General features: G+C 40.2%; 8 protein-coding genes, 1 non-coding gene and 1 pseudogene across 9 annotated transcripts in view; 5 read left to right on the forward strand and 5 right to left on the reverse strand.

Annotated features, from left to right (window-relative positions):
• Positions 1–1,894, forward strand: part of LOC122003067 (uncharacterized protein At3g49055-like) — a 4,632-nt gene extending 2,738 nt beyond the window's left edge. Inside the window, exons 3-5 of the mRNA XM_042558504.1 lie at positions 288–399; positions 549–665; positions 1,426–1,894. Of these exons, the coding sequence (XP_042414438.1) occupies positions 288–399; positions 549–665; positions 1,426–1,785 (589 nt within the window). The 3' untranslated portion in view covers positions 1,786–1,894. The remainder of the gene's footprint in view (positions 1–287; positions 400–548; positions 666–1,425) is intronic.
• Positions 1,895–2,122: 228 nt separating this feature from the next.
• On the reverse strand, positions 2,123–5,932 carry LOC122003068 (28 kDa ribonucleoprotein, chloroplastic-like). Its single transcript, XM_042558505.1, has 4 exons — positions 5,386–5,932; positions 5,199–5,300; positions 2,875–3,159; positions 2,123–2,394 (listed from the first exon to the last, which is right to left on the reverse strand). Exons 1-4 carry the CDS (start codon positions 5,884–5,886, stop codon positions 2,329–2,331), a joined length of 954 nt encoding a protein of 317 aa, XP_042414439.1. The 5' UTR covers positions 5,887–5,932; the 3' UTR covers positions 2,123–2,328.
• Positions 5,933–34,040: 28,108 nt separating this feature from the next.
• LOC122003069 (BTB/POZ and TAZ domain-containing protein 1-like) lies at positions 34,041–36,135 on the reverse strand. Its single transcript, XM_042558506.1, has 5 exons — positions 35,974–36,135; positions 35,742–35,881; positions 35,018–35,345; positions 34,659–34,942; positions 34,041–34,396 (listed from the first exon to the last, which is right to left on the reverse strand). The coding sequence occupies exons 1-5, from the start codon at positions 36,079–36,081 to the stop codon at positions 34,216–34,218; spliced, it is 1,041 nt and encodes a 346-aa protein (XP_042414440.1). The 5' UTR covers positions 36,082–36,135; the 3' UTR covers positions 34,041–34,215.
• A 2,439-nt stretch (positions 36,136–38,574) lies between these two features.
• Positions 38,575–50,644, reverse strand: LOC122003070 (molybdopterin biosynthesis protein CNX1-like). Its single transcript, XM_042558507.1, has 13 exons — positions 50,406–50,644; positions 50,168–50,294; positions 48,039–48,169; positions 47,327–47,428; positions 47,161–47,244; positions 46,802–47,029; positions 46,011–46,201; positions 41,991–42,095; positions 41,589–41,906; positions 39,816–39,973; positions 39,619–39,725; positions 39,460–39,516; positions 38,575–39,095 (listed from the first exon to the last, which is right to left on the reverse strand). Exons 1-13 carry the CDS (start codon positions 50,556–50,558, stop codon positions 38,886–38,888), a joined length of 1,971 nt encoding a protein of 656 aa, XP_042414441.1. The 5' UTR covers positions 50,559–50,644; the 3' UTR covers positions 38,575–38,885.
• Positions 50,645–54,355: 3,711 nt separating this feature from the next.
• LOC121999808 lies at positions 54,356–61,502 on the forward strand (annotated as a pseudogene).
• A 449-nt stretch (positions 61,503–61,951) lies between these two features.
• Positions 61,952–62,025, forward strand: TRNAT-AGU. Its single transcript has one exon. It is a non-coding gene; the product is annotated as a tRNA-Thr (tRNA).
• A 2,957-nt stretch (positions 62,026–64,982) lies between these two features.
• LOC122000585 (ethylene-responsive transcription factor ERF020-like) lies at positions 64,983–65,694 on the reverse strand. Its single transcript, XM_042554955.1, has one exon. The coding sequence runs from the start codon at positions 65,648–65,650 to the stop codon at positions 65,180–65,182; it is 471 nt and encodes a 156-aa protein (XP_042410889.1). The 5' UTR covers positions 65,651–65,694; the 3' UTR covers positions 64,983–65,179.
• A 6,222-nt stretch (positions 65,695–71,916) lies between these two features.
• LOC121999809 (premnaspirodiene oxygenase-like) lies at positions 71,917–73,550 on the forward strand. Its single transcript, XM_042554441.1, has 2 exons — positions 71,917–72,801; positions 72,894–73,550. The coding sequence occupies exons 1-2, from the start codon at positions 71,917–71,919 to the stop codon at positions 73,548–73,550; spliced, it is 1,542 nt and encodes a 513-aa protein (XP_042410375.1).
• A 55,696-nt stretch (positions 73,551–129,246) lies between these two features.
• On the forward strand, positions 129,247–131,025 carry LOC122003071 (BTB/POZ domain-containing protein At1g21780-like). The gene is made up of 4 exons (XM_042558508.1): positions 129,247–129,487; positions 129,599–129,747; positions 130,124–130,239; positions 130,315–131,025. Exons 1-4 carry the CDS (start codon positions 129,357–129,359, stop codon positions 130,909–130,911), a joined length of 993 nt encoding a protein of 330 aa, XP_042414442.1. The 5' UTR covers positions 129,247–129,356; the 3' UTR covers positions 130,912–131,025.
• Positions 131,026–140,544: 9,519 nt separating this feature from the next.
• The window catches only part of LOC122003073 (18S rRNA (guanine-N(7))-methyltransferase RID2-like), a 4,859-nt gene continuing 1,224 nt past the window's right edge, over positions 140,545–144,179 (reverse strand). Inside the window, exons 4-10 of the mRNA XM_042558510.1 lie at positions 143,801–143,884; positions 143,628–143,683; positions 143,209–143,265; positions 142,813–142,862; positions 142,581–142,733; positions 141,803–141,944; positions 140,545–140,964 (exon numbers count right to left, since the gene is read on the reverse strand). Of these exons, the coding sequence (XP_042414444.1) occupies positions 140,800–140,964; positions 141,803–141,944; positions 142,581–142,733; positions 142,813–142,862; positions 143,209–143,265; positions 143,628–143,683; positions 143,801–143,884 (707 nt within the window). The 3' untranslated portion in view covers positions 140,545–140,799. The remainder of the gene's footprint in view (positions 140,965–141,802; positions 141,945–142,580; positions 142,734–142,812; positions 142,863–143,208; positions 143,266–143,627; positions 143,684–143,800; positions 143,885–144,179) is intronic.

Raw genomic sequence — 144,179 nt, forward strand, 5'->3', positions numbered from 1 at the left:
GCAGAGTTCTTGTTGTACAACCAGCGATGCTTCCATAAATATGGATAAGTTTCTATGCCAAATTTGATATGATGACAGCGGTTTGTGGTATGATAAAAATATTTATGATGCTTTGTGCAATGACACCCAGGTTTAATCCTGTATTTGAAGATGCATATCGAGGTAGTTCATAGTTGTTATCCTCCAATCTTATTTGCTGCAATTGATATGATTTGAAGCTATGAGTTGAGTTTGTCTTAGGTTCTAAATTGCTTCATATTTTATGCATGCATTTTTTCTGGAGAAAGGGCAGAGTCTGGTCTACTGAAAGCTCGTTTGGATGCACAAACAAAAGAGATTGCTGAGCTAAAGCATCATATAAAGGAGCTTGAGGAGAAGGAACGGATGGCAAATGAGAATGTAAGCTGGCCACATTCCTTGTTCCAGTTTATGCAGTACTGCTGTTAAGAATTGGACATGCTTTTGACTATGATGTCTTTGTAAATATTTATTTCTTTATTATTTTCTTTTATATGAAGCCCTAAATGATAATACTTTCCATTAAAAAGGTCGAGGGACTCATGATGGACATCACAGCTGCAGAAGAAGAAATTTCAAGATGGAAAGCCGCTGCAGAACAAGAAGCAGCAGCAGGCAGAGCAGTTGAACAGGAATTTCAGTTACAGGTGCAAATCGTAGAAACAAACTCTTAACCTTACAGATAAAATATTAAATAGAGCCTAAACTTTTGGCAGTTCTTGTTTTTGCAATTGTATACATAAACTTTCTACATTTTAACTGCCATAGCCATCAATATTTGTTAACTTCTTTTTTCCCAATCTATAGGACTTACTAGACTAAAATTTCCATGTTAGCAATAGCAATATGGTAGATATGGGCTTGTGCAATCATTTCGTAGTAGTCAAATCTTAGATGTCACACACAGGGAAAACTACAGAGATTAAATGGAGGAAGTTGGATCTATAATTCTTGTCAACAAAAGCCATGCATATATCAGATTGACAAGGTCTTAGTTGTCATCATGGTTGCACTAGAGCTGACAATGATTTAGGCCCTAAGATATGTAGTTCAGTAATATTTTTCAGGCTCAGTTGGTAGTATGAGGAACTTCCGCATGATGACATAGTGAATACTTGTAGAGCTAGAAACATGCACTGTCTAACACCAGCCTACTGATTGTCTTATTTGACGAGGTCGCCCATTCTCATCATTAACATAGTTATCCTTTTAGTTCGACAAGTAGCTATCCTTTTAGTTGCAAAATCATAAATTGATGAAAAGTATATATATATATATTTAGTTTCATTGCCTTATTATGTTTATTTCCGATCCCACCCAGTGGGATAAAGCTTTTAAGCTTTGTTGTTGTATTATGTTTACTTGGCATTAACTTGTCTACTTTTGAATTTCCAACTCAATGTGCAGTTGTCAGCTCTCAGAAAGGAACTGGAAGAGGCAAGGCAAGGAGCCGTAGAGTCAGATAACAAGCTGAAGTTCAAAGAAGAGACTGCAGCCGCCGCAATGGCTGCCAGAGACGCAGCCGAGAAATCCTTGAAGTTAGCCGACATGAGATCTACGAGGCTGCGTGAGAGGCTCGAGGAACTTACTCGGCAGCTCGAGGAATCCGAAAACCAAGACAATTTCCAGAGCAGAAACAGTTATCGATATGTATGCTGGCCGTGGCAATGGCTGGGCTTGAATGCTGTAAGATACGATCAAAATGATGTACGACAAGGTAACAACGAGATGGAATTGTCGGAGCCCCTAATGCTGGATACATCATGAGAAATCAAAAGAAAGAACCTGTAGAAAGGTAAGCGTGATGAATCTTCCTCTGCGTTTGTTGCTCATTTCTAGTTCATAGTCAATATTATCAGGATTTGAATCCTTCAAGTGTTCGAAGAAAAAAATTAGGGGAGATGCTTATTCCAACTGAGACAGAACCACATGTGAATAATGAAATGGGTGGTAACAGATAATTATTTTACTGAACTGTTGATATTACTGGGTGGGTTTTGATGGATTCATAGTCGAAATTTTGGCAAGCAAACTATATTAACTCAGACCCTATTTTGTCACTTCATGTCTTTCAATTTGGAAGCTTAAAGAGTCTCTTACCCCCTAAGAAGTATAAATGTACCATATCATCAAGTGAGATAGTTCTTAAATGTATCAAAGACCTGAACAGAAATCACCAAAAGCCAAGGAAAAGAAACTCTTGGCTCATCACCCTACAAAGTAAACATCGACGACCAAAAACAAATTCATACAAGTAACGAGCTATTCTCGACAAAATCCTTCTGACAAATAATATTCAGTTTTTCAACATCAAAAAGCACGTCGTGGTGGCCTCTCCTCTGCAACGTTCACGCGTATTGCTCGACCATCCAAGCTCTGCCCAAGTACCAACACAACACAAATAGAAACACATATTCAATCAGTTTCAAATTAGCATAAATACACATGGAAACAACAAATTTATGAACAAGTTCTCATTTATCCGGTAAAATGTTACCTACTCTTGTCATGATTGTCGTCCCATCGTGAATCTATCTCTTAGTTAAATTTTTCTTTGCCTCCTATCCCTCGCACCCTCAATTTCACCTGACTCAATCTAACTATAGAATCTATTAACGTCTTTGGAAATCTCATCTTTGGAACCCATCTACTTCATCATAAATGTTTATAGCATCACTGTCTTTGGATGCCTCACAATCTCATCTTTGTTATGTTAGTTTTTTGACTGCTTATTTTCTAATCATCCAACACTATTAACCATAAAATATAGCTGCTCAGGTACAAACTACAAACATAAACTCTAGTCGAGTAGATAATAAGCAGGTAAATAAAGTTGCTCAAACAAAGTATTCTCACCTGTCCATCAAGTGCGGCAATTGCATCTTCCATTTCGGCCTGTGATTCCATCTTCACAAAGCCAAATCCACGTGAGCGTCCAGACTCTCTATCATACAACACCCTTGCTTCCACAACTTTACCATGCTCACTGAATATTTGCTCCAGACGCGCATCATCAACTTGCCATGGCAGATTCCCGACGTAGATTCTAAGGGAAGAAGGCTCAAAAGTACGTGGAGTTCTCTCCACACGAGTGCCCCTGGGCGATGCTTTGTTCACAGTTAAAAGCCGGCCATTAATTTCCTGTTCTCGGAGCAACAAACAAGCTAGAATCAGTAATTCAACGATAAGGAGAAAAATAGTTGCTACTCTACCATTAGAGTGTTAAATATAAGTTGGGCGATAGCTCATACTGATACTAGTCGAGACAAAGTGATGCAGGCCGGGACCTTAGCTAAACTAGTTGAACACTAAACTCCTCCCACTATACTCAGCCCAAGTAAGCTAGTTGAGCAATTGACAAAATGAACACTTCGACAAGGTTTGTAGATGATGAAGTAATTAAAAAATTAGAGTTAACAATTCTATGGGAAAAAAAAGATCATCGTGGGCTTGCAATAGGCATAGTGCTAGTATAATCTGCTATCAAAGTTGAATACCTTTAAGATAACAAAGAGGAAAGCATCAACTTAATGCTTAGTCTTTCACTGTGGATCGTCAATTCAGTAAAAGCTAGAAAACTGTTCCACTGGATATCAGATGAAGAACACTATGTTAGGGACCAGAGTTCTATTAGCATTTCGCTCTATGTTTGCTATGCAAATTTGGCATAAGATTGTTGAAGTAAAAAACGAAAACCTAAAATATCAAGGCATTTAAGCAGCCATACTTATGCCCAAACTAAACCCTAAACCACCAAAGGTAATAGATTGATTTTGATACCATGTAAAAATTCAAGGGGAAGATCAATCCGATCCACAATGTCAAAACTCTTAGGCGCAATCCTTGATAGTTGAGTATGCTAAAAACACTCGACTAAATATGCATGACTATAGGAAAGAGGTCACTATTGTTGCTCGAAGATCATGATTACATGCAAACAAAGAGCCAGAGAGAAGTTTACTTGCTAAGCATGGATGAAAAAGAATATGTTCACACCTAAAGTGGGATTAATTTATACATCTCAGAAGATATGAAGGTTGTAATAAAAACAAAAATAAGTTGTTAAGAATTAAAAACTATCTCTTCCAGTGATATAATTCAAATTGTTGCGATCAACATATATTGTAATATTACCACCATGCATAAACAAGCAGTGTAATTGATAAATAGCAAAAATTAATAAACATATATCAGAGACCACACCCTGCAACTGTCCAAAACCACCCTGATGCAGCAGTTGATGCCCACAAAAGAAATGAATTCAGCATTTCTAATCTAGCAATTTACTAAATCTGAAATTGCAGTTTACCAAGAAAAAGGAGAAAATTAATAGCATCAATGGAGACAATACTAAAATCCACTAGTAAGAAGTTCCCAAATATTCTCCCTGATTGCTTGCAGTTAACACATTGATTACACAATGGCATTTTACACAACAGCAGCTTAGTTAAAGATGAAATGACCTATCAAATTCCAGTACTATATTCTTACAAGCTTGTGTACTTTCAAGAGCAAACAAAGAACCTACTGAAGAGAAGACTACAATTACAAGAATGCCAAAACCAAAAAATTTGACTCAGATCCTAATCACCTTCAGGTAAGATTTTGTTCCATGAGGTGAGCACTTGGTTATCATATTGACATGTTGCAAAAACACTGCTGATATAAACTTAGTTGAATGTAACCCCGAGAGTCGTACAAGCAAAAATATTAAAAACTAGCATTTGCTTACATTTACAAGTCAAGCAAATATTCACTGCATCACATTCAGGCTAGATAATATATAAATGTATCTTTATACTTATATTGATACTAACCTTCCTACAGAGGAACAATAAAAGTTGCTTAAGTTGAAATCAAACAGAGACTCTTCCAATGGTTGATCCTCTAAGGCAAATATAACTCCATTATGCAATATAAAATCAAGGGCGAAGTGTCCAACCATACTCGATGAATGTAGATCGAAGGCATTGTATTTTCATACAAAATAAGTGCAAAAGTATAGTGCATGAAGAATCAACTCATTAAGTAGATGCAGCAGAAGCAACCAAGAATCAAACAACTTCATGGACACAACCCAAAATAAAGCATATCTAGGTAATTTCTCCAGTAACTTGGATTACTTTGAGCAGCATTTAACTGAAGCAGGAAGAATAGTCATCTAACGAAATGGAGCTTACAAATCGATGGAGCAGTTCAACTGCTTTGTCTGCTTCTTCAACAGTGCTCATTGTCACGAACCCAAATCCACGGCTCTGATCGGTCTGGCGATTGTAAATCACCTGCAATAGCAGAAGCTCACAGGTGAAGGGATCTTGGTTACGGGAAACCCTAGAACACCATGGAGAGCTCTCCGTTTTCTTTTACCTCAGCGACCTCGACAACGCCGGCCTTCTCGAAGAGCTGAGCCAATCCCTCACTGTCCACATCGTAAGGGAGGTTGCCAACGTAGAGCTTAGCTTCCTCAGGCGGCTCGGCATACCTCTCCTCTTCGACAAACTCGCCGTCTGCCTCGGCGACTAACCCGCCCTCCAAAGTCTGCTCCTCATCTCCCTCGTACTCCTCGATCCCATCAGAGGCTTCCGACCCTGCTTCATCGTACCCGAACTCACCGTCATCCACCTCGGTATCTTCGTCTTGGCGAGCCCAGTCGGAGGTCTTCGCGACAAGTAGGAGAAAGGGAGGGCTCTTTTTGAGGAACAAAGGCGAAGGGGAGCGGGAGAGGTGGAGGAAGGGGAAGGGCTTGGAGGAGCGAGACAATGGGAGGAGAGGGAAGGGGGGCTTGGAGGAGAAGGGAGCAGTGGGGAGGGAGGGGAGAAGGGCCTCCGCCATGGATATGGAGTTGAAGATCCTCGCGGCGGCCGCCATGGATTAGGGAGAAGAAGGAAGAGATAAGGAAGGAGGAGGAGGAGGAGGAATGGATATGAGAAATAAAAAAGAAGATATTTTGGGGTTGGAATTGGAATTTTCGAGAACCTTTGCATCTAACTCCCCAAACTATAGAATATTATGAATTACATCAGTTTTTTTAAGGTGACAAAAGACAAAAGTCTTGAATTTAAATTCATTTCCATCAAATATAATTTTATAAATTATTTTTAAAATAATTTAATAGATATTAAATTAAAATGACAACTCTTGTTTTCTTTATCGAAAAAAGGCATTTGTCTTTTTCTCTTATTTAGAAAATATTTTTATTTAAGTACTACTAAAAAATTATGACTATAATTGTCACAATTTATAATAGAAAATATCATTATTTAACTATTTTAATAGTAATTCTCATAAAATTGTTTCACGTAATATAATTATGGTCATAATAGCTATAATAATATTGAAATATATTTTCAATGATTTTAATCACTGGTAAATAATATTTTAATATAATAATAATTTTAATTAGGCCTGTAAATGAATCAAGCGTTCGTGAATAAGTTTGGTGTTTGGCTTGTTAAGAGTTTATTTATGTTCATTCAATATACATAAGATTAATTAAACAAACAATCTTGAACAGCTCGTTAAGCTAAACAAACAAACTTGAACACATATGTGTTCAGCTCATTAATGCTCGTGAATAACGTTCGTGAATAATATTCATGAACAAGATTCATAACAATGTTCACGAACAATATTAATTAATAAAACTCTTTTCAATATGCTAAATAAATAATTAAATAAATAAATTTAAATTATCAAACTCAATAATCAATCAAACAACTAAAAGTTTTAAACAATCAAACAAGTTTGAATCGAGAGCGTGATAACATCTAAACGAACCAAGCTTGAATCGAGAGCTTGATAACATTTGATCCTGTTTGAAAGTCGAGGAGGTGGATGCTGGAGACGTGGCGCTCCTGCTGACCTCTGAGGGACTTCGCTCCTGCCTACAACACAAGCAGCGTTAGTGCTGAGCCAGGGAAAGGGTCCCCGGCGATGACCCTCCGACGCTCAAGTCAGTCTCCCGCAAGGTAAGAAGCAAAGGGAACTATAGTGCAACTATAGAGATCGCGAGAAAAGCATACCTCCGCCAATGCCTGGACACCCCTTTATATAGGACTCCTGTAGCGTGTGTGCACATTTCTTAAAGCGGACACGTAATCTCAAACTTTTCCTGAAGAGACATGTCAGTAAAGTGTCTCTGATACAGTACCTTATTGGGTCAAGCATATCTCTGAAGTGACAGTGGAAGCTTTCGCCGTACGATCTTCTATCTGACCATGCCGCCCATCGGCAGCACTAACTTCCAAAAGGATGTCGAAGGATATCCTGTTGTGTTTGTTGCTCAGCCGAACGGAATGACCACTCGGTTGAAAGTCCCCTGTCTTAGTGTCGTCCGTTGTTGGGCCGAGCGAGGTGGCCGCTCGCTTGAAGTCTCCGTTGTCTGATTGATGAATCTACTACTTGGCCGAGCGGGATAGCCGCTCGGCCGATACTTCCACTGTCTGGTTGCTGCACGTGTACCTAGACCAAACGGGATAGCCTCTTGGTTGTAGTAGCATTGTCCGCGTGTGGTTCACTCAGCCATAACTCTACTCCGCTTATCTGGGCATTGATGTAAGGTCGAGTGGGGTAGCAGCTCGGCTTGTTTCTGCAGACACTTGGCGTTCATTCCTGTCTTGAGCGTCTTAGGTCAGCTGGTGGTCGAGCTAGTAGTGATGTCAGATCAACCCTTTCATGTCTTGGTCGGGTGAACCACTCGCCCACCCGACCAGTGATAGTGGAGCATTGACTACCTTGACTTTGACCTCCATTGTGGTGAAGACCTTTCCCAAGGTGGACCCCTTCTTATCACCGCATCACATGACCCTTATTATCACCGCATTATGTTGGAACCCCAAGGTTGTTTTGGTGTGATCAACAAGTTAAGTTAGGTCCTGCGTTGTTTCTAATCTTGTGTCTAAGTGTGCAGGAGCTTAGGAGCACAGGTACTTGAGCGGAAGACGCAACTAGCGAGAAGGATGGCACGTGGTGCGTCCGAGGGACGAGGTGCTGCGGAAGAGTACACCGGCGGACGAGAAGGAAGTGCGCGCGGTAGTTCCGAGGTACGAAAGCCAGAGCGGAAGATTGCTCGGGGAGCAAGAGACGCAGCTAGCGCGAAGGTCGGCACGGGGTGCGACCGAGGGACGAAGTCTGCGGATGAGTACGCTGGTGGACGAGAAGGGACACGCGGCAATTCCGAGGGACGAGAAGCCGGAGGGAAGCATGCTCGAGAAGACCGGAAGATGGGTTCGGGTGAGCCCTATTCCGGATGTCAGAGATCACCCAAGCAAGCGGAGCCGGAGCAGAAAGACCCGGACCAGAGGCGAGCTGAACCGGAGAAGAGAGCACGGACCAAAAGTCAACTGGGTTGACTTTTGGCTCCGGGGCGCCCGGAGCTGTCCGGGGCGCCCGGAACCCTTCCGGGCGCCCGGAAGTGACTTTTTCACAGGATCGAGCTTTGACTCGATCCAACCGTTGGGGGATAAATTTTATCCCCCCTAGGGTGCCCGGAACCCTTCCAGGCGCCCCGACCAAGGCTATAAATATAGCCTTGGTCCAGAAGCTTTTCAACAATCACGATCATTCTATTTCCAAACACTTGTATGCTTTAGTTGTAGTTAAGCTTCTGTTTTCTGTGCCTAAACGCTGTAAGAGGCTTCTCCGCCTGAAGGAGTTTTTGAGCTTAATCTTCCTTGGATTAACAACCACATCGGTTGTAACCAAGTAAACATCTGGTGCCTCGTCTTTTCTTTTATGCTTTTATTTATCTGCTTAATTCATTTTACAAGTGTTAGCTTAATCGTTCGAGGAAGGGTTGTTTGTTTTTAATTGACAGGTCATTTACCAACCCTTCTAGCCGGCCCAACGGTCCTACAAGTGGTATCAGAGCCGAGACGCCTCAGAAGGACTAACTGCCGTCTGAAGCAACAATGGCCGAAGCTAGCGACTACCCACCAGCATTCGAGGGGGAGCTTTCTTCATGGAAGCAACAAATGAAGGTATTCCTTAACTCTGATATTGGTATTTCTCTAATAATGAAAACAGGTTATGAAGCACCGAAAGATACGAATGGAGAAGAACTCGATTTACGCCTCTAGAACAAGAAGCAATGCGACGAGTTTGTGGCAAACGAGCAAGCTGAATTCCATCTTCTAACCGTAATACGAAAAGAAGATCTCGACAGAGTCGGAGAGTACAACAATGCAAAAAAACTTTGGGAAAAGTTCTTGAAGATCTACGAAGAACCAGCCAATGTCGAGGATGAATCCAACACCGATTCAACGCCAGAACAGTCCGAGAATGAGGAAACTGTCAAGATAGTCGATCTCCATCCCGAGGACACAGAAAGCTCATCCCATGTGAGCATCAATGAAGGGGGAGAGATATTGGAAGAAAACAACTCAACAGGGGGAGAATCAATGGCCGACGAGGTAAGTAAGGTATGGTCTCTACCTTCTGAACAACCGGTTAATTCAATAGAAAAATTGCCTGAAGATTTTTGCGATTTAAAAATTGAATTACCGAAAAAGTTTTTTGAATTAGAAAATCAATTGTCAAATTTTTCTTGCAAATTAGAAATATTATTAAAAGAAATTTGCAAATTTAAAAATATTTTGACAAAAGAATTATGCAAATTAGAAGAATTTTTCGAATTACAAATTTCTCTCTTGAAAGAATTTTGCGATTTAGAAATTGAGTCACCGAAAAGGTGTTTCGGATTAAGAAATCTGTTAATAGATTCCTGTAAATTAGAATTTTTGTTGTTAAAAAATTCTTGCAAATTACAAAATATTCTTTCGAACGAATTTTGCACATTGCCGAAAGAATTTTTTTTATTGTCGAAAAATTTTATCAAGTTAGAATCTATGCTATTTGAATATTTTTGTGAAGTTGAAATTCAAAAAATAATAGAAATTAACATGATACAAATTATTGCATGTTTAATATATGTGGCTTTAAATTTTAAAAAGTGTAATTTGAGAAGTTATGAAAAATTGAAATGGAAATTTAAAACTTGCTGATATAAGTATCAATATAAAATAAATAAATAAATGCATAGAAAATTTTTTAATGCTACCAATTTTTTTAAAATTTTCTTGCATAAATTTTTGGGCTTAGAAAGATTTATTTCTGGTGAAAACTTAGAAATTTTTCGAAAGTCATTCTTTGACTTAGAAATTTTTTTCTTTAACTTGGAAATATTTTTTTCAAAAAACATTGAAATAGATTTCTATAATTTTTCTAAGTGTCAAACCCTTAGATTGTTTTTCTTGAAACCCCATTTTTATTGTGATCAAAGGGGGAGAAGGGAAAGTATAAGTCTAGGGGGAGGTAGAAAATTGAAAATTAAAATTTGAAATTTTTTTAAATTCAATTTTTTTTCTACCATGTTGCATGTTATTGCAATAAATTTTTTTTATTCTATGTCTATTTGTAACCCTAGCTTAACTTGGGTTGATCACACCAAAAAGGGGGAGATTGTTGGAACTCCAAGGTTGTTTTGGTGTGATCAACAAGTTAAGTTAGGTCCTACGTTGTTTCTAACCTTGTGTCTAAGTGTGCAGGAGCTTAGGAGCACAGGTACTCGAGCGGAAGACGCAGCTAGCGAGAAAGATGGCACGTGGTGCGTCCGAGGGACGAGGTGCTGCGGAAGAGCACACCGGCGGACGAGAAGGAAGTGCGCGCGGTGGTTCCAAGGTACGAAAGCCAGAGCGGAAGATTGCTCGGGGAGCAAGAGACGCAGCTAGCGTGAAGGTCGGCACGGAGTGCGACCGAGGGACGAAGTCTGCGGAGCCGGAGCAGAAGGACCCGGACCAGAGGCGAGCTGAACCGGAGAAGAGAGCACGGACCAAAAGTCAACTGGGTTGACTTTTTGCTCCGGGGCGCCCGGAGGGCCGGAGCGCGGGGACGTGGGGGGCCGGAAGTGACTTTTTCACAGGATCGAGCTTTGACTCGATCCAACCGTTGGGGGATAAATTTTATCCCCCCCAGGGCGCCCGGAACCCTTCCAGGCGCCCCGACCAAGGCTATAAATATAGCTTTGGTCCAGAAGCTTTTCAACAATCACGATCATTCTATTTCCAAACACTTGTATGCTTTAGTTGTAGTTAAGCTTCTGTTTTCTGTGCCTAAACGCTATAAGAGGCTTCTCCGCCTGAAGGAGTTTTTGAGCTTAATCTTCCTTGGATTAACAACCACATTGGTTGTAACCAAGTAAACATCTGGTGCCTCATCTTTTCTTTTATACTTTTATTTATCTGCTTAATTCATTTTACAAGTGTTAGCTTAATCGTTCGAGGAAGGGTTGTTTGTTTTTAATTGACAGGTTATTTACCAACCCTTCTAGCCGGCCCAACGGTCCTACACATTACATGTCACCCCTTCAAGTCTAGTCGAAAGAGGTTATAATCCGGCTGACTGGACCATTGTGTGAACAGATACCATCCCGATCACCCTTCCTCATTGTGCGGACCACGGGATAGGTCCGATTCTTGTCGATCGGCCTTTTGAAGTTTTTTGCTCGATCATAAACATGTTCCCTTGGTCCGATCGGACGGACAAAAGTTTGCACATTGTTGAATTTTTTCCTTAGGTGAGCGCGGACTGGGCTGACGCCACCCTGATTTCTTAAAAAGCGTGCAAATCCCTTTTCATTAAGGCAGAACAGGTTCCCATGCCAGCCTTAATTGTCGACTCGTGGTAGCACGCCATGTGTCATGCCCGCAACCGCCGCACGCTTGACGTGACAGACATTGATGGCGATATTTGGCGGTTTAAATTCAACGGCGAGATCTTGTCCTAGGTTTCTGTGACCTAGATTGGACGACTCCAGTCGGGCGAGCCTGGGGTATATGAGCCCGCTGTGTCGCTGCCTTCTTCACGCTCTCGCTGCCGTGTCTCCGACGACCCGTGTTCCTGCGTGTTGTGCTCTCCGACGACTCCCTGCGTTTTGTCCTCCGGTGGTCCTCCATCCCTCTTCTCCCCAGTAAGCTCTCCCCTCGTCCCCTTTTCTTCCGGTTCTTCTATTTTTTTGCTGGTCCGGTGATCTTACGGCAACCCTTTTCTTTTGGCCCTTCTATTTTTCGCTGGTCCGGTGTTCCGGCGACCCTTACATACCTTTTTCGACTGTCTTTCCTTTTCTGCGTCTATTTTATCGATGGCCAGCTCCTCCCGGCCATGAACCGTCGTCCCCAGACCCTGGTATACCACCATGGAGTTCAGGTTTGACGAGGGCAACGTGGAGGGCCTTAGAAATGCCTTCGAGATTCTGTCTGACCACGAGATTGTTCTGCTTTCCACATCCGATCAGCCAAATACCCTGCCAACCAGATGCATCTGTCTGTTTAGGGACCAATTCTCCGCCGGGTTGCGCTTCCCTGTCCATTCATTCATTATCGTAATCTGTAAATACTTCTGTATATCCCTCCCTCAGCTCATGTCGAACTCCTTCTGTCTTCTATGCGGCGTAGTCGTATTATTTCGACTGTATGACATTCCTCTCGTCCCTCGCATTTTCCACTATTTCTATTACCCAAAGCTGTCTGAGCCGGGGACCTTCCTTTTCCAATCTAGGGTCGGCTTAGTGTTCTTTGATAAAATGTCAACCTCCAATAAACATTGGAGTGAGTACTTCTTCTTCCTTCACCTTCCCGAGCGACCGGAATTCTCGACCCATTGGCAGCTCGAAGTGGCACCTCAGCCCCCACTGAAGAGTTACAAGAGTCGATCGGACTACCTGGATGTTTCGACAATGCTGGCCGATCAGAAGTACAACATCCACAAGTTGCTGCTTGAGGATGTTCTTTATATATTTGGCCTGAGTCCGATCCGCACCTGACTGCCGACCAGCCTAGGTAAGATACTTCTTTCCGTTCTCCTTTGATGCTAACTGATTTTTTTCTTTTATTCTGTAGCCAACATCATGATGCATGCGCGGATGGCCGACAAGGCGAAGCTCTCGGACAACGCGATTGAGGCGACTGCTACCAAGGAATTGGCGAGCCGCGGTCTGCCACCGATCGACACCCACGAAGATCCACTTGGAGTGAGCGAGGAGGCGCCCGTCGAAGTGGGTGAAGGCGCGGCCAGCCATGCACCAAGCGGTGGGACCACCCCCAGCTCATAACCTCAGACGAAGCGGCGCCCCATCACTCTCGTCGAGGAACCCTCAGGATCGACCTCCTCTAACGTGCCCTTGACCAGGCGCAAGAGGCACCGAGCGGAACCGTCTTCGCGCTCCGCTACTTCAGGTGCACAATCGATCGAGAGGGTCGGAACTTCGACTCCGACTCCACTCCCAGAAACTGTGGAGGCCACATAGTCTGATCGGACGCACTCCTTGGTTGAGCCGCCGCAAGGGGTCGTGGTCGTAGCGCCCGTGGCCTTCCTGCCACCGCCAAAGTCGGTAGCAGTCCAACGGTCCGGGATCTCATCAGCATTCGGTCAGGCAGCCTCATCTCACTCAGCCCCGAGCGATCGACAATCTGTTACGACGATCCTCCATCTGTCAACGGAGGACTATAGTGAGCCGAGCGCCCAGTCCCGGATCCCCGAGCACCAGATCCTCATCCGGGGGCCACTTGTCGAAGTCTGAGAGGACGCCTGGGCTCATGCGGCGATGCTACCTCCGGGCACCTTGGCCAACAGTCACATCCAAATGGCCACCGGGGTAAGTTCGTTAAAGTAAATTCATGGATTACCTTCGTTCGACCATGATATTTTTCTCCTTTGCAGTACTGGATAGAGAGCTTGGCCATGTGCCATAGGCTCTCCTTCCTGGAGGAGGAGTTCAAGAAATTGAAGGCTTCGAGCTTAGCCTCTTCCTCCCAGGGGCCATTGACCTCTATGGTCGAGAAGCTGAGGGCCGACCTAGAGAAGAGTAACAAGCTTCTAGAGGCCAAGCGGCGAAAGTCTGCCGACCAGGAGGTGATGTTGGCTCGGTTCAAGAAACAGGTCCCCACCTTCAACAAGAGAGAGTCGGCGATCGCTCGGAAGCAACGGGCTATTGACGACCTCGAGTTGAAGAACCAGAAGGCCCGAAAGCTTGCCCAGAAGCTTAAGGAGGCCGAGGATTTTTTTGTGGTCAAGCGGAACAGCCGCTCGACTAAGAGAAGTCCCTCCGTGATCAAGTGGCCTCCAGGGATGCCGCACTGGTTGCTTCCAAGGACGAGCTAGAGGGATCCCGAGCGGCGCTGGAAGGATCCCGTGCGGCACTGCAGATTTACCAGGACGCCGAAGGGAGTATGTTTGAAACCATGAAGCAAGCCTACCTCCGTTCGGACGCGTTCTGTGACAGGTTCACCGATCGGGCCCTTCGACTATTCGACTTGGCAATCGAAGGGACAATCGGTCAGCTTCATGAAGGGGGTCATCTGCCAGTTGCTGTCATAAGTAAGGTCATAAGTCGGGACAAGCTAACTGTCGCTTTGCCAGACGACGTGCTAGACTATTTAGAGTGAGGCTAAGGGCTTGGTCTTTTGTAATCTCTTTTGTAAGCTTCTGGAGTATTAATGCATGCCCAGCCGTTCGACGGGACTTTTTCTTATTGTGTTCACATTCTGGTATTCCTTTAGCCGTATTGTAGTCTCATAATTCCTCAGTTTGGCCGTGATTTTTATGCGCGTCTGCTCAATTCGTCTTTCTTTCAAGTCTCTAGGCCTGAAGTATTCTGGTGTATTCTCTCAAATGGGCCTTTCATTTGCCATTTTGGGAGCTTTCGGGCAACCCTCATCTGCAGTCAGTCATTCGACCGCCTACGTAGTCTTGGGTCTGTCGTTGCCGCTTGTCAAGTTGATGAAGCTTTGGTTATGTCATCGCCGCTCGAAGATTCGAAGCAGGCTCGCGTTTAACGTCGTCGTTCGACAATTTGGCGAAGGCTCGAGTTTAACGTCGTCGCTCGACAATTTGTTAGAGACTCGAGTTTAACGTCGCCACATGACGATTTGTTGGAGATGAGGGTTTAAGGTCATCGCAGAGATTGTTGGTGGAGACGAGGGTTTAAGGTCGCCGCTCGACCATTGGTGGAGACGAGGGTTTAATGTTGCTACTCGACGATTTGTTTATACTTGTACCTGGATTTAAGGTCGCCGCTCAACCGTTAGTAGAGATGCGCTTGGAGGCCTTAATTTTCTTTTATTCAAACTTTGCCCTGTGTCCGGTAAACATACAACAGATATGAACTACAGGATTTACTCGCGCACCTCTCACCTAACCTTGTAGGGTTGAAGATGGTTCACACTCCAAGGCCTGTCGAGTTGCCTTCCTTCCTCGTCCTCCAAATAGTAGGCGCCCGAATGGAGCTTCCGTACGACCTTGAATGGTCCTACCCATGGTGCCTCTAGCTTGGCGACATCGCTGACCGACTTCACTTTCTTCCAGACGAGATCCCCGACCTAGAAGGATCTCGGGATTAACCACCGATTATAATTTTGCTTCATGCGTTGTCGGTAGGCTGTTAGTTGAACGACGACTTTTGCCCTTATTTCATCCACCAAGTCGAGCTCTATCATCCTCCGCTCGGTGTTCCCTTCGTCATAGTGTTGCACCCGATCGGATTCTACCCCGATCTCTACGGGGATAACCGTTTCTCCGTCGTATACCAACTGAAACAGGGTTACGCCGATTGCCTCTTTCGGAGTCATGCGGAGAGACCATAGCACGTTGGGGAGCTCGTCGACCCAGCTGCCTCCCATGTGGTCGAGCTGAGCGTGCAAGACCCTGAGGATCTCCAGATTGGTAACCTCCGCTTGCCCAATACTTTAGGGGTAGACCACTGAGGTGAAGGATTGTTGGATGTCATATCCTTCGTACCATTCTCTAAACTTCCGACCGATGAACTACCTTCCATTGTTGGACACGAGTCGGCGTGGGATCTCGAATCGGCAAACAATGTTCTGCCAAATAAATTTGCTAAACGGTTGCCATAGGGAAAGGTCCCACGATATCCATGCCTCGTTGGTCGAACAGGTATGATACTGTGGACGTTTTCATTTCCTCGGTTGGTCGGTGCGGCATGTTATGGTACTTCTGGCAGGATAAGCAAGTTGTCACCGTCCGCGCGGCGTCCTCTTAAAGGGTCGACTAGAAGTATCCAGCTAGAAGTATTTTTTGAGCCAACGTGCGACCGCCCGGATGACTCCCGTAAGCGCCTTGGTGTACCCCTTCAGGATGTAATCGATGTCTTCCGGTCCGACGCATTTGAGTAGGGGACGGGTGAAAGCCTTCTTATAGAGTTGGTCGTCGATCAGTGTGAGCCGACCGACCCTCATTTTTGTCAGGCGAGCATCCTCTGGATCGGCAGGTACAGTTCCCATACGCAAGAACTCTGCTAGGGTTGTCCTCCAGTCGTTCGGGAAGGTGATTCCTTCTATTCAGTCGATGTGAGCTACTAGTGAAACTTGCTCGATTGGCTGACTTATAACGATTGGCTTTAACGAACTGGCCAGCTTTACTAGCTCATCTGTCGCTTGGTTCTCCAACCAGGGAATCTTTTGTATAACCACTTCTTGGAAGTTGACTTTCAGTTTTTCAAAAGCCTCTGCATAGAGCGTTAGCCGTATGCTACTTATTTCAAAGGTCCTGGCTAGTTGTTGGGCGGCGAGCTGGGAGTCCGAGTGGATGAGGACTTTATCTGCTCCCACGTGTTGAGTTGCTTATAGGCCAGCTATCAATGTCTCATACTTTGCTTCGTTGTTGGTAGCTCGGTAGTCAAGTCGAACGAACAGCTACATCTGATCTTCCCGAGGTGAGATGAGGATTAAGCCGATCCCGCTACCTTACCGAGTGGACAAACCATCCACATATATTTTCCATGTTGCCGACGGCTCGCCACTCTGAACTTCTATAACAAAATCTGCTAACGCTTGAGCCTTGATCGCCACACGAGGTTGATATTGGATGTCGAACTCACTAAGTTCGGTCTCCCACTTGATTAGCCGTCCGAACGCTTCTGGATTGAGGAGGACTCTTCCCAGAGCGTTGTTAGTCATCACTATTATTGAGTGCACTAGGAAGTACGGGCAAAGCCTCCGTGCGGTGAGTACCAGTGCATAGGCTAATTTTTCGAGACTGGTGTAGTGAGATTCAGCATCCTTCAATATATGACTCAGAAAATATATAGGTTGCTGATCTTGGTCGTTCTACCTAACTAAAGCCGATCCAACGACATGTTCATTATCCAGAGCGGCTCACCCGCGACTGGCTTGGCCAACACAGGTAGCGAGCTCAGGTACACCTTCAGCTCCTCCAGCGCTCGGTCACACTCGGCGTCCCATTGGAATTTTGTGGCTCGGCGCAGTATCTTGAAAAATGGTAGGCTCTGATCGAATGACTTGGATATAAACCGAGACAATGCTGTAATCCAACCGGTCAGTCTCTGAGCTTCCTTCAAATTTCGAGACGGAGGCATGTTCTGCAAAGCGTGGACCTTACTGGGGGTTGGCTTCGATGCCCCGCTTTATGATAATATAGCCTAGGAAGCGACCACTCTTTGCGTCGAACAGACACTTGCCTGGGTTCAGTTTTATCCCGTATGCTCTTAACATCCGACAAGTTTCGTTGATATCTGCACATAGATCATCCACTCGGAGGGATTTGATGAGTATGTCAGCGACGTATACCTCCATATTACGGCCAATCTACCGTCTGAACATTTTATTCATTAGCCTTTGGTAGGTGGCTCCAGCGTTTTTTAGTTCGAACGACATAACGTTGTAGCAATATGTTCTATCGGTCGTGATGAAGCTGATTTTCTCTTGGTCCTTACGGGCGAGGGACACTTGATAGTATCCTTGATATGCATCAAGCTTGCAGATCAGCTCGCAGCCTACCGTCGAGTCCACTAGTTGATCTATCCTAGGCAATGGATAGAAATCCTTTGGGCATGCCTTGTTTAAGTCGCAAAAGTCGATGCAAACCCGCCATTTGCTGCCCGGCTTGAAGACCAGCACCACGTTGGCTAGCCAGCTCGGGAACTGGACTTCCCTGATATGGCCGGCTTCCAATAGCTTTTCTACCTCTGCCCGAATGATTACGTTCTGCTCGGCGCTGAAGTCTCATTTTCTTTGTTTGACCGAACAAGCGTCTGGTCGGACATGGAGCTCGTGCTGAGCGGCCACCTGGTTGTCTACTGAGAATTTTATCTTTTGGCAGTAAGTGGATACTATCGCCCGAAATTCGTTGAGGGATTGTCGGCCAAAAATGACGTTGTAGGTCGATGATACGTCCACAACTATGAAGTTGGTGGTCAGGGTCCTCCTCAACGGCTCCTCTCCTAGTGAAATGACCAATTTTTCCTAGCCGATCGGTAAAGACTTCATTGCCCGTGAATCCATAAAGCGGGGTTGCCATGGGCAACAACTCGTTGCAATCGATATGTAGCAGGTCGAATGTCTTCTTAAAAATGATGTTCATCGAACATCCTGTGTCGACGAAGGTCCGGTGAATGATGTAATTGGCGATCACCGCTCGGATGATCAAAGCATCATCGTGAGGGATTTCGACCCCCTCTAGATCGCTGGGGTCGAAATTGATCTGAGGCACTCCAGTCTTCTCGTTGCTGCATCCGACGACATGGATCTCTAACTGTCGAGCGTACGATTTCCTAGCCCGATTGGAGTCTCCGTCGGTCAGTCCTCTGCAATCATGCCTATCTCTCCCCGGGGAAGCGTTGTTTCTATTTTTCCTCTTCCCGGGCGGACGACATATTCCACTCGGACGAGATTCTAGAGGGATCGGTTTTCTCCCTCTACGGATGGTGATGGCGCTCGGGCTCTCTTCTCTCTTCTCGCAGCTCAGTCGAGCGGCGGCGATGCCGTCGAACTTGAGATGGAGAACGACGGTGATATCCCCCGGGGGTCGGTCGGCTGGCAATCGACGTCAGTCCTCGACAGTCTCGTGTGTTGTGCGTTCCCGACTGGTGGAATGAACAAAACATAGACGTCCATACCTTGCCCTTGGATGCCTTGGGACGACCAGATGCTACATGTTGGACGGCGTATGCTCTGGTCTCTTGATGTAGTCGTGATCCTTCAGCCCTTGGTCCTTTAGGCGGCATATGGTTGCTAGTTGGTCGACATTCGGTCGGCGTCGAATGCTCGATCGGCGCCTCCTTCCTTCTGACTGCTTAGGTTTCTTCCACGTTGATGTATTCGTTGGACTTTTTCAACATGTGGCTGAAGTCCCGGGGCGGCTTCCTTATGACCGACCGAAAGAAATCTCCTTCGGCGAGCCCCTAGGTGAAGGCATTCATCATGGTCTCGGATGAAACCGAGGGGATATCCATGGCCACCTGGTTGAAGCGCTGGATGTACGCTAGGAGCGCTTCCTTGGGCCCTTGTTTCAGGGCGAAGAGGCTGACGCTTGTCTTTTGGTAGCGTTGACTGCTGGTGAAGTGGTGCTGGAAGACAACTCGGAAGTCTTTGAAACTTCATATCGAGCCGTCTGACAGCCTTCTGAACCATCGCTGCGCCGATCCGGAAAGAGTCATGAGAAAGACGTTGTACTTTACTCCGTTCGTGTACTGGTGCAGCGTGACTTCGTTGTCGAACCGATCCAAATGATCATTGTTAGGGTCGAAATGTGCTAGAGGGGGGGGGGGTGAATAGCTCATCGTGCTCGTCGTCGCTTGTTTCTTAGTGATGATATGCAGCGGAAAATACATGAAACAAAAATACAAAGCTAACACGAAAGATTTACTTGGTATCCACTTCAAGAAGAGGTGACTAATCCAAGGATCCACACACACGAGCACTCTCCACTATGAAAACACTCCTCTATGGTAACTACCGAAGGTGGAGAGGGTTGTACAGGACTCACACACAAAGATACACAAGAAGAACAAACTACAAGCTGATAGAACAGTAAACCTTACAAGATTTACACGGTAGAAACCCTAGCTTGTTTTCCCCTTTGATCCGGCGGTAAAAATCCGGAACCCCATAAGGAGTCAACGCTGAGGGGAGGTCAAAGGATCCAGTGGCTCGCCGGAAAAGGGCGAGCCGATCGGACTCAGAAGAAAGGGAAATCTGATAGTAAAAGGCACCCTGGTAGGGACCAGGAGTCCGACGCTCAAATAAAGCAGTGCGTAATGACCGAGCGGAAGGAGGTGCCGCCCGGACGGCGCAAAGAATCAAGGCCGTCCGGACGACGTTCATCGCCCGCCCGGCGGGCCGGGCACCCCAGTCAGACGGTGGACAGCCGTCAAGTCGTATGGCTGTGCCATACTTCTAGTCTGACAACGGGTGGTCCTGCCGTCCCATCAAAGAACATGCTCGGACTATGGCAGCATGGTGTCAGGTAAGCTCTCTGACAAGTGCATACCGTGGTATGGGTTGCTGACACGTACGCACCTCGGTGGGCGTGCATCAGTTCCTTCTCCGTCCTATATAAAGAGGCTATTACTTCGCCAAAGGTACGCATAATACAAATTTGGCAGCCACTTTCTCCACCACTTACCTGACTTGAGCGTCGGAGGACCGTCGCCGGGGCACCCCTCCCGGCTCGGTTTTGTTGCAGGTTCGCCGGAGCACTCGAGGATCCAGCAGAGAGCGCCACGTGCCCAGCGTCCGCTGACTCTTGGTTCGGACAGGATCAAATTGGCGCCGTCTGTGGGAACGCTCCTGCATTCGAACAAGAACAATGGACGAGGCTGGACGACAACACACGGTGGCGCTTTCAACAGAAGAACTCGACGCTCTGGTCGAGATAAGGGCCGCCAAACTCATGGAGCAAAAACAAAAAGCATCCGCCGAGCGGGCGGAGCAACAAGCAACATCTGCGTCTACGGTGGCCGAGCGGAAGCACCTCCAGCCACCGTCGCATTCCATCGGGCCTTATTTTGCACCCCTGAAGCCATACCAGCCCGAAGAGATAGAGGATCTTCCTCAGATGAAATGCCAAGGCGGGATGACAGGAAGGGGAAAGCTCCTCGAGCGGACTCCTCCCGAGCGGATCAATCGCCAATTTTCGGAGGCTATCCTACGAGACCCTTTGCCCAGCCACTTCCTTCCTTGACGATCGGCGAATACAATGGAACAACAGACCTAGATGATCATCTACTCAAGTTTAAAAATGTCGATATCCTCCATTAGCACACAGATGGAGTAAAGTGTAGAGTCTTCCTTACCACCCTCTCTGGATCGGCACAGCGGTGGTTCAAGGAGGTTCCGGCGGAGTCCATCTGTAGCTTCAAGGAATTCGACAAGGCCTTCCTCCACCACTTCGCCGATGGTCGGCGTTATCAAAAGACAAGTTGAGCCTATTTATCAAGCAAGAGCCGAGAGAATCGCTTCGAGGTTATATTCAGCGATTCAACCAAGTGGCGATGGATATCCCCACGGCCACATCGGAGACGATGATGAATGCCTTCACGCAAGGCCTTGTGGATGGGGACTTCTTCCGGTCGCTCATCCGAAAGCCGCCCCGAGATTATGATCACATGCTACATCGGGCCAACGAATATATAAATGTGGAAGAAGCGCAAGCCGCTCGGAAAAAGGAAACTCCAGCCGAGCGCGCACCTGTTCATGCCGAGCGGAAACAGCACGCCGCTCAGCAGCCACCCAGAGGACCGAGGGCCGAAGCAATTCGATCCCCTCAAGCCAAAGAAGAGGTGGACCCCTATGTTCTGCACCTTCCACCAGACGGATACGCACAACACGAGGGATTGCCGAAGCCTTCCCTTTGTGTCCAATCCTGTTCCCAGGAAAGCCGAACGACGGTCGCCTCCCATCGACAGGAGACGTAGGACTCATGAAGCTGACCGGACCCGCACCGAGGGGCGACACTGATCGGCACCGATCTCCGAGGCGGGAGAATCGCCGGGCGTCCAGAGAAAGGTCACGACCGTCCGCTCGGAGGAGGAAAATAGGAGCAATACTTCCCGGGCGAGATCAACGTTATTGCTGGTGGGCCGACCGGAGGAGACTCAACCGAGTCGAAAGGCGGGCGTCCGGCATTGCAGATCACGCGGTTGCGACCAAGAGCGGGCAAGTGGGGAAATCACTTTCGGACCGGGGACTTAGAAGGAGTAGAAGTGCCCCACGACGACGCGCTGCTCATTAAAGCGATAATAGCAAATTATACCATTCACCGCATATTTGTTGACACGGGAGCTCGGTCAACATCATATTCAAGAAGGCGTTCGATCGCTGCAAATTGATCGAGCCGAGCTGTTGCCCATTACCGGGCAACGAAGTTCTGCCGGTCGGGCAAATCCGGCTGGCCACCTCGCTGGGAGAAGAGCCGCTCAGAGGACCAGGACAATAAACTTCGTGGTGGTCGACTCTCCCTCATCCTACAACGTCATTTTGGGACGACCGGGCTCGGCGAATTCCGAGCGGTTGTCTCAACCTTCCACCAAGATAAAGTTTCCCGTGGAGGACAAATAGAGAATAAATATCTAGAACTAGCATGTGAACATCTTGCTACGAGGAATAAATAAATAGTGGCATGATACACGATGCAACCTTAAAATAATTTATGATGAAAGGAGGAACCAGACAAAACTAATTAACATCCCAACATATATATATTTCTTCATACTTAAATTTTTTAATGTCTTAAAGATAATCCTAACTCTAATTCGGAGGAGGTTTAGAGTGAGAGGAGTTATTAAGTGATGCACATCAATGTAATGAAGACACGCCTTTATCTAGTATTCACATTCTTCCTCAACTATGAATACTAAAAAAGAAACTTAGTCAAGAAAAGGGTTAGGATGGGCGGCAAGAGGGTGTGCATCGACTTTCGAGATTTAAACAAGGCATGCCCCAAGGATTCCTACCCGATCAGCTGGTGGACTCTACGGCCGGCTGCGAATTAATTTGCATGCTGGACGCCTACCAAGGATATCATCAAGTGCCGCTCGCCCGGGAAGATCAAGAAAAAGTAAGCTTCGTAACGGCCGACGGCACATATTGCTACAAAGTGATGCCGTTCGGATTGAAGAATGCCGGGGCCACCTATCAACGCTTGATGAACAAGGTGTTCAAGGAACAGATCGGGCGGAACCTGGAAGTTTATGTGGACGACATTCTTATCAAATCCGTCCGAGCGGCCGATCTTTTCAAGGATATGGAAGAAACCTTCCGAACACTGCGCAAATATGGAGTCAAGCTAAATCCCCAGAAGTGCCTGTTCGGAGCTAAAGGAGGGCGTTTCTTGGGGTATATAGTGACCGAGCGGGGAATCGAAGCAAATCCCAGCAAGGTGAAAGCACTGCAAGACATGCCGCCCCCAAGAAATACAAGAGAAGTGCAAAGGTTGACCGGTCGGATAATTGCTTTATCCAGATTCATCTCCAGAACCGCCGACCGGAGCCTGCCATTCTTCAGGATCCTGCGCAAGGCCACTAAGTTCCAGTGGGATGAAGAATGTGACCGAGCATTTGAAGAGTTGAAGACATATCTTAATTCTCTGCCAGTGTTAGCCAAGCCGGTCGGGGGTGAGTCACTTTATATGTATCTGTCGTCAACTGAGCATGCTGTAGGCTCAGCACTTGTGAGGGCGAACGGCGAAGAACAGCCGGTGTATTTTCTAAGCCACATTTTAAAAGATGCTGAATCTCATTACACTGGGCTCGAGAAGTTGGCCTTTGCTTTGATTCTAGCCGCTCGGCGCCTGCGACCGTATTTCTTGGCTCACACTATTATTGTCCGGACGAACAGTCCACTTGGAAGAGTGCTGTTGAATCCAGAAGCGTCCGGACGGCTTATCAAGTGGACGACAGAATTAAGTGAATTTGACATCCAATATCAGCCCCGCTCGGCGATTAAAGCCCAATCCTTGGCTGATTTTGTGACCGAAGTGCAAAGGCCAGAGCCGGAAGTTATGTGGAGAATATATGTGGATGGATCCTCCACTCGGCACGGAAGTGGGATCGGAATATTACTACTCTCACCTCAGGAAGAAAAGATGCACCTATCCGTCCGGCTAGATTACAAAGCTACTAACAATGAAGCAGAGTATGAGGCCCTCATAGCCGGATTGCAGGCAGCACGGCATGTGGGAGCAGGTCGGGTAACACTCTATTCTGATTCACAGTTGGCCGCTCAGCAACTTTCCGGCACCTTTGAAATCAACTGTGTTCGGCTCAAACTCTACGCTGAGGCCTTTGAAAAACTCAAAGCCACTTTCCGAGAGGTGTTTATTCATAAGATCCCACGAACGGAGAACCAGGCGGCCGATGAATTAGCCAAACTCGCGAGCTCAATAACGCCGGTCGCCATTCAGCAACCAATTGAAAAAACGCTGCTGGTGGCGCATGTCGACCGGATGCAAGTTCTCGCGTTTCCAAGTGATTGGAGGACACCTCTTATAGAATTCCTCCGTTCGGGCACCACACCATCCGATGAATATGCAGCCCGACTCCTCAGAAGAAGAGCCGGTCGGTTTACACTCATCGGAGATCAGCTTTACAAGAAAGCTTTCTCGCGCCCTTTGCTGAAATGTGTAAGCTCAGAGGACTCAGCTTACATCCTCCAGGAAGTACATCAAGGATCATGCGGAGGTCATCCGGGCGGACGCTCATTGGCCAAGAAGATCCTCTTGGCCGGATACTTTTGGCCAACTTTACAAACAGATGCCGCTCGGACAGTATCTACATGCCTTTCATGCCAGAAGTATCACAACTTCTCCCACCGACCGGCAGAGGAGATGAAGGCATCAACCATCTCATGTCCGTTCGATCAATGGGGAATGGATATTGTGGGTCCATTTCCGATGGCGACCGGGCAGAGGAAATTTTTACTAGTGGCGGTAGACTATTTCTCCAAGTGGGTGGAGGCCGAGCCGCTGGCAAAGATCACTGAACAAATGGTTAAAAAATTCATCTGGCAACACATCATTTGTCGGTTCGGCATCCCTCGCCGACTAGTGTCCGACAACGGGCGGCAGTTCACAGGGAAGATGTTAGAGGATTGGTGCAAAAGCTACGGCATTGAGCAACATTTCACGTCCGTGGCCTATCCTCAGAGCAACGGTCAAGCTGAAGTCGCCAACCGGGAAATTCTTCGTATTCTGCGCGCTCGGCTCGACCATTTGGGAGGGAGTTGGCCGGATGAAGTGTCGAGCGTCTTGTGGGCCATCCGAACGACGCCAAGGGACGGAGTCACCCCGTTCCATTTGGTATATGGCGGTGAGGTTGTTCCGGTCGAAGTCGGCGTTGAGTCAGCCGGATCGAGCTATGATGATGACAACGCCGAACGACGAAACATGGAGCTGGACTTGGTAGAAGAGGAGAGGGCAAAGGCGTCCGTTCGGCTGATGGCATATCGTCAGCGGATGAAGCAAAACTACAACCGGCGCGTAATTCCCAGATCGTTCCAAGTCGGCGATCTTGTCTGGAAGAAAGTCAAGCCGGTCGGCGACGTCGGCAAGCTTGAAGCTCCATGGGCAGGCCCTTTCAAAATCATCGAAAAGCTCCGCTCGGGCGCGTATTATCTGGAGGACGAGGACGGACGGCAGCTAGATAGGCCGTGGAGCGCGAACCACCTCCAGCCTTACCGGGCAGGGTGAAAGGTGTATCACTGTAAATCACCCTGTGTATTTCATTTTTCGACTAAATACTTGAAATGCAGAAATGAAAAGTCAAAAGAGCGAATATAAAGCATTATCATCATAAACCGAAGGCCCCCGAGCCGATCGGCCGGGAGGTTTATATCCGAGCCAGACTCGAAAGCGAAGGCCTGAGCCGCTCGGCCAGGTACATTTTAGCCGAGACTACCTCGGGGAGGATTATATACGAGCCAAGCGCTCGATGTGAAGGCCCGAACCGGTCGGCCGGGTATATGGTTTTCTGAGCCAAGCGCTCGACGACGAAGGCCGTGTGTGTAGTCTCACTTGGAAAACCGACGAACACCATCGTTAAAAATCGAGAGCCGCGCCGATCGGCTATAAAAACCGAGCGGAAAACCGACGAGCACCGTCGTTAAAAAACGAGAGCCGCGCCGATCGGCTATAAATATCCGCGCCGTCTAGCCCAGACGTTAAACCGTAGAGCCGCGCCGACCGGCTATAAAAACCGAGCGGAAAACCGACGAGCCCCGTCGTTAAAAATCGAGAGCCGCGCCGATCGGCTATAAATATCCGCGCCGTCTAGCCCAGACGTTAAATCGTAGAGCCGCGCCGACCGGCTATAAAAACCGAGCGGAAAACCGACGAGCCCCGTCGTTAAAAATCGAGAGCCGCGCCGATCGGCTATAAATATCCGCGTCGTTTAGCCCAGACGTTAAACCGTAGAGCGGCGCCGATAAAAACCGGGCGGAAAACCGACGAGCACCGTCGTTAAAATCGAGAGCCGCGCCGATTGAAATATCCGTCTAGCCAGACGTTAAACCGTAGAGCCGCCGATCGGCTATAAAACCGAAGGAAAACCGACGAGCACCGTCGTTAAAAATCGAGAGCCGCCGATCGGCTATAAATATCCGCGTCGAGCCGGATGTTAAACCATAGAGCCACGCCGACCGGCTATAAAAACCGAGCGGAAAACCGACGAGCACCGTCGTTAAAAATCGAGAGCCGCGCCGACCGGCTATAAATATCCGCGCCGTCGAGCTCCGACGATAAATATCGAGGCTATAAATAATCCGAGCGGACGAACCGACGAGCCCGTCGTTAAAAATCGAGAGCGCCGACCGGCTATAAATATCCGCGTCGAAGTCCGACGATAAATATCGAGAGACACTTAAAGTTGGGACGAGGAAAAATTTCTTGCTAAAATAGAAAGGGCGAAGATTATCTAATATGCAAGCCAAAAAAGTCATTACATAGATAAGCAGGGCCGAACGGCGGGAATTCAAAAAAGTTTACAGAAACGCTCCTCACACATCGAAATCAAAAAGAGCGTCGGGGATGGCGTCCATCACGCTCGCCAGATCCTCGGGAGGGATAGTCAGCTCGGCAGACAGGTGACCTTTGGTCTTCAGATAGCCCACCGCCGCCTTGATGGCCTCCTCGAACGTGAGGGATATCTTGTCGGTAAACTTCTCTCCGAAGCCTTCCGAGCGGAGGAACGCCTTCCTCACTTCGTCCGAGCGGGCCGACTCCCCCTCTTGATACTCCTTGAGCGCGGCATGGGCAGCGTCGCTAGCAGCTTGGAGATCCTTCAAGTCTCCATCGAATCTTTGGAGATCAGCCGAGCGGCTCTCTTTTTCGGTGGCCAGCAGAGCATCCAGGTCCTTGATGCGTTGCTCCAGCCCCCGGATCTCCACCTTCATGTGGTCCATATCGTTGATGGCCTGTTGCTTCCGAGTGATCGCCGTCTGGATCTCCTTGTCTCGCTGCTTAATCATTGTTTCAAGCCGAACGACCTTGCTCGCTAGATCAGAGGCTCGTTTCCGTTCGGTTTCTAGCGATTTCTTGGCCTTCTCCAGAGCGGCCGTCGACTACCTGGCGTCCCCCGCTGTTTTTTGTTTCTTCAGTTCCTCCTCCAGCTCGGCCAACCGATCGCTAATGGCGATCTGCTCCACCCAGTTTTGCTAGCAAACACGAGCAGGTTAAAAACTTCAAATATGAGAGAAAGGAAGGGGAGGGGCTATACCCCGGTAGCCGATTGAAGGTTGCTGTCGCCGAGCTGCCCGGGAGTCAACTTGGCTATACGACTCCGAGCATCTATCCAAGCTTGCGCGAGAGGACCCGTCAGGGTGATCATCTGCTCAGGAAACACCGGCCGATCGGCGGCAGCCATGTACGCCTCTGAAGGGAGGCGCAGAACGGTTTTAAGTAGATTCTGGCCGCTCGGCCCGCTCTGAGATGGCCCGCCAACAGAAGAGGTGGGTAGCTCGCCTAAACGCCTGAGACGTCGTCGAGTCCTCGAAGGGCCGGACGGCGGCACTTCCAAGCTGGCCCTCGGAGAATCCTGAGGGGTAGGGGTACTCTCGACGGAAACTGTCCCGGACAGCACCGGCGCCTCTGCACCCCGCTCAGGTTGTGGCTCATCAAGTGTAGAGGCAGGTGCGGATTCCGGTCGCCGGCGTTTCCGAGTGCGCAGCGGCACATCATCGGCCGAACGGCCCTCCACTTCAGCTTCACTCGCAGGTTCTATATTGCTCGTGGCCTCATCGGGAGGGGCGGGCGTCCGGGGCTTCTGGGACCGTTGGCGTCCCTCACCTTCTTCGCCGGCCGGATCAGCCGGAGCAATGCCCCGTTCGGCGGCCTCCTGGCTCGTCACCGCCTCAATCTGGGCGGCCTTCAGTTTGAGCTTCTCGGTGGCTCGCCCGCCACATGACTTCAGCTGCAGGAGAATAAATCAGTTAGAACAAAATAAAGAGGAAGATAGGAAGCTTACTCATGCTACAAGGCGGATGGGTGGTGTAGAAGACAAGTCGAATATATGCATTACTCTGGGAGAAGCATCTTGTCAATGTGGTAGCGCTGACCGACTAGCTGTTCGGTTGCATGGAGATAGTCTGCGTCACCTCTAAACTTGCAGAGCTCCGGTTGCGCAGGCATAGCCGTCTGCCACTTGAGTACGGAAAGTGGGCCGCTCGGGAAGCGTATATAGAAAAATGCTCCTTCCAGTGTTTGTTGGAGCTCGGCATATTATCGAAAAGGACGAAGCCTATCCTAGATTGGAAAACAAAGGTGCCCCACTCGGCTTGCTTGGGATAGTAGAAGTAGTGGAAGATTTTTGGGGTTAAGGGAATGTCGTTCAGTTTGAACAAAACTACCACTCCGCTCAGCAACCTAATAGAATTAGGAACTACTTGGCCGAGCGGAATGCGGAAATAGTTGCAAACTTCTAAGAAAAACTTGTGAGGAGGAAAACGTAGTCCGGCCAGGAATTGATCCCGGAAGAAGACAACAGTGCCGGGCGGAGGATCGTTAGGCCGATCGGAAGGCGTGGCTAACACTATTTCGTGGTCGGTCGGTAGGTCATATACTCGAGTGAGGCGCATGGCGTCTTCCTCGTCGAACCGACTTTCCATGTTCGAGTACCAAAGACCCGGAGCACCGCCGGTTGACTGCGAGGTACTGGTCATGATCGAAAGGCCAAAATGCGGGATAGAAGAGGATGGTTCAAGCAAAGGAAGAAAACCGGCTGAAAAGGATGATTAACAGAAAGAAGAATGCGTCTGAAGCGAGAAAAAGGCTCTTACAGGCGAGGAAGATGGCCGGAAGAAGCCGTGTGATCGTCAAAAAGTCTGAGAACAAAGTCGCCGGCGAGAGGGGGAATGACAGGAGTTTGGAAACGAAGAAGACGAAATGCGGCGGAAACGAAGTCAAGGGTCTTATATCGCCGCCCGGAAACGATCTCCATCGTCCGATCCAGGTCGTCGATATCGAGGTTGTCATCGGATCGTCCGTTTCAAACGGCGGCTGTCCCATCGGAAGTGACGCAACCGCCATACTCTGACAAATGCACGGTCGCCACGTGTCAGCCGGTTACTAGCCGCATTTAATGAGCTCCCCTTACCGTGCGAAGAGCACGTGATGGGTAGTGTGGGGGAACAACGGACATCGATTCCCAGAAAATACAAGGCATGGACAAAGTATCGCCGGACGGACGGATATCATTGCGGATGAGCATCTTTATGCTGGCCGAGCGGCCTAAGGCAATGATCATTGTTTGTGATCGGCGATCCGGTCGGTCGGACTTTGCCTCCTTCGACTAGACTCGAGAGGAAGGCAAGTGATTCGGCGAAAATCGGAACCCCATAAGGAGTCAGCCGAGGAGGTCAAGGATCCGGTGGCTCGCGGAAAAGGCGGCCGACCGGACTTCGAGAAGAAATCGATAGTAAAGGCACCTGGTAGGGACCGGTCGACGCTCAAATAAAGCGATGCGTAATGACCGGCGGAAGGAGGTGCCGCCGGGGCGCAAAGAATCAAGGCCGTCCGGACGACGTTCATCGCCCGCCCGGCGGGCCGGGCACCCCAGTCAGACGGTGGCGTCAAGTCGTATGGCTGTGCCATACTTCTAGTCTGACAACGGGTGGTCCTGCCGTCCCATCAAAGAACATGCTCGGACTATGGCAGCATGGTGTCAGGTAAGCTCTCTGACAAGTGCATACCGTGGTATGGGTTGCTGACACGTACGCACCTCGGTGGGCGTGCATCAGTTCCTTCTCCGTCCTATATAAAGAGGCTATTACTTCGCCAAAGGTACGCATAATACAAATTTGGTAGCCACTTTCTCCACCACTTACCTGACTTGAGCGTCGGAGGACCGTCGCCGGGGCACCCCTCCCGGCTCGGTTTTGTTGCAGGTTCGCCGGGGCACTCGAGGATCCAGTAGAGAGCGCCACGTGCCCAGCGTCCGCTGACTCTTGGTTCGGACAGGATCACCCTTCTTGTTTGGAATGCCTCTTGACCTTGGAAATGTAAGAACACCTTGCTCCAAGAAGCTTCAAGAACTGACGGTGAGCTCTGTGGAGAAATTGCTATGTGTCGGAGAAGAATCGGGTGAAGATCAGTAAGCCTTTAGGAAGAAGAACGCTCGCCAACGGATATAATCTGCGTCAACGGTCGGATCTCAATCGATTGGATTGCTCCCAATCGATTGGGGAGGTTTTGGATCGATCGGTCGATCGATCCAGAGCGCCTCTGTGCTCTCTAGAAATCGCCTGAATTGATCAATCGGTCGATTCAAGGCTATTGCGCGATTTCCAGCGCTCCGATTGATCACCCGATCGATTGGGAGCCTCCAATTGATCGGGCGATCGATTGGGAGCCTCCAATTGATCGGGCGATCGATTGGGAGGGCTTATGTGCGACAAACCCAGCTTCCCAATCGATCCACTGATCGATTGGGAGGAGAGTTTGTCGCGGGACACACCCAATCGATCAACCGATCGATTGGGCATGAGCCAATCGATCGGTTGATCGATTGACTCAGCTTGATTTGCCCTAATCAAGTCTCAAGCCCCTAAAACCCAACATCTGGTCAACCATGACTTGTTGGGACATCATGCCTAGCATCCGGTCACCCTCGACCTGGTAGGACTTCCTCACCAAGTGTCCGGTCAATCCCTTTAACTCACTTAGACTTTTTTCCTCGTGTCATGTATCCGGTCAACCCTTTGACCTACTTGGACTTCTCAATACCAGGTGTCCGGTCAACCTTGACCCACCTGGATTTTCACATGCCTGGCTTCACTCACTAGGACTTCCCTTCTGCCTAGTTTCACTCACTAGGACTTCCCATTTGCCCGGCTTCACTCACCAGGACTTTCACCTAGCTTCACTTACTAGGGCTTTCCATCTGCCTGGCTTCACTCACCAGGACTTTCTATCCACCTGACTTCACTCACCAGGACTTTCATCTAGCTTTACTCACTAGGATTTCATACTGCTTAGCTTCACTCACTAGGTCTTTTCACCTGACTTCACTCACTAGGATTTTCCAACTGTCTGGATTAACTCACCAGGACTTTTCCTCTGCCTAGCTTCACTCACCAGGACTTTTCCTCTGCCTAGCTTCACTCACTAGATCTTTCACCTGGCTTTACCCACCAGGATTTTCCAACTGTATGGCTTCATTCACCAGGACTTTCCATCTGTCTGCCTTCACTCGCCAGGACTTTTCACTCAAATATCCAGTTAGTTTTGACCTACTTGACTCTTCTTCACATCTAACTGGCCAACCTTGACCAACGGAGAATTGTTCTAACAATCTCCCTAAATGAACGATTGCACCTGTAATCTTCATATATTATCAGTATCCATGTATTGTCAAACATCGAAACCCAAACATCAAGACTCAAGCTTGAGTCATCTCAAGCTTAGTCAACCAGGTCAATCTTGATCTAGGGAATATTGCACCGACAATCATCTGGGGTGGTCATCCCATTGTATGTCCCAATTGACAATAAGGTGTAGTGTCGAGGCAGAGGGTCTTGTAAGATCTCCTCCGAGAACTGCCTGTTAATCCGTTCAAGGGAGGCGACGCTTCAGGGCGCTTTTCCTTTCCTCGCATCCCGAACGGGCGCCTTGTCAAAAGTTGATCCCCGCTCTTGATGGGCTTGGGCTATCTCCGAGGGGGTTTGGAATAGAGCCCGATGGAAGGGGATTAGCATGGGCGGCGCTTCCCCTTGGGTGTCGATTGGCCTTCGGTTCTGTCCCCATACAGAGAGTTGCTCCGCTCGGTCTTCTTGCCCTGCTCGCTTATCGACCGCCGAGGTCGCAGGTTGCGGTGCAAGCCGATCGGCTATCGCCTGTTGTTGTTGCTGCTCCATCATTTTTGCTGCTGGTGCTTGCACGAGCATCTCTAACTCCTCTTGCGTGAGTGTCACGGTGGTTAGCCATCCAGTGTCTTCCATTTCCTAAGCTCCGATTCAGGTGACGTTCTCACAGACGGCGCCAAATATGATTTTGTCTGAAAGTCGAGGAGGTGAATGCTGGGGGCATGGCGCTCCTGTTGAACTCCGAGGGATTTCGTGCTTGCCTGCAACACAAGCAACGTCAATGCCGAGCCAGGGAAGGGGTCCCGACAATGGCCCTTCGACACTCAAGTCAGTCTCCGGCGAGGCAAGAAGCAAAGGGAACTGTAGCGTAATTGTAGAGATCGCGAGAAAAGCATACCTCCGCCGATGCCTGGACTCCCCTTTATATAGGGCTCCTGTAGCGTGTGTGCATGCTTCTTAAAGCGGACACACAATCCCAAGCTTCCCCTAAAGAGACATGTCAGTAAAATGTCCCTGACACAGTACCTTAATGGGCCGAGCATATCTCTGAAGTGATAGTGAAAGCTTCCGTCGTACGATCTTCTATCTGACCATACCGCCCGTCGGCGACATTAACTCCCAAAAGGATGTCGAAGGATATCCTCTTGTGTCTGTTGCTCAGCTAAACGAAATGGCCGCTCGGCTGAAAGTCCCCTGTCTCAGTGTCGTCCGTTGCTGGGCCGAGCGAGGTGGTCGCTCGCTTGGAGTCTCCGTTGTCTGGTTGATGAATCTACAACTTGGCCGAGCAGGGTAGCCGCTCGGTCGATACTTCCACTGTCCGGTTGTTGCACGTGTACCTAGACCGAATGGGATAGCCGCTCGGCGGTACTAGCATTGTCCGCGTGTGGTTCACTCAGCCATGAATCTACTCCGATGATCCAGGCATTGATGTAAGGCCAAGCGGGATAGCCGCTCGGCCGATACTTCCATTGTCTGGTTGTTGTACGTGCACCTAGACCGAACGGGATAGCCGCTCGGCGGTAGTAGCGTTGTCCGCGTGTGGTTCACTCAGCCATGAATCTACTCCGCTGATCCAGGCACTGATGTAAGGCCGAGCGGGGTAGCTCTCGGCCTGCTTCTACATACACTTGACATTCATTCCTGTCTTGAGTGTCTTAGCTCAGCTGGTATATGAGCTAGTAGTGATGTCGGATCATGCCTTTCATGTCTTGGTCGAGCGAACCATTCGCCCGCTCGGCCAATGATAGTGGGGCGTTGACTGTCTTGATTTTGACCTCTATTGTGGTGAAGACCTTTCCCAAGATGGGTCCCTTCTTATCACCACGTCACATGACCCTTCTTATCACCGCATCAACATCTAAATAAACCAAGCTCAAGCCAAGCTTCAAACAAGCTCAAACTCATAAAATTAAACCAAGCTAAGTTTGAAGACTCATTTCAAAAGCTTAGTTCATTTTAAGCTCGACTCAGCTCGGTTGCCTTATCACATAAGATTGAGCACCCTAAAGCTCGACTTGACTTGACTTGACTTGTTACCCTCTTAATTTTAATTAGGTTAAATAATTTTAGCAATTGTAAATTAAGGTATAATAAAGTTGAAATAAAAAATAAGGTGGCACACCTTTTGATGATTTTTAAAAATGGAACGCTAATTTACTTATTTTCCAAATTACACCCACACAACATCTAGTTTATTACATGTAAAAAAAAACAGACAATGTAATCCTATTTTATTTTTTCTAAAATGCCATCCATATACTAAATATATAACAAATCAACCTTATTAAATTTAGAGACACTTTATATGATGTGTAAAACATAAGAAGAATTTTGTTTTCACATTCTAATTACTATCTATTATTAGATTATTAGATTATTAATTAAGCTAATAGTCACTAATGAAAATGTGGCAAGAGCTCAAAATTGTCAAGAGAACATTAATAATTTTTATTTTTTTAAAAAAAACAAGCATTTTAAATAAGACATAAATAAACACTCTTTATATATAGAGTTCACACAGTATTATTTCCACAAAATTCGTCTCTTTTTATTAGAGTAAACAAGAAGAAAAAGGAGGAGGAGGAGGCTGTGTAGCAAGTCATTCAAGTGCCTTGTGCTTCAGCCATGGCTCCTCCTGCTCTTGGAACCCTTCTTGTCTCTTCCTCTTGACCAGGCAGGAGATCACCCTCGCAGATGCCACCTTCTTCGCCAACAGCCTCCACTTTTCATCCTCTTCTTCTGTTCCTTTCCTCTGCTGCTCCATATTCTGCTTGAATTGTCTGCAAATTAAGAAACAAATGAAATTGGATCTTTTCATGCACAAAGAAGTTAAAAAAAAAAATTGAGAGTTTCTGAGCAGAAACAGAACAAAAGTTCAATCTTTGAAGGCACAGAGATGTAAAGATTTGAGCTTGAGTAAAAACTTGAAGGATAGGGAATCAAAGAAGTTTGTTTTCTATCATTGAAGGAGAAGAGAAGCGAAGATTTGAGTGTTTGTTGATCGTGAAAAGAGGGGAAAATCGAGTTTTTTTGTGTGCTTACGAGCAGAGGGGGACGTGGCAGGGTTCGGGCTGGAGGCAGATGGATGCGTGGAGGCGGAGGAGCTGCCAGAGGCGCTTGCATCGCCGGCAGAAGTGCGGTTTCTTCTTCCGATCGCATAGGGCGAGGTGGTGGAGGAGCTGCTGGAGGCCGCGGCAGGTGGCGGAGTTGGGGCACTTGCCGGCGGCGCAGCCCTCCGAGAAGATGTGCTGTAGGCACTCCATCGCCTCGCTCAGTTCCGTGTACACGCGCTGCTCCTCCCTCTTCCGCCGCCGCCGCTTCTGCCTCTGCAAGAATCAGGCAACGCTAGTCAGCCGTTGGATCAAATGCCGAAACGAAGGGAGAGATGCGCGGAGACGAACCAAGTGCGCGTCTTGGAGGGATTGAAGGATGTCGAGCTCGAGGCAGGGATCGTGCTCCTGAAGGAAGCGCCAGGCCTCGGTGCGCTCGACGGCGGCGAAGTCGTCGGCGATCAACTTCATGCAGCGGAGGTGGAGCCAGGCGGCGTCGCACCGCCGCGCGAGCACCAGCACGTCCACCACTCCCTCCGCCGCCAGGTGCGACGCCAGCGCCCGCTCACAAGCGCGCTTCAGCCACCCCACCTGGTACACGTGCGACAGCACAAGCAAGTGCACCGCGTTCTCCGCCATCGCCGCCGCCGCCTCCCCCTCCGCCTCCATCATACCAAACCTTCACAATTTTTAACTCAAATTTAGCGATCAGACATGAGGATTCCTTCTCGATTTGATGATCTGAATCATGTATTCATCGACAAACAAATTAATTGAGAACAGGACAATTTGATTTAAAAAAAAACTGGAAGTTTACATCACGTTTTTGGTATGATCTTTAAAAAAATCAAGTAGGTGACCAAAAAGCTGGAAGTCGAAAATCATTGTCAAAATTAAATTAATGTAAAGCGAATTTCAACAGCCGCGTGGAATGAAAAATCGTGATCACATTTTTTTTTTCCTTTCAATTTTCTTCCTTTTTTCCACGGAAATGGCGGTGAGAGAAAAAACAATCGCACATGTTTCAATAAAAAATTCAAAGAAAAAAAAAACAAAGGTGGGGAAAAAGAATAACCTAGTCGGAGAGGAGAGGAAGCGGAGGAAGGCATCGACCGCTTCGTGGGGGACGCCAAGAATGGAGATAGTAATCACTCCGCCGTCGCTGCGCGTCTCCGCCTTCTCCAGAAAGCTCTTCAGCACCGGCGACGCCGCCGCCTTCGCAAATCAGCCGCATCCGTCAAAAACCCCTAAATGAGTCTCTAACAAACTAGATCCGCGCACAAGGATGACAGATCTAGAAATCTTACCAGGACGCGGGAATAAGCCGGGATTCTGCGCTTGCCGGAGGTGAGAATCCTGACATCCGCCGATGAACCGATGTTGTCGCCGCCGCCGCCGCTTGTCGGAGAGCTCATCGACAAGTCACGTGCAAGGAGCGTGCGATTCGGTGCAGAGAAAGCGTTGATTCAAAGATCATTATGGCGCATATATATAGACAGAGAGAGAACATTTCATTTTGCCCCTCAGGCTTTTCCAAAATTAACTTCTCCTCACAATTTACAAAAGATCTTTTCGTGTGTGAGAGATAGAGGGAGTGGTACGGAAAAGATAGCGTATAAATGTAATATTTATTAATAAATAATTAATTTTTTATGGCCAATAATCAACCAAATATAAGTATCATTAATTTATCATGCTCATACAATTAATTAATGGGATCGAATAATAAAGTTAAACAAATTTATCATGTTCATACAATTAATTAATGGGATCGGATAATAAAGTTAAACACTAAATTGGTGGAGTGGAACGTCTGTTTTTCATAATAAAAAACCAGGAATTAAATTTTAGTTTTTTATAGCTAAATAAAATATATGAATTATGTAATAAGAAAATTACACGAGTTAAAAAGGACTAAACAAGTATATAAAACTCATAAAACATATCAAAATAAATAAATACAAAACCTTGATTAAATGAGTTAAACGAGTTGAATTATTGTCTATGTTACAAAACAAAGTATGACATCGGGGACTACAGTGCATGAAAGGGTATTAAATTATTATCTATATATTCATGATCTATAATTATAATATATTTATATAAATTTTTTATCTAAATGGGATGTATAATCATAAAATATTAGACTTAATTTTCTTAACCGTTGTGAAAATTTTTCACAATTTTCGTGAGGTCTAATTGATTATCTAAGTTCAATGTTACCTGATTTATTAAATTTTTATTATTATTATTTTTACAAAACAAAACTAAGACAACTCAAATAAATGAATTTGTGTAAATCTTGATCGAGACGGATCAAATCATCATCTTTAATGGATCCAACAAATGGATGGTTCTAGAATAATTTTTTAAAAAAAAATAGAATGATCTGGTCCTCAATGATTTATATATATTTTATTGGTAGCTAGCTGTTGTTGTTGTCCCAACTTTTATTATTCTTATTATTATTATTATTATTTAAAATAAAATATTTATTTTGAAATTAATCAATTTGTGACCAATTGAATTATTAATAAACAATTTATTTTGGAATTAAATCTATTAGTATGCCTCTCTCTCTATATGTCCTCCCTCACATGTGCCTGCCTCAATTAAATTTTTTGTGTTTATTTTTGAAAATTTTAAAATAATTGAAAAGGAAGGGAGAAAATATCTTCTCATGAATTCTCCAAGAAAAATAAATAGATTCTGAAAATAGTTTTTCGGATAGAAAATGAATTAAAAATATTAATTATGGAAATATTTTGTGATATTTAAGATTTATTTTATTTTATAATTATTTTTTATTCCGTCACAATTATATTGAAGAATACTTCAACATAAATCCAAAAATTTCAATGAAGTAATGCCAAAACAAAAATCATTTTTTAAATGATTGAGAAGTAATTTATGTTTAATCTCATGTCATTTTTTTTCAATGATATTAGTGATTATTCGGAAGCTATTTTTTAAACGAGTTATTCTTGATAAAAATAATGGTTGAATAAACATGTTGAATTTGAAATTTTTTTTAAAGGATTAATTTGTAATAGAATTAATAAGTAAATTTTTTTAATTTAATGAACCAAATCTTTTCATATCATTTAAAAATTTAAAGCTCTATAACATAAAATAAACCAAATAAATAATAATAATAACTTTTACTCTTAATTATTAATTAATTAATTAATTAATTAGTATTTCAAAATACATGAGGTTCTCCTACAAATGTGGGAATCACAATTTGTAGGCCGTTAAAACTTTTGACAATTCTTCTTTGTTGTCTTATATATTCTCTAGTTCTTTTTCATCTTCGACAAGCCTTCGATACAGAGATTAGAATATCACAAAATTTCATTAAATAAATCTTCGATGGCACGGCCTCAAGTCCTCATTCTCGGCCTCATCTTAGTTGCCATTGTCGTCTCTGTCTCAGCGGATTCTCCGAATTCCTCAACCTCATCAAACGACACCGGCTCCGTGCCTAATGTCCTAACCCCGATTGCGAAATCACCTCTCCCTGCTGACGGCCCTACGAGTGATGATGTCACGGATAGTGATGCCGGAGGTGTTGGGGCTCCTCTTGGAACGACTGCGACTCAGCCTGAGAGTGACTCAATCCCCAAAAGTGGAGCGGGTGCAATCCCCAAAAGTGGAGCGGGTGCTTTGTTGAACGGAGGGGCATCGACTGCCATGGCAATAGCCACATCAGTTTCTATCGTCGGCTACTTTGCAATCTAGATGACAAAGCCACGACGATGCTGAATTGCTAATAGACACTCAATTTTTTTCTATCATAAGTTTATTCTCCTCATTCTCGACAATTTTTATGTATTATGAAGCAAAACCAAAATTTATGTTTGGAACTTTCTCCATTTTACCAGTGAAGAAACAATGAATCACCACAAAGCACAAATTGTAGTGGAACATTTGAATCAAATCTCTATTTGTTAAATTCGAGTCAGATCCATCTGTTTAAAAGACATAATAGAATAGTATCTTTTGATGAGAGATACAAGCAAAGCAAAGGCTTCGAGAAAACTAGTGTATTTTCTGAATTATATGAAAACAGTACGCAAAAATACATACAAATCCTGGTATTGGAACCAGACTATTCAGGAAAAGGCAGATTATTTGATCAAACATTTGGGAAAACGAGATGAGAAAAACAGAATCATTTGCAGATATAGATATTTGCTTGTGGATGCTTCAGCAAGCATCAGTGGGAGCAAGAACAATCTGACCTGGAAGACGCAGCTTTGAAGCTGCGTTCCCATTGGTCGGTCGGAAGGGCTTCGGAATGCGGAGCGTGTCGAGGGTGTTTCTCCCTCTTGTCCCCCTTAATTTGCTTCAGGGCATGTTTGAGTGCAGGAAGCAGTGCGTCCATGCACTCGGCAACTGCATTTGGGTTCCCAGGCATGTTGATGATCTGATGTCGCAAAGAGAAATATTAGTCAAGACTGCATCGCATCGGAAACACACTAACCGATGTAAACACAATCGATTTAGCATCTGAAACCTGCTTTGATTTCCCGCAAAGGGCCTCTAAACAGTTTTTGGTGATCATAATAAACCTCAACAGGGATCGTTTCAACTTAGGATGGCCTAGTAGATGCTAAATAGAGCCTCTTAAGCTACTCAAATTTCATGGCCAATCAAGAAATTTGATGTGGCAAAAGACACGAATAACGGGGATGATTCGACAAATGTACATGTCATCAGCTAACAGATATGTTATTTTCGAAAGTGTACACGTCATGAGACAATAACTAAAATAGTGTTAGGGAAATTACCAATGTCGATCCTCTGATCCCAGCTGCAGCCCGCGAAAGCATTGCGAATGGTGTTACCTGTTTCGAGATCGATTAATAGATTGAAGACATGTATATCTTAGAGCGATGAATTTTGAGACAAGAAAGAAAAGAATACGAGGCGATAGCATTTGGTGATACCTTAAGACTCTCTTGAAGCATCACAAATGAAAGACCAAGAGCCTCTTTCATGATTACAGCCTTTGTAGCTTCGGGTGTTACATCTGTAGGCGTAAAGCCAGTGCCGCCTACGACAACAGGAACATAAAAACAAAACAACTAGAACTAGCAATGATGCATAGTGTAGGCTGTTTAAAACTTGAAAAAGTAATCATCACCTAGAGTCAAAATGAGATCAATGTTGTCGATGTCGCTCCATCGGATGAGAATATCCTTGATTTTATCAACATCGTCAGGCACAACTGCTGTTGCTACCACATGTGCTCCTCCTAGCTTTTCTGAAGAAGTGTTCACCACCGAAACAGCCCTAGGGCCACTGAAGCAACCAAAATTCCTCATTAATCCGTGAAGCAGTCAGTCTAAAATGACTAGAAATGAATATTTAAAAAATAATCTTGTATGTTTATAAGGCAATTACAGATTATAAAACCAACAAGTAAAGCTGCGTTACTACAATTCGCGTAACATGTCTTGATCCCGACCAGCATTCTCAGGTTAGTCTAAATGATAAGCTTTACATATATACACACATATATCAGAAATAAACACATCTCTACATGAAGCTGTAGATCCTTGCAATAAAATTTCAAACATTAGAAAAAAGAGATAACAAGAGAGGAGATGAAAAATAAAAGTGCATAATGTATCATCATACGAGAATATGTAGAGAGAATGAACTAATTCCAGTATATATTGTAGATAGGGTTCAGGGTGAACTTTAATCAAACATCAAATTGATCATGTCTTAAAGGTAATAAACAATACTTGAATACTAAATTTATAAGCAATTAATAATTTATAGTAATATCTGCTTTATCTGTTGTTTGTAACATTTTACACGTTCCTAGAGCTCACTTTTCTTCAGCTTGCTTTTTCATCCATGTCGATTTAGAGAAAAGAAGTGAACCTCACAGTGATTAGGATCGACTAGAATATACAAATAAATGAATGAATATTTCTTAGATATCTGGAGCATTCACATTGGTCAATTGGCTTCTCTTGCCAAGGCCATAATAGTTTTCTCCATATTCGATTTAGCATCAGATATGTGACCCCATTGAGTTGCTACTTCAAGGAGGTGTATCAAGATGCATGTTATTGCAGAAGACAAAGTCTACCACTCATGATGTTTATTTACAAATATATAGAACATTGCAGCTTTAACAAACAATAGGTTATTTTGTTCAAACTAATCCAGATTCCCCGGAGATTGCACACAATATCCTGACATGCTCGATATGCCTGTGGAATCAGCAAGATCTCTAAAAAAAAATGTCACACACATACAACAAATTCTTCACCTTAAACCATATTTGCACAAAGGAATGATGGCGAGGAAACAGCACAGCTTGTGAAAGGAAACAGAGCTCAAACTCAAAATAAAAAAACTTGGTTCATCAGCAAGCTACAAGAACAGAATATTTTTAACATCTTAGTTTTCTAGAACATCTCCAGCATTTAAGAATTCATTATACACTTTCTAGTTCGATTCAACTCGATTATCTTACCAGGGAATTGATCAAGATATTTAGGTATGTCAACTGAACAACAAGATACAGACAGATGCAATGTAAATACTGGCCAACATCAGACAAATTAAGTACTGATAGAAGTTATATAAAGAAAATATGATTTTTATCAATGTCAAATTAAGTACTGAATAAAATTAACACTAAACTAAACTAAGAGATAACACAAAATTTTCCTTCAAACCCTAGATCATTGTTGAATCAAATTTGTTGTGGAATATGTAGACATTATATCTTGTTCAAGAATTGTTGATGGAATTATAATGGAAGCCCACTCACAGATTTGTTAACAGTGCCCTGTGCTTTTTAATAATCAAGGTATAAGCGTATAACAATGATCATATACTTTCAATGTAAGAGTCAAACTAGATTTTAGCTTAGCAAGAGCATCACATATAGTACCTCCGATCAGGGCCAGCACCTGAAGAAACAGTATCACTCACAGTAAGAATTGCAACTCGGACCATTGATTCTTGAGATGTATTTCCAATTTGTATGGCAGAGTGTTGTGCAGTATGTCCAAGCTTAATGGATGAGGAAACCACTTGTTCTGTCAGCTTACTCATTGAAATGTTGTTTAAATCTGAAATGAGTACGGCTCGAACAGAAGTCCCAGCTTCTATTATCTGATCTGTTGCAGGTAACTCTAATAATGCATTTGCAGATTTCATAATCAGGAGTCGACTACTCATTTGTTTTCCAGTGCTCTCAGCAATGAAGCTGCAGATAAAAATAAAAACAGAATAGACAAATCTGAAAGACTAGAATCTTGAAATAGCACTGAAAGATAAGGGCTATCCTTACCCAGGCCTGCCAGATCCATCATCATCATCCCATCTAACAATGGCACAATGAAACTCAGGACGATAACGGTCTGGACTTATGGGGTGTGCAATTCGGGCATGCACTCTGCGAATATGGCCATTTATAAATATCAGCTATTGAGATAGGAGACATCAAAAAAAAAGAGAAGAGAATCATCTCATGACGACAATAATGACGATGAAACAACAACAACAACCAAGTCTATCTTATCCCACTAGATGGGGTTGGCTATATGGATCCTTCTACGCCATTGTGCTTTATCCCCTATTATATCATCATTTATATTTAAATAAATTTTATCTTATTTTATTGTTGCTAACCAAACATTATTCAATCTTCCCCTTCCTCGTTTGATATGCACATTTATCATAGTTTTACATCGTCTAAATGAAGTATTTATTAGTCATCTAAATACATGATCGTATCATCTTAAATGTGTATCATGAAGTTTTCTCTCAATAGGTGTAACCCCGACTTTCTCTTTAATATTTTCATTTCTTATCCTATGCATCCTTGTGAGTCCGCACATCCACCTTAACATCCTCATCTCTGCAATTCTCATTTTTTGCTTATGTTCTCGAGTCATAGCCCAACATTCAGCTCCATATAACATAGTGGGTCTAACCGTTATTTTGTAAAATTTTCAACTCTTAAAGATACTTTAAGATCACAAAGAACAATTGACGCTCTCCTCCATTTCAATCATCCTGCTTGAATTTTATATAAGACATCTTTCTGGCACGCAATCACGGGAAGCCAGGCTTCTGGGCCGTCCGCCATGAGCACTTCTTGATTTACCCTCATGACCAGTGGAAAACTTCTGTAAGGCTAGACCGGTCGCCCCAGGTTCGATATTACCTGATTCATAATATATAAGACATCTTTCTCAATCCCTCCATCCTTTTACAAAGATGATCCTAAATATTTAAAACTCTCTCAGACAACTCGTCATCTCCTATTTTAACAATTGTTGCATACGTCTAATATTGTTAAATTTAAATTTTACTATGCTAAGCCTAAAACCTTTCACTTTTAATGTTTAACGCCAAGATTCAAATTTAGCATTTACTTCTTCTCGTGCATCATCTAGAAAACAATATCATCTACAAACAACATGCACTATTGTACTGTATCTTGAATGTGTCAAGTGAATACATCCATAATTAGTATAAAAAAATAGAAACTTATAGCTGATGCTTAATGTAACTCTATCTTTATAGAAAATGCTTCGGTTAATCTGCCTGAAATCTGCACTCTTGTCACTACATCCTCGTACATATTCTTAATTAGTTTAATAAACGTTATACTCACACCTCTTTTTTCTAGAATTCTCCGTAATTTCTCTTAATACCATATGTAAGTCATACTTATGTTCCAAATATTTTTCAATTAGTTGCCTGAAAAGATGTATAACTTTTATTATCAACCTTCCAAGCATAAATCCAAATCGATTTTCGATAACCACGATCTCCTTCATTAGTTTTTTTCGAATACTTTTTTTCTAAAATTTCATGGTATAACTCATTAAATTTAATACCCCTATAGTTTACACAATTTTGTACGTCTCCTTTATTCTTATATAAGGGAAGTAGAGTATTTACCCTTCATTGATTAGATATTTTTTTAACTTTCAATATCAGATTGAATAACTTTGTAAGTTATTCAATACCTTATTTCCAAGGCACTTCCATACCTCTATCGGAATATAATCTAGCGCAACTGTTTTTCCATTTTTCATCTCATTTAAAGTTTGCTCTACTTCAAAAGTTTGAATTCGATAAAACTTTAAATTTCTATACTTATTTGACCTACTCAAATTATCTAAGTTAAGTTGGTCATCTAAATCTTCATTAAAAAATTGATGAAAATACTACTTTCATTTATCTTTTATTTTCTCATCGTTTACTAATATCCTATTACATTCATCTTTAATACATCTTATTTGGATAAGATCTTTTGTCTACCTCTCTCTCTCTTTAACTATTCTATAAATGTCTCTTTCTCCTTCTTTTTTATCCAATTTTCGATATAAGTATTCAAAAGTTTTATTTTTAGCTTCATCCACTACATTCTTAGCTACTGTATATTTTTTTAAAATTTTCTCATTTTAACAAATATATAATTTCTTATAGGCTATTCATTTTCCTTCACTTACTCGTGTATTTTCTCATTCTACCACCAGGATTCTTTACTTAGTGGTCCATGTCCCTTTTCCTCACCGAGTACATTCTTTGCTATTATTTCCAACTTTAATAGCATCTTATTTCATGTTGTATTCGAGTCGCTGTATATTTCTCCTAATACTTGTACTCCTACCCTCTCCTTAAATATATTTTGTTTCTCATCCTTTAACTTCCATCACTTAATTATAAGAGTTATATATATTTTTCTTCTATTGATACTATGCTTGAGGCGTTTATCCAATACTACTAACCTATATTGGTAGTTGACCTTGCAATTTTTACAAATCTTTCTATCATTTTTCCGAACCATAAGAAAATCAATTTGTAATTTATTGTTCCCCAACTTTGAATGCGAGTGTTCTTATCTTTTTCTTAAAAAACGTATTAGTTAGTATAAAGTACTATCATAAAATCTAATATAGTTTTCCTTCATTTCTTGTTCCAAACTCATAACCCTCATCCGCCTTATCATATTCCTCATTTTTCACGCCTACATACTCATTTAGATCTCCTATTAAAATCATTTATGTTAACGAATGTTTTGTAATACCTCATCTAGGTCGCCCCAAAATCTAGATTTTGTATATTTATCTAATTTTACTTGAGGTGTATAAATGATAATTACATTAATAGTTTATTTCACCATCACTATCTTGAGAACTATAAGCCTATCTCTCTTTCAAAATTCTCTTAGTACATCCTTTAGTGAACTATCTACAATGATACCTATTCCATTTCTTATTTTACTCCTTCATATGTATCATAACTTAAAACCCGAATTCTCTATCATCTTTGCCTTCCCTCTTATCCATTTTTAGGGCTGTAAATAAACTAAGCATTCGTGAACAAGCTTGGTGTTCGGCTTGGTAAGAGCTTGTTTATGTTCGTTCAATATATATAAGATTAATTAAATAAACAAGCTTGAACAGTTTGTTAAACTAAACAAACAAGCTTGAACACATATATGTTCAGCTCGTTAACGTTCATGAACAACATTTGTGAACAATGTTCGTGAACAATATTTACGAACCATATTCATTAATAAAAAGCCTGAACCAAGCTCGAACCAAGCTTAACCTAAGCTTGAATTGAGAGCTCGATAACATCTAAACAAGCCAAGCTTCAAACAAGCTCAAGCTCATAAAAAATAAACCAAGCTAAGCTTGAACAATCATTTCAAAAGCTTGGTTCATTTTAAGCTCGGCTCGGCTCAGCTCAGCTTGTTTATAGCCCAATCCATTTTGTTTCTTGTACACACAAAATATTAATTTTTCTCCTAATCATCGCGTTCCTAAATTCCATATTCGAAATCTTAGACAATTAGTTTTCTTATAATAGACATTATCTTATGAGAAAATATTAAAATATAAATTCAACATCTCAAAATATAAAACATCTTTAATAATCAAATATTAATATACATTTATATTTATACTTAAAAAATATCGAAGCTATATTGGCATGACACCGAAATTGTATCATTTTGGTCCAGGACTGAAATCTCATCACGAGTCGAGATTTTAAACCTTGGTTGACAACTGATTAGCTAATGACACCTTGATTGTGAGAAAATTCAAAAAAAAAAAAAACAGACACACTTGGAAACTATAATTTGATTTTCATAAATAGACAGGAGAAACATAACACAAGTAGCTAAACAAACGAACTAATAATAAATAATAATGATGACAAAGATAAAAAACAACAATAACAATGATGACGCTGATGTTGTTGTAAAGAATCTTATATTTTGAAATTAGAAAAGTTGCAAAAACATGAAAATTAATTATATGTTAGGAAATGGATTGACAATAACCTCTGGAGCTGGGGGTTTGACCAACCAAAAAGTTTTCGTATTGCAGGCACAGCAAATATGTTGAAGCAAACAATACAACTCACAGGGTTTCCAGGAAAACCAAAAGCTAGAATAGGCTTTGAAAGTTTGTTTTGTTTTGAATCCGTAATGATATGTGCAAATGTCAATGGCTTTCCAGGCTTCATGGAAACCTGCATGAGTACTCAACCATGTAAAAATGAACCCGCTCTAGAAAGTCATATTAAAAATTACTGTACCAATATTTAACTTTCTTTGTTACATACATCTACTTTGCAATTACTACTACTTACAAAAAAACTAAAAAAACAAAGAGAATGAAGCTGCTTGAGCCAGAGATATATATATGAATGGAGATTTTAACGAGAAAGAAATTGTTGATTGGTGCAACCCTACCACATGAATTAATGAGAGAATATTTTTTTAGCACGATAGGATTTCATTTGAGCCCTCTTGTTCACATATCATATTAAATTTGATTGGCTAACTATTTATCCCAAAAAGTGGTTAATTATTTCTAACAGAAATATCTAGCTGTTGCTACTGTATATGTATGATAACCACTCCAGTTGCATAGCAGCATGCTCCAGCAAGTGTCAAAAGAAAGATTATATCCTATTCATTCACAGTTTTGGGCATCGTGATTCAACCAAAGTTGTATCTCATGTTGCCTAAATTGTATAAATTAACTGGCATGATTAACATGAACTGAATGCATCAAGAATTTCAACCACTGGAAGCAAGGAATAAACTGTGATAGGATCATGATATACCTTTTCAAAATGTATTTGCCCGATTTTAGATAAGCAGGGTTTAACTAAGTCTCTGTCTCCCATAGAAACACCACCGGAAGTGAAAAGTACATCAATTCCTGAGCCAATAGCTGCATCGAAAACCTCACTAAGACTATCTTCTTTATCACAGGCAATACCAAGGTCAACAACTTTACAATTGTGTTGAACAGCAGCCGCCATTAACATTGCACGATTAGAATCTCTTATCTGAAAGATGAAATAGGCAGTCATAAGAATCCTGTAGCTCTATAGCATGCTTAAACATTCCTTTTTGTCAATCACTATAACCAAGTTTGCAAATGTATGGTAAACATCAATTAGACCAACTGAAAAATCACCTTGCCACGACTTAGACACTTAGTTGCTGGCTCAACTAGCTCATCTCCAGTAGAAAGAATTCCAATGGTTGGTCTAGGATAGACCTTTGGTCAGGCAAGTGCAAATAAAGCTCTTTAAGTTCTTTGTATATATGATTGAAAATCTACATCCGCAGATAATATATACCTTCACTAGTGTGACACCTATAGTGGCAAGCAAACCAATCTCTGGACTGCCTAATTTTTCACCTGTCATCAATACCCTAGCATCTTTCTCGACATCACGACCCTGTCAAGTGCAGTCAAAAACAAGAATTAGGATAGATTATTGAACAAACTGCTAAAATAAGAATTTGTTCATCTCTTATCAGATAACTCATCATGTCTATCTTTGATCAGACAACCTGGATATGAACCAACTAGTATCTAAGAAGATAATTGCAAGATTATCATATATGTGTTCACCATAATCCTTCAGTTATTCCTGTTCTTGTGCTAGTTGCTGCTTTTTTATATGATCTTATATAGATAACCATTGTCCATTAATTTCATGATTTCTTAAAGTTGCCTTAAATATGTGTCCTACACTTGATAGCCTAAGCACCTTCATGGAAATTTGTTGCATTTTCTCCCATGTTTATTTCATCAGTGATTTGACTTGATGTGCTTGTAGACAGAAATAGCCAAGAGTAGATAATACAATATGGTATAGTACAGTTGATGGGTTTGAATTGAATTTCATAAAACTGTCTTAATGTTTGAAACAAACATAAACACAAACAAACTGTTTCAAAGAAAGTTTAGTGACATTTGACTTACGAGTATGCCAAACAACAGGGTTCATTTGGATGAGAACCAAATTTGTTAAAGTAGAAGTCAAAAGAGTTAGAATCATGTACCACATTACGGATGTCATTCCCCTTAGATACTCTCGCCAATATTCTCACTCTCTTTCCTCCATTCTCATTGTCAGTCACTTTTTCAGTATTCTCTACTTGGACAACTGCATCAGCGCCATCAGGAATTGGGCCTGGAATTGAGTCATACATTATTGCTAAAAGACTGCACAATATTAATTCAATACATAAACCAGTTATCAGATGAATTTACAACAATAACTACAATGTGTAAACTGCCTGAGATGCTTTATAAATCAATGGCTCTTACAACTCTAGAGAGGTCATTTATAAGGATTCATGACCAAAAGATGTGATACAAGCAGTAGTTCAAACTTATGTTACAACTCAGATTTAGATAGTAGTCCTTTTTTGCAACACAAAGGGTAGGATGTTCTCTTGCTAGGGGCACTGAAGCCTCACAGAGCTTATTTCCAGTTTTCAAGGTTCTAAGGTTTTTTCCTCCTCCTAAACTCCCTTGGAAAGTTGTATGGTGGAAAGAGCTTCATTGCCTACCCAAATTATCTTAATGTGGGAATCAAGCATTAGAATTCACCATGCATATACAATCAGCATATGGATGCTAAAGGCAACAATTTGGTCAAGGTGATCTATCCCAAAGACAATTTTATAGACATCAAGAAATACTACCTCAAGTGTAACCTCGTCATCATCATACAAGAAATTCCAACAATTTTCAAAATTGCTAACACTGAAATCTCCTGAAGTTGACAATTTCAACCACACAATAGCTTTCTCTACTTTGAGTACCAATTTGGTTCCTTCATGCCTTGTCGTCTCGTGAGCTTGCATCTTTCAGTGTTGAGAAGCGTCAAAGAGCCATCCAACACTCTACTTTCAGTTCATCTACAAGAGGGGCAACAACAAATATTATCTTGGGTTATTCCCTAGCTTTAAGAGGGCTGTTGAAGGAGAAGAATTTAATCTACCCAAACCGTGTGTTATATGTTTTGCTTCTCATTGTGCAACTTTTTTCATATCACTTTATTATTTTATTAAAGTCACTTGTCCTTTCCTTGCAGCCATTTGCCTTCTATTTTGGTTCACATGAACCGACTTTATTGAACTCCAAGAGAGATCAATGACTTAAATTGGTCTCACAGTCCTTGTTGCTATAGCTCCATGTTTGCTCATGGTTTGTATCCATTCATGAAGGCGAGTGGGGGCATTGGATTCAAAAGCTGGGAATCTCCAATAGCAACTCCAACAAATCCCACCTACACTCACACACTTCTTGCATTTGGAATACTCAGTAAACAATTTCCCCTGAAACTCATAGACCAACCCAAGTACCCAACTCACTTAGGCATACTGTTGTTTTCCTTTCAAGCTGACACACATCTTCATTTTCACGGTAGCATGAACATATTGGAAGACACATTAATGACATTAGAACCTCGGTCATCCCATTGATGATTCCCTTGACTGAGAAGGTGCTTGTAATTTCCTTGAGCTTTGGTATACTCAACTTAGTGAATTATAAATGCAGTAATATGCCTTGAGTTTTAAAAGCAACAGGCATAGTCTGAAAATTTCCACCGATTCTAAAACCAATAGACTTAGGATGAGTATTCGTGACAAGGGCATCATCTCATTGCAATGTGTTGACGAGTTGGTCCAAGGCCATTTGCATGTCTCCTTGCAGCAAAAAACAAATTTTGCATAGCGAGGGAATTTTAGTGCACAAGTTAAAAGTTGTATGTTTTCACAAGATGAGGGAACCTCACTCAACGTACTCTAGTCATGGAATTAAACCGCCATAGGGGCATAACAATACAACCCCATCCGGCTGGGTTCCCTCGAGGGTGGCCAGATGGGGCGGTGTATTGTACTGCCCCTAAGGTCCCCCAAAGTATGCCCCTATGTCATGGGCCCGTAGCCGCCCTCGAGGGAATCCTGCTACGACCCATGACATAGTTACCTTGGGGCGGTTTAATTCCATATATGGAAGTTTTAATGCTTTGGACCATCTATACTGGTATTCAACCAAAGGCTCAAACACAGAAGCGAATAAGCGAGGCATAACATTTCAAGGACGGCGCATGTTCACAGAATTGAACCAGAATACAACAAAAGGAAGGGTGGGAAAAGACACGAGCCAAGTAAATAACCTCCAGTCGTCACATAAGCAACGGTTCCAGGAGTGACCACCGTGCCCAACCCATCGTTTCCGGCTCTCGACTCCGTTATCACCGGATAAACACCAGGCCCGTCCGAAGCCACCACAGCGTACCCATCCTGTAGCAAATAACCCAACCCGATATGGAACGATTCCAATGAAGATCAATTAATCGGAAACACGAATATCCCGGCGCGACGAAAGAGAGGGGAAGGGAAGCAACCAGAAACCTTGATGGAGGCGCGATAGGGCGGCAAAGGGTCGGGAGCGCATACGTCCTCCGCGAGGATAAGCCCGAGGGCCTCGTGAAGCCGCACGGAGACCGGTGGCAGGCGATCTGCCGCGCCGAGCACGATGCGTAGGGCTTCTTCGACGGAAAGCATTGCGGCGGAGACGACGATGGAGATCGCCGCCTTGGGCTCTCTGGAAGCGGAGCGGAGGAGAACGAGTGAGTTACTTATCCCCAACCCGGTTTTTATTGCTATTTTTAAACATTAAAGTGAATATTAGAAAAACAAAATTGCACACGTTTGCCCTCACCTAATCTGTTTGTTTTTCCAAAAGCATTTATTAAATTTAGATGAAATATTACTATCAAAACTTTACTTTTACTTTTGAAAAGCATTTATTTAATTATTAATATCATAATTTATAATAATAAAAAAGTATATATTTTTTTTCAGCAATTTACTAATCTACTCACCTAAATTTCTTAAATATCAAAAAAATTACCAAATCACGCATTGGCTTCTTAAACTACCCCTAGTTCGCACTTGATCACACGATCATGACATCGTGGTTAGGTGACTGTTCAACCGTGTGGTTGTGATTTCGTGGCTAAACATCTAGAATATCAAGACAAAGCTAGTCAGAGTGAGTCTTGCTTTGCTTGTCCAACCAGTAGTGACTTGAACACGTGGCATATGGGAAATGACTCCAGGATATATTACAATAAACATCCATATAAATACTAATTGTGCCAACTTATAGAGGCAGTTAGGTGATCGCTCAACACGTAGCTGTGATTTTACAATAAGTTCGATCGTGATTTCAGATCAAGCAACCACGAAATCACAATAAAAGCTTGGTCAAGCGAGCCTCACCTTGCAATTTTGAAAAAAGAAACACGTTATTATTTGGTAATTTGAAATGGGGTATATATATATATATATCAATGATGTGCTCTCTGATATTTCTTGTGCGACCGTGAGCGACATTTGACGTGGACAATTTGATATAATCAAAACTTAATTTTTAAATCTCTTTCTTATCTGCATGTAATAATTTTTCTCTTTTTTTCTTAAATTAAAATAAAATTCTATCTTCTATTTCCTATTATTACATGCAACAATCACTATGTTATAATAGTTACACAATGTTGTAGTAGTTATATAATAACTGCTACGCGTTGTAGCAACTACTACACAACAATTGTAGCAATTATTGTGTAGTAGTTGTTACAATATGTAGCAGTTATTGTGTAATAGTTACTATAACGTTGTAGCAGCTACACCACTTTTAAAAATCAGCACCACAGTAATTATTACATGCAATCATATGAGAAAAAAATTATTTATTTTAATTAAAAAGAAAAGAGAGAACATTTGTTATATGCGGATGAGATAAATATTAAAAAAATTAGGTTTTGGCTCCGTTAAATAGCTCACGTCAAATTCCACTCACAGTTGTGCAAGAGGCATCAGGCAGCATATCAATTTCGATATATATGTATGCCTCTAGGAAATTTTAAGAAAAAAGACACTTAACTTCACTAGATTTTAAAATATTAGTTGTTATTCATTGTGTATAAACATTCCGATTATTCATTTACAATGAACAATAAATTACTATTAGAACAGACTATGAAGCTATAGTCAAATATAGCGAGCAGACAAAAGGATTATGAAAAGGATTAAGTACTGAAAGATGATTGAAATTTACATATACCATTATTAATAAGGGTTTACGTATTCACTATGAACATATAAAAGGAATTAACAATTATTTAACAGATACTTTATCTTGTCTATTACATTAATCCTCGTTTCTTTCAGATAATGGATAGACCAAGGAAGGTACGAATATCATTTGCTACTAAAACAAAAAGATTTGGAAATCAAGAATTACAACAATTCACACAACATGAACATCAGTGCCACTTTATATTCATAGACAAGTTAGATCATATACAATACTGTCTTATTGATAATATTTAGCATATTCCAACCATTCTTGACAGTTTTGAACATAAGATAACAGTTATTAATGTTTTAACAAATTATTTTCTAACAACCATATAGAAGTTAGCAGGTAAGAAATTATCTTGTTATATTATTTTCTCTGAACCATAAGCTAGGGTATATGTTACTTGGGAAGAAACAAATTTAGCAATACAAGGTCTAAAACATCTTTTCTTTAAAGAATACTATTAACTTGAAGAGGCTTTCAATACTGCCAGAGCCTAACTTGGTGCTAAATTTTTATTAACACTTTATTAAAAACAACAACTCTAGTAACAAACCCAATTAGTCTGCAAATTCATGAGATTCCTACATATACATAAATTACTGAAGGAACTCATGGGCCTCCTTCCTCTTCTAGAGCATTAAAAGACAAAATGTCGCATAGGCCTAACTATTTGACACTTACTCAATTAAAGGAGCAAGCTGCTACAACTTTTACTCAAAGAACTTCAGTAGCCCATGTATTAAGCTTGCCTAATATCATACATGATGACATAAACTCTTATGTTCGAAATCTAGCAGAACAATTTACATTATAGACTTTTATTGAATTATATGAAGTCTTGAAAGCCTTCCATAAACATCTCCCTCTTGGGATAACTATTGTCTATGAAGCAAAATTTGGCTTAAAACTCAAATGTCAGAAGATTGGTCCAACCTATGAAGACTCTACTAAATACGGGTGTCCATGCCAGTTTTTATATTCCTTCCACAAAGTCAACCTGGACTATGAAAAGTATAAAGTAACCTCTTACAAACGAAGGCTCATTACGCCTTTTCTTCTAATGGACTATGGACTGCTTTATAAAATTTGGATACATAATCGACATTCTGTCAAAGATTTTCCTAAAAAAGCTCGACACTATTATTTCTCTGGCCCTAGAAAAAGAAGAAACTTTTGTAGTATGTACTTTTGACAACTCTCCTCTTGAATAGATTGACCTTAATATTGAACTAACTAAACATCTGGTTAAACTAGACATCAATGAAGTTGGAGGTATTCAAACTGAACTTGAAGACTATCCTTCTGACTCATATTTTGATTGGGAAGCTTCTCCTACTTTTGGGGATCATCTAAAACACTGTAGAGCATCAGTACAAGAAACCAATTAGGCTTGAGACAGTTTGACAGACCCCAAACAATTATCTCCTAATAGGAGAAACCTATACTGAAAAAAAATCTATTAGCCAAAGGATATGAGCACCAAATTTTTTCCAATTTAAAGAGAGATTTGTTTTACGAGATTAGTTATAGAGAGATTTGTTTTCCGAGCAATCAAAAGAAAGATTTGTTTTACAAGTGATGCGACAATGAAGGGGGCCCACTCGAGGGAAGCCAGAGTCAAGAAGGGTAGCCACGACATGGCGGTCAAAGTCAACAATCAGAGGACAAGCTTCTGGTGGCCAAGCGGTCGGCTTGTTCGCCCGGTCGGACGACTTCTCCGGCCGGGTGGAAGACAGTTTTCTACGCTCCTATCAATATAGGAAGGGCAGTATGTTCTCATGTTCGCAACGACTGCAAAAGGGATTGTCTGCCCAGATTGACTGTCTGGCTAGGTTGGGAAGAGCTACTCAGCCACGCAGCTGTAATAACAGATTGCCTAAGTGATCAGACGGTGGCCCCAAGCCGAGCAGCTCCCCCGCTCTGCCAAACAGTGAGATCTTTTGCCCCACTCAGCATATCTTCTTGGGAGTTTGGCCACTGTCCCCACGGATGAGTCTAGTGGCTAGCACATGAGGTGTTGCCACAATGAGGTCTGAGGTTCGAATCTCGGTAAAGCCGAGATAAATACCTCCCTTATGTGTTAGTCACTATTCCAAAAGCTAGTAGCCGCCCGTGATTTACCTCCTCTGTGTTGGCCCTAGGACGGGTTGGCGGGGACGCTGGGGGCGAGCGTATTCACCTTTTGCCATAATTGGGAGTTCATGCCACTGACATGGGGGCATGGTTAGGCGACGAATCGTACGTAAGAAGGTTCTACCATCACGTCAGAGATATGCATGCCCCGTTAAGGTAAGGTGTCATAGACGCTTTACTGACACGTCCTTTTATAGGACAAGTATGAAAACATATAGTCACCTTGGGATGTGTGCTCGAATGTTTTTGTAGCTTCTTATGCCTTGGGATGCATGCTCGCATGTCATCGCAACTCTATATAAAGGGGGGGTCCAACCATCAGAAGAGTTACACGTGCGCATTCTCACTGTTGAGACTTGAGAGCTTTCATCCACTATTTTACTGTTCCTCTTTGTTGTCGGTGATTGACTTGAGTGTTGGAGGGCCAATGCCGGGGACCCCCCCTGCTCGGCACTGACGTTTTTGTTCTTGCAGATCAAGCGTAGTCTTTGTACAGTCAACCGAAGAGTCATATCCCCTGCCAGCCATCTTCATCGAGTTTGGACAGGATCAACAAGATTAGTTTTTTTTAGAAGTGGTTTCTTAGAAGTTAAGTTCTAAAAAGTGACAGCAAAATAGAGCAGTATGTAAAGTAGAATAGTAAATAATAACAATAAATACTAAATAGCAGTAAGACTATCAGTAAATAATACCAACAGTAGTAGTAGAATAATATAGTAAATAGTAGCAGTAGAACAACAGCAATAATAATGCTATAATTTTTATACTTTTTTTATGCTTTAAGAATACTTTGTCTTATCTTTCTATTTTTGTTTGTTTTCTAGAGAACGTCATCTGTTCAGGATTTCATCGTTTAACCTTACCCCAACTTATGTGTTAGACTTTAGGTCAAAGATACCCTTCTTACTTAGCCCACACAAGTCTTATATGATTTTTTTTTTATTATTCCTAATACAGTTACTGTTCACATGTCGGTTACTAAGATAAGGACTGAGGAAAAGAACCAAGAAAAGATAGACGACATAGAGTTCAGTTCATCATAAAAACAAACATAAATCTTATTTAATGGAGAATTTTTATCGGGAAATACAAAAAGAAAACTTGGACATTTACATATTTTTACATGTAGTAATAAAGACAACTTACAAAGAAAACTTACAAACACACTTGAGCACACTGGGGAATTTGGATAGTTGCATTGGTAGTGGGAGAAATGAATGCCTCAAGAGGAGGGGTTTGAGGGTTTTTTATAGGCAAGAGTGGAGAGTATTTGTTGGGAGAAGAAGGAAAGCAGAAGAGAGGAGCCTAGAAAGAGGAGGCTTGGTGAGGGACCGGTGGAAAACAACAAAAGAAAAGAAAAGATGAGCTTGGAAAGAGAAGGCTTAGTGAGGGACATATGACAGTCCTTTTGTCTGGGTGGGTATATTATCGTTGTGGTAAAAGGTAAATACGCTCGCCCCCAGCGCCCCCACCAACCCGTCCCAAGGCTAACACGGAGGAGGTAAATCACGGGCGGCTACTAGCCTTTGAAATAGTGACTAGCACATAAGGGAGGTATTACCTCGACTTTGCCGAGATTCGAACCCCAAACCTCATTGTGGTAACACCTCATGCGCTAGCCACTAGACCCATTCGAGGGGACAGGTCGTGTAAATAGAGAAAGATGTCATAGATGACATTTTTAAGTAAAGTAATCATGGGAGATGTTGCTATTAAGTCTCCATGTTATCTATGTTATTGTCACCTATAAGGTATGGAGAGGGAGTTTGTGAGCTTCCGGCTAAATCTGGCTGCATACTTCTATGGAGTGTTGCTCTGTATGCTTTGACAGAGAGAACAGAACTGATTAGTCGCTTCTAATAGAATCATTCTATTTTTCTTTGATAATGTTATAGCAGAGTCGTGATGCGCACAGTGCACGACTGTGCGCATCGCGCAGGATATCAACACCTTTTTTTCATTTTATATTTTTTAAAAAAATGTTGAATTAAAAAAATAATTAAAATATATTTTTAAAATTTTATTTCTAAAATTCATGCTTCCCAATTAAGTTATAATTTGTAAGTTATTTTTTTAAAAAAGATTTCTCTAGGATTCAAATTTTCAATTGGGTTATAGTATTTAGAAAAAAGAAAAATTTAAAATGAAATAAATTTAAATATTTATGGAGTATTGTAATATGTTTAGGGGATATATTCATGGATTAAGGATTTATATATAAGGAAATATTAATTTTTTAAAATTCAAAATTGAAATAATAGATATTTTATGTTATTATTTGTTTAAAATTTTGAATTAAAAAAAATTAATTAAAATATTTTTTAAGATTTGATTTTAGGATTTATGCATCCCAATTGGGTTATAATTTTCAAGTTATTTTTTTTTTAAGATTTTACCTCTAGAGTTCATGCATCCTAATTGGATTATAATATTTAGTAAAAAGAAAAATTAAAAATGAAATAAATTTAAATATTTATATAATATTATAATATGTTTAAAGGATATATTTATATATTAAAAATTTATATATAAAAATATTGATTTTTTAATTCAAATTATAAAAAAAAATTAAAAAAAGTCTGATATGCTGCAAGAACAGTCAAATACTGTACGATGTGTAGTATATCATTATTATTATATATATATATATATATATATATATGATTTAATAAATTGTCAAAAGAATTTTTAAAATTTATAAATCGAATTCAATAAAAATCCGCTTGTCTGATAACATTCACATTATTTTAACTGAGCAACATCACCAACTCCCACGTCCCTACATACACACATTTAACTTTTCCGTTTGGAATCGATTCCAAAAGAAAGAATCAAATATTGAGATTTTTTATTCTTCACATTTTGTTTTTAACCAAATGGCTTTGTCCTTTTTTTTTCATTTTTTTTTTTTGTCTAAACGTGTTTTAATATTCTTCCCTTATTCCAGTTTCTCCGTTAAAAAAATTATTACAAATTTAACTTTTATTATTTAGATTCTACTATTTTAATAAATAAATAAATAGAAGGATATTAATAACACATTTGAAAACCAGACAAAAGACAAAAAGGACATGTTGACTGTTCTAGATAACTTGGAGCCGTCATTTTAGAATTCGGGTTATGCTGTCTCGCCCAATACAAACACGGGGGAATTGAGTTGAAATTTTATCACTTCATCCGAGCCCAAACGGTCAGTCCGTACGAGTTACGGGTCCAAATACCATGGTGGCCTCGTCTCTGGATTGAGAAGAAGAATAAAAATTAAAATTTAAAGTAAAAAATTTAATAACTGATGAATGGCCTGTCTAATTTACAATACAAATTTTCAGTCATTTTTTATATATTTTTTGATAGCTCCATGATTTTACTTGTCTAATTAGGGATAATAGTTTTTTTTCCCAAACTCCATGAAAGATCTGATATTTAATTTGAATAGATGGGGATATAGAATAATTTTTTAGATTTGATTAAATAATCGAACATGTGTATTCAGATAATTGGATATAAAAGCGGGTGTAAAAGAATCCTAACCATACCCGATACGAAAATCCAAATTAAATCATAGAGTTCAGCACAAAAGCTTATTTGTGGTTTTGATTTAAAATCAGCACCATATTAATATTAAATTTTGATTTATTTCGTTTAGCTGAATTAAAAATTTTAAGAACCGAATTATCTAAAATAATTACTTTTTTAAGAACGAATCGAATTTTTTAATTTGATGATTTAATTCAGTTTAATCAAAAATTTTCATCCCTAGTAGAATATATCCGATCTTCCGTTAGGTATGGAAATAAATATTCGATCCTTCGATAAATATAGGGATGATAGTTGAATATTCAATGGGAATGTATCTAATAAATATGAATGAAGCAGGATGAAAGTGAAAGTTGAATACTTAATATGGGGATGGATATAATAAATATAGATAAGGATGGAGAATATGAAATCACACAAACCTAACCTATTGTCATCCTTAACTTGAAAAATTCCCAATCTGTGAAATTGGTGGGCCGACCCACCGATAATGAATTTTTGACGAATTGACCTACTCTAGACCAACCCGTCTAACAATTCTACTAAGGGTAGGTTAAATTCGAGAATTCGACAAGGGTAGTATTGTCGAGAAAATGTATATTTTACTATTTTATTAAAAATCTTGACCATTTACTAACTAATTTTATTGAAGTCCAAAATACAATTACATTAATATTTTTTTTTGTATTGACATCAAAAATAATTCTAAGGCTTATTCTTATTAATCAATTAAGGATCTAGAGTTCGAGACTCATGTGTGATGTATTATTAAGAATTTTTCTTATTAATTAATCAAAAATCTAGAGTTTTAAATTCAACCATAACTATTATTGTTTAAATAATCAATTAGGAATTTAAAATTTTTTTAATCTCATATCTCACAAGATTTAAAAAATATACTTTTTTTGACTTTTAAATTAAGATTAAATATAATATATTAAATTAATTTTTTATAAGAGTTAGTTACACCGACGCGTACAAGGCGATCCAGCTCGCGAGCATTCGGTCGTGGAGGTGTTCACTGTTTCCAGCAGCCCCAATTTCTTCATGCCGTGGCAGAGGAAGGTGCAGAGGGAGATCTTCGGTTCTGGTGAGTTCAAAATTTCCCCTTTTTTGTTTTTTCGCTGCATATTTTGCTCAGTCACATCAAAATTCCTGTCTCGTTTGCTTGTCGTGATCATTTATCATCACCGGATTGTAACTATCTTGGGGCTGGCTATATGAATTGTATTTCTCCATTGAATCCATTAAGATATTTTTCAATTTTTATGATAAATATTGACGGTATATTTTATGCTATGAGAGTTGTTAATTTTAAAATAAGCATCTGAGCTTTGACATATGCAAATGTTTAAATAGCAAATTTTGAAGATTCGTCAATAAAATATTGACAAGGAAAGGTGGTTTCAAAGAGAAGTAATTTGTTAAGTTTATTAGTTGGAATCCTAGTAAGTACACTATCAAGAAGAGATTCCATGTACATGTTTGGATACTTAAGGTAAATTGAATGAACAGGGACATTCTCATTGTTTAACCTTTCTTTTATTCAACAAGAAAACATTTTCCAATATTCAGTGAATGGGTGGTGGAAGAGAAAACATAATGGTGTTTAGGTCATTAGGTGGACTGAAAAGTTTTGACTTTGTAGAGGAATTTGATGACAACCTTTTATTAATATGAATTATGGTTGATTAAATAATTCATACTTAAAAACCTGATCAAAGCTTAATTTGCAAAAAAACTTACGGAAAAAATAAAAACTTTTTACAATTTGATTTCAATAAATGGCAATTTTTTGAAAAAAAAAAAAAAAAATGTTACGTGCCGCACATACTTTCACCTGATATAGTCAGCATACTATAGCCTAATCTTGGTTATACCTACACCTTCTAGGAGCAGCTAATGAAATTTGTCCATTGACTCAAGTATTTTAGAAAATTCATTTGCATATGCTGAGCTGCATATACTGGTTTTCATTTACAAACCACCATAACCGCTTTGTTCTGTCTGATGTCTTACAGGATTTGCGATTCCTGGGCGGCAAATTGTTACTAATGCTCATGTAGTTGCTGATCACACATATGTACTGGTAAGAAAGCATGGTTCACCATCCATGTACAAGGCAGAAGTTCAAAACTATCGGTCATGAATGTGATTTAGCTCTTCTCACCGTGGAAAATGAGGAATTTTGGGATGGTATGATTTTTCTGCAGCTGGGTGACATTCCTTATATACAAGAAGAAGTTGCTGTTGTTGGTTACCCTCAAGGTCTGTATGCTAACTTCAGAAGGGGCAGTTTGATCACTTGCCAATTTTTTTTCTTAATAAACATCTTATTTTTAATCTTGCACCTGTTATATTTAATTATTTATTCCTCTGTAGTTTCTAATAGAATGATGTTATGTTGCTTCTCAAGTTAAGAAATACTTACGTATGTTAATGGCTGTATTACTTTGTTGTAGTATCTCTCTTTTGCTTTACTAGCTGACTAAATTGTCCTAATACAGCAGTTGAACAAGAAGATTTATGTAAAGGTCATTATTATTTTGGCTTTCTTTGGATCTCGTAGCAACTAATTTTGCTCCTGAAATATTAAACTTCCCCTGTGCCTTTGATTGTGCTCCTACTTTTTGAGAAGACAAAGAAGCTTGAACAATGGACATGAAATATTAAACATTCAATTAAATGTGATATTTTGATGCAAGGACCTTGTTGCATGTCTGTTGAAACAATGCTATTATCCTTTCACCCTGCATCTAATTCAAAGCATCATTTCGAGTGCAGATGGAGACAACATTTCTGTTACCAAAGGCGTGGTATCTAGAGTAGAACCAACACAATATGTTCATGGTGATACCCAGCTAATGGCTATACAAATTGATGCAGCTATTAACCCAGGAAACAGTGGAGGACCAGCAATTATGGGTGACAAAGTTGCTGGAGTTGCTTTTCAGAACCTTTCAGGTGCAGAAAATATCGGGTGAGTTAAATTGGTTTTTTATTTTCTCCTTTTTTCTTGATTTCAGATTTTTTTTCAGGCACGATTTGATTAAATATTTTGCCTTAACCTCTTTGTTTCCTTCAGGTTTTGATGGATGATGTCAATACAGGATACGAACGGTTCACGGAATTGAAGGTTTGTACTTGATGATTGAAAGTTTTTTGTTCTCTTGATCTCATTACCGATGTTGGAATCTCGAATGCGCATAACCATCAGGTGAAGAAAGTGAACAGCGTCGAAGTTGGGAACCTAAAGCATTTGCATGACCTTGTGGAAGGTTGCTCCGAGGAAAGCCTACGACTGGATTTAGACGAAGAGAAAGTCATCATTTTTAACTACAACAACGCGCGGCTTGCTACACTGAGAATTCTGAAGCGCCACAGAATACCTTCAGCTGCGTCGAGTGATCTAGTCGACGAGCAAAAAACCAATGGTGAAACTGCGGTGGCATCCTCAACTTGACTTCATTGTGTACATCTCTTCTTTAGAATTTTGAAGGCATTACCATTCAAAAAATAGGAAAGAAACTAGGTTGAGGGAAGTCTAAAAATAGGATTAATATTTATACTATTTATTATTATTGGTATGTAGACGTTAAATAATCTGTTTTAATTAGTTTATATGGCGGATTAATGCCCATTTGCAATTGATTTAAATTTGTTTTAATTTATTTTTCTCTGTTCTTCTAATTGGCACTCAATTCTGAGAGTAAAATTCCTTTGTGATTATTTTAAATGATGGTATTGTTATCCAAATAATTGTTTTATTGTTTATTTGCCTCAATTATTTTTTAAACTTAGAAGACATAAATTTCTTTAATGTTTTGAAGCTAAATCAGAAAAACTGATTTTTTTTAAATATTGTTTTTTTAATGACAAAAAAATTGAAGAAGCATGTAAATTAAATTGCAATAAAATAAAACTTAGCTATTGAATTTTGAGTAATATATTTGCTTATTATTTAGTTACAATCTTATAGGTTAAATTTTATTTTAAAAAATATAACATGTCAAAGTAAGTTTTTATATTGCAAATCGTTGCAATAATAATTATATATATATATATTTCGAGTTTGATGTAATTTAGGAAATACTAAATAGTTATTAATAAATAACTAAAATTTAAGACCTTATCAAATGCTTTCATAGCTCAGTTGGTTAGAGCACCCGTTTAGTAAGCGGGAGGTCCTGAGTTCAACTCTCAGTGAAAGCAATTATTTTGTGGCTTAATTATTTTTTTATAAATATATTTGTATGCAATTAGAATACCCAATTCCGCTTAAATAATTTATTGTATTATTTAGTGCTCGTATCAACCAATCGTGCAACGACAAACCCTCAACAAATCAATCAAGCACTCGCATTTTCGGATTAGTTCTAAAAATAATAATAAAAAACAAAAGTATATTCATCTAACATTCAATTAAAATCACTTTTTGGTTGGTGCCACCTCATATACATCATTTTATCCTCTTTTTTTTATCAAAGTTTATTTCGAGAAGACTTATATATCTTTCATCTACTAAATTGAAAAACAAACAATTTCTCTGCAACAAAAGCACTTTTTGATACAGAATGAAAATACAACTTGAATTTGTCTCAAAGTGTAGAATAAACACAAACTACAGAGATAAACAAAGAATACAAAAAGATTCACCAGATGTGTGTATATGATATATGTACATGGAAGAAGATCATCTCTCTCTATCTATCTTTTGAGCTTTGCAGTCCTGTTCTTCACATAAAACTTGTCCAATGCACGCAAATTCCCCTATATCATTCCCTAAGGGTGTGTTTGGTTGGGGGTTATCAAGGATAACCTTGGTAGGTTATCAACGATAACCTTGTTTAGTTTAAGTAATCAGTAATTCCCGGTAATACAACATTACCGCCACGTCAGCAATCAGGGAATATAACCCGGAATCAGAAAACCTTGGAAAGCTTAGGTTTTTCACGATTCCGGGGTTATCAATCTTTTTCTTTCAAAATTGTCCTCCGAATACTCCGCCCTTCTTCACGCTCGACGATCGCGCGGATTTCTCGCCCGAGGCTGACCTCCTGCCGCCCTCTCTGGTGTCCCCCGCCGCCACGATCTGCGACGGGAACTTCGGGTGGTTGACGGCATCGGGGAACCCCTGCGTCTCCAAGCACAGCCCCACGTGCTGCTCGACGTGCTCGTAAACCGCCCCTCCCTTCCCCTTCACCCCTCTCAAGAAGTTCCCCGTGTAGAACTGCACCCCCGGCTGATCCACCCACAACTCCATCCTCCTCCCCCGGTTAAGAAGAGGACATGGCGAAAGAAGATCTGCAGAGGGCAAACATGCAGATTCTGCAACGTGTTTGCGTAAGGAGGGAGACAAGAGCAGCCTGTTAGGATGAGTGGAAGCACGGTGACACCCCCTCTCTCAACGTCTTCTTTCTTTTCCTCTCTCTCACACACACAGCTTGGAGCTTGCAATGGATAGCAACCACACCCTGTCACTTTTGGCTGGACTTTTTCCACATTTGCAGCTTGCTGCTCTGTTCTCTCTCTCTTTCTCTCTGTTGCCTTCCCTTATCCCCCTTTCATCTTGCCGAGTGGAGACTTTTACTGGATTCTTCAACTGCGCGAAGCCTTTTGCGAGCTTGTTGGATTGCTCCCCTCATTTGCTCAGCGTTTGATGGAGTGGAGCAGCTCCAAGGTGCCGTATTGGGACATGGCGGAGCTGGAGCAGGGGGCGGAGCTCAACGTGGGCGTTTTGGCGGGTCCGAGCTTTGTTTTGGGGAGCCAGAGCGGCGGGTTGATGGATTGCTCGGTCGATCTGAGGCTGGGTGGGTTGGGTGAGTTCGGGCCGCCGGAGAGGTGGCTTCCCGTACCCGCATCGACCGCGGCGGCGGCGGCGACCGTTCCGTCAAGGAGAGCAGGTGAGGGAAGCAATGCCGGCGCCTCGTGCTTAGTCGACGGGTGCAAATCCGACCTCAGCAACTCCCGTGAATATCACCGGCGGCACAAGGTCTGCGAGGTCCATTCCAAGACGTCGATGGTGATGGTGGGTGGCCAGAAGCACAGTAACCTGAGGAAGAATCAATTTTTTAATCAAATATTTAAATTTATTTAAATTATATTTTAAAATATATATATACTTATTTTAAATTTTAAAAATTAAAAATAAATTATATTTATTTATTACATATATTATCAACTTATTAATTAATAATAATAATTTAATTTTAAAATTTAATTAAATATTAAATTAAACAAAGGGTAATATAGTAAATATCAAATTAGATTATAGCATAACCTACGTTCAACCAAATAACATTGGGGTTATGTTTTATTCTCGATAACCTTGGTTATGTGATTACTTAGTAATCACATAATTAAGATTATACACGATAACTTAAACCAAACGCACCCTAATGATTTTATCCAATTGCGAAACCGATACGCTTTCTCATAGCTTGGAAACACATTGAAAGCCATTGCACACTGCCAACCAGATCGAGAACAAGACCAAGCAAAAGATGATGTCCACAGAGACAATAAGCTTCACATGTCTCCACAATTTGTACCCGATCATCTCCCTACTTGAGCTCAAATTCGCTTGCTCCATTGGCATATCGATCATCAGCATACCATCTTTGAGCAAAGGCTGGTTCGTCAAAGGCGAAGTATAATTCCCCGCCTCCTAGCGCCATTTCGAAGACCTCAACGACGACCTCTCCTCCGCGTGCGACTGCAAATCCAATTGGCATTCTCCACCCAATTCGGGTACTCGTTTTGCCGTTGGACAAACAGCATCGGACCCACATAGCCAGACATCGTTTAAAGAACAAAAATTGTGGCAAATTTTATTAATTTTAAAATGATAAAACATAGTATTTTAAAAAGGCAAAATAGATATTTTTATTTAAATACACACTTTTTTTTAAGACATTGTAAAGAATATATATATATATATATATTTAAATAGGAAAATAATGAAAATAAAATTTGTCAATAGAATAAGAAGTAGAATAAAATGCCTAGTTAAGAAATTTTATCCATTTATTTATTCACTAAAATAAAACTTAATAATGATAATTAAAAATAATAATAAATTAAATAATTATATTTTTGTAGTTATTTCAATCCAAACTTGTTTTGAGTATTCCTTCTTGAATTTGAATTCTATTGTAATGGCAATTGTCGCCCCTAGCTACCTAAGATCTTTATCGAGCTCAGGTCTAACAAAACGAACACTGTGTTAGTTTGTCGAATCGAAATGGCTCGACTCATTCGCCATCACTACTTCCATTCCATGCCGGATATAAAATAGGCTAATTACATGGCAATTATGCCTAATTACTTTGGCTAATAGATAATAAAGTGGCTAATTAAGATTTAATTATTCCCATATTTCCATGTCATCGACGTTTAACTCTTCCAGCATCGCAGCCTCCTCGCTGGTGGCCGCCTCTCCCAAGCTCGTCCTTTGCCGACGCCGGTCATCTCTTTCGTCGCTCTCTGGCGACCGCGACTGCTGCGGGACTCCGACGGCCAACTGCGCGTCGACCATCATCCCGCGGTTGGACGCGGCTCGCTGCACCGACAGCGGCGACAGGGGCGCCCAAGTGTGCTGGGCGACTTGGTCGGGGAAGTTGAGGCGGCGGCCGAGGAGGGAGGAGCTCGGCCCTCGGAAGAAGAAGAGTGCGGTGTCGTGCGCCACTGCTGCGGCTTCCGGCGTCGTGTACGAGCCGAGCCACAGGCGGTCGCCTGTCCCCGGCACACGGATCTCCGACACCCACTTGCCCCATTTCCGGCGGCGCACGCCCTTGTAACTCTTCTCGTCGCGGTGGCCGGCGGCGGCGTTGCTCATCGAATCAACTTTTTCCAGCTGCCTCGCTGAAAAAAAAAATTGGAGGGGAGTGTTTTATACCAGAAAGGGGACGGTTGACATTTAAAATGTCAACTCCGGTGGCTGACATTTTATAACTAACGGGAGATTGACCAGAATCTAACTGTGTTTTGTGGCTTTTGGCACCTTAGACTAGCAACGAAAGTCAATATTTTCAATGTCAAACCTCGTGAGTCAAATGCATTCGGTGGTCAACTATTATTATAAAAGGAGAGGTTAAAAAGGAAGATTTTGAAATAAGGGGCATGTTTTGCCGCGTCTACGGAGAAAGTCAAATCTGTTGAGTTGACCTATGGGGTCAAACGGAAGGATAATCACATTTCGAATTGACCGTTGGTTAGACTGCGACAACATGTCGGCACCTTTAGTTTTATTATTAATTATTAATTATTTAAAAATATATATATATTTCTGGACTGCATGATCTTTTTGCTGACGTGTCGGGTATGAAACATTACTCGAGAATCATCAAATACCTAAACCAAAGAAGATTTTTGTTGATAACCTTGGATGGATAACCAAGATTATCAAAAATAATCCCGAACCAAAAACATTCTTAAAAGTTGATTGAACCTTAACACTCGCTAAGCTACGTCAGGCGATGAACCATCAAAGCGGCCTAATCAAGCCGAAGAGGAACTACTCGATGTTCTACTCGATCTCAAAGAGAACGGAACCCTAGAAATCTCAATCACATTCGGCAGCATCAAAGCTACGATTTTGGGGAAAATTTTCCAACCGAATCTGATTTAGAGTTTAGGGCATCTTAACCGGAGGACGAAGCCAACGTCGGCGATCATGGAACAGACGACACCGGAACCCTAACGCGACGGCGAAGGCACAGGGTGGAAGTGCCAGAGGCGATGCAGGGGAATGAACACTAGGGATTTCGAGCAAGTCGCTTGTGAACTCCATTATGGATTTATTTTATTTCAATTTAATTTAGGTATCCTGGCCTAACTAATCTCGAATCGAAAAATAAAAAAAAATAATGTGAAAAAAAATTATATTTAGTCAACTCAATAAATTTTTAAATATCACGATGACTATTATGAAAATAATTAATTTCTTTTATTTGTCCATCACCTTCATCATGCTTTGGCTTTATATTTTTTTAAACATATTATAGTTATTATAATACTATAATAATACTGAAATAAAAATATTTAAAGATGAAACATACATTTAAAAAAAATGATGTTTTAACTTTCTAAAAGTAAATTATTGGTTTTGATGATTCTGATAATTATTTTCGCCTTGAGTGGATCTAGATTTAGACCTAAATCCATGTGATCCACTGGTCTAATCTATTTAGACTAAATAAATCGGTCAAACCTACTTAATCAAAGGTAGAGCAGAATCCCATGCGATGCAAGCTAGACATTAAATTGAATTTTAAAACTATTTTTTATAATTATTATTTATTTTTAATTAGAAATAGAATGATTAGTTAATGTTGTTGGAATTAATTAATTGCTCTCTACAATTAATAAATATAATTGGAAGACGTAGGAAACCACTCCTTAAATTAGATTACGGTGTGATAGTAAAAAAACAGAACGAACTTCTTAAGTACAAAAATTTAAATTTTTAAAAATTTATCCGGACAAATTATTACACTTAGAAATTTTAAAAAAAATACTTTGGTTCATCGGTTATTTACTCTTATAATTGATAAAAAAAAATTTCATAAGATCATATTAATCATCTTTAAAAATAATTGTATCGTATATAGTTTTAATATACTGTCCGCCTTATGCCTCACACCTCGTGCCCACTTAATATAATTTTTTTATATATATTTTGTTTTATATAATTTTTTAGAATTGTCCCTATTTTTAATTTTTTTTAGTGAGACAAGACTCTAATATTTTTAATTAGGTTATAAAAAATTAAGGTGGGATAACTATCCCACCAAAGTTAGACATGACTCCACCCCTACTTGCATGTGTAATATAATACATGAACGCACGTGTGAGTAACATACTATCTTTTATAAAAAAAAAATTAATTTAATTCATTATATTAGATATTAAATTGATAAAAATAAGTACTACACTTAATCTTAGTCAAAAGACTGTACATAAATTAGATAAGAGTTCGTCAGATCCATGCAATAGTTCAATGCTAAGGTGACGCTATGAAGGATAGAGAGGAAGGGGAGGGTGAATATCGCTTCTTAAAACTTGTTCTTTTCTCGTAAAACAAGTATCAAAGCAGCAGAGGAATATAAAACAAGAGACTCAAGTGGTTAGTTGATTTAGACCCTATGTCGACTCATACTCCAAGACTCTCTATCCTTGATCATATCGTTAGACAATTCACTATAATTCTTCTTTTCGAAACATTTAAAAAGAAGCAATTTATACAATGAAATATGAAATATGAAATATAGTAACAACCTACTATCTTACTTGAAACTAAGTCCAAAGCAAGCTAAATAAATATATACCTAACTAATAAGAAATGATGAGGATCATCGGTACTTTATCAGAGCAGTAGGTTGCTTCAAGATGTGTTGTAGAGCAATAACACGAACAGAGACTTTGTACAAAAATGAATTGAAAACGTCATTACTGTTTCAGACCTTGAGCTCCCTTTTTATAACCATGGTTCAGTCGACCGAACCTCCTATTGGTCGATTGAACCCTGTGCCTTTCTTCTTTACTGAGATCCGATTTTCGTGCATTCATGATCTTTAACAGTTTGGTTGACTGATAACCTTATTCGGTCAACCGAATAATAAATTAAACTTTTCCTATTCGTCGAGATTCACATTTAATTCATCATTAATGAAGTGATAATTCGGTTGACCGATTCCCTGGTTTGGTCGATCGATCAGCGCGACTTCCTTCTTTATTTCGACTTGATCTGATCTGCGCTCCATGCCATCATCAAGGTTCAGTCGACTGATATGCTGGTTCGATCGATCAATTTGGCTTTGACCGAACTTTGTTTTGTTCTGCTTTGGTCTGAGTTAACTTGGTTCTGTCTCAGTTGACCTATCAGGCCGGTTCCTGCAAAATAGAATTAAACAGAATATCCTTGCAAAATAAAGTTAGGACAATAATATATGAATAGTAAGATGCATGAGTAGTATTTGATAGTACAACTATCTTGATCTCAACTTGGAAACATTCCCGATTTTTTCAACTGGATCGGCGATCTAGAGTTTGTTCTCTTTTGGAACACAACCTCACCATCGCTCCTCTCCAGCTGCTTACCTCAATTTACTTGCCAAATATTTGGTCCTCCAGACATGTTTGGACTTTCTTTGCTCAGTGTCTGATCGTCTAATCCACTAAAACATTTTTTACAACAATACATTAGCCAGCAACAATAATAGTAATATACAATACAATGGTAAAACTAAACTTAGATTTACCAAATCCGTTGGTCGATCGACCGCGCGTAATCGATTGGAAATCATCTGATCAACCTTACTTGAAGCTCACTCCTCTGTTACCTAAGGTTACCTCACTCTAAAATTTTCACTCACAATAACCTAGAGTTACCTTCCTCTAGGGTTTTCTCCACCTGGCTTCACTCACCAAGACTTAGCATTGGATCGGTCAATCAGGGATTCGATATCAGGTCCTCCAGACTTATCAAATTCTTCTACTTGGCTTCCACGATCTACCGAGATTTTTCTTGCCTAGCCGCAATTAGGATTTCCCTTGTCTAACCACAGTTAAGACTAGTCACTTGGTCGACTTCTCACCCTTGCATAGCCACGACTAGGACTTCCTTTGATCAAGCTCTATTAAATATATTTGTCCGACATTAAAACCTTGGAGATCGATTGCATAAATACACTTGAGAATCCCATTAGTAAGATATTGTAATAGAATCTCCCTTATAAAAATTTAATTTAATATCATACTTGATCTTAGCAAAAAACTAAAAGAAGTTTAATTTGCATTTTAGCATTGCCGACCCAATGTATTTATAAAAGTTTCTTGGCTCGCAGTGTTGTCAATTCTAAGATGTGGGACTATAGAACTCTAAATTTTTAATTAATTAATAAGAAAAATTCTTAATAATATGACACAGCTGAGTCTCAAACTCTAGATGATGCATTTGTTTAAATTACTAATAAATCTTAGAATTATTTTCGATATGAATAATAAAATAGATATTAACGTGCTTTCATTTTGAGTTTCATCAAAGTTAATTAGTAAAGAGGAGAATATATATATATATATATATATATATATATATATAACGCACATTCGCGCACTGTGTGCATCGCGCTAGGATATCAACATTTTTTTTCCTTTTTTATTTTTTTAATTTGGAATTAAAAAATAATTAAAATATTTTAAAAAATTTTATTACTAGGATTCATGCTGCCCAATTGGGTTATAATTTGTAAGCTATTTTTTTTTTAAAAAAAATTACCTCTAGGTTCAGATTTTCCAATTGGATTATAGTATTTAGTAAAAAGAAAAATTAAAAATGAAATAAATTTAAGTATTTATGGAGTATTGTAATGTGTTTAGGGGATATATTTATGGATTAAGTATTTATATATAAGGAAATATTGATTTTTTTAAAATTCAAAATCGAAATAATAGATATCGTATATTATTATTTATTATTATTATTTTTTAAAAATTATGAATTAAAAAAATTAATTAAAATATTTGTTAAGATTTTATTTTAGGGTTCATGCATCCCAATTGAGTTATAATTTTTTTTTTTTTAAGATTTTACCTTTAAAATTCAGCATCCCAATTGTGTTATAATATTTAGTAAAAAGAAAATTTTAAAATAAAATAAATTTAAATATTTATGAAATATTATAATATATTTAGAAGATATATTATATATTATATATTAAGGATTTATATATAGAAATATTAATTTTTTAAGTTAAATTATAAAAAAAATAATTAGAAGAATATGATATGCTGCGCGCAGTCTCACGACTATATATATATATATATATATATATATATATATATAGATCGTCGTATATATAATTCATTCCACTAGCATGCCTAAGTATGGTTTATACCTATAATTAATATGGTTTTTAAAAATATTTTAAGGTTTTTTGAAATTATTATTTTTTATCTTTCAAACTGTAGACAACAATTTATTCTTCTGTATATAATTACTTTAACGGTTTAGATTCAGATCATAAATTAACTAATTATTATAAATTCAATAAGCAATTTTAGGAAAATTAACTAAATTGTAGATGGAAAATAATAAACAGATTTATATTTAAATTAATCGGGAACTTTTAAGTGAATTCTGATTGTTTTTTGAATTTCATAATCAAATATTTTGATGTAATAATTATTACCACTACAATTAAATAATGACAAATTTGTATTTTTTTAAGACGACGGACTCGATTTTTAAAAAGTTTTCTCATTATCTCCAAAGTTTTCGATCACAACTTGTTGTATTTTATTATCGATGAATGGATCACATTTTCCTTTAATAAATGAGGATGATTTACATCACAATCTTGTTTTTTAATTTAATTTCCATTTAATTAACTTCCAATGCAGTTTACAACTCAACCTACAGCTCTGCTCTGCTATGCTCTGATTTGATCTCGGCCATGGCAGATCTCCCGACTTGTACGTTTAATTTCTAACCTGTATTCTTGGTTGACACATCTCGATATGTACGTTTTAATCTCCATTATGTATCGTAAGACTATAAATCTTAACTTGTATCTTTGGTTGATACATCCCGACCTGTACGCTTTAGTATCCATTCTGTGCCGCAAGACTATAAGTCCTGATCTGTATCCTTGGTTGACACATCTCGATCTGTACGCTTCAGTCTCCATTCTGTGTCACAAGACTATAAGTCCTGACCTGTATCTTTAGTTCCGAGTTTCTACTCAATATGTAGGCTTAATCTCGGATTAGCACTTGTGCTTAACCAGGATCCTCTTATAACCCGACCCTTCGATTTCCACTTAGGCCATTATTGACCTCCTTGTAGGTCAGACTATTGACGACCACATAGGTGTGACTTTTGACTGTCCGTGAGCTTAATTTCTGACCGCTATGCGAACTTTACTTTTGATCATCCCAAAAACTTGACTTTTAACCATGTCATCTCCTTGACTTCGATCATGCACCGTATCAATGATGATTTACCTCACTACTTTATTTAAAAAATTTAATGTCTATTTAATTAACTTCCAATGCAGTTTACGAACTCAACCTACAGCTCTGCTCTGATCGCGCCTCTCGGCCATGGCGGATCTCCACCTCACTCCTCTCTTCCTTCTCCTCCTCACCTTCTTCTTCTTCATTGCCGGACTGCGGAAGCTTTTCCGCAACTCCGGCAAAGGCCGCCTCCCGCCAGGGCCATCGAAGCTCCCCATCATCGGTAGCCTCCACCTCCTCCGCAATGGCCTCCTCCACCGCACCCTGCGCGACCTCGCCGGCGTCCACGGCCCCCTCATGCTCGTCCGCCTCGGCCAAGTCGACCTCGCCGTCGCGTCCTCCCCTGAGGCCGCAATGCAGATCACCAAGACCCACGACCTCAACTTCGCCTACCGCCCTCAGCTCCTCTCCCCTTCGATCCTCTGCTACGGCTGCACAGACATCGGCTTCGCCCCCTACGGCGGCTACTGGCGCCAGATCCGCAAGATCTGCGCCACCGAGCTCTTCAACGCCAATCGCGTCAAGTCCTTCTTCGCCATCCGCGCGGAGGAGCTCGCCAAGCTGCTGCGCGTCGCGGCGGCGGCGGCGGAAGAGGGCCGGCCGCTGAACGTGAACCACGAGCTGACGACGCTGTCGAACAACGTCGTCTCCCGCGCCTCCTTCGGCTTCAAATGCCCCGAGCAGGACTCGCTCATTGCCATCATAAAGGACGTCATGATGCTCGCCTCCGGCTTCTGCGTCGGCGATCTTTTCCCGTCGCTGAAGCTGGTGGACTTGATCTCCGGCCTCGCCTCCAAGCTGAAGAAGCTTCACCGCAAAGCCGACGAGATTCTTGACGCGGCCATCGAAGAGCACCAAAAGAACCAGAGCGAAGGCGATGAGAAAGATCTCCTGGACATTCTGTTGCTCCTTAAAGACGATGGAACCATGGAGATCCCAATCACATTCGACAACATCAAAGCTGTGATTTTGGTGAGTAAATTCAACAAAAAAATCAATCTTTCGAAGAAATTTTGGGGAAATTTCTAATCTTCCGCGGGGGGAAACAAATCATGTATGTTTAGGACATCTTCACCGGAGGAACAGAGACCTCATCGACAGTCGTGGAGTGGACGATGTCAGAGCTGATGAGGAACCCCGAGGTGATGGCGAAGGCCCAAGCAGAAGTGCGAGAAGTGATGCGGAGGAGACCAAGGGGTCTCGTCGACGAGGAAGTCGTCGGCGAGCTCCATTACCTGAAGCTGGTGATCAAAGAGAGCCTGCGACTGCACCCGCCTCTGCCTCTCCTCGTGCCGAGGGAGGCTAAGGAGACGTGTCGGGTGCTGGACTACGATCTGCCGGCGGGAACGAGGGTGGTGATCAACGCGTGGGCGCTGGGGAGGGACCCGCGCTACTGGGGCGACGACGCCGAGCAGTTCCGGCCGGAGAGGTTCGAGGGCACCGCGTTTGACTTCCGAGGGAACCACCTGGAGTACTTGCCTTTCGGCGCCGGGAGGAGGATATGCCCCGGCATAGCGTTCGGGATGGCGACGGTGGATCTGGCGTTGGCACAGATGCTGTTCTACTTCGACTGGGAGCTACCGAGAAGAGCAGGGGCGACGTCGCCGCCGGAAGAACTGAACATGGAGGAGCTATTCGGATCGAGCGTGGTGAGGAAGGAGGAGCTCCGCCTAGTGCCGGTGCTTCGATATCCCTTACCGCCTAGAGAATTAATGCAATAATTTTGTCTAATTCTACTCTTTTATCTTCTTCCTAATTTCTCTTGTTCGTCGATCTCCTCTTAGTTTGCATTCATCTTCTTTTGTATCGTTGGATCTCCTCTTATATATCAAATATTGTGTGCAACGTGCTACTAAAATTAGATTTCTTTTATATTATTACGGAGGTTGGAAATAAGTAATAATTCAAGGTATTTTTTTATTATATTGCTTGTAAATTGATAAAAAAAAATTATATGAGATGGTTTGCACTAAATAATACCTTTTAGTTTGTTTTTTATTTTTCAAATTATCATCTTACTAAATCAAATTAATTTGTTGGTTGAAGATATTTCCATATTATATTAGAATAATACGATTGAGTTTTTTTAATAATATTTTTATATTAATTTTATTAGTATCGTTCTTTATCCACTTGCAGTCGTACATTCATCCGACGTTCTGTTGGTTGATTTTAAGCGGGTCCCACAAAAATAGAATAAAAAAAAGAGGAAGGAATGAAATCGAATATTTCAGCTTCCTTCGTTACCTCCTCGTCTCTTTCGCCATGTGGGAACTCCTCCTCACTCTCGATCCTTTCCTCCAACGCCTCAATCTCATCCCCGATCGATCCCTTCCTTCCCCAAATCCTCATTTCTAGCCCGATAACGCTCATCTTCTGATAGCGTCGGTTGCTGACGAAATGATGCTGGAACGTAGCTCGGAAGTCCTTGAAACTACGTATTGAGCCGTCCGGTGGTCTTCAGAACCCGCGCTACGTCGAGTCAAAGAGAGTAGTGAGAAAGACTCGGCACTTCACCCCATCTGTGTACTGGTGCAATGTGGTCGCATTATCAAACTTATCCAGATAATCATCTGGATCGATTGTTCCATTGTATTTCCCAATCGCTAGTAGAGTATAATGTCGGGATAGAGGGTCACTCGATCGCCTGAGAGAACTGCAGATTGATCCGTTCAGGGGAGGCGTGACTTCTGGGCGCCTTTCCTTGTTGCGCATCCCGAACGGGAGTGTCGTCCGAAGATGACTCCTTCTCTTAGTTCGCCTAAGCTATTTCTGAGGGGGTTTGAAACAAGGCGCGATGAAACGTGATGGGCACGGGCGGCGCTTCCTGCTTGTCGGTCGGACCTCTATTCTGCCCCCATATGGAAACGGGTTCCGGTCGGTCCTCCAGTCCCGCTCGCCCTCTTGCTGCCGACGTCGCTGGCTGTTGTACTAGTCGATTGACTAGTACCTGCTGTTGCTGCTGCTCAAATATCTTCGTCGCTCGGGATTGCACAAGCATGTCGAGCTCCTCTTTGGTGAGCGTCATGGTGGTGAGTCGTCCAGCGTCCTTCATCTTCTCAACTCGGATGCAGGTTAAGTTCTCATAGACGACGTCAAATATGATCCTGTCCGAAAGTCGATGAGATGGGAAGCTGGGGATGTGACGCTCCCGCTGACCTCTTGTAGACTCCGCTCGAACCTACAACACAGATTACGTTAGTGTCGAGCTAAGGAAGAGGTCCCCGACGTTAGCCTTCCAACGCTCAAGTCAGTCACCGACGATGAAGTAGAAGGCGGAGCAAAAATGAACGATAGCGAAAACAGTGTCTATCGCCTATTGCCTCCACCAATGCTTGGTCCCCCCTTTATATAGAGCTCCTGTAGCGCGCATGCACACTCTCCAAGAAGAGCATGCTTCCCAAAGTTTTTCCTGAAAAGACTTGTCAGTAAAGTGTCCCCGATACAGTACCTTAACGGGTCGAGCATATCTCTGAAGTGATAGTAGAAGCTTTCACCATACGATCTTCTGGATGTCGATGGACATCAGAGGGAGTGTACTGCTAGGCTGAGTGGGTTGGCCGCTCGCCTGAAATCTCGCTACCCTCGTATCCCGTCTGCTCGGTCGTAACTCTGTTGTTCGTGCGTCTCGTCCGCTCGACTGTAACTCCGCTATTTGTGCATCTCGTCCGCTCGGTCAAAGATCCACTCTGCCAATGCGAGCCCTGTTGCCTCCTGAGCGGGATAGCAACTCGACCGAAATTTCGCTCCAATGCCGAGGCATGTTGCCTGGCCAAGCGGGGTAGCCTCTCGACCGAAGTTCCGCTCTTCCAATGAGAAGGCCTGCTGCCTGGCCGAGCAAGGTAGCCGCTCATCCGAAGTTCCACTCTGCCAATGCCGAGCCGATTGGTCGTTGGACAACTCCCCGTGTCGAAGGCGGGATCAGACCGGGACCTTCTCCCCCCAGTCGGGGCATACTCGCCAAACCGCCTGAAGCTATCTACGCGTTGACTGCCTTAACTTTGACCTCCACCGTGACCATTATCCTCCACGGGGTGGGACCCCCTCATCATCGCATCACTTAGTAAAATCTTTCAAATACATAACAACTAAACCAGAACAAGAACAACAAAATGAGACATTCTAATCCTCCACTTCTTCCTCCTAATCCTCCAATTCTTCTACTGTATTCACTCGCCAAATGCAGATTTATGCTCCTTCATCTCGGCGCCATCTTCCATCCCCAACTGAGAAGCAAGCAATAGATCAATTAGATTCATGTTACGATAGCAAAATATTATAAGAGAATGGACAAAGCGATTATGATTGTCTTTTGTATTAATTTTTGGATAGTTTGATTGTTTGTATGTTATCAGCATGTTGTATTTGTGAGTATGCTATATGGATTGTGATTTATGTGTTGATTGTGTTTGTGATGTTGTGACGAATTTTATTGATATGAAAATTATATACAGAATACGTTCTAAATAAAAAGGGGACTTTTAAAATTTTTATTAAAATTTACCGACGTAATTATGATTCCGTCGGTGATTTCCGACGACAGTCACCATTTTGTCGTAAAAATATCGAATCTGTACAGTCATTTTTCGATGCAATACTGACTAAATTTACGATTCAGTCTGTAATTACCGATGGGTTCGTAAATTCAGTCGGCAAATACCGACGGAAATATTGGCTCTGTCGGTAATACCGACTGAATCGTGTGATCCGGCGGTAAGAATGGGGGACCCACTTCCTGAAGGGTCTCAGCTTGAGGACAGATGGAGGGCTGACTAAGCGGTTAATGGCCGCGCCGAGCAGCTGAGTAGGTCCGAGCGGAACCAAAGATAACCCAGCCATGGGCCGAGCGGGGCGTCTGCCCGGCTGGAACCGAGGGGCCGAGCAGGTTGTCCGTTCGGCCAGGATAAGGGCGAGGATACAAAGAATAGCCGAGCGGCCTATTCGTTCGGCTCGAGATATGGGATGTCAGAAGAGGCATATCTAATGATTATGCCGTACACAGGATTTCACGATAGAAGATCTTGCCGTCACATCATGGAGAGGTTGATACAGTAGCGGTATGGCCTCATGGATACCATTCTGACAGACCCATACCTGGGCATGGTCGAAAGCAGGAGATTGCTTCGATTGGCGCGCCCAGGCTTCTTGAAGAGGTCTATATAAGGTCTCCATTTCTTCACCGGAGGTACGCGAGTCTTCATTCTACAGCCACTTTCTTCATCCATTCCTCGCTTGACTTGAGCGTCGGAGGGCCGTCGCTGGGACACCCCCCTGGCTCGGTTTTGTTGCAGGTTCGCCGGAGCACTCGAGGATCCAGCAGGGAGCGCCACGTCCCCAGCGTTCGTTGACCCCTGGTTCGGACAGGATCAATTTGGCGCCGTCTGTGGGAACGCACCTGTATCCGAAAGGGAACAATGGACGAGGCTGGACGACAACACACGGTGACGCTTTCGACGGAAGAACTCGACGCTCTGGTCGAGATGAGGGCCGCCAAACTTGTGGAGTTAAAACAAAAAGCATCAGCCGAGCGGCCTGAGCAACAAGCAACATCTGCATCGGGTGGCCGAGCGGACGCACCTCAAGCCACCGTTGCATTTCATCGGGCCTTATTCCGCACCCCTGAAGCCGGGCCAGCTCGGAGAGATAGAGGATCTTCTTCCGACGAAATGCCTAGGCGAGACGCCAGAAAGGGGAAAACCCCCCGAGTGGACTCATCTCCCGAGCGGATCAATCGCCAATTTTCGGAGGCTATTCTACGAGACCCTCTGCCTAAACATTACGCGCCCCCGGCGATCGGCGAGTACAATGGAACAACAGATCCGGATGATCATCTGGGTAAGTTTGATAACACAGCTACGCTCCATCAATATACAGATGGAGTAAAGTGCCGAGTCTTTCTTACCACTCTCTCGGGATCGGCTCAACGGTGGTTTCGGAGGCTGCCGGACGGATCCATCACTAGCTTCAAGGACTTCCGAACAGCCTTCCTCCACCACTTCGCCAGCAGTCGGCATTATCAGAAGACAAGCGTCAGCTTGTTCGCCATCAAACAAGAGCCGAGAGAATCACTTCGAGCTTACATCCAGCGATTCAACCAAGTGGCGATGGATATTCCAACGGCCACATCGGAGACGATGATGAATGCCTTCACGCAAGGCCTTGTGGACGGGGACTTTTCCGGTCGCTCATCCAAAAGCCGCCCCGAGATTATGATCATATGCTGCACCGGGCTAATGAATATATCAACGTGGAAGAAGCGCAGGCAGCCAGGAAAAAAGAAACACCAACCGAACGGGCTCCTCATGCCGAGCGGAGACCCTTAGCCGCTCATCAACCGCCGAGAGGACCAAGGGCCGAAGCAACCCGCTCCCCTCGTGTGAGGTCCCATGTACAAGAGGTAGCTGCCACTCGGCCTAAGCCAAAGAAGAGATGGACCCCTATGTTCTGCTCCTTCCACCGGACGGATACGCACAACACGAGGGATTGTCGAAGTCTTCCCTTCGTGGCTAATCCCGTTCCTAGAAATGCCGAACGACGGTCTCCTTCCATCGACAGGAGACCCAGGACCCATGAAGCCGACCGGACTCGCACCGAGAGGCGACATCAACAGACGTCCGATCGGCAGCGATCTCCAATACAGGAGAATCGCTGAGCATCCAGAGAACGGTCCCGACCGGCCACTCGGGAAGAGGAAAATAGGAGCAATACTTCCCGCGGCGAGATCAATGTTATTGCTGGTGGGCCGACCGGAGGAGATTCCAACCGAGCCAGAAACGCAGGCGTCCGGCAGCTCCAGATCCACGCAGTTGGTTGCAGCCAAGAGCGGGCAAGTGGACCGAAAATCACTTTCGGGCCCGGGGACTTAGAAGGGCCACATGACGACGCTCTGCTCATCAAATGGTAATAGCAAATTATACTATTCACCGCATATTTGTTGACACAGGAGTTCGGTCAACATCATATTCAAGAAGGCGTTTGACCAGCAAATTGATCAAGCCGAGCCGCTTCCCATGACAACCCCGCTCTACGGGTTTACTGGCAATCGGACAGATCCGGCTGGCTACCTCGCTGGGAGAGGAGCCGCTCAGGAGGACCAGGACAATAAATTTCGTGGTGGTCGATTCTCCCTCGTCCTACAACGTCATTTTGGGCCGACCGGCGCTCGGCGAATTCCGAGCAGTCGTCTCAACCTTCCACCAGAAGATGAAGTTCCCCGTCGAAGACAAGGTGGGAGAGGTACGGGGAGATCAGTTAGCAGCTCGGCGGTGTTACATAGAGATGATCCGAGCAGAAGCCTGTTCCGCGCGGAAGGCGCCCCGGATCGAGGTGCACGCCATAACCGAGAAACCTCCTGCTTTAATTTATGATGAAAAGGAGGAAGTTCAGATCCATCCAACCCGATCGGAGAACACGACTTTTATCGCCTCTGATCTGGAGGAGGAGCAGAAGGAGGAGCTGATCCAGTGCCTCCAACGAAATCATGATGTATTCATCTGGTCGACACATGAGTTGCCCGGAATTTCCCCGAGCATAGCGCAGCATGAGTTGCATGTCCGACCAGACGCTCGGCCAGTGAAGTAGAGGAAAAGGGATTTTAGTGCCGAGCAGAATGCCATCATCCGAGCGGAAGTAGAGAAACTTCTGGAGGCCGGCCATATACGAGAAGTACAGTTTCCGAGTTGGCTGGCTAACGTAGTATTAGTCTCCAAGCCGGGCGGCAAGTGGAGAGTCTGTATTGATTTTCGGGACTTAAACAAAGCATGCCCCAAAGATTTTTATCCCCTGCCCCGGATAGATCAGCTGGTGGATTCTACAGCCGGCTGCGAATTAATTTGTATGCTTGACGCCTACCAAGGCTATCATCAAGTGCCGCTCGCCCGGGAAGATCAAGAAAAAGTAAGCTTCGTAACGGCCGACGGCACATATTGCTACAATGTGATGCCGTTCGGATTGAAGAATGCCGGGGCCACTTATCAACGCTTGATGAATAAAGTATTCAGAGAGCAGATCGGGTGGAATCTGGAAGTTTATGTGGACGACATTCTTATCAAGTCCGCCCGAGTGGCCGATCTCTTCAAGGACATGGAAGAAACCTTCCGAACGCTTCGCAAATATGGAGTCAAACTAAATCCCCAAAAATGCCTGTTCGGAGCGAAAGGAGGGCGTTTCTTGGGATACATAGTGACCGAGCGGGGAATCGAAGTCAATCCCAGCAAGGTGAAAGCTCTGCAAGACATGCCGCCTCCAAGAAATACAAGGGAAGTGCAGCGGTTGACCGGTCGGATAACTGTTTTGTCCAGATTCATCTCCAAAACCGTCGACCGGAGCCTACCATTCTTCAAGATCCTGCGCAAGGCTACTAAGTTCCAGTGGGATGAAGAATGTGACCGAGCATTCGAAGAATTGAAGATATATCTAAATTCTCTGCCTGTACTTGCCAAGTCGATCGGGGGTGAGTCACTTTATATGTATCTGTTGTCAACTGAACATGCTGTAGGCTCAGCACTTGTGAAGGCGAGCGGCGAAGAGCAACCGGTGTATTTTCTAAGCCACATTTTAAAAGATGCTGAATCTCGTTACACTGGGCTCGAAAAGTTGGCCTTTGCTTTGGTTCTAGCCGCTCGGCGCCTTCGACCATATTTCTTGGCTCACACCATCATCGTCCGGACAAACAGTCCACTAGGAAGAGTGCTGTTGAATCCAGAAGCGTCCGGACGGCTCATCAAGTGGAGGACAGAACTAAGTGAATTTGACATCCAATACCAGCCCCGCTCGGCGATCAAAGCGCAATCCTTGGCTGATTTTGTGACCGAAGTGCAGAGGCCAGAGCCGGAAGCTCTGTGGAGAATATATGTGGATGGGTCTTCCACTCGGCTCGGAAGTGGGATTGGAATATTGCTGCTCTCACCTCAAGAAGAAAAGATGCACCTATCCGTTCGGCTGGACTACAAAGCCACCAACAATGAAGCAGAGTATGAGGCCCTCATAGCCGGACTGTAGGCAGCACGGCATGTAGGACCCGGTCGGGTGACCCTCTATTCGGATTCACAGTTGGCCGCTCAGCAACTTTCTGGCACCTTTGAAATCAACAGCGTTCGGCTTAAGCTCTACGCTGAAGCCTTTGAAAAACTCAAAGCTACTTTCCGAGAGGTCCTTATTCAAAAGATTCCCCGAACTGAGAACCAGGTAGCCGATGACTTGGCCAAACTAGCAAGTTCTATAGTGCCGGTCACCATTCAGCAACCAATTGAAAAAGTACTGCTGGTAGCGCACGTCGACCGGATGGAAAGCCCCACGTTTCCAAGCGACTGGAGGACACCCATCATAGAGTTCCTCCACTCTGGAGCCACACCGGCCGATCGGGATGAAGCCCAGCTGCTCAGGAGGAGGGCCGGTCGGTTCACACTCATCGGTGATCAGCTCTACAAGAAGGCTTTCTCACGTCCGCTGTTGAAATGCGTGAGCTCGGAAGACTCTGCCTACATTCTCCAAGAAGTACATCAAGGATCGTGTGGAGGGCATCCGGGCGGACGATCATTAGCTAAGAAGATCCTGCTAGCTGGATACTTTTGGCCGACCTTACAGATAGACGCCGCTAGGACAGTATTTACATGCCTCTCGTGCCAGAAGTATCACAACTTCTCCCACTGGCCGACGGAGGAGATGAAGGCATCAACCGTCTCATGTCCGTTCGATCAATGGGGAATGGATATCGTGGGTCTATTTCCGATGGCGACCGGGCAGAGGAAATTTTTGCTGGTGGCGGTCGATTATTTCTCCAAGTGGGTGGAAGTCGAGCCACTAGCCAGGATCACCGAACAGATGGTCAAAAAATTCATATGGCAACACATCATCTGTAGGTTCGGTATCCCTCGCCGATTGATTTCCGACAATGGGCGGCAATTCACAGGGAAGGTGCTAGAAGATTGGTGCAAAAGCTACGACATCGAGCAACACTTCACGTCCGTGGCTTACCCCCAAAGCAATGGTCAAGCCGAAGTATCCAACCGGGAAATTCTCCGTATGCTGCGCGCTCGGCTCGACCACGTGGGAGGAAGTTGGCCGGATGAAGTGCCGGGCGTTTTATGGGCCATCCGGACGACTCCTAAGGAAGTCATCTGGTGTACGGCGGCGAAGCAGTCATCCCGGTTGAAGTCGGCGTCGAGTCCGTCCGGGTCCAATGTTACGATGGAAGCAACGCCGAGCGGAGGAACATGGAGCTGGATTTGGTTGATGAGGAGCGGGCCAAGGCAGCCGTACGGCTGATGGCGTACCGTCAACGGATGAAGCAAAACTACAACCGGCGCGTCATTCCCCGATCCTTCCAGGTCGGCGATCTCGTCTGGAAGAAAATCAAGCCGGTCGGCGACGTTGGCAAGCTTGAAGCTCCGTGGGCAGGTCCCTTCAAAATCATCGAAAAGCTCCGCTCAGGCGCGTATTATTTGGAGGACGAGGACGGTCGGCAGCTAGATAGGCCGTGGAGCGCAAATCACCTCCAGCCTTACCGGGCGGGATGAAAGAGAATAAATACAAGGCATCGTCAAGAAAAATCGAAGGCCCCGTACCGTTCGGACGGAGGTAAATTATCCGAGCCAAAATGCTCAATGCGGAAGACCCCGTGTCGTTCGGCCGGGCGTACGATACCCAAGCATCGACACAAAAACCGAAGGCCACGTGCGGGAAGCAAAGTGGTGTAATATGGTGCTAATTGTATATTTTAAAGCTGCGCCGAACGGGAGCGTTAAAATTAGCCTTAACGGCCGTGTAGCCCAGACGTTAAACCGTAGAGCCGCGCCGACCGGCTATAAATATCCGCGCCGACGAGCTCCGTCGTTAAAGATCGAGAGACGAGCCGGCGTCTATAAACCCTCCGAGCGGGAGACCGACGAGCTCCGTCGTTAAACATCGAGAGCCGCGCCGATCGGCTATAAATATCCGCGCCGACGAGCTCCGTCGTTAATGATCGAGAGACGAGCCGGCGTCTATAAACTCTCCGAGCGGGAGACCGACGAGCTCCGTCGTTAAACATCGAGAGCCGCGCCGATCGGCTATAAACATCCGCGCCGACGAGCTCTGTCATTAAAGATCGAGAGACGAGCCGGCGTCTATAAACCCTCCGAGCGGGAGACCGACGAGCTCCGGCGTAAAAGATCGAGAGCCGCGCCGATCGGCTATAAACATCCGCCCCGACGAGCTCCGTCGTTAAAGATCGAGAGACGAGCCGGCGTCTATAAACCCTCCGAGCGGGAGACCGACGAGCACCGTCGTAAAAGATCGGGAGATTGATTAAGGCCGATCGGCCGTCGGTTTGCCAACACTTCGCATTCACTGAAGGCAAACAGTATAGCCAAGCACTAAACGATTTTGAGGAAGCAAGTCAATTGATTAACCCGATCGGTCGTTTAGTAGGAAACAAGGGGAGTCCAACTGATTCTACGAATAAGCAGCAACACACTAAAAGGAGACAATGAAGGACAAACAAAAAATACAAGCAAAGGAACATAAGGAGGCCGAACGGCACGTACAAAATTTTTTTGCATCCGCTGAGCGGAGGAAATACAGAAGGCACTCGAAAGAACTCGCCTCACTCCGGGTCTTCAAAATTAAAAAAAGCGTCCGGGATATCATCAATCATGGCTGCCAGGTCGGAGGAGGAAATATGCATTCCCGTAGGAAGGTGGCCACCCTTCTTCAAATACGCCATGGTGACCTTGACCGCCTCGGCGAAAGTGGAGGAGACGTTGTCGCCGAATTTTGCGCTGAACCGTTCCGAGCGGAGATATTCTTGGCGCGCTGCTGCTAAGTGACTCGGCTCTCCCTCCTTATATTTTTTAAGCACCGCCCGGGAGGCAGTTAAGGAATCTTGGACTGCCTTCAAGTCCATCTCAGCTTTTGTGCGTTCAGCCGAACGGACCTCCCGCTCGGCGTTCAGCTGGGCCTCCAGATCCTTGGATCGCTGATCTAGCGCACGGACATCTACTTTCATCTTGTCCAGATCAGCTATCGCTCGCTTCTTCCGGGCAGTAGCGCGTTTGGCATCCGCTTCGCGCTTCTTGATTTGGCCCTCTAGCCGAGCCACCTCTGTAGACAGGTCGGCGTCCTTCTGTTCGGCCTCGCGGGCTTGTTTCTCCCGCTCGGCCGATGGACCCCCCGACACTTGGAGTTTCTCCAGGAGATCCTCCAGCTCGGCTAGCCGATGGCTAGTGGCGATTTGCTCAGCCCAGCGCTGTAAGGAAAATAATAAAATGAGGAACCGGACAGTAGCATGGCACAGAAAGAAAAATGAATTCACCTGAGTGGCCTGCTGCATGTTGTTATCGCCGAGCTGCTTGGGCGTCATGAGGGCCACTTGAATCTGGGCATCCTCGAAGAGCTTAGCGAGCGGACCCGTCAAGGTTATTTCATGAACGGGGCTGGCGGGCCGATCGGCTGACAGTAAATATTCCTCCGATGGAAATCGAAGGGTAGTCTTGATGGTCGGGTGGCCGGTCGGCGCTTCCTCAGCCGCAGTCGCCTGGCCGGAGGACTCCCCTATGGTAGAGGTTTCGCCCAACCGTCGTAAGCGACGGCGAGTTCGTGGAGGAGAACCAGAGGGCTGTGCGGTGGGCGAGGCCGCTGGAGTCCCGATATGCGACGGCGTGCGATCTGGCGAAGCTACCCCGATCGGCGCCTGTGGTCCGCCCTCTTGGGTCGGCGGAAGGCTGGAGTCTCTGTGACGTTTTCGCCGAACTTCCAGTGGGGGATCCCCGACCTGGGGGACTCCCAGCTCTGCTGGAGCAGAGGAAACGGGATCCGCCTCAACCTCCGTTGAAGCGGCTGAGGTAACTTCTGTTTCAGGGGCGGACTGCGCCCCCCCTCTCCTGTAGCTGCCGGACGGCTGGGGATAAGACCCCGCTCGGCGAGCTCTCTTTTGGTGGCCGCTTCAATTTCCACGGCCTTCAACTTCAGATGAGCGGTAGCTTTGGAGCGCCACATGACTTCAGCTGCAATAGAAGAAATTAAAATCAGTTAGACAAAAAAAGGCGAGGAGAGTAAAAAGTCCTTACTCATGCGGTAGGGGAGATTGGCCCGAACGGGAGATAATCCGAAAATATACAACACCCCCTTGAGAAGCAACTGGTCGATCTTGTACCGCTGACCGGACAACCAGTTCGCCGCGTGAAGGTATGCCGGGTTGCTTCTGAATTTGCCGAGCTCCGGCTGGGTCGGCACGGCGGTCTGCCATTTGGTTCGAAATGCCGGCCGCTCGGGAAGTCGGATGTAGAAGAAAAATTCCTTCCAGTGCTTGTTGGAGGTCGGCATATTATCAAAAAATTTAAAGCCTATTCTACTCTGGAAAATGAAAGTGCCCAACTCGGATTGTTTGGGGTAGAAGAAGAAGTGGAATATTTTGGGGTCAAGTGGGATACTATGCAGCTTAAAGAGGACAACCACCCCGCTCAGCAACCTAAAGGAGTTCGGCACAAGTTGGCCGAGCGGGATGCGGAAATAATTACAAACCTCCAAAATGAATGGATGGGTAGGAAATCTAAGGCCGCCCTGGAATTGGTCTAGAAAAAAGCAAATGGTGCCGATCGGCGGGTTATGGGGCCGATCGGACGGGCTAGCTATAATTATTTCGTGGTCATCAGGGATCCCATACGTCCGAACAAGACGCCGAGCGCCCTCTTCATCAAACCGACTCTCCATGGTCATATACCAAGGGCCATGAACACCAACAGCGGGCTCAGAGGAGCTTGCCATCTCGGAGAAGCAATAAGAGGGCAAGAAAACAGAGGAACGGGAACGAAAGAGGCAAAACGACTTGGGAGGACCTTGTAAACGAAGGGAGAAGACTCACTGAGAAGGAAACGGGCGGAAAAGATCACCGGTGGGTTGGTAGCCGCCGAAAAACAGGAACTGGATCGTCGGAGGTCGCAGCAGAAGAAGAGGCGGAAGGACAACGCACAAGCAAGCATGCGGCGAAGGAAGTAGACGGAGGCTTTATACGGCCGAGGCTGGTCGGCCTCCGCCGTCGGATGCAGGTCACGAGAGACGAGGTCATCATCTAACCGTCCATTTCAAAGTAATCGGCGTCCCATCGTACGAATCATCACAGCCACACAAGAAGAGCCACGTGGCGCTCTGTCACCAGGCGCAATTAAGGCGCCCATACCGCGCATGCTTCGGTTTAATGAAGAGGATTTGCGTGATTTTCGAGAAGATTTAGACAAGCAAACATCCACGTTGAGCGACAAGACAACCAAAACGAAGAGCCGAGCGAGCCGAGCGGCTGAATTTGGCAGAAGGGCCGAACGGCCCCAGGGATATTATAAGCGACGGAAAGGCGACGAACGCCCGCTCGGACACATAGTCCAGTCAGTCGGACTCACTGCATCCTTCGACTAGACTTGAAGGGGAGGCAAGTGATCCGGCGGTAAGAATGGGGGACCCACTTCCTGAAGGGTCTCAGCTTGAGGACAGATGGAGGGCTGACTAAGCGGTTAATGGCCGCGCCGAGCAGCTGAGTAGGTCCGAGCGGAACCAAAGATAACCCAGCCAGGCTTGGGTTTCCGACGCCAAGGCAGGAGGATTGAATGGCCGAGCGGGGCGTCTGCCCGGCTGGAACCGAGGGGCCGAGCAGGTTGTCCGTTCGGCCAGGATAAGGGCGAGGATACAAAGAATAGCCGAGCGGCCTATTCGTTCGGCTCGAGATATGGGATGTCAACAGAGGCATATCTAATGATTATGCCGTACACAGGATTTCACGATAGAAGATCTTGCCGTCACATCATGGAGAGGTTGATACAGTAGCGGTATGGCCTCATGGATACCCTTCTGACAGACCCATACCTGGGCATGGTCGAAAGCAGGAGATTGCTTTCATTGGCGCGCCCAGGCTTCTTGAAGCGGTCTATATAAGGTCTCCATTTCTTCACCGGAGGTACGCGAGTCTTCATTCTGCAGCCACTTTCTTCATCCATTCCTCGCCTGACTTGAGCGTCGGAGGGCCGTCGCCGGGACACCCCCCCCGGCTCGGTTTTGTTGCAGGTTCGCCGGAGCACTCGAGGATCCAGCAGGGAGCGCCACGTCCCCAGCGTTCGTTGACCGCTGGTTCGGACAGGATCATCGTGAATTCCGATTCAATAGATAATTGCCGACTGAATTTATGATTCAGTTGGTAATTTTCAGACTGAATTACTGATTTAGTCAGTAAATTTCGTTAATTTACCGACAAAAATTTATATTCCGTCGGAGAATAGCGACTGAATATAATTTCCGTCAGTAAATTATATTTTTGATGTAATTTCTTCTAATATCATAAATTTCGTCGTTATTCCGTCGGTAATCTCAATTACCACTACAAGAAAAAAGCTGATTGGCAACGTTTTAAAAACGTTGTCTATGTGGCTGAAAAAACATTGTTAAAAGAACTGTTATTAAAAGTCTGCTCAAAGACAACACTTTAAAAACGAGGTTGTTAAAAGCAGTTGTTAAAAGTCTGTTCTATGAGGAAGGAAGAAGGCAGTGGAGTCGAGTAACAATATAGAACTTTTATTTTGAGTAAGAGGTTGGTGAAAGTATGATAATCCCAGTTAGTGTCATTAACTATCTCTGGGGGTGACCCGCTCGGCCCCACGGAATTTTTCCACCGGTCACCAGGATAAATCGGGAAGCGCACGCGGCGACCAGCCAAGAAACCCAACATCCTTTGGTTACGTCCCCCTTTTGGAGGAAAACTTTTTGCAAATATGTCGTAGCTAGCGTTCGAACCACGGGTGCTTGGGTGACAACCTGGATGTCCTACCGCGGCACCATGACCCCGGGTGAAGGTGCTTTAATAGATGGTTGTCTAATTAAGGGCAGCAGAGAAGTGAGTATGATGTTGTATAAATTATGATTTATGTGTGGATTGTATTTGTGTAGTCATCATTTGTGATGGATTTTATTGATATGAAAATTATATACGAGATACGTTCCGAATAAAAGGAGTCTTTTAAATTTTTATTAAAATTTACCGACAGAATTATGATTTCGTCGGTGATTTCGACGGAAATCACAATTCCGTCGGAAAAATATCGAATATATGCAGTAATTTTTCGATACAATACCGACTGAATTTATGATTCTATCGATAATTACAGATGGATTTGTAAATTTAGTTGGCAAATATCAATAAAATTACTGGTTACGTCGGTAATTACCGATTGAATCGTGAATTAAGTGCTGACTGTATTTATGATTCAGTCGGTAATTGTCAACTGAATTTACGATTTAGTCTGTAATTTTACCGATTGAATCACTGATTTAGTTGGTAAATTCCATTACCTTCTGTCTCCTATATGCCGATGGGATAGTTATTCTGTCGTTAAAATTTACCGATGAAAATTTATATTTCGTCAGAGAATACCGACTGAATATAATTTTCGTTGATAAATTATATTTTCGACATAATTACTTTCAATGTCATAAATTAATTTCCGTTGTTATTCCGTCAGTACCTCTAATTATCGATACAATACTATCAGTTTCGTTCGTCCCTCTCCTTTGATTATCTAGCTAGCAGTACACCACACAACTCAATTGTTTTATTGAGAAGGAACAAAGACTGCGACGCCATCAATTATTATTACTCATACCCTGTTTGTCTCATTCCATAATAATAAAAAAAAAATGAATTCAATCGCTAATTGCCGATTGTGTTTTCCATCATCGAATCAACTTTTTCCAGCTTCCTCGCTGAAAAAAAAAAAATTGGAGGGGAGCGTTTTATATCAGGAAGGGGGCGGTTGAGTTTTGCAATGTCAACTCCGGTGGCTGACATTTTATAACTAACGGGAGATTGACCAGAATCTAACTGCTTTTGGAACCTTTGACTGGTAACGAATGTCAATATTTTCAATGTCAAAACTCGTGAGTCAAATATATATATTCGTAACGCAATGCATTCGGTGGTCAACTATTATTAAAAGGAAGATTTTGGAATAAGGCGCGTGTTTTGCCGCGTCGCATTACAGAAAGACAAATCTGTTGAGTTGACCGTTTTGGGTCAAACGGAAGGATAATCACATTTCGAATTGACCGTTTGATTTGAGTGCGACAACATGTCGGCACTTTTAATTTTATTATTACTTATTAATTATTTTTAAAAATATATTTTAACATTAGAGTTGAATTTAATTGATTTATTGTTTCTTGACTTGTGTTTATCTTTTAAAAGTTCATTGAACCTTAAAACTAATGTAGAATCGAATGTTTTGATTTGAGCACAAATTTAATTTAATGCTAGTCGTCGATCGAAACTCTTAGTGCGTAGGCGTTTTCACTATTGAATTTGATGTGACTCGAGTTCGACTCAAATTAAAACTCTTCGGGTAGGCGTGTTCATTACTCAATTTGATTTGACGTGAGTCGAATTAGTATCGAGGAAGGACCAGGTATTTAATACACTTTAGTTGATACAATAAACTCTTGTGAAAGTGAAGGTGATTGATCATGTTTAGTTTTTTTATTGTTTTTTCGGAGTGGTATGATGATTAAGACATGAGATATTATATAAGGTCTTGGGTCGAACTCGGTGTATTCAAACAAGTCTTCCTTCATATCTTAGCCACTTACGCTAATAACTAGTAGTTATTTGTCATTACTTTCTTCGTATTGATGTAGAGATGAATTGACGGAGGTGTTAAGACAAATGTATCATCTTTTACCACATATTTAATTTTTTATTTTTTTTTAAAAAATATTTTAATTCAGGTATGCTGATCGAACTGATTTCCAAATTGACGGGGCGGCCCACTTCGAAAAATAAAAAAATAATATGAAAAGAATTTATATTTAATCAACACAATAAATTTTTAAATATCACAATGGCTATTATGAAAAATATTTATTTCTGTTATTCTTATTGTTCTATTTGGCTATCACCTTCGTTCGCTCTATATACAAAGTCAAAGTTCTTATCCTTCTCTAGGTGTTCAAATATAAAAAATATATTTTTTAATCAAATTTCATTATCATTAAAAGAGTTTTTTTTAACATATTACAGTTATTATAAGAGCATCCCAATTATATTAACGCGCTCACGCGTTAATGGCATTTGGTATTATTTTTTTTTCAATCTGTAGTCATTAACGTGTTCAATTCTTTGAACGTGTTAATGCTACAGTAGATGAACAACATTGTCACGTTGGGATATATGTCCGTATTAACGTTCTCCATTAATAACATTGTGGGTGCTCTAATACTGAAATAAAAATATTTAAAGATGAAAATTACAATTAAATGATGTTTTAACTTTTTAAAAGTAGAGTAGAACCCATGAGGGACCATATGCCTTTTTAAGACTAAATAAGGTCAAACCTATTAATCAAAGGTAGAATAGAACCCCATGTGAGAACCCTACACATTAAATGTATTTTTTAAAAATATAATTATTATTTATTTTTCAATTAGAAATAGAATGATTAGTTAATGTAGTTGGAATTAATTGACTCCTATTTATAATTAATAAATATAATTGGAAGACATAGAAGATCACTCCTCTATCTTAATAAATATAATTGGAAGACATAGAAGATCACTCCTCTATCGATCAGACGCATTAGCTCATCTGTTAGGATCCATTTTTCTACTACTATTCACAATAAAAAATGGATTGACAAAATCCTAATTTATTTTTATGATTAGTTATGTATGAATAATGTGGTCCACTAACATGCCTAAGTATAGTTTATACCTAATTAATATGTTTTTTTTAATTATTATTTTTTATCTTTCAAAGTGTCGACGCACGAATACAAGTTACTCTTCTATAATTACTTTAACGTTTTAGATTCAGATCAGAAATTAAATCATCATTATAAATCAAAAAATAATTGTAGAAAGTGAACTAAATTGCAGATGGAAATTAATAGTAAACAGATTTATATTTAAATTAATCGGGAACTTTAAACGTTCAATGGTTTAAAAATTACTGGCTCTTAATTTTAATTAACCATTTAAAACTGGTTCCTGATTTAGAACCTAGTTTGATTTATTTATATATTAATATTTTTTGTAAAAAAATGAGTATATAAATAAATTAAATTAACGTTTTTTCTTAAAAAAAAGGCAGAGGAGTTTTAATGTAAGGAGAAAATGATTGCCGGATCTTTACATTCTGTGCCAGAGCTTTGTCCATTGATTAATTATTATTTAAAATATCTGCAAATTTTAAAAAATATAGCTTAAATTTATTTAAATTACTTATATATCCCCGCAGAGTACACCACAAATTAATACTTACATAATTAGTGTCTGCTCTTATTATCTTATAAAATGATATTATTTATTTAGAAATTGAGGCCGTCTTAATAAATCTAAAAATATATATAAGAAATATAGAGTACAAAAGTTTATATAGTTAGATTAAAAAATCCTAAATCTTAAGTTGAAAAGTTAAAATACTAAATTATTTTGAAGGTTATAAATAAATAATTCTAATAAATACATATAATCTAATTTCCCCTTAAACTCATGATGGTACAGCTAGAAGTATTGAGAGTTTGTCAGACAAAAATGAAAGTGCGAAACGAAATGAGCCTTGGTAAATATATCAGCTATCTACAGTGAAGAAGAAACAAAAGACAACGTGATAATGCCAAGTTGTAGATGATAATGAGTAAGATGACAATCAATTTCAATATGTTTCGTTTTTTCATGAAAAACTATATTACACAATTTGAATGACACTCTAATTGTCACGCCCCGATAGTATACTTGTCTAGCAATCGGACGGTATCTCTAGTGACAATATAGTGAATACAATATCAAACCAATTCAAGCCAACACAAACACCAATGCGATAATAATAATAATAGCATCAAGTCACAAATGACAATGCGTGTATATATGCATGAGCAAGTGATCATACTAACTAATAAGCTCAGCCAAGTATAACCAGAAAATCGGGAGTACATACATTATATCCAAACATGCACGAACATATATATGATCGACAACAGCAAGCACATAACCAATACTGACTGTAGGAGAAACGCTCTACCACGGATGATCCCATGGGCAGTCAAGGTAAATAGCTAGTCATTGTCTACGGGAGAACGCTTTACCACGGATGGTCCCGTGGACAGACATGGTAAATAACTAGTCTCTGTCTGCGGGAGAACGTTCTACCACGGATGGCCCCGTGGACAGACAGGGTAGACTAATGGTCACTAAAGACTCTCTCAATCACGAATAAGAGACAATGGTCGACAGGATAGACTAACGGTCACTGACAACTCTCTCAACCACAAATGGGAGACAATGGCCGACAGGATAAACTAACGGTCGCTGATGACTTTCTTAACCATGAAGGAGAGATAATAATCGATAGGATAAACTAACGGTCGTTGACGACTCTCTCAACCACGAAGGGGAGACAATGGTCGACAGGATAAACTAACGGTCACTAATGACTCTCTCAACCACGAATGGGAGACAATGGCAGACAGGACAAACTAACGGTAGCTGATAATCTCTCAACCATGAAGGGGAGACAATGGTCAACAGGATATAGCAACTAAGGGTCTAGTGGGATACTCAAAATACTCCACTACGGTATAATCTTACGAATGTATAGACATGAACCTCTATAACAAGGTCTACTAAGATACTCGGTACCCTATATTACGATAAAATCCTACTAATATATATAGATAGAAAATAGACAATCAGGTCCCCAAGTTACTAGTCACCTAGTATTAATATCCCAACTAATTCCAGCGTATCATCACATATATAATCAACAATAGGGTCAAGATCAAGTAATCCTAGGGGTTGATTCGAAGGGAAAAGCCTAGTAGAATATGTTACCTTTCTGATAGGGAGTGATTTCCAACAAGTATAGATCAGTATAATCTCACTAACATATATGTGTTTGCATACAACTATACTACCTATAAGATCAGTGACCTATTGGCACAAACCTAATTATATAACCATACTATAAAAAAAATAAGCAAATGATAGTTCTCCAAATAAAAAAGAATATTATGCTACTACTATGATAAAATAGGTGTGATAACGTAAATCATACTCAAGAAATACAAGTGAATGTACGTCAAATAATGCATAAAAACATATATAATTTATGTACATCAATAATGTTGTAATCCGATTTTGACGAGTCAGATTGTTTTGTTTTGCAACTGGCACTCCTTGTGATCCAGGATTCACACAGGAACTTCTTTATAGGTTGCATCAGTTGGAGTGAGGTTGACACATCTTTCAGAATGTGAGTAGGATGTGAACATAATTCCTCTACATGGATACATGAAACACATTATGTATACGGCAAGGGTCGAAGGTAGCATTGACCAATAGGCTACCTCACCTATCCTCTCTAATATCTAGATGGGTATGATGTAACAAGGAGTTAACTTACCCTTCAGCCCAAACCTCTTAACCCCTTTAGTGGGTGAAACACATAGAAACACATGGTCATCCACTGTAAACTCCGAAGGTCTTTGTCTTCGATCTGCATAACCTTAATGATCCATCATTCTTTTTAACAGACACTAGGGCACCCCAAGGGGACACACACTAGGACGGATAAAATCTTTGTCCAACAACTCTTGTAGCTCAATCTTCAGGTCTTCTAGTTCTTTTGGTGTCATGTGATATGTGGTCTTTGATATTGGTGTTGTACCATCACAAATTCTACTTGCCTCTTTGGAGCAAGCCAGGGAGTTCTTTTGGAAATATGTCTAGAAATTCTCAAACTATATGCTCGCCCAAGAGTTGTAAAACACTATCCTCATTGGCCTTTATCAATGATAATAAGTATCCCTGACAAGCATGGGATAATAGCTTTAAAGCTTGCAATGCTGAAATGAATGAAATTCCATCATCTTTGGTCCCAATAAATTTCCAAGAGGGTTGGTTTGGGGGTCGAAAAGTGACTACTCTCGCTCCGCAATCAACAGTAGCATGGTACGTGGCCAACCAATCCTTACCTAGGATGATGTCAAATTTCACAATTTTCAACACTTGGAGATCCACCATAAGTGTATAGCTACCAACGTCCAAAGAGCATCCTTTGACTTCTTGATTAATGTTCAGTGACTCTCCAGATGGTAGATATACAACTAACTTGTGTGATCAGTGTATGAGAAGTTTATGAATCTTATCCAAAAATATCTATGATATAAATGAATGTGAATTATCAGTATCTATCAATAAATTTGTAAGAGATGAATAAACTGAAATCATATCTCGAAAGAGTGATCCCTCGATCGGTTGTGCCTCCTCTCGGATAACAGTGTAGACTTGACCAACCTCGAAGTTATGTGGTGTCATCCCGGAATAGACTGAGGCTGGATTGGAGGAGCGGTAGCCGACTACTGAGATTGAGGTTGGAGCATCATATAAGGCTAAGGTGAAGGAGGTAAGTCCTGCTGTGCTAGATATGTTTAATAGTAAGAAGTTGCTATAGGGTACTGTACAGTCGCATGTAAAGCGGTGTGCTCCTGACCCTAAATATAATATATGTGTGTCAGTGGAGGTATCACTCGTTGTTGACATGAAGAGGACTGGGTCCTCTGCGGTCCTCTCTGTGGACGAGATTAAGGGGGTCGACCCCCTTGAGGGTAACATCTATAGTCTCCAACCGTGCCTTCAAGTTACAATCTCGACTCATATATTTTAGAAGTTTACAATAGTAACATATAGTCTGGTCCAATAGGCAATCTGCTTTGGCGTGACTTTTGGAACCGCACTGGATACATTTGATCGTACTAGTGTCATTCTTTTAGTTCTATTGATAGGAATGAGAATATCCTACTGACGAACGTCTTGACTTCTATGGTTGAGAAAATGCTCCAGAAATAGCTCATGAGCCTTGTTCATATCTTTTCTTTTATGTCTAAAAGTCTATTGTTTCTGATTTACAGACTTACCTTGAGGCATTTGCTTACTTTTTTTTTTCTCCTGTGGCACCTACTGTTGAGTCATCTCTATAAACAGGATCCGATCTAACACCTCCTGATAAGTGCCGGAAGATCCTAACATCCTGATCTGAATATAGGCTGCAAGGCCTTGAGTGAACTGGAATATCTAGTCACTATCCTAAGCTATCAGATAAGGGCAAAATTTCCTAAGTTGACTAAACTTTGCAGTATACTCTATCATAGTATGATCACCTTGCTTCAAGTTCAAGAACTCATGATGATGTGCCATACAAAATGATGCAGGAAAATATTATCTCTCAAAGGCATCTTAAAATAAAGACAATGTAATGAGGTAATATTCCACCATGTAACTACCTGATCTCGTAACTGATATGTAGCTAATTCAGCATTTTCTTCATTAGTACAACTCATGTATTCAAATGTGTCTTCTAGGTTATCTAACCATGCACGAACAGTGCAAGAGTCAGAATCACCATGAAATAGTGTGAGTCGGTCCTTCATTAACTGGGCTAATAATGGTATACGTGCTCTATTTCTCACCCAGCTGGTAGTAGTAAGGATAGATACCATTGGTGGTTTTCCTGAGATTGTATTCCGTGATGGCACAAAATAACTTTCAATCTGAGAAGCTCTAAATAAAAATGTGCATACAGAATGATCAACTGTTGTCATACTAAGACACTCTAAATATTTGTAACCATGAACTCAATATCTCCCATTAAACTTATTATTCATGTGCAATTTTGTATGTAAGCATCTGTTCATAGTATATTTAGTAAGTGCATCTTTAAAATATTTGTGCATTGCGGATACCTACAATAAGAATTTATATATATTTATGTTAGTACTACTGAAATTGAGTTGAGTTAACATTATGAAAGTTGAAAAAATACATTACCTAACGAACATAAAATTACTTAACAGAGTCATCTATTTCTTTCATTAGCAATGGAACAAATCTCATGTTTATTTCATATGCATTTTCAGCTAATAGAAACTACCCTTCAAGGTCACTATATTTGTTAGTGTGATTGACTCATCTAATAAATGGTACATATCATTTGCTAAGAGTTTATCCTCAGAATAACTATTTGAATTTCTACTTTCATTCTATTCTCGTTATATTATTGTTCAGTCCACGTATCCTCAAAAAGATCTTCCAATCCTATACGTACTAGGTCATCCTCAAAATTAGGAGCTTGTTCAATCAAATTGAAACTGTAATTGATAGTCTTTCTAGTATTAATCACAATACTAGAGGAAGTTGAAGGTGTCATATTGCTGTTATTCATATTTATATTTAGAGTAGTAGATTTATTTTGATTCTCTATTTATGAATCTATAGATTGCGTCATAACTATGAGTACATCATCAGAAATTTGATCTTCCTGTATTGATACAATCATAAATTAACCATATTATGAACAAAAATTCTATTAAGATTGTGAATATTTAAAAATCACAATAACCAAATAGAGGAAGTTAATATATCATTAAATGTGTATCTTACTAAAATTGTACTAAGAATAATTAGGGTTTTGATTTAAAGAGTTAAATAAAGACATCTAAAAATTGAACATGTTAATTTTCCTACAAATTGATAATACAAATTTATAAAAAAGGAAAAAGACAACTAAAATCAGTCGAAGAAAATACATGTCTCGATTGATCAGAGTGAAAAGCTTCGTGTTCGATAGGATTTTAAATGTTGTCGGTGATTTAAAGTTTTTCTTGAATGCTTGTAATTCAAGAAGATCTGAGGATGATTCGCCACACAATGAACAATGTCGAAGTTTTGGAATCACCAGAATTTACATCAAACCAAAGAACGAAACTTCAGTTTTAAGGAAGTTTCGCCCTACAAGAAGATTTGAGCACTGACCCAAAAAAGAACATACCTGAGTTTCACTCGACCGTTGCAGTCTGAGATGATTAATTAGGAGGAAGGTTGCATTTTGCCGGTTAGGACTTGGTGGTCAGGAGAAGGGTCATTTGTCATCGTTGAGTTGTTGTATCATGCTGCATAGTGTCGAAACACGTCAGTGTTGGAAATGACGTGGTGTTGAAACATCGATGTTGGTTCTAACGTCCATCGCGAAGAGAAATCGACATGGTTCATACTTCTATTTCAGTTCGGATGCATGTGATATAGTTTGTATGTTTCATTCTGCTAAAAGTGTTTATGTTGTTGCAGAAAATTGTGAATGCTATTCCGTTTTTGTTTTTTTCACTTTCGTAGATAAAAGATAAAACAAGAAAAAAACACGGAGTGTTGGAAGAATATGATTTTGTTTAGTAGAAATGTTGATACGAGCAATAAATAATATAATATTAATTCAGATAAATTAATTATTTAGTTGCATTGGATAGTTTTATTGCGTTTTCATTATATTTATATAAGATAAAAATGTATTCAAATATATTTATTAAAATATAATAATAATTAAGCCAGACAAATTATTGCTTTCACTAAATTAAATTCAGAACCTCCCACTTAGTGCTCTAACCAACTGAGCTAAGAAAGCAATACTATTTCTGTTTTTTTCCTGATCAATGATAACTACTTTGAATTTAAACATAGAATAATACAATCGAATCCTGATTCACTATTTCATAAATTAGGTCAAACTCAATAAAAAAATCATTTAGATAATAAGATATATATTTCAGTAAAATTTATATTTAAAATTTAACCTATAAGTTTGTAACTAAATAATAAGCTAATATAGTACCCAAAATTAAATAAATTTTTTTATTATATTCTAATTTAATCTATATTCTTCTTCAACTTAATTTAGTTATGTATCAACTGCACTAACTCGTGGAGCCCGCATTGTAATGATGTGGCAATTTAAAGGAGCTCGTTCCTGGGAGGGATCTCCTTCCAAGTGAGTTTTTGTTTTCTTTCGATACGGCATGGGACAAAAAAAAATGCTCTAAATACTCCTCGGTAGCGCATGACATGTTTGACGTAATGATTAAGAGTTGATTATCAGAAACTGATGACCTGAGTTTTACCTAACCATGGACATGACGTCTGTGTATCTACATGTATCTCTCTCTATATTTGTGAGGCCGGCAATAGGATGCCGTTAATGTCTACATCTGAGGGGAACAAAGTGTTGGTAATATATTTAAAGCAATATAAATAGCAGTATTATATTGACACAAAAATAGCATGCAATAGACAGATAAATAAAGTAGTCGAGTTTAGAATATAATTATCCGGTTGAAGCGTCGGCACGCCGACTGTCCTTAGAGAATTTATTGCCGCCTCACGGTTCAAAGGCTCCTCGGCAAAATTCCCCCAAGATCCGACAACCGCTCGTCTTGTCCGTAGGTGCACTCCAAAACGGACGCGACACTCGGACCCAACCTCAGATCGCCGAAAGACCAAGCCTCAGGACACAACAAAGGCGCAGAAAGACTCGAACTCGAAAAGAAAAACAGAGGGGGTGCTGTGCAGAATGTATCGCACAGAGAAGGGAGAAGAAGGAAGATTGAGTGAGTAATAGAGGCACTGCTTGTCCCCTTTTATTCACTCTGAGGAGGTACGAAGCACTGCTTCGCTAGCGAGGAAACGCGTCCGCGTCTCCTCACGCGCGGTGTCGCGTCGGTGTCTCCTCTCACGCGGTGTTGCGTCCGTTCCTTACGCGGAACAAAAACCAAACTCTGGTTTGGTTCGAACCAACCGAACCGGAAACCAAACTGGTTTGGTTCAGACTGAACCAAACTAGCAAAAACAGACCGGGCCGCCCGTGAGCGCAAGGCCCACGAGCTGGGGATTTGCACTCCCCCTGCGCGCGTTAATCGCGTACGTGACGCCCGGTTTATGGATTTTCGGCTCGAACCCCCCAAATCCACTCGATTTAGGCTTGGCCCGCGCATGCGTGTAGGTCCCCTTAGCATTGCTAAGCAAGGATGGAAGGACTTCCTATATAAGCCCTTCCAAGCTTCTCCACTTAGCAATGTGGGACTAAAAACACTACCAACAAATGCTTTGAATTTAATACAAAATTCAACAATCCCCCACAAATTCAAATCATTTCGGTTTAAAAGATAAAATATGTCCTGAGGCTAGGTTGCAATGAGCTTTTAGTGAAAATACCTTCCGGTTTGAATTTTCACCTGAGTACACCAATCTTATTCACATAGGTTTGAAGTGAACTAGGTCTTGAACTTAAACTTTTTTTTATATGTGAAGTCAATTGGTAACAACTCATCACGGGCGACGGTTGAATCCTTCTGGGTTGGTGCATTACGGCTATGCCACCGAATCTTGTTTCATAAGTGCTAAGGGGAGTTGCCTAGACCCCCCACACTGCGGCCACACAGTTACACTTACATAGGTGAGTTCTCCAAGGATGTACTGCAAGCATCCTGTCATTAAGACCTTGAACTCATTAAGAGCTCCTAAGCTCATCCTTACTAGCAGTCAAGCATCTATCCAGGGAAGAGACTATGAGATTACATCTCAATCAATTTGATGCTTACGTTTCACCCTTATAGCTTGTTTGTACCACATTGAACCTACTTTTTGGGATCTCCAATCAGATAGGTTGGGTTGCCGCTATAGATGAAACCAGGATAGGCCTCAGTCCCATTCCCTTACTGGATCTCTTGATTTTCTCAGAATCAAGTCCTTTAGTGAGTGGGTCAGCAATATTGTCTTTTGAACTTATAAAGTCCAATGACACCACTCCAAGAGACACTAGCTCACGAATAGACTTTAATCTTATTCGTACATGTCTCTTCTGTTTTTTGTTATACTTGGAGCTTCTAATCTGAGCTATTATTGTTTGATTATCACAGCGTACTGAAATAGAAGGTATTGGCTTCATCATCAAGGGAATTTCAGAAAGAAGACCCTTAAGCCAATCAGCTTCAGTTACTGTGGTATCCAAAGCACACAAATCTTATTCACATAGCAACTGCACCACCTCCAAGTGTAAAGACATAACCAGTAACGCCTTTACACTCAGCAGTGTCAGCTATCCAACTAGCATCACTATATCCCTCCAGGACTGCAGGGAATCTCCTGTACCACAAGCCCAAGGATATAGTGCCTTTCAGATATCTGAGTACTCTGTCTAATGCATCCCAATGCGTTCTGTCCGGACAGCTGGTAAACCTGCTCAATTTCGTTATAGCAAAAGAAATATCAGGTCTAGAACAATTAGCTAAATACATTAGACTACCTATTATTTGTGAGTATCTTAATTGAGACACTGCCACACCACTATTATTCTTGTGGAGAGTTTTTGAAGGGTCATATGGTGTGACAACAGATTTAACTTGGCTATAACCATATTTCTCTAATACTCTCTCAACATAGAGTGACTGAGAAATTGTTATTCCATCAGTTGAACGAGTCAACTTCAGCCCTAAAATCATATCAGCACAACCCATATCCTTCATATCAAACTTACCACTTAAGAGGGCCTTAGTCTCATTAATAATAGAAAGGTTAGTTCCAAATAGTAGAATATCATCTACATATAAGCATAGGATAATACAATTATCACCTTTCATTTTAGCATATACACATTTATCAGAGTTATTCACTTCAAAGTCAAATGATAGCATAGCTCTATCAAATTTTTCGTGCCACTGCTTTGGGGCTTGCTTCAAACCATAAAGAGATTTGACTAACCTACAAACTTTGTTCTCATTTCCAGAAACTACATATCCCTCAGGTTGATCCATATATATCTCTTCTTCAAGATCTCCATTAATGAATGCCGTTTTAACATCCATTTGATGGATCTCAAGATGATATATGGACGCCAATGCTATTAATACTCGGATTGTAGTAATTCTTGTAACAGGAGAATAAGTGTCAAAATAGTCAATCCCTTCTTTCTGTTTGAATCCCTTAGCAACTAGGCGAGCTTTGAATTTATCTACTGACCCATCAGGTTTTAGTTTTCTTTTAAACACCCATTTACATCCTATAGTGGTACACCCAGGAGGTAAATCTACCAACTCCCAAGTGGCATTAGAGATAATAGAGTCCATTTCACTTTTAATGGCCTCTTTCCAGTGCTTAGCTTCAGGAGAAGCCATAGCATCTCTATATGTCACAGGGTCACCTTCTATATTATAGGTGATAAAGTCCTGGCCTAAATCCGTAGACACACGTTGCCTCTTGCTCCTTCTCGGTTCTGTACACTCACTAGATTCATCTAGTCTAGAGTGACTTGAGGAAGGTGTACCCACTACGGATAATGGGACCTCTACAGAAGAAGGCTCATTTCTAGTAGGAATACTAGATTGAGGTGTTTTCGTCTTCATAGGAAATATATCCTCAAAAAATGTAGCATCACGAAGTTCTACAATAGTATTTGCATCTATTCCAGGAATTTCTGATTTAATAATCAGGAACCTATATGCAATACTATTTTGAGCATAACCTAAGAAAATACCATCTACGGTCTTTGGACCAAGTTTTTTTCCTTCTGTGTTCAGGTACTAGTACCTTTGCAAGGCACCCCCACACTTTAAGGTATTTCAAACTTGTCCTTCGGCCTTTCCAAAGCTCATATGGGGTTTTATCCCTTGACTTCATTGGGACTCTATTTAGCACATAGCATGCAGTGTATAGAGCCTCCCCCCACATAAAGTTGGGTAACCCAGAACTACCTAACATGGAATTAATCATATCTTCAAGGGTTCGATTTTTCCGTTCTGCTATACCGTTGTATTGAGGACTATATGGAGCAGTTACCTCATGGATTATACCTGTATCTTGACAAAATTTTTGAAACAGGTTCGAGGTAAATTCTCCACCCCTATCAGACCTTAACCTCTTAATAGTTTTATCGGTTTGATTATCAGCTTCAGATTTAAAAATCATAAATTTATCTAAAGCTTCATCCTTGGTTTTTAGCAAATAAACATAACAATAACGAGAGTGGTCATCAATGAAGGTAATGAAATACCTTTTATGATCTCTCGTTATTACACCGTTAAACTCACAACAGTCAGTATGAATCAATTCTAAAATATCAGAATTTCTATCAACTGATTTGAAGGGTTTACGGGGTTGTTTATATTGCACACAAATTTCACATTTTTTCTTATCATTTATAGCATGCTTAGGGATCATGTCAAGATTCATCATCCTTTTTATGGTATTAAAATTGACATGTCCTAATCTGTCATGCCACATATCATAAGACTTAATGTTATATGAACAACCAATATTAGAAGTTTTATTTAAAGTAACATTTTCTACATTGAGTTTAAATAAACCTTCATTAAGGTAACATTTTCCAATAAAGGTTCCTAAATGTAATATTACAACTTTATTACATTTGAAGTTCAACTCATAACCAGCACGAACTAACTTTGATCCGCTAATCAAATTCCAACGGACCGCTGGAACATGATGCACCTCATGCAGTGACAGGACTTTTCCAGAGGTGAACCTCAGGTCAACTTGCCCTATCCCAAACACCCTGGCTGCAGAATGGTTCCCCATGGTCACGGAAGTGCCTTCAATTACCTGATAAGTAAGGAAGGCAGATCGATCAGCACAACAGTGTACATTAGCACCTGTATCAACTAACCATTCATTGGGTTGATAGATCAAGTTTAGTTCGGGTTTGAAGGTAACAAACCTATCGCTGGTGTCGTCACTAGCAGTCACGACATTTACTTGTGCCTTAGTGTTGGACGTATTGCTTTGGTTCTTGTCCTTTCGCTTAGGGCAGAATTTGGCATAATGCCCAACCTATCCACATGCCTAGCAAGGCTTAGGTTTAGTTCCAGTTTTCTTTTGAACCTTTGGGTTGAGTTTCATCTTGTTCTTTATTTTCTGATTTTTGAATTTCTTTTTGTCAGATGAGACTACTACATTTTCCTTTGGAATAAAATCCATAGGCATTCTTGTATCATCATTTTTATGTTGCTTCGTTCTTCTTCGATATTTAAAGCAATCATCAAATCTTCTAGAGAGATTTTACCTCTCCGATGTTTAAGAGTCATGCCAAAATCTTCCCAACTCGGAGGCAATTTTTCGATGATAGACAAGACCTGAAATTTTTCAGGTAATGACATATCTCCTTCAGCAAGACCATGAATTTGAACTTGGAATTCATGTGTCTGCTCAACCACAGATTTGCCTTCAACCATTTTGAAGTTCAGGAATTTTGCCACAGTATACTTTTCTAAACCAGAATCTTCGGAGTTATATTTTTTATCCAAAGATTTCCACAGCTCTTTAGCTGAAGATGTTGAGCAGTATACATCAAATAGTGCGTCTGAGAGGGCAGACAGGATTCTCCCATGGCAGAGATAATCCCTTTGCTTAAACCTCTCTAAGGCAGCACTACGGGCAGGTTCCTCTTCAGTAGGTGAAGGAGGGTCTGTTTCTATAACGGAGAATAGCCCTAGGGTAGTAAGCCAAAATTTCATCCGTTGTTGCCAACGTCTGAAGTTTTGCCCGTAAAATTTCTCGGGTCTAGCACTAGCCTCATCAGATCCTATTACCCTATCATTCATCATGTCTATTGATACAAGCAATAAATTCTCTAAGAATGTTGGTAATATATTTAAAGCAATATAAACAGCAGTATTATATTGACACAAAAATAGCATGCAATAGACAGATAAATAAAGTAGTCGGGTTTAGAATATAGTTATCCGGTTGAAGCGTCGGCACGCCGACTGTCCTTAGAGAATTTATTGCCGCCTCACGGTGCAAAGGCTCCTCGGCAAAATTCCCCCAAGATCCGACAACCGCTCGTCTTGTCCGTAGGTGCACTCCAAAACGGACGCGACACTCGGACCCAACCTCAGATCACCGAAAGACCAAGTCTCAGGACACAACAAAGGCGCAGAAAGACTCGAACTCGAAAAGAAAAACAGAGGAGGTGCTGTGCAGAATGTATCGCACAGAGAAGGGAGAAGAAGGAAGATTGAGTGAGTAATAGAGGCACTTCTTGTCCCCTTTTATTCACTCTGAGGAGGTACGAAGCACTGCTTCGCTAGCGAGGAAACGCGTCCGCGTCTCCTCACGCGCGGTGTCGCGTCGGTGTCTCCTCTCACGCGGTGTTGCGCGCGTTCCTTACGCGGAATAAAAACCAAACACTGATTTGGTTCGAACCAACCGAACCGGAAACCAAACTGGTTTGGTTCAGACTAAACCAAACTAGCAAAAACAGACCGGGCCGCCCGTGAGCGCAAGGCCCACGGGCTGGGAATTTGCCCCCCCCCCCCCCCCCCGGGGGCAGCGGTCGGCGACCGACGACCAATGGCCGGCGACCAACGGCCGGTGAACCGGCGGCGGCAGTCGGCAACCGACGGCCGGCGACGGCGAGCGGCGGGCGGTCGACGACCAACGGACGGTCGACTAACTAGGGGTATATTCGACATTCAAATTTTGGTTAAACAGTGACCTCGTAATGTAATCGGATTACATAGTATTTGCTTTGTAATCCAGATTACGAAATTTCATTACCTTTTGTAATCAAGATTACATTACATTACAGGTTTAAAGTTAAAACAAACAAAATAATCAGCCTTGTAATGTAATCCTGATTACATTATAATGTAGATTACATCCTACCAAACATAGCCTTAGTGTGCATTGTTCGAATCTCATAATTACCATCGCTTTTTATTGCGTAGGAAATAATAATTAAAAAACTATGTATTTTTATTGTCATATAATTGCTCATGATGAAAGTAATTAGGCAAGAGTATTTTGAACATAGAACATAGGAACTCTCAACAAATATAATAGGAAAACTAATAATCTAAGATTTAGATATGATACACTGAAAGAGCAAGAAATGGAGTAAAAACTGATAGAGAATTCAGGTTTTAAGTTATGATATACAGGAAAGAGTAAAGCAAGAAATGGAGTATGCATTGTTGTAGATGACTTGTTAAAGGATGAAGTTGTAGGAGTAGTTAGAAAAGGGGATAGAATTATAACCCTTAAGATAATAGTGACGAAAGGAACTATGAACATAATTACCGTATATGCACCACAAGTAGGATTAGATGAAGTTACCAAATCAAGGTTTTGGGACGACTTAGATAAAATATTACAAAATATTTCGCCAAATAAAATGATTTTAATATGAGATGATCTAAATGAGCATGTTAGAGTGAAAAATGAGGAATTTGAGAGGATACATGGGGGTTATGGATTTGAAACGAGAAATGAGGAAAGGAAAATTATATTAGATTTTATGATAGTATATGACCTTATATTAGCTAATACATTTTTTAAGAAAAGAGAATAACACTTAGTCACGTTCAAAAGTGAAAATAATAAATCACAAATAGACTTTCTTATGGTTAGGAAGAAAGGTAGAAAGATTTGTAAAGATTACAAAGTCATCCCTGGAAAAAGATTAACTACCTAACATACGTTAGTAGCGTTGGATATACAGCTTAAACATAGTATCAATAGAAACAAAAAAAAATATACGACTCATAAAATTAAGTGATGGAAGTTAAAGGATCAGAAATAAAATATATTTAAGGAGAAGATAGGAGTACAAGCATTAGGTAAAATATACGGTGATTCTAATACGACATGGGATAACATAGTATCAAAGTTGAAAATAATAGCTAAGAGTGTAATCGGTGAGTTAAAGGGACATGCACAACTAAATAAGGAATTTTGGTAGTAGAATGAGAAAGTACAAGAGAAAGTGAAGGGAAAAACGAATAACTTATAAGTAATTATATATTTATAAGAACGAGGAATTTTTTTTTTAAAAAATATACAATAGCTAAGAAATAAGCTAAAAGAGTAGTAAATGAAGCAAAGAATGAAACTTTTGAACGATTATATCAAAAATTGGATACAAAGAAGGAAAAAGAAACATTTTTAGAATAGTTAAAGTCATAGAAAAGAGGGCAATAGATCTTATCCAAATAAAATGTATTAAAGATGAATGTAATAGAGTACTAGTAAACGATGGAGAAGTAAAAAAGCGACGGAAGATGTATTGTCATCAACTTTTTAATAAAAGTTTAGGTGACTAACTTAACTTAGGTAATTTAAATATGTCAAATGAGCATAGAAATTTAAATTTTTATCATAGAATTCAAACTTTAGAAGTATAACAAGTTTTAAATGAGATGGATAATGAAAACATCATTGGACCAGATGATATTCCGATAAAGGTATAGAAATGCCTAAGGAAACAAGGTATTAAATGACTTATAAAATTATTTTAAATGATATTGAAAATAAAAAAATGTCTGATCAATGGCGGATAAGTACTCTAGTTCTCTTAAAAAAAAAGAAGACGAACAAATGGGCTTGAGATCGGCTCAAATATTAAACGAGCCGACTCGAGCTCGATCAACTCCGAGCTCGAGGCGAGCTTTGACCGAGCTGCTCGCGAGCGGCTTGACTCATTTATACCCCTAGTCTCTACTCTTGGCTCCACCTATCTGGCTTGGCCTTAGTCACCGACATCATCTATGTCTCGACTCCAGTCACTGACACCACTTCCGGCTCAATCTCAGATTTTGGCACCTCCTATCTAACTCGACTTCAATCACCGACATCATCTATATCTCGACCTAGTTGCCAACACCGCTTCCAGTTTAGTCTCTGATCCTGGTGTCTCGTCTATGTTTCAGTCGTCGACTTCATCTACTCTTAAGGTCACTCAATACCAACTTCAATTCCTCATTCTCTCATTCTCAAATTAGGCCCACACTCTACGTGGCCTATTGAGGGCATGAGAGTGGCATGTGGGTAATGAGGACACGTAACTTCCCATCATTGAGGATCATTTCTCTGCAAATACTCTAGAACACGTGTCACTGGATGAATATAGAAGCGATTATAGGATCATTAGATCTGGTCTCCTCGATACCTCCCTCCAAACACGTGGCGCTTAGCGAATTGTGAGGCAATTAATGCCTATCGGATCTGGTCTCTTTTGTTGACTCATACGAGGAAGATGGATGAGCATGCTCTGCAACAGCTGACATGGAGATGCTCTCCTGACAGCTATATAAGCACTCATGAAGGTAATGGAAAGGAATCCCTAATTATGAACACTCGATGACTCCACTAGGTCCTCTCTTCTTCTTCTCCATTTTCTTCTTCCTACATACCATCTCAAGAAAATCATAACTTAAGCATGGGAGTGGCCTGCTGCGATCTCCCCAGCGCCAATCTAACTCTCTATTGAAGTGTGTTTTTGGGCTTCTTCATCATCCTCACCAGCGATCTCTAGGGAACGTGAGAGTTGGATTGTTGTTGACTGGTGGCTTGATCATCCACGGTATTTAATTGGAACAATATCAATTAAAGTGTATTAAATATATGATCCTTGTTTACTTCATCCATCAAAATAGGGTATCCTTTTGATACTGTTTTACTTGAAATTAAATGACAGCTTAGATGATAAGCCAAACTATTCCAAAGGTTTTTTCAGGTTACATAAGCTATCTTGGTTCCAAGGATAGTTTGACTGAGTGCATGTAAGGATAATTTGAAAGTTATCTTATTAAGTCCACAACCAACTCAATTTGGTGTAGCTAGAATTACATCTTACTTAAAATAGATATATTGGTGGCTAGGTTGTATACATGCTTAATTAGTTGTTTGATGTCATTTGAAGTTCTGTTACTACAGAGATTGACCATTAGTAATTTATTTGGATTGGAGATTATTAGGGCTGCCACTTGTTTGCCCTCTGGTAAGAAGGTGCTCTCTGGAAAAATATTGAGAATGAACTTACACATTTTTTTTTGATATTTTTATAAAAGGTTATAGCTAATAAAAGAACCGGTGCACAAAACTCCCGTCAATGTGGGGAAGGATCAGACCAGATTAGGTTAAAGCTAATTTCAGTGGAAATATAATAAATTCCACAAAGTTGGTCCAAAAGTCTCTGGTGTGGGAGTGTAGAATAAGAAACTAGGGTGAAATAAATGGAAAAGGCAAATATAAATGCCAATATACTTGGCAATTAACTATTCCCATAATAAAATCCCAATTCTTCATAATTATTTTTTGTGGTTCTTCAGTGATACCATAGACTTGGATAAATAAGGTAATACTCAAAATTGCTTATAGGAAAGAAAAAAGGTTGGAGAGCAGGGTGGACAAATAGATAATAGTTTTAGAATTTAGCACATTGGAAAATCTGAGAATATTAATGAAGATATAAAGGATCTATTATTCAATAAAAAAGAATATAGATAACATTATTAGGATAAGACCATGTGGTTGACATGGAAATGAGTTTGTTGAGTATTGTGTGATTGTTGGGTTGAAAATTTGTAAAATCATGGTATCACCTTCTATACTGCATGGATCAATTAGGAGTTGAGTTGTTAGAAACAACACATACAAAAAGCTATATAACACAGAAAAAAAATGCCAAGATGGGTTTGTGATGTTCCTTGAAAGGATAAAATAAACAAATAAAATTATCTAAGAACAATTAGGTGTAACAAATAATAAATAAAACTCATAATAAATAAACATTTCTAATAACTTGGTCCATGGTGAATTGACTTCCTAATAAAGCTAATTACAATTATATAACAATATAATTAAAGTGTAATATTACTATTTTCTCATGTGGAGCCCTATAATGTAGCAACATAATTAAAGAGTAATATTACTATTTTCTCCTGTGGAGCCCTATAATGTAGCAAATAAGCATTTAATATTACTCTTTTTTTTAGTGTAAGCAAGAATTTTGGAAACTGAGGGTTCTTAGATAGATGACTGGTGTCTCTATTGCAATGGGAAAACTTAATCATAATGGAGATGATAGTGGATTTCATGAGATGTTGTGTGGATGTGCAAGAGCCTTCTCTTTGATGTGATTTGTTTGCCATGTATAAGAGGTTGAGGGTAGTGTAAAAATACAAGTTACCTAGGCCAAGGTATATTTCATACTTAGGATAGTTTTGCAGAATGGATTAAAAGGGAATTCAATTATTGTTATTTTTTTGTTATGGGTGGAAGACCAAATCTTGGCTTGGGATTTTTTTTGAAGGAATACAGTGATTAACTTTTTTCTGTTCTGGTTGTTGGCAATATGGAGGGGGGACAAGAGAATTTTTTTAGGAGATGATGGGGAAAATTGAGCATTAGTTTATTTTCTTCTCTTTTTTTTTTGTTGGAAAGAATGAAGGGAAAAAAGAAACTGCTTTTTCTCCTTGTAATGAGGGAATTATAGGGAAGGGAATATATTTATATTGGTAATTGATGGAGTAGAGGAAGGCAGAAAGACTTAGTACAAAGTAGTTAAAGTTGAGGTTAAATAAATATAGCAAAATCTAGAGCATATAGTGGTTGATATGATGATCAATGCACTGGGAATGTGAAAAAGATATATACTGAAGTGCTAAAATTAGGAAAAGAAAATATAAAATGTTAGACAATATGAAAAACTATAGTCTTCCTCACTATAAGTGACTCTTTGTTGGCTACTGGATCGATAAGGAAAACCTTTACTACTCCTTGTTGGTTACTAATCCTTCTTGGCCTCTCTCAAAAACTGACAGCATTTTTTGTTGGACCCCATGGTAGTTTTGATGTGATCAACTAAGTTAGTTAGGTCCTGCTGTGTTTGATCCCTGTGTCTGAGTGTGCAGGAGCTTAGGAGCACAGGAAGTCGAGCGGAAGACGCAGCTAGCGAGAAGGACAGCACGGGAAGGGAGCTGACGGGCTAGGTGCGTCCGAAGGACGAGAGAGCTGCGGAAGAGTATTCCGGTGGGCGTGAAGAGCGTGCGCGGCGTTCGAGGGACATTAAGCCGGGACGGAAGGCTGCTCGAGGAGAAGGCTGGGAATTGGGTTCGGGTGAGCCCTATTCCGGTTGGCCGCAATCACCTAAAAGAACGGAGCTTCGGAAGCCAAAGCGAAGAAGAAAAGGAGTCAAAAGAAGCTGGAAATTACTGTAGCAGAAAGTTACTGTAGCTTGAAGGCGCCTTAAACAAGCTTGAAGGCGCCCTTGAAGGCGCCTTGAAGCCTGTTCAAGGCGCCTTGAGCAGGCCAGTTTGACCGTTTGCGCTGCGGATAAAGTTTTATCCGCAGATCGAGTTGGAGGCGCCTTGAACCCTGTTGGAGGCGCCTTGGACTCTCGGGATAAGATTTCCAGGCCTATATAAAGGCCCCTGGAGCTAGGAATTAAACAACAACTCAAGCAATCAATGTGTAGCCATTCCTAGCAATAGTTCTAAGCTTCCAAAGTGTAAAAGGCTTCTCCGCCTTTAGCAAAGGAGATTTTTCTACTGAGCTTTTTCTTACTGCCCTGGATTAACAACCTCCTTGGTTGTAACCAGGTTAAATCCTGTTTACTACTTAATTTCTATTTCCTTGCTTGGTTTAATTTTATTTCTGCCCTTACTTTATTTACTATTGCATTAATTGAGTTAAAATCCGAGGAGGATATTTTTTTTGTGTTTTTAGCAATTCACCCCCTCTTGCCGGCCTCCGCTGCACCAACAAGTGGTATCAGAGCCAGACCGCTCAGAAGGACTAACCGCCGACTGACGCACAACGATCAAAACGATGGCCGGAGACAGTGACTACCCACCTGCATTCGAGGGGGAGTTTACTTCATGAAAGCAAAAGACGGAGGTATACCTTAACTCTGATTTTTCTATTTATTTAATAATGAAATCTTGTTATGAAGCACCAAAGAAAGCAAACGGAGAAGAACTCGAGATGCACCTCTGGACTAATAACCAACGTGACGAGTCTATGGCAAATGCTCGGGCTGAATTTCATCTTCTAAGCGTACTACCAGATGAAGATCTCGTTAAAGTTGGCGATTACCGAAGTGCAAAAGAACTTTGGGAAAAGTTCTTAAGACTCCACGAAGAACAAATTGAAGTTGAATCCGACTCCTCGATGGACACTGACCCGACGTCAGAAGAGTCTGAAACCGAGGTAAGTGCCGAGACACAACCAGTAACCAAACTCCAACTTGAAGACCTAGAATGCTCATCACAAATGAGCATCGATGAAGGGGGAGAAACATCAGAAGACGAAAACAACATAACAGAGGGAGAATCAACTGCCGACAAGGTAAGTCAGGTATGGTCTCCACCTCTTGGCAAATTAATTGATTCAATTGAAATATTGCCGAAAGGTTTTCGTAAATTACAAATTATTTCGTCGAAAGAATATTTTGAATTAAAAACTGAAAAACTATTAAATAATATTGAGTTAAAAGACATAATTTGTCAATTAAAAGATTTTGACAAACTAACAATAGAAAATGTACAATTTTTTGCATGCTCAATATTTTTTGCCATAATTCTAAAAAACTGTGAATTAAGAACTTATGAGAAGTTAAAATGGAAATTTAAAAATCATAATATTTGATCTTAGTTGAAATATTAGACTTAGCGCTTTCAGAGAAGAAAATTAAACAGTAAATTTCTTTATAAAGCTTTGTCAAGGAAGTGGTTGTTGCTCCAATAACCAAGAAGGCCTAGTGTCTCACCACGACCTGGAAGCTGAAATATTGAAATGAAAGGTTTAATTAACTTTCTGGAAAAGCATTTAAAAAATTAGAATTAAATAATGCTTTGAAAGTTTAATCAAACATTTTTGAAAATTTTGTTTATAAATTCATTTTTTTCTTTCCTGGAAAAATTTTAAAGACTTAATTTGCTTTCTGACTTGAAACTTTTTTTTAAAATCCTTAGATTTTTTTTAAATTATTCTTCTAGAAAATTCTAAAAGTTCATTTACTTGGAATTTTTTTTTAACTTAGAATTTTGAGTAGAAATATTTTTTCTGGAATCTATTTGAAAATTCATTTACTTAGAATTTTTTTTAAAAGGTTCCCTCTAATTAAGACCCCATTTTTGCTGTGATCAAAGGGGGAGAGAAAAGTACAAGTTTAGGGGGAGTTAAAAAAATTTAAAATTTCTGTTAATTACAAGTTTAGAGGGAGTTAGAAAAATTTTAAATTTCTGTTATTATTTTTATAAAAAATGTTGCAGTTTTACTAATTACAAAAATTATACTTAACTTGTTAGTTTAGTAATTTTTCTTTAAAATTACTTTTTATGTCTATTTTAACCCTAACTTGAACTTGGGTTGATGCACATCAAAAAGGGGGAGATTGTTGGACCCCGTGGTAGTTTTGATGTGATCAACCAAGTCAGTTAGGTCCTGCTGTGTTTGATCCCTGTGTCTGAGTGTGCAGGAGCTTAGGAGCACAGGAAGTCGAGCGGAAGACGCAGCTGTTGGTGCAATATCCCTCAGGTCAAGGTTGACCTGGGTAACCAAGCTGAGTCTTGGTTTAGGTTTAGATGTTTGACAATAAGATATTGATTGAAGAAGAGTCAAGTAGGTCAAGGTTGACTGGATACTTGACTGGGAAGTCCTAACTGGGATGTTAGGCAAAATGAAAGTCCTGGTGAGTGAAGCCAGGCAGAAGAAAAGTCCTGGTGAGTGAAGCCAGGCAGAAGGAAGTCCTAGTGAGTGAAGCTAGGCAGATGGAAAACCCTAGTGAGTGAAGCTAGGTGAAAGTCCTGGTGAGTGAAGCCAGGCAGAAGGAAGTCCTAGTGAGTGAAGCTAGGCAGATGGAAAACCCTAGTGAGTGAAGCTAGGTGAAAGCCCTGGTGAGTGAAGCCAGGCAAGGGAAAATCCAGATGGATCAAGGATGATCGGACATCTGGTGCTGGGAAGTCCAAGTAGGTCAAAGGATTGACTGGATACTTGGCAAGGAAGGAAGTCCAGATGGGTCAAGGTTGACCAGACATCTGGTGGAAGTCCAAGTAGGTCAATGGAGTGACCGGATACTTGGCACGACTAGTAAAAGTCCAAGTGGGTCAAAGGGATTGACCGGACACTTGGTGGGGAGTCCTGGCAGGTCAAGGGAGTGACCAGATGCGAGGCATGATGTACCAACAGATCAAGGTTGACCGGATGTTGGTTAGGGAGGTTTGGAACTTGGTTTTGGGCAAAAACCAAGTGCTGGATCGATCCGTGGATCGATCCAGGCTGTGGATCGATCTAGATTCTTCCCAGCGAACAGAAAGCTTCTGGATCGATCCGTGGATCGATCCAGAGGTCCCGATCGATCAGCCGATCGATCAGGACGATGCTGCTTCGCGCGATAAGCGCTGGATCGATCCGTGGATCGATCCAGGCGCGTTTCCAGAGAGGCGCTCGGATCGATCCGTGGATCGATCCAAAGCCTCGATCGATTGGGAACATTCGAATCGATCGGGATCCGACCGTTGCGTCGGGTTTAAAGCCAGCGAGCGTGGTCTTCGGCATCTCTTTACGAGCTCTTCTCAGATTCATTCCAGCTCTCTACAAGCACGTGATCGCCAGTTCTTGAAGGTTCTTGGAGGCATTCCAAGTCAAGAGGCGGATCTATTGCAAGAGGAAGAAGTTAGGGTTAGGGTTTTTACGGCATATCTTGTAAGCTTTTGCTTAACTTGTATTTCCCTTTCTTCTTCTTGTATTGAGAGTATTGTAGGGCTTCTCCGCCTTTGGTAGTTACCATAAAGGAGTGTTATTCATAGTGGAGGGTGTGTGCGTTGGTGTGGATCCTTGGATTAGTCACCTCTTGTGAGGTGGATACCAAGTAAAATCCTAGTGTTAGCGTGTTTGTGTTTGTTTCTGTATTTTCCGCTGCGCATTCTTGAAGAAACAAGCAACACCGAGCAACGAGCACGCGACGAGCTATTCACCCCCCCCTCTAGCTACTTTTGGTCCTAACAAGTGGTATCAGAGCGAGGCCGCTCTTCACCGGAATCATCGCCGGAAGGGTCAAGCATATCAAGAAAAGCTAGAGGGTGAAGAAGTTGGAGCAAATTCTTCAAGTTCAAGACTTTATCAAGCTCAACTTCAAGATGCAATTCCAGGATGGGCTTGGATTTGACACAAGGGTGGCTCCACCATACACTTCTACGAGTTTCGATTCTTGGAAATCAAGAATCGAAAATTTTCTTATGATGGAGATAGAGCAATAGTTTGCTCTAATGGAAGGCTTCAAAGCTCCAACAAACTCCAAGGGCAAGCTTCTAAAGAAAAGCAGATGGAGCTCAGAGCAAATTCAAAGGTGCGAGGCAAATGACAAAGTGACCAAGCTTTTGGTCAATTTATTGCCAAGCACCATCCTTTGCAAAATTGGAGAGTTTGAAGATGCAAAGGAGCTATGGAGCAAATTGGCCAAGCTTCATGAAGAGATCCCCTCCACTGTACAAGATCATGAAGAATCCAGAGAGGGTGACTCTGTGGAGCAAGACCAAGAGGAGGACTCCGAGGTTGAGAGATGCTCAACCTCGGAAGAAGAGGAAATCCAAGAAGCTTCATCCTCAAGGGAATGCAACGAAGGGAACAAGGAGGGAGCATACTCCTTGTTTCATATTCTAGATGATGAAGCCTTCACCTCTAGGATTGAGGGGGAGCAATCCTTGGTGACACCGGATCAAGAAGAAGAAGAAGCTTCTACATCCGGGTCAAGAGAAGAAGAGGAGGAAGAAGCTTCTACCTCCACAAGTCAAGAAAAATCAAATGGAGGAGAATCAAGGTCCGATCAAGAGGAAGCTTCTACCTCCGGAGCCAAAGAAAAAGATGCCACCCCTACAAGCAAAGGTATAAATGTTTCAATTAAAAATAAAAATCATATAATATGTTTTGAGTGTAGGGAAAGTGGGCACTACAAGAGCAAGTGTCCCAATTTGGCCAAGAAGAAGGGCCAAGTGGCACAAAAGGGCAAGGAGAAGCCCAAGAAGACCACCCCCGGGACAAAGAAAAGCAAGGAGCATATCATATGCTTCTCTTGCAATCAAAAGGGGCATTACCGGAGTCAATGCCCCAAGGGGAAGAAGGTGGTCAAGGCTCAAGGAGGCACTAGGCAAGGGGGAGCCTCCAAGGTAAAGAAGAAGGTAACATTTATTGAGCCTACTCCTTTACATTATGGTAAAAAGCATGATGGTTCTAACTTTTATCATTTTAATGCTATTTACCATGAAAATAGAAAGCATGATAGTGTTAAAGAAAAACATATAGCTTTTCATGCTAAAACTACTACACCTAAGGCTAGGATTGTAGGTAAAAATCTAGGCGTAAACTCTAAGGATTTTAGATACAAGCCTAGAAACAAAAATGCTCATGGGTCAAATACTAAGGACTTAGTGAGAGAAAATCAAGCCTTGAGGTCAAGACTTGATAAAATGGAAAAGACCCTAAAAAGGATGGAAAATATCCTATTAGGGCAAAATGAGCATAACCTAGGTCTAGGAGCACAAAGGTCATCTAATGGCCATAGAGGTTTGGGATACAAACCAAAGGCTAAGAAGGATGTGCCCTCTTACCATAGAGTTCCATATAGCTATGGAACAAACCCTAGGTCTAGTGGTCAAGCCAAAAATACTAGGGAAGTCATCCCTAAGAGTATTTTTGCAATAAATGTGACTAAGACTTCTAAGAAATCTAAGAAAGTCACAAACAAGGTCACAAGGGAGGTTATCCCTAGAGTTGACCTAGAAAATGTGACCAAGGCTTCTAAGAAGCCCAACAAGGTCACTAGGAAGGTATCTAGGGAAGTTATCCCTAGTGAGTACCTAGAGCATCCAAGGAGCACCAATAGGTGTTGGGTTCCTAGGAGCATCTTCTCTACCCATAGATGGGTTAGAGAGTGTCAACTCCGATTAGAAGGGTAGTTAACCCAACTTTGAGGAAATTGACACTCAAGGAGCATTTTCAGGGTTTTTGTTAACCTTTGAAAATGAAATGGAATTATTGATTACTCCTTGAAAGAGTAAAATGTGCCTAATGGTGGAAGAATTGATTTTAATCTTAAATGGCACATATTGGAAAATTAATAAGAACTATCAAGTTGGGTTTTTGGTATGTTCTTAGGCAATTTAAGGCAATCCGGGCCTTAAATTTAAAAGTGCTACTCTTGAGGAAAAATGGAATATGCCAACATTTGAGGACATGTTTATTTTAATTGGCATAAATTAATCAAGGGAATAAGAAATGCAAACTTAGGCTTTGGCATTTTCTTGAAGCACTTTAGGGCAATCTAGGTTTAAGGTGTAAGTTTAGCTAAGACTTTAAGGATACTTAGATAGTTAATCTAGGTATATTTTATTTATGCTAAATCTTGCCATGATTGTTTTGCCCATCATATGCCATGACATCATGTCTATTTTTGCATTCATGTTTTATTATGAAAAATCCAAAAATATCATGTCATGACATTCATACATCATGTAGCAATAGGATATTTTCTTTTGAAAATTATTTTCTTTTGATGTATGCCATAACATAATCATGCATTAAGTTTAATTCCTTGTAATTAAGGACAAATGACATCTAACGACACTTATTGACAAGTAACATCCTTTGTAGATGTCTACCTCTCAAAATGCCTAGATAGATATGCATGATCCCTAGAATAGGGCAAAACCAAATTTTACATCTCACAAAGAACTATAAGGTGACTTGTATGTGTTTTAGTGCATATTATATACAAGTGAGATGTTAGGATGATGAACAAAACTCAAGATGTTGATTTAGTGCATTCTTTTGAGTTTTAGGTTCATCAAAACACATAGTTATGTGTTTTCCCATCATTGGGAAAGCTAATGTACAAGTCATGTGCATTATGCCCAAGGAACATGATGGGATATTGGTTTTGAAAATGTTTTTAAAATGTCTTTGGAAAACCTTGGTGAAGGCTATCTTTTGATAGTAATCATCATTGAATAGTTAGACACAAACTTGAAGAAAAACACTAAAGTTTTTGCAAGTTTTCAAGTTTGTGTCAATCTTTGAAAATATGATGTATTTTCATAGAAAGCTATTTTCCATGATTAAGTATGCCTAAATAATGTCTACACGAAATTTCATAATTTTGGATTTTGTAGAATTTTCTAGGGTTTCAGTTGACCGAAATGGAATTTCAGCAACTATCGAGCTCGATCGATCCATGGATCGATTGGAGTTCCATGAATCGATCCATGGATCGATTCAAGCAATCCTCGAGCAGAAGCTCGCTGGATCGATCAGCCGATCGATCAGGAGTCTGAATCGATCCGTGGATCGATTCGAAAGGTTCAATCGATTGGAACCCAACTCAATCGATCCAGTTTCTGATTTTGGCGGAAGGCCTGATTTCAGCATCTTTGAACCTCTTTGAGTCTAGGTAACCATTCCAAACCCTTAAATACATTTGTATACATACAAAGGGTGTTTTCATGTTGAAAACAAGGATGGATTGGTTAACGAAGACTAAGTAGAAGTTTAGGTTGAGGTTGTTTCAAATTTTGAATATTTGAACCTCAAAACTTCCACATTTGGGTTTCCTAATGGTTTAGGGATTCCAAGTCATTGTTGGTGCAATGACAGAAGTTACCACCATGTCTTTAGGGGGAGGGACTCTTTAAAGACATGAAAATTATTTTTCATGAACCTTGGAAGGTGGTTAACCTTATGTTGTAAACTTGCTCAATGTTGAACATTTAAACTTGAAATGGGAAAAATGGGGAGTGGATATCCTCATTATTTCAAGTGGACACTCAAGTGGTTGAAAATGCTCAAGGTTGGGTATTTGTCAACATTGAGGGAGAGGTTAAGGATAAATGAAGGGTATGGGACCTTCATTATCGTGTTGATCACAACGAGTGATGTTGTGAACAACGATGAGCAACTCTTCAGGGGGAGAGTCTTCAACAAATGGATTTGTTGAAGTGTGCCCAGAATTGGAGCATCGGTTGATGTGTGTCCAACGATGGGTTGATGTGTGCCAATAGGGGGAGAATGTATGGTTAAGCTTAGTCCTTCATTACCTATGGGAAGCTCATAGGGGGAGAATGAAAGGACTCATGAAAGGAAGTAAGTTAGGCTTTCATTACCTAGAGGGAGTTTGCCCTCTTAGGGGGAGAATGAAGAGCTTAATTTATGCTTTCATTACCTAGTGGCATGAAGAAGGAGGCTATGGGATTAGCCTAACTTACATATGGGATTGTAAGTGTTATTGTGGTATTGTCAAACATCAAAAAGGGGGAGATTGTTGGTGCAATATCCCTCAGGTCAAGGTTGACCTGGGTAACCAAGCTGAGTCTTGGTTTAGGTTTAGATGTTTGACAATAAGATATTGATTGAAGAAGAGTCAAGTAGGTCAAGGTTGACTGGATACTTGACTGGGAAGTCCTAACTGGGATGTTAGGCAAAATGAAAGTCCTGGTGAGTGAAGCCAGGCAGAAGAAAAGTCCTGGTGAGTGAAGCCAGGCAGAAGGAAGTCCTAGTGAGTGAAGCTAGGCAGATGGAAAACCCTAGTGAGTGAAGCTAGGTGAAAGCCCTGGTGAGTGAAGCCAGGTGAAAGTCCTAGTGAGTGAAGCTAGGCAGATGGAAAACCCTAGTGAGTGAAGCTAGGTGAAAGCCCTGGTGAGTGAAGCCAGGCAAGGGAAAATCCAGATGGATCAAGGATGATCGGACATCTGGTGCTGGGAAGTCCAAGTAGGTCAAAGGATTGACTGGATACTTGGCAAGGAAGGAAGTCCAGATGGGTCAAGGTTGACCAGACATCTGGTGGAAGTCCAAGTAGGTCAATGGAGTGACCGGATACTTGGCACGACGAGTAAAAGTCCAAGTGGGTCAAAGGGATTGACCGGACACTTGGTGGGGAGTCCTGGCAGGTCAAGGGAGTGACCGGATCCGAGGCATGATGTACCAGCAGATCAAGGTTGACCGGATGTTGGTTAGGAGGTTGGAACTTGGTTTGGGCAAAACCAAGTCGGATCGATCCGTGGATCGATCCAGTCGTCGATCCGTGGATCGATCTAGATTCTTCCCAGTGAACGCTCGGATCGATCCGTGGATCGATCAGAGGTCCCGATCGATCAGCCGATCGATCGGGGCTGCTTCGCGCGATAAGCGCCGGATCGATCCGTGGATCGATCCGCCGTTCGATCAGAAGCTCGGATCGATCCGTGGATCGATCAAAGCCTCCCGATCGATTGGGAACATTCGAATCGATCGGGATCCGACCGTTGCGTCGGGTTTAAAGCCGCAGGCGAGCGTGGTCTTCGGCATCTCTTCACGAGCTCTTCTCAGATTCATTCCAGCTCCTCCACAGCTCGCTACAAGCATGTGATCGCCAGTTCTTGAAGGTTCTTGGAGGCATTCCAAGTCAAGAGGCGGATCTATTGCAAGAGGAAGAAGTTAGGGTTAGGGTTTTTACGGCATATCTTGTAAGCTTTTGCTTAACTTGTATTTCCCTTTCTTCTTCTTGTATTGAGAGTATTGTAGGGCTTCTCCGCCTTTGGTAGTTACCATAAAGGAGTGTTATTCATAGTGGAGGGTGTGTGCGTTGGTGTGGATCCTTGGATTAGTCACCTCTTGTGAGGTGGATACCAAGTAAAATCCTAGTGTTAGCGTGTTTGTGTTTGTTTCTGTATTTTCCGCTGCACATCTTGAAGAAACAAGCAACACCGAGCAACGAGCACGCGACGAGCTATTCACCCCCCCCCCCTCTAGCTACTTTTGGTCCTAACAGCAGCTAGCGAGAAGGACGGCACGGGAAGGGAGCCGACGGGCTCGGTGCGTCCGAAGGACGAGAGAGCTGCGGAAGAGTACTCCGGTGGGCGTGAAGAGCGTGCGCGGCGTTCGAGGGACGTTAAGCTGGGACGGAAGGCTGCTCGAGGAGAAGGCTGGGAATTGGGTTCGGGTGAGCCCTATTCCGGTTGGCCGCAATCACCTAAAAGAACGGAGCTTCGGAAGCCAAAGTGAAGAAGAAAAGGAGTCAAAAGAAGCGGGAAATTACTGTAGCAGAAGTTACTGTAGCTTGAAGGCGCCTTAAACAAGCTTGAAGGCGCCCTTGAAGGCGCCTTGAAACCTGTTCAAGGCGCCTTGAGCAGGCCAGTTTGACCGTTTGCGCTGCGGATAAAGTTTTATTCGCAGATCGAGTTGGAGGCGCCTTGAACCCTATTGGAGGCGCCTTGGACTCTCGGGATAAGATTTCCAGGGCCTATATAAAGGCCCCTGGAGCTAGGAATTAAACAACAACTCAAGCAATCATTGTGTAGCCATTCCTAGCAATAGTTCTAAGCTTCCAAAGTGTAAAAGGCTTCTCCGCCTTCAGCAAAGGAGATTTTTCTACTGAGCTTTTTCTTACTGCCCTGGATTAACAACCTCCTTGGTTGTAACCAGGTTAAATCCTGTTTACTACTTAATTTCTATTTCCTTGCTTGGTTTAATTTTATTTCTGCCCTTACTTTATTTACTATTGCATTAATTGAGTTGAAATCCGAGGAGGGTATTTTTTTTTGTGTTTTCAGCAATTCACCCCCCTCTTGCCGGCCTCCGCTGCACCAACACTTCTTATAGTTCTATTGCGGGTATCTAATTGAAGATCACATGACTATGTATCATTGAGTTCATGTAGACATCCCAATCCCAATCTGGTGAGCCCAACACTGTTTAATAATGATGATTTTTTTTTCTCATCTTTTTATATTTTGTTTGGATTTTTCTTGTAGTTACAACTTACTCTCAAGTTGCAGAAGCCATATTTCATCTGCGGGAAAACCATGGATTTGATCTGATAATGGTTGATGTCTGTATGACTGACATGGATGGAATTCAAGTTGTTTGAATTTGCTGGTTTTAATATGCATCTACCAATTATCAGTAAGTAATTTTATTTTAGTAAAAGGCATATCTAGAAGATATTTACTGTTCTTCATTATTTTGAAAATATTTATCTTTCTCCTTTATGTAAATATCACAGTGATGTCTGTTGATTCAAGATTTGAGTATGTGGTCAAAGGATTAAACCAAGGAGCTTGTGGATTCTTATGTAAACCTAAACGGTTGGAAGAAATGCAAACTATTTGGTAGTTATCAAAAGAAAGTGTCCTAGAAATGAAGTATCAGAGTGTTATGGCTTTCTAAAGGTGCATAATTCTGAAGGCAATAGGTGCTCCACTAGGGGTGGACATAATTTGGTTAAAACCGGAAAAACGATCAAACCGAAAAATTTTGGTTTTTTTGGTTCGGTTTTTTCGATGTCTTGGCCGGTTTCGGTTTAAGTTTTTTAAAATTCGATTATTCGGTTCGATTTACGGTTTTAACTCCCAAAAAAACTGATTAAATCGAACCGATCATATTATACTTAAAATATGATTTTATGGATATTGGGTCGTACAAGTGGAATGAGCCTCTAATCATTTGTAATATAACAGCACAATCAAATTATATATTTATATATTTACTTATTGTTACCCGATAACAAAATTTTAGTATTACTTTAAATTTATAATTATTTTAATAAATTAATATTTTTTCTTGGTCTCTAAACTAATATTTATAGTCGTACAAAATCAATTTAATTCATTATATAAATCGTATATAATCGACCGTATAAATCGGATCGTATTACAATAAAAATCAGACCGAATCGTAATAATATGATTTGATTTTGGATCAAAGATTTTCAAAATCGAAATCGAAAAAATCAAATCATAGTAGAGTAAAACCAAACTAAATCAGTCGATGCGCACCCCTATGCTCCATTGGTGGTCCTGAAAATGCTTCGAACACTTTGGCTCATACGTTCATGAAAAGCAAAGAAAAGAAAAATCAAGATCAAAAAGATAATATAAGCCTCCATCAAAGCAACAACGCTTAGCTTGGTCATTGAAACTTCATAAGAAGTTTGTTAAATGTTGTTAATTGGATTGGCATAGACCGTATGGCCTTTTCACCACTTGTTGCATCTCTTAAGTTTTAATTTCAAGTTAGTTACATTTGTTTGATTGTACTATTAATGATGTGTCTAATACTAGAATATATGCTTTATATGAATTGAAAAAATCTCACAAATTTTTTTTTTCAGTGGTTGTGCCCAAGAAAATCCTAGATGTGGTAGTATAGGAACAAATCTTTGATGATGAAGCATGCTGAACGTTCTCAAATAATAATGAAATTGCAAATAAGGTAGCAAATTTAGGAACTGAAGTCTAACTTTGATATATTTGCATTAAGTTCTCACACAAAACATAATTTAAGAGTTAAAGTGCATAATGTCTATATGAAACAAATAATAAATAAATAAATAAATAAGAACGGTAATACAACAATAAAATCTATATGAAATCATCAAAATATGTAATTAGAGAGTGTTAAATGGACTAATCACCCATGACCTAATCTTGCATGAACATAAACAAGCCATAGCATGCTGGGTTCAGCAACTTGTGTGAGCTAGCGTTGGGTGGTATGTGCTTGGCAACACTATACAAGAAAATAGACTGCAGGAAAGCAAAAAATAAAAAGAGAAAAAATACCAGACAAGGCGCGATGGCAATTGAATCCATAACAAGTCATATGGAAAACTATCTTTGCAATCGGTTTATTTTCTTCGGTGACGTTGTAGTTCAGGAAAAGGGAAACTGATAGTTGGAAATTCCGATTATCCACCAATATGTACCTAAAATTTCAAACACATCAAGATTAGTAGACCTAGGAAAGGAAGTGAAGAATCAAGAAAACAAATCTACCATCCAAATCCCTATATGAAAAAACGTTGAATCGGAGATGATCAACGTTATCTATTTTCCACTGTGCAAGCCTCGACATCATCCTCATAGGTTGGGGTGAGCATTCGGTTAATTCGGTACAAAAATTAATTGAATTAATCGAAAATCGATTTAATATTGGCTAATCGAATCTAATCAAAATTTTGTTAAAATCGAAATAAATTAAATAGGTTATATTGGTTAACACCGAATTAACTGAATTTGTTTAAAAAAATAATATAAAAAAATTTATACAAAATTAACCGAATGCTCACCCCTGCCCACAACCATCTGTCTGAACGACTCCTCCCACCTATCGTTATTGCAATGCAGCCGGAAAGATGGGTAACAAATTAGGATGATCATTCAGTTAATTCGGTATATAAATTAATCGAATTAATCAAAAACTGATTTAATGTTGGCTAATCGTATCTAATTAAAATTTTGTTAAAACCGAATTAATCGAATCAAATTAAAAATAGTTTATATTGGTTAACAACGAATTAACTGAATTTACTTTAAAAAATAATATAAAAAAATTATACAAAATTAATATCAAGTTAATCGAATGCTCACCCATGCTCACAACCATCTGTCTGAACGACTCCTCCCACCTATCGCTATTGCAATGCAGACGAAAGATGGGTAACAGGTTCAACTGCAGTCTAATTTATAGAAAAAAAAAACCAAAGTTAATATAAATAAAATAAAATAAAAAATTATGAGCATTTTATTTTATTAACGCATAAGAAATTATATTTTAAAACTTAATTGAAGCATAGGGTTTAGTATAATTCATCAGACACTGTATTAATTTTTTCACGATATCATAAATTAAAAATTAAATACTTTTATAATTATATTTGTTTAAATGAAATTGGTTTGCACTTGTGGTGAACATGGAAGACTTAAGATTTTACACATATTTAGTGCGTATTGTTCGAATCTCATAATTATCATCATTTTTTTAGTGAGTATTTGGAACATAGAAGCAAGAGTATTTTGAACATAGAATATAGAAATTCTTAACAAATATAATAGGAAAATTAATGATCTAAGATTTAGATATGATACATTGAAAAGAGCAAAAAATGAAGTAACAACTGATAGAAAACTCAGGTTTAAGTTATGGAATACAGGAAAGAGTAAAACAAGAAATGGAGTATGCATTGTTGTAGATAGTTTATTAAAGAATGAAGTTGTTGGAATAGTTAGAAAAGAGGATAGAATTATAATCCTTAAAATAATAGTAACGAAAGAAACTATAAACATAATTAACGTATATGTACCGCAAGTAGGATTAGATGAAACTACCAAATCAAGGTTTTGGAACGACTTAGATGAAATATTACAAAATATTCCTCTAAATGAAATGATTTTAATAGGAGATGATCTAAATGAGCATATTGGAGTGAAAAATGAGGAATATGAGAGGATACATGGGGGTTATGGGTTTGAAACAAGAAATGAGGAAAGGAAAATTATATTAGATTTTACGTTAGCATATGACCTTATATTAGCTAATATATTTTTTAAGAAAAAAGAAGAATACTTAGTCATGTTCAAAAGTGGAAATAATAAATCACAAATAGACTTTCTTATGGTTAGGAATAAGGATAGAAAGATTTGTAAAGATTACAAAATCATCTCTGGAGAAAGCTTAACTACCTAACATAGGTTAGTAGCGTTGAATATATGGCTTAAACATAGTATCAATAGAAAGAAAATATATACGACTCCTAAAATTAAATGGTGGAAGTTAAATGATGGGAAGCAAAATATATTTAAGGAGAAGATATGAGTACAAGTATTAGGTGAAATATACGGTGATTCTAATACGACATGAGATAAGATAGTATCAAAGTTGAAAATAATAGCTAAGAGTGTAGTCGGTGAGTAAAAGGGACATGCATCACTAAAAAAGAAATTTTGGTAGTGGAATGAGAAAGTACAAGAAAAAGTGAAGGAAAAAAAATAAATAACTTATAAGTAATTATATATTTATAAGAATGAGGAAAACTTTAAAAAAAATATACAATAGTCAATAAAGAAGCTAAAAGGGTAGTAAATGAAGCAAAGAATGAAACTTTTAAACGATTATATCAAAAATTAGATACAAAAGAAGGGAAAAGAGACATTTATAGAATAGCTAAAGTGAGAGAAAAGAAGGCAATAGATTTTATCCAAATAAAATATATTAAAAATGAATGTAATAGAGTACTAGTAAACGATAAAGAAGTAAAAGAGTGACGGAAGATGTATTTTCATCAACTTTTTAGTAAAAGTTTAGATGTCCAACTTAACTTAGATAATTTAAATATGTCAAATGAGCATAAAAATTTAAATTTTTATCATAGAATTCAAACTTTAGAAGTATAACAAGTTTTAAATGGGATGCATAATGAAAAAACCACTGGACCAGATGATATTCTGATAGAAGTATGAAACTATCTAGGGAAATAAGGTATTAAATGACATATAAAATTATTTAATATGATATTGAAAATAAAAAAAAATCTGATCAATGGAGGATAAGTACTCTAGTTCCCTTATAAAAAAATAAGAGTGACGAATAAAATTATGTAAACTATAGGGGTATTAAACTATGAGTCATACCATGAAACTTTAGGAAAAAGTAATAGAAAAAATATTAAGAAAGGAGATCAAGGTAACCGAAAATCAATTTGAGTTCATGCATGAAAGGTCGACAATAGAAGCTATATATTTTCCTATACAATTAATTAAAAAATATTGGGAACAAAACAAGATCTATACATGGTATTCATTGACTTAGAAAAAGTTTATGATAGAGTCCTAAGAGAAATTATTTAGAGAATTCTAGAAAAGAGAGGTGTTAGCGTAACATATATTGAACTAATTAAGAATATGTATAAGGATGTAACAACTGGAATAAAGACTTCAGGTGAAGTAACTAAAACATTTCCAATAAAGATAGGGTTACATCAAGGATCAGCTCTAAGTCCCTATCTTTTTACACTAATTATGGACGAACTCACTGTACACATTCAAGACATAGTACCATAGTGCATGTTGTTTGCAAATGATATTGTTTGGTAGATGAAACATGCACGTGAAGAAGTAAATGTTGAATTAGAATCTTGGTGGAAAATACTAGAAGGGAAAGGTTTTAGATTTAGTAGAATAAAGATAAAATATATAAAATTTAAGTTTAGTAATATTAGACATACTGAAACAATTGTTAAGATATGAGATAACGAGTTGTCCGGAATTGAGAGCTTTAGATATTTAGAATTATTTTTGTAAAATGATAGGAGGGATTGAGAGAGATGTCCTGCATATAGTAATAATAAAATAAGATAAAATTTATTTAAATATAGATGATGATATAATAGGAGATAGAGTTCAGTGACCTAAAAGGATCCATATAGCCGACCCCACTTAGTAGAATAATGTTTGGTTATTGTTGTGTATATAATTGAGGAATATATTAATTATTGATATTTTATTATTTTTTTAAATGTATGACTCATGGGTAGAACTAAGCCCATGCCACATTAAATAATGTTGCTCAGCTACCTAAGCCCTAGAAAGGCGTCTTTCCATAAAGGAGTTCATAAAGGAAGATACCATACGTCTCCACAACACTCATAGCCTTTGCCGTTGATGATTTCATGGCCTAAATTCTCGTGAGTCCCTACAAAGGATATCAATCGGGTAGTGGTTAGCTTGACCACAAGTTTTGGCAGTGTGGCAACCTACTGCCACGGTGTCTCAGCCCATGATTTTCTTGTCTTTTTCTTGTTCGTGGGGAAATAGTCTTGGTATAAAGAATGCAGTCTCAACATAATGTTGCTCGGTTGCCTGAGCCCTTGAGAGGCATCTTCCCATGAAGGAGTTCATGGAGGAAGATACCAAACGTCCACCAGTCCACAACACTCATGACCTTCACCTTTGATTATTTTAGGGGATAAACACTCATGAGTCCCAACAAAGGACATCAATCGGGCAGTGGTTGGCTCGACCACACGTTTCGGCAATGTGGCAACCTGCTGCCATAGTGTCTCGGCCCCATGATTTTCTTGTCTTTTTCTTGTTCATGGGGAAATAGTCTTGGTATAAAGCATGCGGCCTGAACACAAACTGAAGTAGGCTCAAGGCTTGCTGGCTAGATACAAAATGCACCATTTGTACATTTGGAAGGATCTGAGTAAAGTGATTGATGCAGGAGGTAATCGGAGGGTGTCACATGGTTAAGGAGGTCAATTATTTTGCTTAGGTGGTAGTTAAAGTCAACAAAGAGTCCTCCCTAATTATGCAAGACTCTGTCAACACCATGCAACCCTAACTCTAAGCAATCTTGACTCCGTATCACTCTGGGACCATAATTAGCCTTGACTCCACATAGCCCTGACTCCATATCACTCTTGGACCAGAATCATCCTTGACTCCAAACTACCCTCGCTCCATGTCAACTTCGATTATGGATCACCCTGACTAACAAAAGCAGTACACCTGACTACTGGCAACCAAGTTGATAAAATGTTGCTCACTGAAGACATGAACAACGTTGTCATTATCCCTCGAAGAACGTGAAAAACACCATCGTTTAATCTGGGAAAGGTGGGTAACATAGTTATTCATTTCAGAAAATGTGGGTAACACAAGCATGGATCTTGGGACACATGAAGAACATGAGAGTATAGACGACATTTTATAAAATATAGCCTGCTCCTGCGGACAAAGGTACACGCACATACATCCAAAAAATCTTAAACTACTATTCTTCTCTCTTCCTCCTCTTTCTCCCAAAAATTGATTTGAGCGTCGGAGTGGTTACACTAGGGAATTCCCCGATCATCAATCTAATCTTCTCTTTCTCGTCTCCTCCTATTCAAACTCTGATTGGTCTCTCCACAAATCCTTATAGTTGCTAGGCAATCGATGACAAAGTCAACATCGACACCTACTCATCGGTGGCTCATTTGTCGACAGCGTCAAGCAGGATCAAATTGATGTCGTCTATGGGAATACTGAATTAAGTCATGAACTGAGACATTGAGATGGACGGCACCGGAAGACCCAATGTCATTACCATGACAGCGGATAATTTTAACAAGTTAGTTGCTATCACGGTGCAAACAATGTTGCAAGGACATCCCCGACAACCAACACCACCTGCCCCAAATCCTCTAAACGAGACATCATCTCGGTCTATTGAAGCACTGTAAGCACCACACCAAAGCTCGACTAGGCTAGCTAGAATGCCTCAAGGGGCGATCCCCGCTCTAATTGGCGTGTAGTCTGAGCGGGAATCGTCCTTGGAATCCTCGGGAGAGACCCCACATCGAGACCCTTTGAAAGGGAAAGCTCTTGCATTGGGTAGAGCAAAGGCCCCCCAGAGGCCCTCTATTCTCAAAAGACATCCTTCAAGATGAATTGGTTCGACATTTCTGAGCATTGTAGATTGGGGAATTCAATATAACAACCGACCCCGAGGACTATATATGAAAGTTTGAAAACGTCTATCTACTTCATCAATACACAGATGACATCAAGTGTCAATTATTTTTTATGAATCTCTCGAGCTCAATGCAAAGATAGTTCAATCATCTTCCCGCTTTCTCCATTTGAACATTCGAGAAATTTAAGGCTATGTTCATACAACACTTTGCCACCAGTTGAATGTATCTAAAAACTCCATAATGACATGTTTGCCCTTAAGCAAAAGCCCAAGGAACCTTTGAGGGAGTACTTACAACAGTTTAATCAGATAGTCGTGGATGCTCCTTTAGTTCCCTTGGAGGTATAGGTCAGTGTCTTCTCATAAGGCCTAATAGACGAGGAGTTTTTCAAGTCTTTGGTAAAGAAGCCTCTAGTTGATTTCGATAGTCTACAAGCCCAAAGACTCAAATATGTTTAAGTGGAGGAAATCCAATCGGTAAAGATAAGGGAAGTTTTGGGTCCAATTGCTATTCTACTTAATTGGATCTCAAACCTCTCCTGCTTCTGTTGTGGAATAGGGAACTTGTGAACCAAAGAGGTGAAAAAATAGTGCAGGTGATAGAAAGTGCCCCTACATCTACTTGATCTGAGTCAGGTCAAGAACCTCTCGAAGTGGATCGTTACTGTGCCCATCATCAATCGGATACCCATTTTACTCGAATGTCGCAATAGCATGTGAGAGAATTACGACGAGTGACTGATCAATGAAAAGTGAATTAGCGCCCGCTAAATAGAAGAAAGTCTCCCGAGCTCTACCGGTGTCCTCATCGCCCTGAACGTGATACTACTACTGACCGTCATTAGGATCGGCGATCTCACTCCCCCAATAGGGAACATCAAAACTCCTTTCGATCTCATGGGGGAAGGATTAGAAGAAAGACAAAGATAACACAGGTAAAAAGAAGATATGTTTGTGCAGGGTAATGAGGGTTAAAAATTAAATTTTAAAATAGTTCTTTAAAAAAACCTCATAAACAAATTCAGATTATCTTAATATTATTTACTTAATTTACCACACACACTTACAAACAAATTTTTTAAAGTTGACTTTGAATTAGTTTACAAATAATCTAGCTTTTCATTTTAAATGCTATCTTTTCAATTTTATTCTATTTCACATATTAAATTGTAAAAAATAGAAATTCAAAATTTATTAATGATATATAAAAATAAAATAATTAAAAAGTTATAGATACAATTGGAAGTTAAAGAGTAAAATTGGAATGGATAACATTCTATTTTTATTATATTATTAATAGAGATTGAATTTGTATATTTTTTATCTTTTATTATATTATTGATGAAATATAATATAACTTTTGAATATTATTTATAAATTTTGAATTTATATTTTTAGTAAAAATTACTCCTCCAAACCTCTTATTGTTAATTTTTTTTTAAAAAAAGTAAAGATTCTTTTTTGGCAATTGAATAAATCAAAATTATAAATATTTATTTCTATTTTTAAAGGGCATTAAATGATTCGCAATTCATATTCTTCCGGTTTCTTTATTACGATCGAGGGTTTCCTTGCGACGGCGCAGTCCCTTCTCCGCAACGATCTCCTGTGTCGGAAGCGAAGAAGAAGGAGAGAGCAGAGGCAGAAAGATGGCTGATGGCGAAAACAATGGGAGCAACAAGGTGAAACTCTTATCGCGGCTGGCGCAATGGACGGTCGAGAACCTCTCCTTCAACGACAGTCGCCGCTCGGACGCTTTCAAGATCGGAATCTGGAAGTGGTCTCTCTCTCTCTCTCTCTCTCTCTCTCTTTTTGTCAATTTTTTGAGCCTATTCGGTAGCTTCTTCCCTTCCTAGGTCGAAATCTGAAATTTTAATTTTGTAACCTTCAGGTGTTTGATCGTCGATAATGAGGATACTAAATTCTCCATCCGGCTCGTTCCCGATCCCAATTGCATCACTGAGGATAAACAACCCATCGCCAAGATCATGATCCATCTCGACTGCACTGGTTCTATTGATAGTCACTATGTCTCCCCTGGTATTCTTCCTCTTTTTAGAAATGCCTCTTCAAACTCATGAAATGCTGGATCAGGTCTTTTATCTCATCGATGTATTATTTGTCAATAACTATTATTGAAGGACATCATCTAGTATCCAGTGGAGCAGTAACACAATGTTTCTTCTTTTATTAGAGAAGACCTCACCTGATATTATTTTGGTTTACATTATTAGAGAAGAAATTTTTTGAATTATAAATCATATCTTAGATTTAGTGGATTTTACTGTCTTTTATGGGTTTAAGTTAGTAATCTAATGGACTTTTTTGTTTGTTTGTTTGTTTGTTTGTTTGTTTGTTTGTTTTATAGTTCCTTACCTTATCAATGTTCATAACTTTTTAATTTATTCATTTGCAGTTTATGAGAAGTTGTTCAAGACTGAAAAAGAGTGTATTTGGCATGTCGAACCTGTTTCTCGTTCGAGTGTTACAATTGAAGTCAAATTTCTGAATTTAAAGATATCTAACTCGAATGTAGGTACTTTTTTTTATTAATATATGTTAACTAAAACCTAGTTACCAACACAATTGATTCTATGTCATTCACAGGATATTACAAGCCCTTTAATATGGTCGGATGATAGCTTTCCTTGGGATTATACCAGCAAAATCACCTTATGTTCCATCTCTCGTATGTTTCAAGAGAGCATTCATACTGATGTTACAATCGAAACTTTGGATGGTTCCTTGAAAGCTCACAAAGCCGTGCTTGCTTCAAGTTCGCCGGTGTTCAAGCAGATCTTTTTGGACAATCTCGAGGAGAAACAATCGTCCACAATAAAAATAGAGGATATGTCAACTGATGCATGCTCGGCTCTTCTGGAATACATGTACGGGACTATTAAACAAGACAATTTCTTGAAGCACCGCCTTCCGTTGCTGGCCGCTGCAGACAAGTACAATTTGCAAGACCTTAAAAAGTGCTGCGAGGAAATGCTTATGGAAGATATTGATTCGAGTAACGTCTTTGAGAGGCTTCAAGAGGCATGGAAGTACAAGCTTAACGACTTGGTGGAGGACTGCTTCATATACTTGTTTGATTTCGGGAAGGTGCATGATTTGAGAGAAGAGCTAGATGATTTCTTTCTCCATGCCGATCGAGAACTATTGCTGGAATTCTTTAAAGAATCTGCTGCTGCTACTTGAAGTGTTGATTGCAGTTGTGGCAGTGTTAATTGCGAACAGACTAAGATTTGCTATTTGCTTACAGACTTGTATATAAGAAGAGGTTTGGTCTTTGAACAAAGTATTTTTTTTTCAGTTCTTGACTAAAATTGGTATGAATTTATACTTTAAATTCCAACTTGTTGAATTAAATATAGATCATTATAGAGAGTAAAATAATGAGTGGTTTAGTGTGGCACGACAGGACAAGCGGCACGTACTCTAATGTTGCCGCATTCTCGTCTTGTGCCCTAACCTTCTCTCCCGTGATACCTCACGATTGGCATCCCTCTCGGTGCTTTGCTCAGCGACATCGCCATCGTCCAGATCTATAGGGCACCCGATTGGACTCGGGATGGAAGGAAGAACTTGATCATTCTATCGGACTTTATCTTGTCCTCTTCATCAGATATGAAGTGGAGGGTTCTATCTTCCTCATAGTTGTATTCAGATGTCTTCACCAAGTCGCTGTAGATCGGATTAAGGTAAGATTTGTTCAGCATCGGATTGATACATATTTGATTTCATTTTTGTGTTAGCTTGATTAACCAATTGATGATGAGGAGATGTGTTTGGAATTGGAATTTGAGTTGATTAAGCTGTGCTTAATTGTAAATCATGGATTGATTTGAATATTGTAACCGATTTAGTATCGGTTCACGTGTGGTTGATGAGAGTTTGATTTCATATTTCCTGTGGTGGTTGGTTTATTTAGTGGATAAGTTGAATATGAATTGTTAAATGAAAATGTTGGTTTTCAATTAACAGTGGGGTTAGTTAGGTTTGATTATGGATTGGATCAATCGGAACCTAGTTGACCACTTCGGATTGATTTAGTTAGGTTTGATTATTTAGAGGTATTTGATATGAGCTACGATAAAGGCTGGTACTTCCTGCTGTCTTTTTAATACTTTGACCTTAGTACATGAGCTATATATTCGAATAACTATTGTATTTATCTTGACTTTACTCGTATTTTTCCTGAATTTGATAATTGTGACTTTCAATTGTATCTATAACTTTTTAATTATTTTATTTTTATATATTATTAATAAATTTTGAATTTATATTTTTTATAATTTCATTATTTTTATTTTTTTTAAATCACTAGAATATGTGAAATAGAATAAAATTGAAAAGATACAATTCAAAATGAAAAATTAGATTATTTGTAAAGTTATTCAAAGTCAAATTAAAAAAATTGTTAGTAATTATGCGTGGTAAACTAAGTAAATGATATTAAGATAATCTGTATTTGTTTATCATTAGATAATTAGACAATTGAATAGAAAATATTTATTTATTTATTTTTCCTGTTTGATTTCTAAATTATTAATTTCTAGATACTTCTCTAGTACTTTTTCTTTTAATGCCTTGAATTGTATACTCTATGTACTGGGATAAAATTTTATTATTGTTGTTGTATCTTGTATTATATCCAACGGTCTTTGGATGTGACAAAAAGGTGATTCATTCACTTCAACCTAGTATTTCCATCAATTTGTCCTTAGGTCAATATAGAAGAGGTAAATCACATGTGACTACTAGCCATTAGTACAAGTGGTCAAGGTATGAGAGAGGACATGCTCATGCGTGTTGAATTTCGACTCTAAGACCTAGACCTTATATGACAACACCTCATGTCTTAACTATCGCACCGTCCAAAAGGACCCTTTGGGCCCTTGGATGTGGCAAAAGATCATTCGCTCACCCCAGCGTTCTCGCCAATCCGTCTAGACCAACACGGAGGAGATAAATCACGGATGACTACTAGTCATTAGTACAAGTGACAAGATATAGGGGAGAGCATACTCAGACAAGCTAGTTTCGATCCCAAGACCTTATAGGTAACACCCATAACCTTTAGGCCCTTGGATGCGCTATATATCAGATGCTTTCCAGTTCATCTGAATGGTTTATGTTTAAAAAAAAAAAAAAAAACTGTAATCATGTTGATTAACATTCGCCTTGACCAATTTTTTTTTTTTTAAAAAAAAATTATTCCTTCAAAAGAGCAGATTGCGATCGAAAGAGCTCATCTAATGTTCTTACAGTTTTATGGCTTCAAATCTGTGTTTATTGTTGGACCAGGTTGTTATTGTAAACTCAAATACTAATGTACAAGATAAAAGTGATTGAACAATCTAGTTGTTGGATCACAAAAGTGATTGTATCACTTGTAAATGAGCTGAGTTATATTTATATTTATTTCTTTCCTTATCGGCGATGTTATTGTATGTTTTTATACAACAACAATCAAGTTTTTCTCATTAGAATCCTAATTTGGATAAAATTAATATTGATCTAACATGTGAAATTTATATGATTATTTATTTTTAATATATTATGAATAATTATTATTATTTAATATAAGTTGATAAATAAATTTATTAATAAATTATTTATGAGTTATATTTATAAATATTAATTAATCCATTTAATTAGTACTTAAGTAGTTTGTTTGTTTATATATATTTGTTTAGAGCGAATATAAATGAGCTTTTATATATTCTAACATTAAATTTGTTTATAAACGTTTAATTTTATCCACCTTCCTATTTATCCCCTTAGATTTCATGGCAACTCAAAACATGGAGAAATTTTAAATTTATATTATTCATTAACAATACAATACTTTCTGTGCGTGTCTGGTTAAAAGAATTAATATATTTTAAATTTGTATTTTGTTTTTTACATTTTCTCATAAAAACAATTTATATTTTGAAATATTTTTATTAAAGATAGACAAGATAGAGTTGCATTATTGTTCAATTTTTAATTTATATAAATTGAACTAATAAAATATTACGAGATAGTTGGATCTATGATATCGAAATATCATGTTGTTTTGTAATATTTTTGTTGGAAAAAATTGAATGAAAACGTGACGTGTGGGTTGTAGTCCCACAACGATTGAAAGCAAGACTTTCCGACTGATTCGGAACAAAGGGAGTTGGAAATCCAGGGCCCGGATGACATCAACCCGAGGAGTCCAAAAATCAGTCAGGACACGATATGTTTGCGAAAAGGTAACTTGTTAGCTGGCCTACAAGACAAGAAAGATCGCCAACTTACCTGCACACCACGTGGCAAGCCTGTCTGCTCGCCATGTGACAAGCTTGCATTCGTGCCACGTGGTGTGGCTTGTTGGCAAGCTTGCCACAAGCTGTGCCTTGCTTGTTGGCAAGCATGCAGCTTGCCACAAGCATGCAAGCCACAACGTGACTTGCTTGTTAGCAAGCAGGCAAGCCACAGGCTTGCTCGTGATGGCTTGCAAGGTCTATAAAAGACCATGGAGAGGAATGAAGGGAGGACACAACACAAGCTGAAGTGAGCACAGCAAAGTTCAAAAGCTTTGTGTGAGAGAAAGAAGACAAGTGAGCTTTATGTTGTGAGAAAAAAGCTCAAGTGAGCGAGTGCTTCCCATGCCTCATTGAATCCCCTTGGTTCTTTCCCTTCTGTTGTACTCTTCTTTTGCTCAACAGAAATAGTGATAGTGTTCGGATCTAGTTCAGATCCTCACGACAACCAGTGCTCGGTTATGCTCGTGATCCTGCCGTTTTATCCTGAAAGACAGACGTCCACCTAATCCTCTGAGCACCGCGGAGGGGCCGAATCTGTTTTAAGGAGACAGCGCTCTACTGGACTCGGCATCCACTTTGAGTTCGTGTTGCAGCTCTTGACATCCTGTCAACAACTCTCGGTAGCAACTTGGCGCTGCTCGACAACTCACGATGTCCGCGACTCACCTACTCGGCGCTTGGATCGACTCAATAGAGTCGACAGTTTGAGATTATCTGCTCAAACCTTCTTGATTGTAAGTACTTGTGCATTTGGTATGGACTCAGAAGCGTGAAACAGAGTTTCTGAGACGATCACAAAAAGATTGTAACGGGTTTATTCTCAACAATTTTAAGTACAAAACTAAAGGAAAAAGTATCAAAGGTGATCTAAATGTACTGACGATTGACTTTGGATCAAAGGTGATTCACACACAACATACTCTATGTTGGATCATAGAGTTTGTTAGAGGAAGGTGAATAATGATTATCGAGAATTCAAAAATCAAATCAAGTATGCAGCAGAAATAACAAACACAACGCTAACAAGACCAATTTTACTTGGTTCGGAGCTTTCGTCGACTCCTATTCCAAGGTCCGCACGTGAGAGTACTTTCATTGGACAATCACTAGTAGTTCGCAAAAAGAATTATAGGTTAAGTACAAGAACTTGTAAAATGAAATTACAGACAATAAGAAAATAAGGACTGAATCGTTGGTTGTCAAAGAAGCTTAGTAGAATAGCAAATGGCAAGAGCGTCTTGGAAGCAGCGCACAAGAGAGCAATCACAGAGAGAATGTGTTGTTTTTGCTCCAGGTAGAAGGCTTCTTTTATAGGAGTGTTCCGGGCATCGGGACCGCGACTTCGTCCAACCAATAGGCGCTCTCCTAGCTGGCGGAGATAGGATTTGCCTTCCATGCGCCCGGACCCCTTTTTCCAGCAAAAGTTTTTTCCTGTAATAAAAAAATTAGTCCAAGGCAATAAATAATATACTACCGTACAAAATAAAAGTTAGCACAACTATATATAAACAGAGTAGTAATTAGATTTTGTCTCCTCGAAACCAGAATCTAGTCACGATCTCAACTTAGATTTCCAAAATGGATCTAAATTGAATCAACGTCTATAGTTCCCTCAAACGGGGAACGTGTCCTCACCAAGTCACTCCCCTCCAGTGACTTACCTTTACTTACATTTTCCCAAACATCCGGTCAGCCCGTCGACCTGTCTGGAGTTCGTGCCAACTATCCGATCGGTCCGTTGACCTAGTTGGACTTTGTGCCAAATATCCGGTCGGTCCGCCGACCTATCTGGACTTCCCTGCAACACTGAGTTAGCACAATAGATAAAATGGTAAGGTAAAACAGTGTTAACAGAATTCAAGTATAACCTAGGGTTATCTCTCTCTAGGGCTGCCTCGCTTCACTCACTAGGACTTCCATTGTCTAGCTTCACTCATCAGGTCTTTCTCCACCTAGCTTCACTCACTAGGGCCCAACTTCATTTACCAGGACTTCCACCACCTAGCTTCACTCACTAGGGTCTGACTTAACTAGCCAAGACTTCCACTACCTAGCTTCACACACCAGGGGCCGACTTCACTCACCAGGACTTCCACTACCTAGCTTCACTCACTATGATCTAACTTCACTCACCAGGACTTCTACTTTGCCTAACCTTTGGTTAGGACTTACCTTTGGTTAGGACTTACCTTTGCTAGTCATCTAATCCTGACTAGATTTTTCTTTCCCAAACATCAAGTCCTATTTGGATCAACCCTTGGTCAAATTGATCAAACTTAGGTATGTTGTCAAACATTGAAATCCTAGAGGTTGATTACACCAACAATCTCTCCCTTTTTTATGTTTGACAATTTTTTTAAATTAGGCTTAAGTCTTTAAGGGTTAATTCTTAAAGTTTGAGAGATTTGAAAATTTTGAGAGATTAGAAATGTTTTAACTTTCCAACTTAAGATAACTCTCTTCCTTTAACTTTTCTAACTTAAGATATCACTCTTCCCCTTTGGCACACATCAAAAGGATATAAACTTAAGGTTAGTTTCCATTAAGTTTTGCACCAACAATGTGCGAAAGACATATAACATTTTTCAAAAAAAAAAATCCAAAGTGTTTGCAAAAAACATCCTTCAACGTATATTTAAAATAGTTGAGAAAAAAATTCTAAGTAAGCATCAAAGAAAAACTAAAGTAGCCCTTTTTTTTTTTTTTTTTGAGTATTCACAAAAGTAATTTTCTAAGTGACAAAAGTGATTTTACAAGCAAGTTTTCACAATTAATAACTTTTCAAAAATTATTTTTAAAGATTTAAAATTTTCTAAGTTAAAAAAAACCTTTCTTTTGAAAACAACTTGTATAGAAAAGTAAAAAAAATTTAAGAAGAAGGAAATTTTCATAGAGAAATTATTAAGTAATATGTTCACTGAAAGTTTTGAAGTAAAGAGTTTATTATTAGGAGGATTTTTGAAAATAAATATTTGTAAAAACTTTTTTTAAAAAAAAATATTTTCAAAGTGACTTTGCCAAAATAATTTTAACATAATTATATAAATTACAAAATTGTTTTAAAACACTTTTCTAAAAAACTTTCTATAAATACCAAAAACAAACTATCAAGATTTTTCAAAAGAAGATTTAAGAGCATTTTTAAAATAAGATTTTTGAAAAATAGAAGTAAAACTTTTAAGAAAGAATAAAATTTCTAAACAAATGGTTATTGATTTTAAAAAGTTTTAAAAAAAAAATGATCCTCCTCCGAATTTATTACTCCCCCTGAAATTAATACTCCTCCTGAAGTTAACATTACTCATGAAGTCAATACTCCCCCTAGTCAACACTCCTTCTTAAGCTAACACTAGGGTTTGGGTATATTAAATTTTAAGGTCTTAGCATATTTTTATACTTAAGTGTTTTTAGGGGATTTTAATGTTAATAACACTCATGTTCATTAAGTGTATTATTTATATAAGAATTTCTATATACTTGTTTATATAAGTTTGATTAAAATAATATTATTTAACTTAATCCATAATCAATTATTCTAGGATTAAGTTAAGAATTGATTTGTTACTAATTCAATAATAAGTGACTCAATTTAATACTTATTTGATTAAAACAACTTAAATTTTATATTAATTGATTGAGTTAATTGATTTAATAAAGTCTTAGTTATAATATAATTTTCCATTTATTTCACTATTTTGTTTTTAGAATTAATTTAAGTATTAATTTAAAGTTAAATTTATTAAAGTTATTAAACCAAGTTAAGTAATTTTAAGGTTGTTTAATTAAGATAAAGTAGTTAAAATTTTAATTAATGTTTTAATGTAAAATCAAGTTTGATTTAAAATGATTTAGAGTAAAGTTGATTAGGTTAAATCAAGATACTAATAAAGTCAATCTTAGTTCTTAAATAAAGTAAGACTAAATAATTAATTTTAATTATTTACTTATTAATTATTAAGTTTAAAGTTTTAATTGAATTTTAATTAATTTAATTAAGATTTAAGTTTTAAGTTAAGTGTTTTAAAATGATTTTGAAAGAATCTTTTAAAATAATCTTTAAAAGGATTTTATAAAAGAAAAAAGGATTTTAAAATGATTTTTAAAAGAGTTTTTAAAATGTTTTTTAAAAGAGTTTTTGAAATGATTTTTAAATTTTTTAAAGGGTTTTTAAAAGGATTTTAAAAGATTTTTAAAATAATTTTTAAAGGATTTTTAAAATATTTTAAAGGATTTTAAAATAATTTTTAAAAGATATTTTTTAGAAAAATTTTAAAAAGAATTTTTAAAAGGATTTTGATTGAAAGTATTAATAGATTAATTAATCTATTAAATAAGTTAGGAGATAAGTAGGTTAGGTTAATTTCTTTTAATTAAGGTTAAGAATTAAATAGATTTAAATTAAATAAGTTGTTAATTTCAAATTGTTAAATTAAGTTGAAATTTAAGTTAAGTAATATAGATCAGAATTAATTTTAGCTTTAAGTTTAGGTTTAATTTAACTTAATTTAATTTTAATTTAACTTTAAAGTTTAATTTTAAGTTTAAATTTTATGTTTTAAGTTTAATTTTAATTTTATGTTTATTTTTTTAAAATTTTAAGTTTAAAGTTTAATTTTAATTTTAAATTTAAGTTTAAATTTTTAAGTTTAAAGTTAAAGTTTAATTTTAAATTTAAGTTTAAATTTAATTTTAAGGTTTAATTTTAATATTAATTTTAAGTTTTATTTTAAATTTTAAGTTTAAATTAATGTTTAAGTTTTAAGTTTTAATTTTAAGTTAATTTAAGTTAAAAATTTAACTTAATTTAATTAGTTTAATTTAATTTACTTTTGATTTAATTTCATTTTTTAAATTTCATTTTAGTTAAATTTTAATATTAATTTAATTTAAATTTTAATTGAATTTTAATTTCAGTTTAATTTTAATTTTAATTTAATTTATTTCAATTTGATTTTAAATTCAAATTAAATTTAATAATATAACACCAAATAAAAGATTTTTTAAATCAAAATCGAGCTAAATTAATCGATATAACTGATTTTTTTTAAAAAAGATTTAAAATAACTTAAATGAATTTTTAAATTTGGCAATTAGATTTAATCAAATTTTGCTTCCCTAATAGCAACTAAACTGAACTAAATCTAACAAAAACTTAAATTATTATTAATTTAATTGTTTGATTTCGGTGTCACTTGTATAACTGTTAAATTATTATTGATTTATCTTTTGTTCACCCTTAACCATAATTAAACTTTTGCTACGAGTTTATATATGTATGCGTCAATGACACATTTAAATTTGTGAATTTGAAGATAATTTTTTTGTCCATATATATTTATCAAAATTTAATTACTAACATTAGATTTGTTGTAAGATTCAATAGGCTCTTCAATGTGGTTAAAAGATAATTTACCATTATATTTTTCAATATAAACACTTTATATTGCATATATAATATGTTTAAGAAGAATTCGGATTTGATAATTGAAACATTAGATAAATCACTGAATACTCATTGTCAATGTTTCACGGTCATCTATTTTTAACTACATTCATGATTGCAAGGAGAAAGAGTAAGCACTAACTATCAATGGAAATACAGTGTCAATAGATAAAGTTTTAACATTTCTTACTTATATATATGAGATAATTAAATAAAAAGATTGAATAAACATAATCCTTATATTCACACCTATCTATTAGATTTAGTTCGATCTAATTTTAATTTAACACCTTCATTTTGTCAGGCGATTAGAAGGAGAAACAAGGGTCAAAATGAGTTTCATGTTACGTTGCAAAAGGTGGAATCGTCATCTTAGCAGCCTCCGGGTCCGGCTCCACAAATATTTAGAAGGGATAAATCATGATTAAACTGGACGGGAGGGATGACTAGAGGTACTAAAGTGTGCTACGTACAATTTAGGGAGGAGGAGAGATTCATTTGAGAATTTGAAAAAAATGATTGATAAAACTCACTTTCTTTTTTAAAACCTAAACGGGTTCAATTATTAAATCGAATCGAATTGGTACTCACATTATTCGACGAAGTCCATCCAAAAAAACAGACGTTGTAATTTTGAGAAATATTTAGTTAAAATCGAATATAAATTGAACTGAATTAATTAAAATCAAATAAATTAAAAATTTTAAATTAATCGAACTAATCTATTTTTTATAAAAATTGAACAAAATTAAATTTCGGTTAGTTTGGTCGAAAACTAAAATTAACCGGATTTTGGGAGATTTAGGGATTTATAACTTCAATTACATAAGAATTTACAGAATTGTTTTCTGTTATTTTAAATTATTCAATTTATTGATTTAAAAATTAAAATCCGATTTATTCAATTTATTGATATTAAAATTAAAATCGAAATCGAACCCAAATGCTTCTCGATTTCTTTTTTATTATTATTATCATTTTTCCCTTTTTTTGAATCGCTTTCAACGACATGAGTTGGCCACGTGGACCTCCCCTTTTGTTCAAGCCAAGCAAATAAAAATTGCTTATAAATAAAAAATACATTCGAGATTTATTTATAAAATTTATTCCCTGATTAAACGTGCTCTATTTAATAGTTTTTTTTATATAAAAAAAGGTATAATAACCTTCCATTGCAGTGCAAAACCTTGTGCACGAAAACACAGCACAACAGCTACAGACAATGTATGATTACAATAAATTGTCCTAGTAAAAAATTATGCGGTTTCTAATGATCCGAAGCTAACAGAAAAAATAGAGCCTTGACCTTTCGAGCAGTGTACTGGGCATCAAGAGGAAGAAGGGTTAAAATCGAGCCTTGCGCTTTCGAGCAGTGTACTGGGTATCAGGAGGAACGTTATATCCTTTATTCCTCATCTGTTCCTTCTTCTTCAACACCCATTCTCTACCTTTCCCTTTCTTCTTTACCTTCAATTTCTTCCTTGGCCGGTTTCGATCATATACATCAACCTGCATCCAAATACAAATGGACATTTGAGGTATTTGATTTTTGATAGAATCATGCACTTGAAACACTGGATCTGGGGCAATTTACTGTTATTTCTACTGTAAAATTTGAGTAAATGTGCCACTGGATCCCAAACTTACACATACTCCAAACTGAATAAATTAACGGGCAATGCAAGAAATTTTTCTGGATCAAACCAAAATATCAAAATTGAAATACATTTAAACTAAAGGAATGGTTGTAAGTTCTCAACAGACAAACTCCAAGTGCCACTAGACTCACTACAACCTTGTGACTCAAAAAAATTTAAGGACATAATCTGGCCTTGCTCAATGGTCCTTATTTTAACTCGCTATTGTACGAATTAAATGGCCATTTAGCTCGGGAGAGTAGACTCTCTCTAATCGAAGAGCTAAAAAGTGTAATATGTCAGGCCAACCATGGCTCTAAAACAGTCTAGTTTGGTGTATTTTTGTTTTCTAAACTAGACTAACTACTACCTTGTGACTCAAAAAAAATTCAAGTCAGGATATATCTGACATTGCTAAAAGGTCCTTAGTCTAAGTTGGTATTGTAGGGACTTGTTGGACATTAAGTTTGGAAGAGTAGGTTCTCTGCAGCCGAAAAACTAAAAAGCATAAGAATTATGTCAGGCTTAGCATGAAACGAAAGCTTATGCCAGCTATCTAGATACAGTTAAGTCCACTTGCGACGAGAAAAAAACCAAGTGAGAAAAAAGTATAAGGGAAATTGGTAGCATTGCTAAACATTTTACTGCCTAATGTCACTAAATGATATGAGAATCAATCTAAAAAAGTATGTTAGTCCATGAATTCTTACCATTTGGCTGTCATCAGTGTCAGCATCGCTTTCATTATCTTCACTGCACAGCTCACCATTTTCACCTTTCCCCTTCGGTTGGTAAGTTTGAGCTGAGGGTGGACCACAAGTAAGAACCAGATATTCTTTCCGTGCTTTTGAGCTGTAATTGATATTCATTAGGCATAAATACGGAATCATAGCTGGATAGGAATTGAAGTAGTTTCCTATGAAATTTGAAGGTAATAAATACATCAAAGACTAGAGAACTATATATAAAAGCACCTTAAGATCACAAGAAATATGCCGCTGCCTAATAAAACTCAGTTTAAATTTTACAAGACAAAAGGCATTCCTCTTTAATTGTGATGAAATAATTCCCTCCCTAAAAGTGCAGAGTGATCAAATTATTTCGTTTATTGAATTTTACTTGACAGTTTACAAGCCCATTGCTACTGCTTTGATAGAAAAATCAAGATCGAGCCTTTTATTTTTCCTTGAAGTCAATCATTATTCCACATTTTTTCTTCAAGAAGGAACTATGCTAAAATCATATCCAACTTAAATCTGAATAGAATAGATCACACATCATAGATATCGGATAGGGAGGCAAATTAAAAGAAATAAATATATATAGTTGGTGAAAACTGATATCTGTTATATGTAAAACATAATATGATTGAGTGATATTACACGAACTATAGACATCTAAACCATCAGGAATTATCACTGCTGAGGGAGGATGTCATAGGGAAAAATATGCCAGAAATTTTAAATAATTGAGAATTTAATTATGTACCTATGCGGCCAATCAACAACAACACCACCAGAAAAACCAGCTCGCATGGCATAAGTCGAGATCATCTCATTTTGATCCCTGTTTTCTGCATAAAGTTGTAATACAGCTCTTGCCCCTCTAGCCAAACATCGATATAATGAGCCAAAAAATGCCCTAAAAGGCACAGTGCTATGAGTTGAGAATAGATGAGAAATTGACTTAAATGAAGTGTATTGTGTAATCAATTGCTTACTTTAGCCTCATTCTTGGCTCATGTGAGGACTTGTCAGCATAGCATAACCACTGAATTTACACAAAAATATGTTAAGTTTCACTAATATCAATCCTATTTAACTGTTTTGAGAACAACAGGAGAACAAAAAAATGACAAAAAAAAATAGAGTGCCAAGTTGAATTTTGTAGCTCTCATAATATAAAAGGATTAGCAGTTGAATGAAGTTGATTTTATAGCCGCTCCCAAACTTCAAGAAAAGCTTGTTCAACAAAATTTACACTAGAATGCTTTTGTCATTTAAGTACAAAGCTATTCAGTTTGTTTTATGGTTTCGTCTCATTTATTGTCCTCCCCCCACCCAAAACAAAATATTAGCTTTTTAAGAAAGAAACAGTAGGGAAGAAATTAACGCACCTGGACTGCCGAAATACTGATCGCACCATCAACAACTCCTGGCCGTAAGCCTAAGCCCTGCAATCAGCCTTTTAGTTAAAATAACTTAACTAAGAAAAATTCCAAGAAACAATTGAGCAAACTTCCAAGTCCATGCATCAGCACTTCAAGGAAAAATAACATAGGATATCAGACTGAAAATAACATAGGGGATCAAACAAAAACCTCAAACTATCATTTACTAACACTAGACAACCTAAATTCAGAATAACGATAAAATATGAAATCCAGAAGTTTTAAAAAAGACAGTCCTTACAAATAAGGAAAATCAGCTGAACGTGAGTAGATTAGTGGTTAAGAGGATCTCAACAAATGAAGTGAAATTAAAATACATGCCCTTGTTCAATTAACCATAATATTAGCCATCAATGCGTATTCACCTGGCCCATATCTGCAAGCAAAAGATCACCCTCTGCTTCACGCTCTAATGCAACATCTGTAGGTAACCACCAATTACACAATATAAATAATGAAAATTTGAACAGCCTCTAAGATTTAAATGGATTTAGGTACACAAACAAGCTTGATGTAAGCAAGAAAGGAAACAACTCACCCAACATTGAACTTGAAATATCATAGCCAATCCAATGGTGCCCATTTTCAGACAGAGTTTCACCACTAAGTCCAGATCCACAGCCTAAGTTATAGAATACGTAAAAGTGCAAGGAGAAGAATCGAGAAAAGTATGTGAGTATACATGAAGCAGTCTGAAGCCCAGTGCACTATAATTGAACAATCGATATAGAAGTGTGAGTATTTACCAACATTAAGGGTTACAAATCATAGATTTATATCAGAACTATTCCATAAAGTGGCAATGGAGTATTTTAACATTGCAATTCTCACAATACAGTAAAATCAAGCTAAAACTAGTAAATCCCAGTTAACTCAAACCAAACTCTGTCAGGATAAACAAAATAATTAAATGGTAT

This window comes from Zingiber officinale, chromosome 7A (genome assembly GCF_018446385.1).
Source record: "Zingiber officinale cultivar Zhangliang chromosome 7A, Zo_v1.1, whole genome shotgun sequence".
Taxonomy (NCBI): Eukaryota; Viridiplantae; Streptophyta; class Magnoliopsida; order Zingiberales; family Zingiberaceae; genus Zingiber; species Zingiber officinale.

Excerpts from the sequence above, each read along its gene's own strand:
- LOC122003068 (XM_042558505.1), bottom strand. The coding sequence starts at position 5,886 with ATGGCGGCCGCCGCGAGGATCTTCAACTCCATATCCATGGCGGAGGCC. Across the intron at positions 5,301-5,385 it reads GCGTTGTCGAGGTCGCTGAG|GTGATTTACAATCGCCAGAC; the intron begins GTAAAAGAAAAC and ends CTGCTATTGCAG. Across the intron at positions 2,395-2,874 it reads TTGCCGCACTTGATGGACAG|AGCTTGGATGGTCGAGCAAT; the intron begins GTGAGAATACTT and ends GTACTTGGGCAG.
- LOC122003069 (XM_042558506.1), bottom strand. The coding sequence starts at position 36,081 with ATGAGCTCTCCGACAAGCGGCGGCGGCGGCGACAACATCGGTTCATCG. Across the intron at positions 35,346-35,741 it reads TTCCTCTCCTCTCCGACTAG|GTTTGGTATGATGGAGGCGG; the intron begins GTTATTCTTTTT and ends AAAATTGTGAAG. Across the intron at positions 34,943-35,017 it reads CCCTCCAAGACGCGCACTTG|AGGCAGAAGCGGCGGCGGCG; the intron begins GTTCGTCTCCGC and ends TGATTCTTGCAG.
- LOC122003070 (XM_042558507.1), bottom strand. The coding sequence starts at position 50,558 with ATGCTTTCCGTCGAAGAAGCCCTACGCATCGTGCTCGGCGCGGCAGAT. Across the intron at positions 41,907-41,990 it reads GATGGATCTGGCAGGCCTGG|CTTCATTGCTGAGAGCACTG; the intron begins GTAAGGATAGCC and ends TTTTATCTGCAG. Across the intron at positions 39,096-39,459 it reads GGATCAGAGGATCGACATTG|ATCATCAACATGCCTGGGAA; the intron begins GTAATTTCCCTA and ends TTGCGACATCAG.
- LOC122000585 (XM_042554955.1), bottom strand. The coding sequence starts at position 65,650 with ATGAGCAACGCCGCCGCCGGCCACCGCGACGAGAAGAGTTACAAGGGC.
- LOC121999809 (XM_042554441.1), top strand. The coding sequence starts at position 71,917 with ATGGCGGATCTCCACCTCACTCCTCTCTTCCTTCTCCTCCTCACCTTC. Across the intron at positions 72,802-72,893 it reads ACATCAAAGCTGTGATTTTG|GACATCTTCACCGGAGGAAC; the intron begins GTGAGTAAATTC and ends ATGTATGTTTAG.
- LOC122003071 (XM_042558508.1), top strand. The coding sequence starts at position 129,357 with ATGGCTGATGGCGAAAACAATGGGAGCAACAAGGTGAAACTCTTATCG. Across the intron at positions 129,488-129,598 it reads AAGATCGGAATCTGGAAGTG|GTGTTTGATCGTCGATAATG; the intron begins GTCTCTCTCTCT and ends TGTAACCTTCAG. Across the intron at positions 130,240-130,314 it reads TAAAGATATCTAACTCGAAT|GATATTACAAGCCCTTTAAT; the intron begins GTAGGTACTTTT and ends TGTCATTCACAG.